Source organism: Chiroxiphia lanceolata, chromosome 11, assembly GCF_009829145.1.
Source record: "Chiroxiphia lanceolata isolate bChiLan1 chromosome 11, bChiLan1.pri, whole genome shotgun sequence".
NCBI lineage: Eukaryota > Metazoa > Chordata > Aves > Passeriformes > Pipridae > Chiroxiphia > Chiroxiphia lanceolata.
The window spans coordinates 18,951,025-19,071,982 of record NC_045647.1 but is presented as its reverse complement, the minus strand read 5'-3'; the positions used below and the strand labels follow the sequence as shown (position 1 = coordinate 19,071,982).

Sequence of the window (120,958 nt, the reverse complement as noted above, 5' to 3'; positions counted from 1 at the left end):
AAAGTCTTGATAGGATCAGTTTTGATTCAGTTATGACACAGCAGCCCAATGATGGATGGCTCGAGGAGCCGCTAGAAAAGGTTTTGTCCACTGCTGTTATTGTGAGACATTTCCTTCGTGTTCCTTCAGCCTCTGACAGAATGGGGGATTTGAAACACATCTCGGTTGGCCCTGGAGCGGTGTCCTGACTCAGTGCCTTTTTGGTACATTTCTTATTTGTGCAGCTCCTCGGCGTGCGGAGCCGCGGCTGTGCAGTCTGACAGGTTACATTAGCCTGAGCTCTGCACGCAAACGGGAGAGCAGAGCTCGTGAAGTGATGATAATAAATTGGGAAGGTACAGGACAATGATGGCTATACCACTCTAGGGAAATGTTCTGACCTGAATGTTGCAACAGATATGCTGTGCTGTGTTTCAGAAAAAAAAAAAAAAAAATAGAGAACTGATGGCTTTGGTGCTGCCTTAATTAGAAGAAGTTGTTGCAGAATTGTTGAAGTCTGGAAAAGCATCTGTAATAAAGGGTTGATTTAAAGGTCTGTACAAGGGTGTTGCAGCATTTTAACTGTGACTTAAATCAGCTTCTTGAATATAGAATAAGTGACTGTCTCAATATAGCTGCTTTGAAAACCTGCAGGAGCAAGGAGGCAAATCACCAGCACAACACTGGTCAGTCCAAAGCTTTTAAGACACAGTAAACTCCTCAGTCACTTGCTCACTCTTTCTGACTGAAAATCCTAGAGTGACAGGAATTCTCTGTTTCCCACCAAGAATCATTGAATAGGATAATCTTTCTTAAATGGCAAATTGAGAAAACCCTTGAAACAAAACCAAGGTCTCTGCTGGACAGCTACCTGAATCTGAGCACAGCAGAATCACAGTTAACAGTGACCTACCCAAGTGTTTGCCCTCTGCATGGAAGGAATCACAGAATATCTTATGTTGGGGGGAAGCCATAAGGATCATTGAGTCCAACTCTCTGGTCCTCACAGGACTACCTAAAACTAAAACATGTAACTAAGGGCACTGTCCAGACACTCCATGAATTCTGTCAGACTTGGTGTTGTGACCACTTCCCTAGGAAGTGTGTTTCAGTGACCAACTACATTCTCAGGGACAGAGCTTTCCCTAAGGTCCAAACTGAATGTTTCCCTGATGAAGCTGCAGTCCATTCTGTCTTGTCCTGTTGCTGGTCACCAGAGAAAGGGGCCCAGCACCTCCCTCTCCCCTACCCCTTTGGAGGAAGGTGCAGATAGAAATGGTGTCACCCCTCAGCCTCCAAGTGGAGCAAAGTAAATTATCTCAGCTGCCTTTCATAAGTCTTGCCCTTGATGCCTTTTACCCCTTAGTCACTCTGGAAAAGCTCCTCACAGTTTGATGTCCTCAAATTGAGGCTCCCAAAACTGCACACAGTGAACACGAGGAAAGGCCAAACCAGCACAGTGTGAGACAATCACCTCCCTCAACAGACTGATGCACCCCAGGGCACAACTGGCCATTTGGCTGCCAGGGCACAGTGTTGGCACATATTAAACTTGCCATCAAACCAAACCCCCACATCTCCTTCTGAGGGGCTGCTCTCCAGATTCTTATCCCCCAGTTTGTTTGAACCTGGTTTTCCCAACCCCAGGTAGAGAACCCATCCCTTGCTTTTTTAAACCTCGTATGGTGGGTGACTGCCCAGTTCTCTTGTCTATCCAGAACTCTCTGTAAGGCCTCTCTGCCTTCGAGGGAATCCATAGATCCTCTTACTTTGATATTGGCAAAATTACTCAGTGTACATTCAATTCCTGCTTTCAGACAATTTATAGCAACATTAAGGAGAACAGCCCTAACCCTGAGCCCTGTGGAATCCCACTGGTGACTGACCTCCAGCCTGATGTCACCTCTTTTGCTACAACCCCTTGAGGCTGACCTGCTAACCAATTCCTCATCCAGCATTTTATTCACCTTCATATCGGTGTTCTGGACAGTCTGTCCAGAAAGAAACTGTGAGAGAAATTATTGACAGCTTTGGCAAAATCTGGAAAAAACCAAATCCACTGTCTTCTCTTGGTCAACTACAGGGGGAATGTTGTCATGAAAAGAGGTTAAGCTGGCTAAGCAGGACTTTCCCCTCATGAACCCATGCTGGCTTTGACCAATTACTGCATTGTTGCTCAAGGGCTTTTCAATAACTTCCAGAAAAAATTCTCCGTAATTTTACCAGGCCTGAAATGAGACTGACAGACAGGTAGTTATCAGGGTCTTCCTTCGTACCCTTCTTGAAAACTGGGACAACATTTCCCAGCTTCCAGTCGACTGGAACCTCTCCATATGAACCATTTGAAATAGTGCTGTGTTCTCAAACCAGTTTCCTTTGTGGGACAGAGGCCAGCTCAGGGATTTTTTTTGGCCAACCTATGCATTCCACTGCATATAATTCCTTTGTTGCCAGAAAAGGCATGATTTAATTACCTTCTGACTCCTGAATAGGACAGGAGGAGCTCCCTAAGGATCTAAACATCGGCAGAAGAACTCAGTTGCAAGGAAGGAGGAAGGTGTTTTCCTTTGTATGAAGTTTCAACAATAATTTCTCTTGCACTCACCTAATAAAATGCAAGTGTGCCAGCACAGTGGCAAGAGGCACAAATGAAAGCTCAGAAAGTTCCTTTTTGTACTTGACAATACAGTGGGAAATGATCCAAAATTAAGAGCTGTGCTGTGGACAGCGAGGGGAACGAGGAGGCTTATCTGTAGCTGCTGAGAGCAGTGATAAGAGATGTTCATTTCTTCAAGCTGAATTCCTGATGAGGCTCTGGCTGCTCTTCGTCTTCAAGGGCAGGCAATTGGGGTGAGCAAGTTCTGCTCTGTATAACACACAACAGACATTCCAACATGGAAAAATATCACTGTCAGGAGTCAGCAAAGTGAGGCAGAAAACAAGACCCTCTTGCTAAAAAGAATAAAAAGCATTACCTACAGGGTGCTTTATTTGCAATATAGAACCTCCAAAGTCTTTGAAATGCATCAGATTCCACGTCTTGCATCCAAATACTTCGCTGGTATTCAAAGATTTCTGTGTGGCATTTCTGTAGTTCTGGGGGAAATGAAAAGAGCACCTTGCTGGACCTGCAGACAGGGGCTGGTTTAAGATTTTCTTTCTCTCCTAAAAAGCAATTAGAGGACAAATTTTTTTAGAAATTTTGGACCTTCTGCATAGGAGATAAGATTCTTTTCCAACAGGATGAGTGGACAGTTAGTTTAGTGTCTGAGGGACACAGGTTATGAGCTGCTATCAGTTTTATTTATGTGCATGCTTATGCTTTATTCATTGCAAGGAAGTTCCTTCTAGGTTTTGGTAATGCAGCTGTGTCTTAGGACTTAGGACAGCCACAAGAGACAGCAGCTTCTGTGTTCTGAGCCTTAGCCAAGTATTTTGGCCACTGATCATGACCCCTTTAAAGCGCTCTTTAGGCAGAACTCAACCCCCTCAAGGTATGTTCAAAGCCCAGCAATTCCCATTGCAAATCTGAACTGCTGCACCACTGCAGGAAAAAAAAAAAGGATTTAGCAGAGAACGTAAAAATCCCTCTTCCCTGCCCCCTTTCCCAAAATCTCCAAATGCTACAACAGGACAAGCCACAGGTTTTGTAGTTTTATACACCCAAAACACTGCTTTTACTGGTCCTTTAGATAAAGGAGAGATGGACTTTCTCATGTTATAAAATATCACAAGGGCTACAACAGTCTAAAAATCAGGAAATCAGACATGAAACCTGGAAATAACTAAACCCCCCAATTATTTATACTCTAAATTGAAATCAAATGGCTGCGAGCTGCAGTTGGTTATTTTTGGATTGCTTTGATGGTTTTGATGATTTAAAGCCCCATCACTGCCTCCAGTATTTATTCCAGAAACCTATTTAAATTGTACAGAGACTGTACAATCCTCCCAACGTTGTTCTTAAGTTATTTAGGAGCTGACTGGCGAGTTAAGAGGCTGCCCATGTTTCAGCCTTGCAGCAGCACTGTGTGTAATGCCAGTAGTAATTTTGGATAAAGTCCTCACTGATTCCTCACTTCTACCTGTTCCAGTATGCAGTGAGAAAACAGAAAGCCTCCCAGTGATGTGACAGTAAAAGCTGGATGGCTGCTTTGACTACATGCAGAATCTAAGGCTTGCAAGAAGAATAGGAAAAGGTAGGGAAGGAAAATCAGTCAGAGCTTGAGAGAACTGATGAGAGAACTCATAAGGTGTGCCAGACCTTCCTGGAAATATCAGACCTCCATGGCAATGAGCACAGGGTGACAGAGAAGGTAAGAGAGGTGAATAAATATGACAGAACTGCAAATACAGCACAGTAAATCAGCAATTAAGCAGGCAGCTGGGATAGGCAGTGGAGTCAGAAGAGAGGAGATATCAGTAGGCCCAAGAATTGTGCTGTCAGCAGACTTCATTTTCCTGAGATTTATGAAGAGCCAGAAATGTCAGTACGAGCCAATTGCCTGAAGGTGTATTAGTTAACCACAAAAGTATTAGGGGCTTGACAGGTGCTTTTCAGGGCACACTCAGTTTTCCTCCCTGTAATGTTTTGAGGAAGAGAGCAGTGATATATAAATCTTTATATTGAGATGAATAGTATATAAAAAAACCTGAACAGTTTCCAACTGTAAGTGTTAATAACACGACTTGAGAGTCAACCCTTAGATTATTCTTAAAATTATGATGTCATTTTACTTATTCTGGGGTTTAAGCCATAAATGTATGCTTGGATTAAGTTTTCAAGGTCTCTCCTCATCACTGGCTTGGAGATAAACTCTGTTCCAAGTTAAAGTGTTTTTATTAGAATCCCAGCTTTTGAAGCCTGAACTTTCTGAAAACCACCAGATACTCTGTTAGTCCCTGTAGAACTGTTGGTATTGGCAATATTCTTTTTGCCCCCCTTTGTGAACAGGATGAATACAGGCTGTTTCATCTCAAAACATGCTTCAGTTTCTCGGTATTACCTCAGACTTTTTTTCTGAAGGTTTCAGAATAAATTATTCAACACGTAATTTAGAATGGGTCCAAGGCAGATGTGCAAATTAGAGACATATTATGATAGTTAAATGCCTTCTGTTTGTGTGGCACTTTTCACACTAAAAGTGCTTCTATGGTCACGTGGCTAAGATGATAAGAAATTATCATGATGGCTTAAGGTGGCATAAGAAACCTGAATGAAGTGTCACTTAGACAAATGCAGCTAATGCATTGTACTTAGATAACAGCAGTCAAGAATTACATTCAGTCACATCTGACAGGAAACACAGCAATTGTGGAATATATTTTTCAGATGTGAAGACAAAAGATGGAAGAAGTACCCTTTAACTGATGTGAAGTTAAATGGAATTTGCATGAACCTTCTAATTCTTCCTGGAGATATCCTAAGGGCTCTAGTCAGAATTACTAGGTCTCTTTTTCACAGGATCTGTGTTTCTTACTTCATGCAGTATAATATGCTAAAATACTGTTGTGAATGACAAAGTTTTTGGGCTGATTTTGATCTAATAAACTTAATTTTAAAGAAGAGATGAGAAGCAAGCTACAGCGGGTTCCTGTTTGATCCTTTAAAGACTGAAGGGTCAGGGTGATGTGACTGGTGGTTCCTCTTCATGGAGAATCAGTCCACAGAACTTATTTTTTTCAAGTCAATGTTAAGTAGTTTTTCAATTAAAAATTTAAAATTCATTATTAAATTTTACTCTGCACACCTGAAAACAAACTTGACTGTAATAATTGTCCTGTTCATCAACAGGTTTTCTTCAGTTTGCTTTGTTGTTAGTTTTTTTGGTTGGTTGGTTTTTTCCAAGTCATATATTGTGTTTCTTGCTCATTATGCTGTTTGTATTTTTATTATTTCTTCCAGTATTTTATAAGGACATGGCTTCTATAAATTTTTTTTTGTTACAAATTAAATGCCTTTCTTATAAAATCAGTGAGTCTCATCATTTTTGGTGCATCAAGCATTTAGGATTCAAGAAATTAATGTTTCCCCCAGTTTCTTTTGGCAGGTTTTACCCTGGAGAGAAGGATGAAGGTTTTCCTCTCATTTCATGCGCAGAGGAAGCAAAAATCTTGACTTATTAAGAAACTTAGTTTGGATTTTACATCTCAAAAGTCTTTGAGTTTTGTTATTTAGTGAAGGAAACAGGCTGTGACATTCTCCTGAAAGGAAAGAAAAAATGTTTGGGCTCTGTAGCTTAATATATTAATAAATATAATTAAAAGATAATTGATATAATATGAGCAATAAATGTTGCATTAGAGATAAAAAAAAAAGCAGATATGATACATTAGGAGATAAACAGCTTGTTTCCTACCTTCCTTAATGTCCTCTCAATAGAGTTCTGATATCTGCTGAGCAAATCTGATTGAGTCATGGCCTGATTACTTCACTTCAGCTGCTCTTTCCTTCTGTGAGGTCAGAATTTAATAATTTAAGACTATTCCTTTAATTACCATGCACATTCTCATGTCCTATGAGGAAGCAAAGGTGCTTTTGGCCCACAGAGCATCTGCAGGGCGTGCTCAGGGCGGCATGAAATGTTTTCTTGTTCTCTGCCATGGATATGATGTGTTTGCAGGTGTCTGTGTGAACAGCGTTGGCTCTGATGCCAAGGTCATGATTTGTGTGACATCAGCCTGGTGTTGCTAAGCAATAGGTAACAACCTGCATCCCACTTTTAGCTCCTTTGATTTTGGATCCCGTGTCTATCCTGACGCATTCCTGCACCAGACCCGGGAACGCGGGTCTGTCGTTGTGTTCCTCACGTGCAGAAATAGTCCCAGTCCTTCTGTCCAACCCTTTGGAACACAGAGCAAAGTGTTCAGGCCTGGGCAAGCAGAGATACCAGCAGAGACTGTGAAGAAAAGAAAGAGAAAACAACGTGATGTGGAAACAGAAGATGGAGAAATAAACTGATGCAAAGCAAGAGAGAACTCCACTTGTATTCTGCCTTGCATAATGTGTCATCTGGTCTCAGACACATGTATTTATTTAAAACTGCATAGTATTTGTTCTCCTCTGCACAAATGGCAGGTTAAAAATGTACTTTAAATTGCACCACACAGAAGTGGAAAATGAGATTCACGACTGTACGCCCTACATTTACATCCAGCTTTGTTTTGAATTGTATATTCTCTTTGTTGTTAGTTCTTTCTCTGTTTAATTCCACATGAATATTAGACAGTAGTTCATAAATGTTAATTAAACTTTACTATTCACCAGTAGGGAATTACTCTTCTCTGATAGAGAGGAAGCTCAGAGTGGAAATGGATCAGTATAACCTCTGTAGGTGGGAGAGCAATAAACAAAATTGTCCTGATTTTTTTGTTTTTCTGTGTTCTGTTTTGAATTACCACTGGCAAGTCCAGGAGCATGTCAGGGATCTGCTTCCCATGGTTTCTGAGGTCTGTCTGAGTAGAGTCACATAAGGTCCACCTCTGCAGAACAGCCAACTCCAACTGACCCCAATAGGGCCAACCTGCAGCTGAATTCCCAAAATACAGATTAATCTGCCCTGCACTGACATGCTAATTTCAAGCACAGAGAGTCGTGGTTGTCTATCACTGGCAGACATGACAAGAAAAGGTGTCTTCTCCACAGATATCAATCTCAAAGCAGGAGTGTACCATCAGCTCTGTAGGGTGCACTGTGACTACACTCACCAGCCTTACCAGAAGTGAGCCAGGCTGGCTGTTGTGCCTCCACAATACCCCAGGACCAGTGTGAAGCCATCACTGAGCAAATTCATCTGCCTTCTCCAGCTAAGCCACCCTGCAGGAAAAACATCAGTTGAACTTTCCCTGTGTAAATACTGCAAAATGCAGTTGTTTGTGAGAAGGGTCCGTGTTGAAATGCTACTGGTTTGGATTTTTCCTTATGTTGTACATCTGCCACGCAATAGATGGTTCACCAGTGGGGCAGATTAAACTTATTTTCAAAGGGGCATTATGCATGCACTTTTGGCAGTGATACAGTACAAAACAAACATTCCTTTTAGATGTGAATTTGCTTTTTTTCCCACTTGGAGCGAAGCAACATGCATTTATGTGCAGTACTGATACACTCATTGTGATTTCCTTCTCTTTACTCAAATGTGGGCACAGAATCAGTACTACTGCATCACTCCACAGCTCCTTTTGCTGGAGGAAAATAACGCTGAGGCCTTTGGTATTTTTATTGATTTAGTCTTTTTCTCAAGGAATGTGTCCTGCAGTAACAAATCTTCCTTATCAATGCAAACTAGAGTTCACCAGTCCACTAGAACATAGTATTTCATTCTTAGGTTACAATGAATTCTTCTAAGGGCATGTAAAAACTAGCAGTGCAATATAATCCTCCTTTTTAGCCTACTGATAATCCCTCTCTCACAGAAGGTATCTCATGGTTATGTTCCATCTTTTCTTCAAGCAGATGGCTTGCTCTTTTCACATATCCTGCATTCTTAGTTAAAGTCTAATTATTGTTCTCTCCCTCCCCTAATGTCTCCATACTTTGTCTGCTGACAACCACATATTTCTTTTATCCCAGGAATGATCACTGCATGGAGTTTAGATCTGTTGCTTCTGGTCTTAAGTTCATTCAGTCTGTATAGTGGCTGATATAAAAGAAGATGTGTGTGGAGAAAAACTGCCTGGATTTCATAAAGTTACTGTATGCATTTGCACAAATACCTGAAAGATTACCCCACCTGTTTTATTGGTATTTTGACAAGAAAATAAGGATTAATTTCAAAAAATAAAAATAATAAAATATAAATCCTGTTGTTAGCTGCTAGAGTGAAGCTGATGGGTAGATTTTCAGAACATCAGTGCTCAAGTGTTCATGGCTTTTCTTAAAATTCTGGCTGCTTGCTCTATATGCTTAATTAGGAGACCGGAGGTTTTTGGAAAAATGAAGGCCACAAGGTTCAGTCTCCTCCAAAGCAGAAAGAAAGAGCTGAATTATGATGCTGAGAACAGACCTCCAGGATTCAATTAAATGCATCTGGAAATGCATTTAATGTGTCTTAAAGGGTTGTCATGAAGGGAGTAGGTTCAAGGTGGAACAACCTGAGAAAAAAGTCTACATCTCACCAAAAGGGAGATGGGACCAGTCTACAGGAAATATGCTCCAAAGAGAATTTGAAAATAATACAGTACTAAAAGGAGGTAACTAGAGAAAACGAGAGAATCTCAGAGCTTAAGAATGATTTACAGAAAGCCTAGAAGATGAACAGGCTAACCCCATGCTCTTACCCATGGTTGTTCACAATGCTGTCCTGAAAGGCAGAAAAATCATTAAAGGCCTAAAAGGAAATGCCAGTTTTCAGAGATTGGATCAAATTTCAAGTTTTCCAAAGTATTATTCCTCATCTTCCAAGAAAGAGGTGAAACAATAAGAAAAAAATTCTTTTCTTCAGGTGTTGCAGTGCTGAATGTGCAATCTTCAGTGGAACTGAGGACCAGAGGAAGGAAAAATTCGAGGAACCCAGTAGTTCTGGAAGCCTGAGGTTGTTTGTGGGGCATTATTTGCTCATGAAAAAGCATTTGGATATCAGTTTACTGGACATCTGACAGCCATTGTGACTTGCACATTGATTTCTGGGGCAAGAACATATAGAAACGGGTTTATCCAATGTTGTCAGTCATCAAGGCCTGCTGCTCCATGATAATTGATCCTCAAATCAACTTTGTGTCTTAGTGGAGGAGCTGTGTCCCCACTCCTGTGATTCCCTTGGAGTGCAAGAACCTGAAGGGTTTAAAAGCATATCCTGCTTTTAATGATTGAATATGCTTTGCAAAATTTCCTGGGATTCTCTCCTTTAGAACGTTTTGAAGATTAAGAGATTTACTCTACAACAACAAATATGTAATTAAGGAAATTGAAAAATAATAAAACTGAACATAAAGTGGACAGAATGCAAAAATCAGGAGGCAAAGTAAATTAGACAAGGGGCTATCTTGTAACTCTTACCTCAGAAAAGATCACTCCATATACCATTCCAGTCTACAAGCACTCTCAGTTTTTAACTTAAAACATCCTCCTTCTAGTCTCTAGAAACTGCCCAAGATGGTTGTTGGCCAGGCTGTAATGCAACTAAAATTCCAGTGAATATTAGCAAAATATAATTAGAAATAATAATCAGACTATTCTGCCCATTTGAAATCAAAAGTGTTTTACCCTTTGTATAACTGTGCAGACAGCAATGATGGAGCAGGGAGCTTTTAGATGGAGATCTAGTGGAGGAAGTCTGTGACAGGAGTAGGATCTATTCCAACAGTTTTCCTGCACTCTGCTTTTCTAGATTTATCAAGAAATCACATATCCTACCTACTTCTTCTTTCAAGAAATTGTTTGTCAGAAATCACGGCCATCAAACACCTGTATGATCTTTGTAGGGAAAATTTTAGTTTATTTGTTATTCCTGATTTAAGTTTATGCTGATTTGAAAACAGTAGATATGAAATGGATTTGAAGCAAGTGTAATCGTGGAAAAAGTATCCATGTAAGAACGTAAGGTGATTCATTTCTGGGTGAAGACAAATAATAAACTAATGTGATTTGGGGAGGGAGAATTTAATGCAGAGAAATATATAGTGTAAAATATTCTTTGCATGATAATCACTTGTAAGTGTGATTATCAGTAAGTACCATTTAATTCTTGGGGTGATTGAAGGTAATATAAAGAAAATCCACTGGTTTTGTGTTTATTGGGTAATTATGACTGGGTGATGTTTTGTGGCCTCTTGTCATTTTCATTTGTCAAAACCCAGGAATTTTCTGTGCCATGAAAAATGGCAAAGATTTGGCAGCTGCTCACATGGCATGGAAACCTTTGCTTGGGGGAGCAGGGGAAAGGGGGGGAAAAGAGTCAGTGAGGTGAAGCTAAGGGACCAGACAACCTGGGGGTAGGTCCAGAAGGGTTTTGGAGCAATCTTTTTCCCTTTCAAAAGCACATTCAAAACCTTTTTGTGTGGCAAAAAGAGTCTTGCCGTGAACTTCCCGGACACTAAGAAGTTTTGACAACGTCTTCCGCCAGTGATTCTGGGGCATTTTGATAAATATCAGAACGACAAAAAAGCAGCTTTCACATGTGGTGCAGACATCCAGCCCGTGTTTATGTGACCAGAGACATGGCATCAAACTCCAGGTGCAGTGCCTCACCTCTCCCCTTTTGGCACTGACCCTGAGAAGTGTAGGGATGCCAAGTCCATACTCGGCTCAGCGGAGTCCTGGCTCAGCTGAGGGCAGCCAGGACACAGATTTTTGGGACAGGATGTCAATGTCACAGCTAAAATAATACACTGTGAGCAGCACTGTCATTAGCAATTGAAACATCATTACTGTTGTGGGGGAAAAAGAAATACTGTTGTGGGGGGAAAAGAAATCAATTCAGAGCTCTAAAACTCACCGGTAGCAGTACTTTACAAAATAAAGCAACACGGGAGGAAAAATAATTAACAGAATTCTGCTTGGCAGAAGCACAAACTCAGGAATAACGTATAGAATTTGCATAACACTTCAGCAGCTAACTGTGGCTCTGGTCATTGAAAATCTGCAATGTAAGGGCAAGTTCCACTTTACTGTTCCCTGACAGGAGCTCACATGTATTTCTACCTTAATAAGGCAAGAATTCACCCAAGATACAGGCAGATATCTGAAGGCATTTGAAAGTAATTGCTTCAGGAAAAATTCCAATATTAAAGGAAATAAATGTATTATATATGCCAGGACTTGACAGAGTCCAAAGCTATCCAGAAAAAAGAGATGGCAATAGTCTGAGACGTGTTTTGAATGATGTGGAAGATGGGAGAGCATGTGAAAGCAGCTGATGGAAAGAATCCATCCATTAAATAACACTGATAGAAGGAAAACTCTTTGGATTCGTAGAGCACGGGTAGCATGAACAGATAGTGACACACTGCAGAGCCTTCAGCCTTTGAGGCTTCCTGTAGTAACCCCAAAGGAATTAACATAAATGAGATTTTTTTTTTTCTGCTTTTTCCTTATAAACATCGTAGAGGAGAAAATATCTTTGGTAGTTCCTGGGGGACCACTTGAGATTTAGCTTCTTTTCGAAGACCTAACAGAGACAAAATAATAACCCCAACCCTCACTTAGAGTCTTCATCATAAGCACTTTGCCTTCTGCCTTTTAGGGGTTTGGTTTATAAGAAGGGAGTTAACTGTTTTGGCTGTTATAAGGTTCAGCAAAGATTCTCAATTTGCATTTAATGTTAAAGACTTCTTCTATTCCAGCCTTAAAGAAGGCTTTACATGTACAAAATGAGCAAGTTTCTGTATCCAAACCTTTATTCTATTAGGCTAAAAATAAACAAAAATATGTATATATAATAAATCTCCCTACAATCCTTGCTTTCCTTAAATCCTTAATCGATTAAGCAGCTTTTTCATGTCAGCATTATGAGCTTTCTACTAAAGGATGCTTATCACATGTCAGCAGTCTGATTTTGAATAGTTCCAGTGTATAAAACAAACCAAATCATTATCTTTCTAACTACTGGTGAGCTTCTCACTTTGATTTTCCAGCATCAAGGTAAACTTAGTGGCTGAATATCATCTGAGAACAAATTTGTGTTCTTGAAGTTTTTTAACTAAACTGCCAACTCTGACATGAGCCAATGAATCAGGGCTTCTGTAAATCACTTATTTTAGATGTCATTTATTTGTACCTGTAAGAAACAAGTCCGTTACTCAACTTATTTCCCAAAGCTGTTTTCCAGGATATTTTGTGGTTTTTGCTCTTTTGTTGTCAGTTCAATCCCTTAAAACTTTGGAAGGAATGGATCTACACCTACCTGTGAGCATATCTTAGTTTTATGCACGTGCTGCGTTGTATGTAGAGAGAAAAAGGACACACTGTCTCAAATATAATTAGGGAACTTTGACCATTAACCCAGAAAAAAATGGATTGAATTTTTGTCTTGCTTTGATTCCAATTTACTAGGATTTTTGACCAATTCGTTAGAAATTCTTCTCTCAGCAGTGAACCACTCCTTCTTCTCTTCTGTGTTCACACCAAGAGGTGACAACCTGCTGACAAGAAGGAGCTGTCTATGCAATGGAAAGAAAGGTCAGTTGGGTAACTGAATTAAATGTGGTCTGCCAAAAATATAATATAGGCATTAAGGCAAGGTAAGGTTAATGAGAGCATTAGTGTCTTCATTGTTGAGAGTAAATTTAGAGGAAGAACAATTATGGTGCTGCAATTACCTTCTACACTTTGTAAATCATTCCACTGCTCCTCAGTGTAAATGAGGACTATTGTGGCTATGGGATGAAGGAGCCTGTTGTGTAAAAAGGCTGAGAAAGCTTAGAAAGCTGCAGAAATAGATGTCACTGAGTGAATGTCTGGCTGAAACGACCCCTCCATAAGTTTGAGGGGGTAATGGCATTGTGGTGGGTTGGCACTGTTTCTATACCATGGAAGCAAGGCAAATTAACCAAAGTTGCTCAGAACAACAGTCTGGACTGTCAGAGCAAAAGTCTGTGAGGCATTAGAAGAAAACTGCTGTTCTGAGGTAGGATCCTGATCAATGTGTGCATAGCACTGAGAAATCAGTGGTGCAAGTGACTAAATTGTTTTACACACACACAATGGATTTAATCATTAAAGCATCTCTTCTGAGGTCAAAGACATCCTGTCATACATTGCTGGATATAATACAGAGCTGCTTCTTGAACACAAAGATTTCCAGGTAAAACTGGGAGCAGTTGTGGTGCTGTAGGGAGACTCAAAATTCATTTCTGTTAAGTTCTACAAAGGGAATTGAGTGGAGAGTGCCCTGGAGAAATAAATTTCCCAGAAATTCCTGTTTATACAAAACCTTTTATGCTCTTTTTTTTAGCATGATTAAAATTGCTTTTTCAGGATCTGACCTGGAGGATGCTCCTGTAGAACCCTTCTGAAAGTTTGCTGAGTTGTCTGCAGGGAGTTACTGAGCATAACAGTGACATATGTGGTGTCCTCCCTCCCTCAATTAGGCGAGGTATAAAAGATGATGCCCAATTTATTTCTTCCACATCATTAGTTCTTCCTGTGTTGCTGCTTCTTCAGTGGTACTTGTGGGGCTTGCTGATGCATCAGCAGGACTTGCCCCTGCTCCCCAGAGCATTAGGATGGAATCTGGTGTGCTCTTTGGGTGCTGCCATGCAGTCCTTTCTGCAGCCTGGGCCTGCCCCGCCAGCTTTGTGAAAGAATGAAGTAACCCCTAAACCATCTACTTGCTGCTGTCTGGCACAATGCTGCTCTGATCTGATAGAAATTCATGACCAGGATAGTTCAGAAAGAAATCCACTGGTAAAATGTCTTTTTCTTTTTGAATGTTTTTTTTGGGGGGGGGGGAGGATGTGTGGAAGAAGTGCCCAGTCAGCAGCACCCAGCGGTACCCGCTGAGAAACTCTGTGGCTCGGCCACAGGCACGCAGAACACTGACATTTAGCTCCAGGTTGTTTTCTGGGGTCACAGAAGAAGGACACAGCATCTATTTGAAGAAAAGAATTTAACACTTTCACGGCTCCTCTGGAAGAATTAAACCACCCCTTAGAAGACACGGGTTGGAATTACATTTTAGGGCGTGTGAATCGTCAGTGAGTGCAGTGCTGTGGCACGTAAAGGCTGATTGAAGGTGGAGGAAATTTCAGAAAGTGAAGTGATTTATGAGGAATAACGTTTGCATTAGCAGTTTGATGTTAAAACACTAGCAATCCGTCACATTTTACTTTGGTCCATTTATTTTGTACTTGCCTTGCCCAAGGCCTTGTTTCTCATTGCAAATAAAAGGTCAACTCCCAGCACTGAGCTAAGCAAGAACAGCACAGAAGGGAGTTCAAATACAAGGTAACACAGAAACCAGAAGAAGGCAGAGAAGAGTTGATAATTAGAATATATTTATTTTAAATATAAATATAAAACAATATAAAACCAATACCTAGGAGTAAATCTGTTTGGCTTTTAAGATCATCTGATGAAACCTTGCATGTGGCATGTCATTTTGGGGATATCAGTTCCTTTGAAAGTCATGTGTAAGTATCAGCATCAGACTTTATCAGGAGTAAAAGGCTTTACTGCAACCTTTTGAAAAGCTGCAAGAATCCTTTGTGAGCCTTCACTTCAAAAATCATTTATTAAATCAGAGCTGAGGACAGTGGTGCAGCAGCCTTTCACAATGGACTGTATCCATGAGTCAGGCCAATTGGAGTCTGCAAATGTGCACTGTTTAAAATGAAACACAGTGTTTTGTGGTGGGCAGGCAGGTCATGCAGAAATTCCACATTTTGTAGTGAAGACACTGATAAAAATTATTGTTATTATCAGGGTAGACAGAGCCTGAATAGAAGAAAAATTCAAATAAATCTTAAAGGGAAACAAGTGCAGGGGTGGAGTATGTGTTTTATTTTTTCTGATGGTTCATTACAGCAGTGCATGGAAGACAAAACAGCTGTGACTGTAGTTCCTGGATGTGACCAAACACAAGGGAGAATGGTTGTGTCACATTTGCTTGATTTGCAAGTGATTTTATGCCAAATTAAATTAGAGCTTTAATGTAGCAGATAGAGCCCATTTTCACCTGTTATGCAGCTGCCATCTCACCAACCAGTGGCTTTTTAGAGCACCAGAGGCAGTTTGCTTGTGGTTTTTACCTGGGTAAGTGTCACTGGCAGAGGAGGGCAGGACAGACAGGTCAGAAGGAATGAAGCGTTGCCAAGTCTCCCTTTCCTGGAGCTGCCACTTTGCTTCTTGCCTTTTGCTGAATTCCCAGCCCTTCTCCCAAAGTCTCCCTTCAAAAGTGTCACGTGCCATTTTCTTTATGTCCAGCTGACCTGGTGTGAAGCTGCAGAGCCTTTCAGTTGCAGCCTTGGAGGGTTCAAACCAGGGCATTGTCAGACCCAAAAATGTACCTGCCTATGAATTTTAACTTCCAAGAGAATGCCTACTCTCAGCACGCTGCTTCACTTCCATAGTGCTAATGCTGTTCCAAAGGTTCTAATGCTGTGGTATCAGAAACAATCCTTTACAGAGCATTGCTTTTCCCACTCTAAATACATTAGCTATTGGAACTTGGCAATGGATGGTGTACAGTCAGCAACAGAAGTTTAGCATTTAATCTGCAATTAGTGCATATCAACATTTGAGTCCTTTATTTTGCTTTAGCAACTTCTTGGTTTTCCAGTTGCTGTCTAAATAGTACAATCCCTGCCCCCAAGGCCCTGTCCCCTCCAACTTCTTGGCTTTATTATTTAATCCACTGTGTGTACAAAATCCTCATCAAAGAGAATCAAGCGAAAATCTGAAAATAGTTAATCAATGGCTGGGGATAAGCTGAGAAAAAACACTGTGGAGGTCAAAGAAGAATATAGAAAGTGTCAAAAGAGGAATGAATGGTATTGATTGACAAATGAAATAATTAAAAATAAAAAAAATTGGGGATATTTATGTGCATGAAAGGGTTGATTTTTCCTTTTACAATTCCTTGATTTGCATATTAAGACATAATTGCTGCTCATTACCAGTTATGTTTTGTTAAATCCAATATGAATAATGGGGCTAAAAACCAATGGATTTTAGCCATTTTTGAGTACTTCAAGTTGCTGTTTGAAAAGCAACATCCCACCTGAGAAGAAGACCAGTGCAGGGGGGTTTTAATTGAACAGATGAACAACTCATACTAAACTAGACAAAAATAACACAGAGTACCTCACATCTAGGCTTGGAATTAGTTCATGTAGGCATTTTTCAGATCAATCCCCCAAAAAATCAGAAGTCATACAACAATATTTCACATAAGATATTTTGTTATTAGCATTCCTAGGGCACAATTTGCCTCACCTTGAAACACAGAGCAGCTGGACCTACTCTGGGAATAGGAGATGTACTGCAGCTGCAAATGTTTATTTGCAGAAAAAGCAATTAAAGACGGATGGAAATGCTGTTTGGGTAATCTCCTGTGGGCCTGATTAGTGGAGGCTGGGTGCTCCTGGTGCCTCCACGCTGTGGTTTCACAGCTCTGAGGTGGGAGGATCACTCTGCCCATGCCCAGGGCTCTGCAGGATGAAGCTGTGCTTGGAATAAGCTGGCTGCAAGTAGTAGAATATTAGTGCTCCTTAAGGTTTGAACCTGCCCTCATGCAAGGTGCAGGAATGGAATCTGCCCTTTTTATGACACCTGTGATAGAAAATGCCATCATATATAATAGCTGGTGTTACACAAAATACCATCAGTGAATAAAAGGACCACCCACAGTTAGTTAATACAGCACCATCACCCAGCCTCCTCTGGGCTGTCACATCTCTCACTGGGACAGTGAAAGCTCTCATTTAAAATGCTCTCCTGAGAGGAGAACACTTTAGTGCTCAGAGTTTGCCTTGATTTTTACCAGATTTTTTTTCAAGGTGTTTTCTTAATTTCATTCACTTGGTACCATCTGGCCAAGGGACACAGCATGTGCTGAAGAGCTGCTTAGCAGCCTCCCATATATTTTAATTGCCCTTATACTGGCAGTGTGATCACAGGGAAGGTAAGAGGCAAAGTGAGAACTAAAAGAATGTCTTAGAGACCACAGGCCAATATGTCAGAGACCAGTGGGTATTTTGGCTGCTAAATGTCTTGGCCAACTTTCCAAGCCTTAATTATTTTTAGAGCATTTTCACTTTCCGTGCTATTTCTGGCTATTCACTTGCAGTCATCTTTTATTATGTGATTTTTCTCTTTGTCTACGTTCATTAATTGACAGTTTGTAGATGATAAATGTGTTTTTTATGGAAAATATATGAACACACACTCTTTCTCACCTTCTCTCTATCCATGGGTAATGTATTAAACCCATTAAAGAATACTGCAGTATCATAGAATAAGAAAAGGATAAAAGGCTTGAAGAAACATAAAGAAAGACCTCCCCAAATGTAATGTAATGTCAACATGGTTTAGTAAAGTAAATGGAATAATTGCATGGGAGTACAGATTGCAGACACTGGTACATGATGTTCTTGATTCCATGAAGTAATTAAGGTTACAGATATGTATTTAAAGGGAGATAGCCTCCAGTTCCTCAGTGGTATAAAGAGAATTCAGATATATGCCTACTACAGCTGTAGTAATATTGTTTGAGAATAAAAATTCCCTTGAATCCCTGCATTTGGGGAGGGTCCTGCTGCATCCCTGGAGGTATTCTGCTGCTCTTTGCACAAGTGAAAATGCAGATATGGGGTTTGGAGGGCTTGGTTGGTAGGAGTTTCCTTCTGTTTCACTTTGATTTAGTGGCTTGTGGCCAACAGCTATAGATTTTGATTGACTTCAGATTGTCTATTGACTACAGATTGATCCCTGCTCTCAATTGAATATTGCAGATTTTGGACACAATAGATGCTTTGTTAAGCAAGTAATAGTTAAAATGGTCTGTGACATAGAATTGAATAGAGAAGGTAATTTCATATATGAGTCTAGGTGGCTTCCTCCAATTTTTTTGGTATGGAATAAAAGACAGAAGGCACTTTCTGGTTTAACTTCTTCCCCATGTAAAATGTCAGAGTTGTGGTGTAGATGATGTCAGCAGACATGCTTCTTTCCTTTTGGATAGCTTATTTCTGAGATGGTTCTTGCAGAAGATGTTCCCTTATAGAAAAGTCTCCCTTACAGAGGTCAGATGCTATAAAAATGGAATTTAGCTGAGAGCAGTTGGTTTCCCTTCTAATTTATTTTCGTCGCTGGTAAGAGGTCTGTGTGAGGAACAGATCTTTTGAGGAATGTACAGAATAGTTCAGATAGATATTAATATTTCCTTATCCTGTTGTGGGCGATAGTTTTAAAATACGATTTTACCCCCCAAAAATCTGCTGTTTTATATTTCACCATTTTCTCAACCTAAAGCCACTAATCGTCCATCTCCTTAAATTAGCTCTGAAAGTCTTGTTTCTTCATCAAGCTCTTTTGATTCTTCTAAAAAGCATTCTAAACAAGGTTGCACAGTGGAGTGCATTCCTGTTTTGAGAGACTGCCTTTGAAAACACATTTTCCCTGTAAATATCAATTTTAACCACTAGGCTCCTAAAACTGAATGCCTATTCCTGTTCTTTTTTTGTTACTCTCTCAGTGACTGAGGAGGTGAAACAGAATAGTGTTGTATTGAAGGAGTACTACACAGCTAAATGTTTCCCTGGGCTTGCAGGCTGAGACCGCTATCTACAACTGAAAACAAAATATATGACTTTGCTCACAACTGTGGGCAAAACACTGTAAACCTTTTTCCATTTGTTTCCCTCACTCTTCTTGTTGAACAGAAAATCAAGTGTCTGTCTGCTGTGATTCAGGTGCAGTTGTTGTGTGTTTTCTGCACAGCACTCTTTCCTCTTACAGAGATTTATGTTTTCAAAGTTGTGGGTCAATAAAAGGTTATATTTAGTCTGGTTGGATGTGATGATGCCACCGTGTTGACAAGATATAAACCTGTCACATCACAAAGGAACGATTATGAATAGATCAGCTGAAGTGTCCTGGTCAGTAAATCCATGGAGGATTTGTGTGGCACATCATCCATGAACAGAGTGGGATAAGATACCTGGACCTGGGAGCTTGTTTTTGAGGAATTTCAGGCTGGAAAAGGCTATGAAGCAAAGGGAAGTTGGGAGAGGTGACCTCCTTACCTCTTCAGCCCACAAGGGATGCAGAATCCTTGCTCAGCTACAGAGACTCACAGGTCCCTGCTGATGTTTTGCATTTTATAGAAGAGAAGGATGTACTGATGACCACTGGAGACATATTCTATCCCTTCATGATTTTTTGAGGGTCTTATTCAGGATTACACAAACCTTGTATGAAGAGACTGGGTGATAAAATGTGTACCAGGGTCATGGTAGTCCACAGGAAAGGGCTCAGAGTGTGGGATGTGTCTTTTGTTTTGAAATCCACATTAATAATTGTCTCTAACCATTTTAGTGTCACAGACACCCAGGTTGTGAAACCGCTGCCCTGCTGCACTCTACCTTCTCCTGCTCTTTCTCAGAAAATTCAGAGCAAAAAAAAAAAAAAAATTCATTTAACCGTGATTGCCTCAGCCTTGAATTTTCAGAAGATCTGAAAATCTTTCAGTTTAATTAGAAAATTGCAGTTTGAATCAGGTAAATTTGTATTTGAGGCCTTGTTTCAGGAGTATGCTCAGTTGGCTTCATTCTAAAATGAATTTTTGGGGTGCTTTGAATTTTTTGTGATGGGGCAGAAATACGTTACCAGGTTTGACTGTTTATGGGTAGTTTTAGGTTGCAAATATGTATTACCTGTTGGAAATGTAACTGTTGTAGTAGCAAAAGTCATTCTCTGTGCTGAACACTCATTATTTCAAGAGGTAAAGGGGGGAACTACGGGTTCTATAAAGCAAGGAAAAATGTCCTGCTGAATGAATCAGTGCTGTAAACCAAGGTATGGACATAAGCACAGAACTATATTTCATTTTATGGTACACTTAACGAAAGCTTAACACCATGGGAATTCCCGGGAAATATTGAGGGTGGGGAGTGTTCTGTGGACAAAAAAAAGGGGGGGAATTAGTACTGATAAAGGAAAGCAGAACATTGCAGTTGTTTTACTGGAGGTGGTCTACTTTCTAAACAAACATGTCTCTACTACATTGGTAGTCTGGTGATATTCCTCTGAAGTAATTGGATTGCACAGGAATAGAGTAGCATATAAAAAGATTAACTTCAAATTTGCTGAATAGCTTAAGTGAATTTTATTTTTATTATTTATTTAAGATGTTCTTAGTGTATGTGGATAACAGAAGAAAAAGAGAGTTCAGGCAGTGCTGCGACCTCGCATCAGAAATAAATTGCAGCCTGGAGGAGTTATGCTTTATGGTCAAATTTTAAAGCCTTTGATAATAAGAAAAGAAAATGGATTTTACATTGCTACAGAATACACAATGCTCTGTGTCTCTAACTTGTCCTAAATTACTGTGGCACGTGCAGGATTTAAACATTTTTAAGAGCAGCATCCTTTGGGAGCCTTGCTGTTTGTTCAGAGGGAATTTCAATACTTTCAGCAGAAAGGAGTAAGGTTTGTGAGCTGACCCCCTTTCTTCTGGTTTTTGTAAGCAAGTCCTCCTGGGAGTGTGCTCTGGTTAAACAAGGACTGTGGTGCTGCTGCACTGGAAAGCAGTGGGATGAGGTTTAATGTAGTGTGAAAGACACTGAGCACGGGAGAAAGGGAAGGGAGGAGAGGAAAAAGTTTACGCTCCGGACTTGTCAGCATAATTCTGCCCCTCCAGGATATATTTTTTCCCCTTTTTTTTTCTCCCACACTGGGATGCAGAGCATGTGAGACAGGCATGTTGCTTGGCAACTGGAGGTGAGTAACCTGTGCAGGGAAAGAGCAGTAGGGGAAGAGGTGGGAGCAGGAACAGATATGGCCCTTATTGCATTGCTCATTTTGGCACTGAGACAGAAAATCTTTTGCTGAAGCTCTTCTCTCGTGCATTTCTTTCACCAAAGAGGTGCCTTGTCTTGCCTTTCTCACCGAACAGGATTCAGCCAGCAGATGTATTATAGTGTAAAGGAGGTTGGTCATCTGGAAATCAAAAAAATCTAGGATCCCTAGAATGAAGACAATGCAAAAATGCACTGGAGGAAATTCGGGTTGCTGGAATGAAAAGGTTTAAGTTGCTTGAGCTGAACACTCTTAAGTCTGGAATGAATTGGGATAATGAGGGAAGGAGATCCCTCCCATCAAGAAGTGGGATGGTGTATGTCCTTCTTATGGCTCCAGGTATTAGAGGAGATGGATAATTGTAACCAAGTCCTGTATTAAGAGTCGGGTGTCAGGATCTGGATTTCATGAAATTATCTCCATCAACCTATTCTGGTTTGTGTTAAGAACCAAGGGGAGGGATGGTGTGCCATCCTGCCAGATTCTGTGGGCAGAGCAAAAGATTCAGTTCACACCTTAGGAACTTTAGGAGAAAAGCCAGTGAAAGGATCTGTTCCAGGCTTTTTGTTATCAGACAAGCTTAACTGTGGAATCACATCCGAAAACATCCAAACCAGACTCGAAGTAAAAAATGGCACCAACTCACAATTTTTTTCTACAGGTGTAAGCAGAAACAGCAGATTTAAATTGGTCTCTTATTTCACAGAATTGGCTGCACGAAAACCTCTGAAGAAATAGCCATAAAATGGATTCTTACCCATGGGCTCCCTGGGCAGTGCAACCTATGAAGGGCAGTGCCCACAGTGTCATTTGAATTTCATGTCCTTTTTAAATGCATGTGCTGAAATACAGGTGTTGTCCTGCAATAACAGGAATTGTAGGTGGAAGAGGAGGCTGTGCAGAATATTTGTATGCAGAACACTTGGTGTTGACAGAGCTTGTGAGGGAGCATTGAGCAGATTAACAATTAGCTCTGGCTCTGCATGTAGTGGCCATAAAGCAACATGACTTGATGATCAAAACACCTCACCAGCCCCATTTCAACCCCATTTCTTCTTTGCCTCCTAGAAAATGACAGAATAAATACTTGCCTTTTTCTACTGAGTTTGGGAAATGTAACAGTTTTGAGCAATAAGAGATGTCAGGGGTGCTCCTGAGCAGGGGTACTCCAGCCTTTATCCTAAAAAATCCTTGCTGAACTCCAGTGTTCAGGTGGGAACTGAGGAGGGGATGGTCCCTTAAAGTAGATTCTCACGGTGGCTTTGTAAATCAAATCTGAAGTGTACTGACACCAAAGCCTTACATCAATTACAGAGTAAATTTGGAACTTGCTAGTTTCAGATATTTTGTACAGGGATCACTGCCAAGCAAGAAGCCAGGTGAGCTTTTTCTCCCACTGGATTTAGATTTAAACCTACAAAAATTCTCCTTGATTCCAGTAGAGGTTGGGCATCTATGTGATTTTCGTGATCTGAGCCAAACAACCTTTTGCTGGCAGGTTTGAGTTGGAATGGACCATCTCATTCTACCCCTTGCCATGGGCAGGGACATGTTCCAGTGGACCAGGTTGCTCCAAGCCCCTCCTAATCTGGCCTTGGACACTTCCAGGGATGGGACAGCCACAGCTTCTCTGGACAACCTGTGCCAGGTCCTCACCACCCTCACAGGGAAGAATTTCTTCCTAATATTCAATTTAACCTTACTCTCTGTCAGTTTGAAATCATTCCCCCTTTTCCTGTCACTCCAACACCCATTAAATGGTCTCTCTCCCTGGTTTTTTTAGCTCCCTTCAGGCCCTGGAAGGCCAGAATTAGGTCCCCTGGAAGCATTCTCTTCTCCAGACTGAACAATCCCAACTGTCTCAGCCTTTCCTCTTAGGGAGAGGTGCTCAAACCCTCTAATAATTTTGTTTCTCTCCTCTGGAGAGGGATATCCAACAGGCTGATGTCCATCCCATGCTGAAGACCCCAGAGATGGAAGTTGTCTTCTTGTCTGGAAAGCTCCATGGTATGTTTCTTGAGAAGCTTGGAATGCTTCTCAACAGACAGACTAGAGCCTGTGTTTCGGTGGATGACATAAAAATGAGGCAAAATCCACACCAAGATATTTCAAAGGATACAAATTTTACAAAGCTCCAAGTCTCCTGGGAAGACAACTGCTGGAGCAGCTTGCATTGTACTTTTTTTGGTGGGGGAGGGAGAGAAGTGGAATTCTGACAGAGTAGATAGTTTCTAATAACTGTATGGAGTGGGAGATTAGGATGATGTTCTGCTGAACTCTAAATTTAGGTTTTATTGAGGTAGCCTGAACTCTGCTTTGGTGCTGGAAGACTGGACAGGGGAATGGTGGGAGAAAATAAACTCCTTCCACTTTGAAGCCTGGGAGAGCTGTGGCAGAGGACCAGAGCAGCACCTCAGCCAGCTGCCAACACCAGGACATTTTCCACTCTCTCTCACACACAGCTTTTCACTGCAGACTGATTTTTAAACCCAATTGGCAGCAGGGAATTCCCACTGACGGGAACCATTTGACTGGGGAATTGCCAAAGGGAGAATACAACTGGATTTTGTTCTTTTGTGGCATTTTGGTAAAATTTAAGGACTTAAAAAGAAACCACATGTTGTATGTGTCTGAGGGAATACAGAGGTGTGGGAGGGGGATAAGGCACTGCCTGGACCTTGGGAATCCACACTGGATTCACTCTCTGCCCTGGAGTTCTGAGCTCTGGAAAACTACCATTTCTAGAGTGCTTTACCTGATACTTTGCTTTTCTTTTGAGAGATTTCCATTTCAATCTTGTTATCCCAACATAAACCCAAGCAGCAGCACATTCATAATGTCACAGAGCCATTAACTCTGGGCCATCTAAACTCTGTGACATGATATCTGGTTTCATTAGCATCAGATCTCGCAAATCTTGGTTGTTACAGGGTTTTTTCCAGATTTGCATATAAACAATTTAGATTTAAATTCAACCAGTGTCTTCTCAGACACAATTTCAGTAAATCAGCTTAATCCCCATTACGTTCTGTTTAAAAATATAATTTTTATTAAAGTTGATGTTGATGTTATTAAAAGGTTTATCTGAGTAGTGTCATATGCTGCTTTATCTCAGCTGCCTTTTTAATTTTAAATAATTAAACATTGAAAATTTTTCTCAGAGGGCATGCTGCCTCTGATAATATCCAGATACGTTTTATTTTTTCTGGGTTTCAGGATTGTTTGTCTGCGCTAAAATATTTTAACAGAGCAAGTCTCACTAGTTTTTTTCAATTATTATTTTTGGAGTTTTTTTACTTTCTTTTGACCTTGGTATGTCCTTAATCTTTGCTGGCAACGTTGTTGAATTGCTTGGAGGCTCTTCTCAGCAAAGAACCATATGTATGTATGATGTCAGCTCCATGCTAGAAGGCTTGTAAGGTGAAGAACACTCACTATATTTTTCTGTGAAAGACTTTCTAAAAAATGGTCACTTGTGATAACAAAAAATTTCTGGTTTTGTTGGGGTTAGAATCTTGTTCTAGGACAAAGAAAGAAATCATTGGCGAAATGGGACCAGTGAGAAGAAAGACTGTAAGGAAGGATTTGAAATAACTCTTGAATGTGTTTATGATTTTCTTAGCAGAAGAAGTTATAAAACACAAAATGCTTTTGATTAAAAATCAAAAAAAAGGATGAAAACATTCAGTAAGAAGCTGTTAGTGCTGTTATTGAAGATTAAGTTGACTGATGGAATAAGGAGAGCTAAAAAGTGTGATGGGATCTGCTGTGTTTATAAACCTATCTTGGGTTAATTAAATCTCTCATTTATTGAAGTACATGTCATATTATCACATTAGGGTGTCTACCTAAAACAAAAGGCTTGTCGGGAAAAATAGAATAATTTGGTTTAAAATCAAAGATGGGAACATAAGCCATAAATCAGTAGCTTTTATGAAAACTACCTGTGGTCTACAATTCCTACGATGGGATCCCTGCAATCCCATCCTATCCCTCAGAGATCAGTTGTATGGGCAGCATCCATCTTCTCCTTAAGCTTTCTAGGAGCAGTTTAGGAAATTTCATTTTGATTTAGATGAAGGGTGTGCTCATTAGTGGTTGTCTCCGTGGTATCAGTTTTGCTGAGCTTCTGCTAAAGAACCAAATTACTTTCCTTTCACCATCCCGAGACAAAATCTGTGATGTGAAAACCTGACTTTGGTTTTAAATATATCACATAAATGGGTTGTGTTCTGGTGGGATGGTGCCTCAGCCTGGGTAGTTAGAACCTCCCAGTTGCTCCAAAATAGCTTCACTGAGGATTGTGTGATAAGAAATGCCAGTCTGAAGCCTGAAATTTTAAAGAAACTGATAATTTAAAGTAAAACCTGTCCTGGTAAACACCTGAGAACTCATCACCTTCAGAGTGAGAGTGGGTAACACTGGAGCACCTGCTCATCCAGTGCTTCCATCCTTGGAGGATTTCCAAACTGGATACGACCCCAGGCAACGACCTAACCTCACAGTCAGACCTGCCTTGAGAAACTTGGACAAACTGTCCCTCAGAGGTCCTGTCCAGCCTATTTTTTACTGTGATGCCGTGAGAGATTTCTGAATGTCCAGTGTTGTGCCGTTATCCACAATGGATCTGGGAAAGGACAGAGATCTCCTGTACTCTGTGTCCATTCCCTTTAGTCCTGTATTGGTGCACTAAGGAATTTCTGTGTGGGACAGCACAGTGGGTAACTATTGTGATCTTATGTCCTGAAAGTACTGAATTGATATTTTCCAAATATAGGGAAATATTGTTGAAATAAATGAACATTAACAACTATGAAGAGTCACGTAGCTACAGTGGCTTCCTTTCTGCACTATTGCATCAGGTCACTTGAAACTGAATTTTTCTGTGGAAAATTACTGCAAACTCTGGGAAGTAACATGAGTGAACCGGGGGGTCAGACTTGCTTGTTTTGTCTTTTATTTTCAGATTAATTTTTATTATTTTCAGATTTAATAGTTCATGGACTTTTCAAAGTAATCTGTGCTTTCCTATATATGAATGTTAATTTCAAACCAACTCTTATTACGGATAGAGTGAAATTAATGGAGTTTAATACATTCAACATAAAACACAATGCCAAATGGTTGTTTCTACTTTCTCATTGTCAGGTAAAAATCTCTGCAGAGAAGCAAAAAGAATTTCTGAAGAGAGGTGGCATCCCAAGTCCTTGTGACAGTCTTTAATGAGAAGAGGAACTTACTTTAGAGAATCAGTAAAGAAAATATTTATATGAGCAAAATATATTGCCACTGCTTAGCTTTAGTGATGTCCTCGTTTCATATCTGCTCTCAGAAACTCGTGCAAAACAGCCATTCCCACAGGTAGAAATCTTAAGCACCTCAGTTTTGACCTTTCTCAGAAAATTGGTTTTGTATTTCCTATTTGTGTTGCACGTTGCTGAGCTTTATAACCCTGAAGTTCAGAGCAAAGTACTTTTATCTGTCCAAACAACTGCAGCTGCTCTGGGGAAAAGGAGCACCTCTTGGAGATGAAAAATATGTGACAGCTTCCAACAGGAAGATTGAGTCAAGATAATCAAGGAGTGGCTGCTCCTTGACGTGTTAGAGCCACTACAGCACCATGTTTGAACACTGGGCAAGTTTCTGTTGTAAAATTAGCACAGCAGCTTCATTGGTGCCACCACAAAAACACTGTCGAACAGATTCGTGGAAAAAAATGTTTAGTGTTGTCTATGACAGGATTCCCACTCTGCTCCCTACCTAAATTATGACCTTACCTCGAGCATCTGAGAAAGACTGCAGCAAAATATTGTGGGAAATGCCTTCATATCTCTCACATCCCAAAGTCCAGATGTACTGGACTGGGATGTGGAAGTGGGTGTAACACCTCACCCAGCAGGTACCTTGACTCCTGCCTCTCAGCTTTGATCCAAGGCAGAGTGGGCTGTGAGGAACTGTTAGAGGGCTGTCTGGGATCCCAGAAAATATCTGATGGTCAAAGACCAGTTCTCTGTTCCCTCAAGAGCTCGGGATGAATCCACCTGCACATAGCAACCATCTGGGAGAAATTATGAGGAAATGAAAATTCTTCACCTACTGGACTTCTTTTAAACTCCAGGACAAAATTGATGGAGGCATATACTCTAAGGCAGCTTTATGGTGTTTTGTTTTCCAATCCAGCTGTTTCCCAAGACCTCAAATTCGTCCCAGCTGCTAAGCACATATGTCATGGTTATTAACTTGATTGGTAGGCAAAACAAGAAGACTCTGAGACAGAGTAAAGAACTAAATTATGTGGTTGCAGAGGCTAGTGTAGCACACTTTGTGGGAAATAGATTCACTCCTCTTATGGAGAGAGCTGTGAAAAAAATCTATACTTAAATTCCTACCCTTCAACATCACAAATCCCTTTTGAACTTTAATCCTTTTTGAACCCATAAGATATTTTGAAACAATAAAATCATTCTTCATTAGGAAGGCTGAGCATGGAAAAGCATATCTTGGTCCTCTGCTCACTACAGTTTGAGGAAAGAAATTCCCTCCTTCCCTCTTTTCCTCCTTCCTTCCCTCTCTATATTTCTCTATATTTTATCATTACATTACAGTCATTAAAAATCTCCTTCCTCGTAGAATTACTGCTTGTTACTGCTGTCTCCATAAAACTATGTTCATATCATACAAAGATAACAAAAGAAAAAGAGATTATCTCAGTTAGAGAAGTTGCTAAACCAAGTAAACCAAAGCTATGGGCAGGTCAAGAGAAGTTCAGACTGAGCAGCGTTGCCAGACAGAGCTCTGAGATCCTCCCAACCCTGCAGGAAATTGTTACTAGCACAGAAAATGCCAAAACCCCCTCAATCCTTAAGCCTGTTTTACACTGTCCAAACTTCCATTGTATTTTCACAGTTTCCTTTTAAATCAGGGGTTTTTTTTGTGAACACAGTTTGCCTGCACACGTTCCACACAAAGCCAGTGCAGGAACTTCAATGAACACCCCTGTGGGTGTGAACTGAGATGAAAGGACAATGAAACTTGTTCTTTCAAATTTAGAGTGAAGACAGAAAAAAAAATCAAGGCCTAAATAAACCCATAACAGAGTATCACTTGCGTGTGGTCTCTAGGAACAAGTTGGATGGATGACTAACATCTCCTCAGTGCTGCTGCCAGACAGGAGAATCCTTGAGCAGATTTTCCTCCTACTCTACTGCTTTCTTTTTTTTTCAAGTGGCTTTTTAAGGGATGATTCTCCCCTGTGTTTGTATTGAACTCTTGTCACCTGTCCACAAAATAGATCTTAATTTGGCAGGGAAAATAGTCCTACCTTGAATGGGGTAGTTTTTGGATGAAGGCCCTTTAGAATTGCTTCTCCCTGCTTTGCCCCCTGAGAAGGTGCAAATGTCCAGGTTTCAGCTTTTTGTCAAGAGAAATGTTGCTGAAGGCTTTAACCCCAACCCTTCCTCCTTCTCTCCACTCTGTAACTGCATTTTTGCTTTGGCCTCTTTCTTTGAACACCACAAAGATGTTTGTCTCCCAGAAGTACATCAGGCTCTATTAGATAGAGCTTGGAATTAAGAATATATACCTTTTAATTAACAATTCCATAATGCTCCTTGTTTCCAAGTAGAGAGGGAAATCATAGAATCATTAAGGTTGGAAAAGACCTCCAAGGTCATCATTTACAACATTCAACCCAACACCACCTTTTCAAATAAACGTTATTACAAAGTGCCAAAAGTTGTTTTTTGGACACTTTCAGCAATGAGGGCTCCTTATTCTAATCAATACTTTAACAGATTGATTTTATTGAAGGAAAGGTCACTTAACCTCAGCACCTTTTCTCCCGACACACATCTCTTAAAAAGGGCAGCAAACAGCAGAGCTTTTTGACAGGCCATTTCACATTAGTAAATTTAGAAATCACAGGGTTCCTTTGTACCTGAAGTAATTTTTGTCTTTGCAAAGAGCTCATGTATGTCAAGAGCGTGTTTTCCTGTGGTTCTGAAAGAGAAAAGCCAAGTTTTTTAACCATGAGTACATCTTAATAAAAATATGTCATCTGCAATATCTTACTCAAAATATTTTTGTTCTGATTAATTTCTAAAGTGTTAGGAAATATTTGCATAATAAAATCTTTTTGGTTTTAACTTCTTTAAAAATAAAATCACCCCTTCAAGACGTAATAATTAACAAGAAGCACAATGTCATCTAATACCCCTTTTTTCTGTATAAAACTGTCTTTCATTTTTAATCATAAATACTGCCATTCTTAGTTCTTGAATAATTACAATTTACATCAAGCTGCCTAGGGGGTGTACTCAGCCTTGGGAGAAAGAAAACAGGTCACTTCTTTCTTCTCTTTTCAAAATAGACCCAAAGTTTTGTACCCATCACAGGAAAGGTGATGAGGAGCTCATCAAATAAATGCAGCCACACTTCTTCCTATGTTCTCCCTGGCATTTATCCTTTGCAGCATTCTGTGGCATATGTGGCTCTTGACAGCCTCAGGAAACAGGATCTTAATGATCTGTATCATTAGCCACACAAGTAGTACATGCTTATTACTCTTAAAAGCATGTGATGTCATTACATTCCCTTAAGGTCAGCAGGTACCAAAATGTTAGAAAGCAGCACAGTTGATTAAAAATCAGCACAGCTGCTCCACAGACCTGTCCACGACAGAGACATGTCCAGCAGAATGAGCTTGTCTCCTTGTGATGTTTAGTAGCTGAATTTCTCACCAATGACACCCAAAGACATTCCACACTGTTTTGTTTGTAAGCACTGAAGGCACTGGGGAAAAAGGAAGCTGTGAAGGAAACAAGGATTTAATGTTTAGCCTAATTATTTTTAGCTCCAAATGAGAGCCAGCATGTTAGGGTTGAAGGCACTTTTTCTGGAAAGGGCAGCTGGGCTTTTACTACAGTTTTTTCTCAATTTGACTTTTATCACAGAATGGTTTGGGTTGGAAGGGACCTTAAAGCTCATCTCATCCCACCCCCTGCCATGGGCAGGGACACTTCCACTAGCCCAGGTTGCTCCAAGCCCTGTCCAACCTGGCCTTGGACACTTCCAGGGATGGGGCAGCCACAGCTTCTCTGGGCAACCTGTGCCAGGGCCTCCCTACCCTCACAGGGAAGGATTCCTTCCCAATATCCATCTAACCCTGCCCTCTGGCAGAGGGAAGCCATTCCCCCTTCTCCTGTCCCTCCAGGCCCATGTCCCAGGTCCCTCTCCAGCTCTCCTGGAGCCCCTTTAGGCCCTGGAAGGGGCTCTGAGGTTTCCCTGGAGCCTTCTCTTCTCCAGGCTGAACAATCCCTTCAACCTTTTAACATGGTGTTGACATTCTGTGAGAAGTTCTGCACATGGGAAGTATCAGAGATGCTGCTTTGGAGGATGAATTAGCCCCTGTGAGATGTTTCATGTTTTCCAGCTTTACTATTTTCACGACCAAATTATTTAGCTGAAGTGAGCTTTTGCCTCTAAGTGGCAGAAAAATGAGAAATATTTACCTCACAAATTTTAACCTTTTCAGATTCTGACGTGGACAAAGACTATGTCCATAACCACCTCCCTTCCATATCTGCTCCAAATTTTATCTGCAAGTATCTGCTCTTTAAAAATGACATCATTTTTTTCAGCATCATGCTCTATTAAAATGCTTTTGAGTACTTTGCTTCAGTGTTTGCAAGGGTTCTGTCCCCTTTGGAAATTGTCCATCAAGTTATGACCATCAAGTGGTGATATAGGGAGCTATTGACATAGAAATTGTAAGAGACAGAAGCAAAAATGAAAAATATGTATTTTATGGTAACTTAATAACTTCTCTGCTTTGAGCCATTTTCTTTTCATGTAGGCATTTTGTGTTTAAACCTTACAGCTCTCAAGAGTTTCCCAAATGTTAGGAAATATAACTGATGTTTGAGGGTATGTGATGTCTGCATTCCTTCACTGCCAGTTCTGTCAAGAATTTGTTGTACATGTGTGTTTTAGCTAATAACGAATAAACATGAAGTCCCAAGTTTCATGTTACTGTTAGTTTTGTGTGGAAATTTACACCAGCTGAATTTTGTTCTCTAGAAAAAGCAAGGCCAAGAAAATCTGGTGCTGACAGACTAAACAAAGCAATGGTGGAGCTTTAATTCCAAAACTACATATTGTGCTGCAGAAACGAAGATCATCTCTCCAGGGAAGATGTGTTATTTTCCTTTCTTTACATATAATGCTTCTTAGCAACTTTGCCTCTGAAACAAACCTAAGTTATTTTTAATGTGCTCTTTCTATTAAGCAGAGCTCTGCTCCAAACCCAAACCATCCCTAAAAGGGGAGCCTAACTTGATGTCTTTCCATGCTAGATAAACTTTCTTTAGGTGCTAAATTACTCTAATGACCACGTAATGTTTCTTTGAACATAATCTCTCACGTGTCCCAAGGCAGTTGGGCTCAATATTCTGCAGCAGAGCAGATTGAACATGTTAAAATCACATATATCTGGTGTGTGACAGATGGGAGAGAGCTGGAAACGTGCTACATGTCACAGTAATGTTTTTACCATGTGTTATTATTCGGTGATGTTAATTGCTTGTTTGCTGGGAGGACAGCACACTCCTAATTTATTTATCATAGCTTGGCTGGCAATTTCTGGTATGGATCCTTTGCCTCTGTTTCTCAGGTTCCCATAGGCAAAACCTTATCTGTCTTAAAAATTAAGACATGTTCATGTGCTACCAAATCTGTTCATGATGTATTTTTCAGGGGAGGAATGGATTGAGTGATAACACCAGGCTTTGGTTTTGAGAGAGTTATTTTAGCTGTTGTCTAATCAATAAGCCACTTATAATCCATCTATGCTGGAAGAGGCTGACATTGTTCAAAAAGACATGCTGCCCTGATATTTCCTTTAGGAGAATGCCTATTGCAGTCTCTAAAGCCATTTTATGTCGCGTGTTGTATGTAAAATAATCAGATTTTAGCGTCAGTATTAATTGCTGAATTTAGGGGCCAGGTGTTGGTGCCTTTTTGATGAAGTCTACTAGACAGCTTTAGTGAGTAAATAGCTGCTTTTGCAGAAATTCCTTTCAGAAAGATGGTAGGAAAAAGGAGCTAATTCTATTTGAGTCATCATAGCCATCAGCAATGTCTCTAGAAAAGGCATGTTACCTTGAATGTGGGAAGTGTGCAGTAATAATGAATATTTACCACGTCCAGGTGGCGTAAATTCTACGGATTTTGCAAGATTTATCGGGGGATGGTGAGTGAAGATGATGTCATGCATGTGAAATGCATGATCTAAAATTCTGGGAAAGACCCTTATCCAGAAAAGAACTGGAAGCTGGACTTGGTGGGGCCCATTTTAATAGATGCTGAGCACCTTCCAAGTTAAGGCTGTTCTTTTCCTTTCCCATTAGGATGCAGCCTTCCAGGAGGTGCACTCTCTGCATGATTCCCACCTCTGCTTTCCTTGCCGTGTCTGCAGTTCAGGGAATATTTTCCTGGAGTCAAATCTAAAAAAAGAGAGTGGGTTTAATTCCTGGCCTACAGTGAATGTTAATTTTAAGTGAGGGTGTGTTTTTAAGGTGAGTTTTCATGTGGAATTTGGTGCTTCCCTCCTGCTCAGTACCTGGCTGCATTGTCTGATGGGAGTGGAATGGAAATTAATTTGCAACAGAGGAGCTTTCAGCAAATGACTGAGCTGGAGGAAGAGCTATTGCCCAGGATCTTGTCTGCAGCTGTGTGTTGCACAACTGGAACTTTTCAGTCCTGCTGAGCTGCTCATCTGAATGCTCCATGACATGCCTCAAATCAACAAAGGACATAAAGCTTTGGAAGGTTTTCCTCAGAGGACACTGCTTGGGCAGCCCAGCAGCACATCTCAGACTAGAAAAGCACCGCTGCACCCAGTCAGAACTGGTTGTCCTGACTCTTGTGAGCAGATGCTGAATTCTCCAGGGTGCTATAAAAGAGCTGTAGGTGAAGAGGTGGATTGTCATCTGGTTTGAGATTGTAGATTTGGGCTGGGAGTTAACCAACATAACAGGGAGGTCATCCAGCTGTGAGCCTGCAGGTTAACACACCTCACAGAAACATGTGAGGAATTACTGGGAGCTTGTGAGGAACAACTTGCAGCACAGGCTCATGCAGTTAAAATATCACCTCTACAAGTCCTCACACAGCCAGGGACGTCACCGTGCCATGGGAATGGACAGGTCACTGCCATATTGTGGATTTGGACTTGTTATTCAGAGCAGAAACAAATGGATAGATAGAAATTGGTCAATGAACCTTTTGCCCTGCCTTGAAAACCAAGGTAAAACACAAACTACTGCTCGTGGCTTTGTGTTCTTGCAGTGATCAAAGGAATGGAGTCTTGGCCTAGCCGAGATCCTCAGGCTTCTCCAGTGACAGAGAGAAACAAGGATAAGCTGCACTGAGCAGATACAGACACTGTAGTAACTAAAAGTGGTTGTAGAGTTCAGATATGTAGGACTAATTGAGCTCGAATGCAGTCATACAACTCGCAATTTCTTTCTCTTTAAAATCCATGAGGATGTTGCCAGGGCCAGTGAGGGCAGCACAGAGGTCTGAACAAGGCCTGAACGAGGTCAGTTTAAAAGGGGAAGGTTGTCCACTTGGTCTGAGCTGAGACTGCTCATCTCACTGCATCAGAGGGACAAGCTTCTGCCCTGCTTGGACAGGCTGCCACTCGGCTCTCCAGCACATGCACTTGTTAGGGATTTTAAGGAAAAGGAATTATTCTCCTCTTTTGTCTCCCCTTGCATACATCAGCTCCTAAAAAAATATCCCTGGCTCGTTTGAAGACTTAGCCAGTTTTGTCATTTGTACTTGCATTGACAAAATGCTGGTCTGTGCAGAGCTTCAGAGGAACATTGTTCTGACAGCCCGTTGAGTTTTACATTTCCAAACTTTCCTGGTTAATGTACCATGCATGGGCTGCGGCCTCCTGCCTCCTCCTCTCACTCCCTGTGCTGACTCCAGGGTCCCTGGAGCTGCTGGCTGCTGACACACGTGCCCTGGGACCGCTCCCTGCAGCTGGGAGCACCCAGCACAGGAAAGGGCTCAGGTTATTTTTGACTCTGCTTCGCCAGAGGAATTCTGATTATGGCAGAACACAGGGTTAGAGAGGGAAAAGTGGCCTTTGCAGAAGTGGTGGTGCTGAAAAAGAGACAATGAAAAGGTGGCTGGGGCAGGGCATACGATGGTGAGCTCCTGGTGCAGAGCTTGTTCCAAAGGGACAATGCTTTGAGAGCAGTGTGGTGCCGTAGTGTTCTCTCATTTGCATCTTTATATAATATAAGCTGCTAATGAGGCTACTCCTATAGCAATAAATTATCTTGGAAAATTTGAAACTGTTTCTTGAAAAGCCAGCAGCAAATAAAAATAAACCCATCTACTAGTCCCAGTTTCATAATCTTTGAGGAGCTGATTTTCATAAGGCAAAGAAATTCAAACCAGAACACCGAAATACAAAATAAACATGCCAGAAACCCCCGGACAAGCCTGTGATTTGCAAAGGAGAAGGATGAGTTGAAAACACAACATATGATAAAATATTGAATGTTAAGTAATACAGAGTATGTTAAGAAGGAAGAAAAAACTTTTCTGAGCATATATGGGGGTAAGCTTTTTGTGAAAATGAGAATCTTAAATGTAACACGTGCGCAGTGTTTCATATTGACAATTTTATAACTTTGAATGGTGAAACTGAGCACAATTTCCCTTCTTCCAGAGCAAAACTCAGGACACTGGTCCCTTGATGTTCTCTAAACTTGTTTTATTATGCCATTTTCTTCTAAGTTTGCATTTTATTATTTAATTCCAGACATTCAAGTCTATTTCTTTTTTCACCTCGAAACCTCAAACAGTGGTCCCATAAAATAGTGCTTTAGGGTAATAAAGAGAGTAAGTAATGACAGTAAGTCTTGTGAGGAGCAGATGAGGGAGCTGGGGATGTTTAGTCTGGAGAAAAGGAGGCTCAGAGGGGATCTTCTCACTCTCTGCATCACCCTGACTGAAGGGTGGAGCTGGGGCAGGTGCCAGGATCTGCTCCCAAGGAACGAGTGACAGGACAAGACAACATAAGCACAGGCCATTATGCCATAAATGTTTACTGCTAAGGCCATACCCCAGGTGGTTATTCTGTACATTAATAGCAGAAGTGAAACAACACAGATAACAGAATAATTCCCTGATGAGCACAATCACAGTCCAGCTGTTTCTCTGTGCCTGCTGCTGGTCCCTCAGTTATCCCCTGCAGACCTCACCCACAAGCAAGTTATAATGGTGACAACTGAGTTGTGCAAGAACAGATCTTCCTTCTCCACCCTGTTCCCAGCTTGCACTTCCTTATTTCAGATGGGCTGTTGGACCTGATGGATCCCTGGGGGCAGCTGCTGGAAGCTCAGTGTCTTCAGTGGCAAGTGGGCTGGAATGAGGGACTCATCTCCTCTAAGTAGCACGCTTGGATTGAGGCAGAGTGGTTTTTAACCCAAATCCAAGTCTAACTTTGTAGTTTTGAAGCAGATCCTGACAGGCAAGTTCTCTCATGATACAGCAGGAGGAATCAGGCTGGGAAAGGTCACCCTCATTCCCTCAGTCTGAGGCTGGGACTGGGGAAAGAGCAGCAGTAAAGGTCGTGTGCTGCTGCTGTGTGACAGCTGGTAAAGAGCAGGTTAAAAATCACCCAACTCTGTCACTTTTAGGCAAAGTTAGTTGCCTACAGTGTGAGTTGGTGTTTCTCTCCAGTGTTTTGATAAATTATTTTGGTCATTCATTCAGTGAAGTATTTGTAATGCAGTGCAGTGAACTGAAATGACCTAGAAATAATTCCCTAACACAACCTGACGTTCTGGTTTATATTCAGGCAGAGATGTGTTCTTTTACTCATAGGATATCTCCCTCAAAACACCCCTCAGTCATTCCAGCATAGCTGGTTCCATTCCTGCAATACCAGACAGCTTTGTATCCACAAGACAATATTTAGTGACTTCCTGCTTCAGAACTTGAGCATATTGGGACAGAAATTCTGTCTGTGGGACGCTGCCCAGAGATACAGCCCTGGCAGCAGGGACTACAGCTGTTTTTCAGGAATCAGCCCTGGCACAAGGGATCCTGAGGCACAGCCAGGCTCTGCTGCACTGTGCTGATGCCCTGAGCAGGGGTAGAGGGCCTGGCTGTAGGTAATTACTGACTGTGTGTGGGGATGGCTTTCCATCCACAGGGAGCACTGGGATGCAAAGGCAGCTGTGTGTTTGCATGTGCTGTGGCCAGTAAATGATAGTGCCAGCAGGGTCTGGAAAACCTTTTTCTAGGACTAAAACTAACCTCTTAGGCTTTTTTTTTTCGTGTTAAATATTTTTAGACATTCCCAGGTTGCTTTAGAATAATTAAAATGAACAGAAATTGTATGATGTAAGGGAATAAGGTAGCAACTTGTTCCTTTCAGTTTTATTTCTTTTCTAGCACCGGTTTGGTGAAGCGTGGAGGAAACTCCAGACTCCATTTAACATGGACATTTGGTTCTATTTTCTACCCACTGTTACTTTGTTTATAATCACCTCTCAGCTACTTATAGCCAAAAGGCACGTCAGGCAGCTATTCCAATCTGACTAAAGCACCATTGCTAGCAAAATACATTAGTTTTTGTCCCTGTGACAGCGCCTGCTCCATCCTGTCCTTCTCTTAGGCACTGTTGGACACATTTAGCACCAGTATGTACTTATGACTCACAAATAACTCACAGAATTACTTCAGCCTGCTTGATATTCAAAAATAATAACTGTTTACCACTGAGTTTAACGTGAGACCATTTACAGACTTGCAGAAAAAATGATCAGCCATTATGTTGCAAAGTCTTTGAGTCACAGATTCACAGGCTGGTTTGGGTTGGAAGGGACATTAAAGCCCATTCCATTCCAATCCTGTGCCATGGGCAAGGACACCTTCCACTAGCCCAGGTTACTCCAAGCCCCATCCAACCTGGCCTTGGACACTTCCAGGGATGGGGCAGCCACAGCTTCTCTGGGCAACCTGTGCCAGGGCCTCCCACCCTCACAGGGAAGAATTTCTTCTTAACATCTAATCTAGACCTGCACCCTGCCAGTGAGAAGCCAGTCCCTGTGTCCTGTCACTCCAGGCTCTTGTAAATATTTTAAGTTTTCTCCCACCAATACACACATATTTAAAACAGGGGCGAATCCTGAATGAATGCACTGGTATAATGTGTGGTCAGAAGGATAGAATAAATCACAGTAACACAGCTCTAAAAATTAATTGGATTTCTGGGACAGCAGAGGAAAAATTGCCCATTGTCCATTCATTTTCAGCAGGAAAGAGTGGTGGAGTTATTGACTGGTCTCAATATGCAGAGGCAGGAATGAGAAGTGGCAATACTCACATCAGCTTCTTAAGAAGACCGAGCTCCGTAGAGGGGCTAATATTATCATTCATTTTATCCCCTTTAATTACCTTTTTTTCTCTGATTGATTGATTGAATCTCATAGGAAAAAGAGAGAAGGCAGATTTAGACCGGGAAAAAACCAGGAAAAATTGTATGTGGGTTAAAACCCTCCCTCCCACTCATTCTTCTCAGTTTTATTTTAAACATCCCGAGCAGTGTGAGAAGCTGAGAAAGAAGAGTGAGGGGGGGGGGTAAGAAGTCCCTTTAGAATGTAAAGCCTGGTGCCTTCCTTCCTGCTCTCATGAGCAGGAGTGAAACTGGGTAATTGCGGTGCTTTGGCAGAGTCACAAACCCTGGCTTGCAGCTGCTGCAGCTCACACTCGGCTTTGAGCTGATCCATTCAGGTTCCTGGGAAACGAGGATTTTGTGTTGCTGCTCCCTCACCATGTCTGGTGTAGGTGTTCCTATGTAGCTGTGTACCGGCTCACGGACTCCTCTTCATCGGAACGAAGTGAATTCATCCCGAGGGGGAAGGGACCGAGACGGGAATGTCCAAATTCTTTAGTGCAGCCCCTTTTTGCTGCTCCCTGCTGGGCTCAGCGGAGCTGCCAGACGAGGTTATGCCCGTGGAGGGATGCTGGCAGGCTGGAGCTGCTGCCCTGTGCTCACTGCCAGGCTGTGAGCTCGCCTGCACAACCCTGCCTTTGGGTGGCATCCCCCAAGAACCAGCCAGTAGTGGGAGCTGAGCAATTTTAATAGTTAATTGTAATGCTATTGTGGCCTGGGCAGAACAAAACAGAAATAATCAGGCTCAAAACAAACAAAAAAAAAACCCCAAAGCAACACAGTGTTATTTTAGAATAAAAGCACATGTAGCTGAACTAATACTCCTGACGAGCAAGGACATAGATTTCTCTCAGGGCATCCTGCAGTCCTGTAGGGGAGAAGTGACCTTATTTGCATTTTTCTTGTTGAGTTGCTGTTGGGATTTCTGCAGCTTGGCAAGAGAAAATTCCTCCAGGAGAACACGGAAATATCACAGCACTAACACAATACCCTTCGAGTAGGTTCCTGCTCCTCAGCCCCCCGTTGCCCCCTGCCCACCCATCACTAACCACGGCCCCCTGCTCTCGGCTGCAGCCCTCGGCTTTTCCCTTGCAGCAGGCCACGGCCACAGGGCCCAGTGCCCGGGGACTAAACCTGAAACACAGCTCACTTTTCCCCCTGTACTTCAGAAGCACGGGAGTTGCTCCTTCCCCCATTTCCAGAACAATGTCTGGTCTCCCCTCCCTGCTGCTGCCCTTCCTCCCCAGCCTGCTTTAGAGCTCTGCCCTCGCCGTGTACTCCAGCACCAAAGTGCTCCTTTCTGAGGTCAGCAGTTTGGAATTGAAGCCTGTGTGTGATTTTAGACGCCTCTATCTGGAGTGTTCTCAATTCTAATCAAGTCCTCTAAATTGCTCAGGCTCTTCCCCAGCATGTAGTCCTGCTCCAATTCTGCAGCGAGATAATTAAATTCCGAGCCCAGGAGCAGCCAATCCCTCCACAGCATCACACGGGCGCAGCTCTGCATCTTCTCACCCTGCCAGGGCAGCTGACACAGGGAGCCAGGTTTTTGTTGTTTGTTTTTTTTTTTGTAGCAGTGGATCATCTGTCTGTGGAGTATCCAGGTGCTGTTTCATCAGCCTGGGATGGCTCCGAGATCAGGGACATCAGGTGCTGCAGTTCACCCCCCAAAGTATCCGCACAAGTGCACTTGAGGAATGGTCATTTCAAAATCCAGGTTTATTGTCCCTGGTCTGCCATCTTCCCGCAGGAGAATTAAAGCAGCAGGACGCCAGGAAGGGCTATTAACTGTCACCTTTTAAGCTCCCTGCATAATGTATGCACATACTAATTACAGCATAGAAATAGCATGGATTAATTATATGCATTACAAGTGGGATACAGCATTTTGATATTTAAAGGATATTTTTATATATATATATATATGACACATTTGGAACTTGCTTCGCAGAAAATTAACATGCTTTGGGTTTGTGTAATGAAAGACTGCAAAATTCTGAGTTTAATGTATAATATAACCTTTATTCTTTTTCCTCTAAACTCTTGGAAACTTACATAACAATCGTGCTTTAATTATGACACCGTTTATAGACATTTAAAATGCATCTTAATTTATAAATATTTTACATTTGGTCCATAGAACAGGTTGCAATTTACTAAATAATACTGTACTCTTTTAAACAGGCTCTGTATATATTTTTGAATATGTATATATTACATATATATTTTTATATAGAGATAGATTTGCCTGGTGTTGGATATTTCCTTATTGCAAAAAGCATATATGATCATACAATAATCTTTCTTTTTCAGGGCAAGTACTACAAAAAAGATACAGCTATTCACAGTTTACACACAGTAGTTCTACAACACTAGTTTGTGCTATGTGATACGTTTGTACAGCTTTTTGCTAAAGAGCAGGTCTGTCAAACATCTGTCATAATTGTTTACAATCAAACATTAAATACTGCATTTTTCTTAGAACAACATGGGACTTGATTACATTAAACAATAAAGAGAAAGTTTGAATTTTTATCCTTAGTCTAATGAAATTCACAATTATGATGTGCATGTATCATGTGTAATGTTTGTGTAGAACGTACACAAACCCCGAAGACTTACAGGATGTTTGCATCTCAGCTATGGCCTTTTAGGATGTAGCTTAGATCTCGTAGTATTTTACAGTTGACCTATGAAACAGTTTAGAATCTACTGAACATACTCTGAAATTTTATGATGTAGTTTGAAATACATGTGTATTATATATATATATTATTTCTACATAATGTGCTTGACATTCTGAGAATAATACCTTATTGCAAGAACATGTTTGTCACCTTCAGACGAAAACAACAAAAAAACCCAACATTCACAGGTAACATGTTTTTTTTTTTCACGTAGTAGTTCTACATAAATTGTGCTATCTAACATTGTACGGTGCACAAAAAGTTGCTGAAAAGCATGTTTCATTGCACAGTTCTGTCACAGTCATTTACAATCAAACATCAGCTACTGCACTCTCCATAATCCTCCGTGCCTGTCATATAGCTGCCAAATGAGAGATGCCATACGGGGCCAACGCTGCATTCCCCACACAGGGAAAAATTCCAGGAGCTGGCCGGGCTTTCCTGGCTGTGTGGCAAATGCAGAGGGAGCCCAGAGCGGGATTGCATCGCATTGAAATAGCTGTGCCTTGTGCCTTCCCCACCACCAAGCCACGTGGAAATCAAAATGGAACTGCTCCCAAAGTGCTAACCCATCCAGATTCTGTATTTTGCTTATTAGGAACTGTTAAAAGTCCTTTAACAGCTTAAAAAAAGGAACATCTGAGATTTGAATCCTAAATTAGAACTTACTTCGATCTTTAAGCCATTGTTTTGGTTTCTTTTTGGTGACAATGCAATAATAGCAGGATAATAACATCATAATAATAGCTCAAGCACTCTGAGCTTCGATTGCAAATCCTTTGCATTTTACTCCCGGGAATCTTTAAGAGCTCTTGGATATTACTTTGCTAAAAAAGTTAAAATTCCTATTTATGCCTCTAACATCTGCAATTCATGTATTTATTCACAAAGATACCTTCTTTTTATAAGAAACAGTATGTGTATTTTTAAAGAAGTTTATGACCTTATTTGAAAGTCACCTGAAAGGCAGAGTACAGCCAGTGAGCAGCCTGGGCTGTACTGCCACAGACAGCTCAATTTACACTAGGAATATTTATAAAGGCTGTGGCTGCTGTTAATTGAAGGAAGTCTCTTCCCCCTCAAATGGCCTCAGCTGGAACGAATTGTAAGGGCAGATTTTTCACTGGAAATCACTTGTTTACAAAATACTTCGTTCTTTTTGTACAAAACAATCCAAACTTAATTTTACTCCTGCAAAGTCAGAAATAACAGTCTTGGGATTCAGCGGTAAGAAACAGTGATAAACTACTAAAAATCAGCAGCACAAAACTTCAAATAGTCGTGCTAAAAGGTAGATTAAAAAGGTCTTGGCACATCAATTTACAAATTCCAAGGTATGCAACTATTATTGTGAACGGATAAAAACATTAACAGTCTGTGGATTGCCGGAGAACACAAAACCACTGTCAACATCTGAGCTCGCATGATGGCTGGATCATACCCATGGCGATTCCCTTAGAGTGGAGATGACCTTGTTGCTTTTTTTCTCTTTTTTTTTAAATTTTTTTTTTAAATTTTTTTTTTTTTTGCCACTAGAGGTAGGTAATTATATTCTCAGACATAATTTTGTGGTCATATTCAACCATATTTTTTGTTTTTCTGGAGTAGGAGTGGTACTTTTACAATACAGAAGTTTAGATGTAGGCTTCTTTGTTAGCAGAGTTGCTCTGTTGTGCCTGGTCTGGCCCATTTTCAGGGTGAGTGATGTCTTCACTTGGCTGAATCATCACTTGGATGCGCTGTTTAAAGGACAACAATAAATGTGAGGCAGCCAAAAAACTGTTTCTAAGCTTGTTTGTTTTTTTTTTTAATTATTTTTAAAGACAATCCTAAACACTTTCGTCGAGGTATTAGAACTAGAATTGCAACTGCCTGTCTTGCCAGGGACCAAACCAGCACTAAGCCACACCTACTGAACAGAGGCTTAGCTCTGTTCTCAATGTGACAGTGGGAGCTGAAAGACCCCGTGCAAAATGTTAGATGCCAGCAGGCACTAACAAGGGGCTTTCCCAGGGAAAAGAAATGAGGAAAGACTGCAGGGAGAGCAGTTTAGATCCTCAGAGCCTGTCACTGGTGCAGGTCCCTCCCATTACCTGCAACCTGGTTGGTTGTCAATGCTTTCAAAAACAAGACCTTAATCCACAGCAGTACTGAGATGAGGAAATTTTACCATAGTCTTACACAACTCTGCCCAAGCAGCAGCTGTATTTTAGAGCAACAATTCTCCCTTTGCCCGTAAATGTTTCTGTAAGGCGAAAGGAGAGATGTTCAAAACGTAGGAGTTAAGAACCTAGAAATTTTTTGTAGACCTCTTTGAAGCCTGAGTCTTTTAAAATTTGCTGAAGACAAATATTTGGATGAAGGTCTGAGCATTTCATGAGGCATTACACGTCAATTCTGCTAAAGATCATCCGGCCCTTTGCGAAGATGGCTCTGCCAGCTGACTCCAGAATTTTCCAGAGACACTGACAAATTCATTGTGACACTGTTTGGCTCCCACACTCATAGAGGCAGAGATGGAAGTTTCAGCACTTGGGTTGAGGAAGGGGCTGTTAGGCACAGCACGAGCTCGAGAGGGAAAAATGAGGATGCACCCAGATTAGAAAAAATTAGCTATGGTGATCGTAGGTGGTTACTGAACAGTGTGTGGGTCAGTAACCTTATCAACATTTCCCAGTCCTTTAGCAGCACATCTCTGAGGACCTTAAAACTGACTTAAGCCTCTCTTACATGAGAAGTGTCATCTCCTTGTAAAAATTGGAATAAGGAATCAGGGAGAGGCTGAGAGCACAGTTCAACAAGAAAAGGGCTTCTAGTGTTCTTCATGAAGTAATCATTCACAGAGACTCCTTACATGAAGACTAAAGGGAAGTGCTCCCAGGATTTTTGTGTCCTTCCTGCCCACTGCAGCAGAGCAAGGTGTAACTCAAGACAGGTGCAGTGCAGAGCAGGAGCTCAAGTCTTTGATCCCATTACAGGGATATGCCAAACAGGGTCACCAAGCAGACAGTCAAAACAAGAGTTACGTGGATTAGTCCTAAGAGTTTGATTCCAGTTCCCCAGAGCATCCCCTGCCTTGATTCATGACAGTACGCCTTGCATTAATTAGGACACATTTACATATTTTGTAAACTGCTACTTTGTTTTCTAGGTGTAAGGAGCTGGAATGCAAAGTGTCTGTAACTGTCAAACCAGAGATAAAGACCACACATAACATGGGCAATTACGTTTAACAACAGATGGCAAAGACACTCTCTTGTCTTTTTTTCTGGTTGGTACTTCCTTTTATGTTTTTCAGCTTCATGCAAAATAACTGGGCTAAGCAAGGGAGAAACATGTAACAGAAAATAACTGCCCAGCAAGCTTTGATCAGCGTGCAGAGGTCTGAAGATGGTCAGGAAAAAGAGACTTACCTGTTTTAAGGAGCCTTTCAGGGTTAGAAACATATATGCCATGTAGCCTGGTATCAGCACCATAGAAGACAAAGCCATGAACCAGCCAACTCCTTGGCCCCACTTTGGGAAAACATAACTTCCCATTGTGAGGGGAGTCATTTGGACAGCACTGAAGATAAATACTCCCTGCAAAACACAGTGGAAAGGAAGACTTGAATGATATTCCCAGAGTGTTCTGGCTTCAAGAGTTTTTTCTGGAATTTCCCAAGAAAATTCTCACCAAAATGCATATTTCGCGTTAACGTTGTTTTCATACACATAACCTGCATCTAAGGTTATCCAGGTATCCTGCTGGGGGTATCCACTGGTGCTAGTAAATTCCTCTGATAGCCTGCACAGAGCCAGAGGGATGGGGGTGTGGGGAAAGTGGGCTCCTGGGAACACCTGCACACACCTGAACACTGTGCCATTGAGCAGTGGGTTGCTTTTTTGTTGTTTCCAAACGGTGGCTGGCAAACATGGTATTCCCAGGGAAGACTCCTGTCCTGGCCTGTTCCAAATGTCTAAATCAACCTGCATCAGGGAAACCTTGCTAGAGTGACCCAGGAGAGAAGGAAGCTCGTTCTGATCCTTTATGCAGAAGGTATTCCCAGAGGAGAATGCAGAGGTGCAGATTTTTCTGGCATATCATCACTCCTGAACTTGACCGGCAGCAAATTCTGCCGAGGACCTTACAGGACAGGAGAAATCTGCTCAGGTTTACATACAGTGTTGGTCACCTTCCCACTGTACCACTAAAATAAACAAAAAATGCATTTCTTATGCCTTCCTGAACACTTGTTCTTAGCAAGATGAAAGCTGCCTTCGTGTGGGTAGGGATGACTCAAGGAACCCTCAACATAAGCACATTCCTGTGTCTCTTCAGTGCTCCTCATTTGCTTTTCCATGGCTACCTGTATGGGACTATCAGAGAAATGTCAGTGAGTGGCAAGTATTGTGTCATGTGTACTAGTGGCTGCTTGATTAGTTTTTTATATTGCATTTGGGTTAACTACATTATGTGCAGTAAACTTACATTTCTTTGCCTATTATTTCACAATATACTGTATGGGATGGAATCAGGAAAAGAATATCCTCTGGTTTCCAATACACAAATTCCTTGCAAAGTTTGCCAGGGGTATAAAAGTGGTTAATATATGCCACAGAATCCCATGAAAGAAGATTTTCAGTTTATAACCCTTCTCTGTCACCAGAATAAGTGCCTGTGAAGGAGTTCAGTTTACAGAATATGGGTATCTCTGTGTGTATGGAAAATTAAGACTTTAGAGATATTGTAAAATTTTAAGAATACAAGAAATGGTCAAAGTTTGCTTTTTACAGTTTTCTATCTCTGCCATCGAAACTCTTGACTAGCTACCATTTCTAGATGTCTAATACAAGAAAATCTTGGCTTCTTTTTTTAGGGCACAAACTTCCTCTAATGACTCTGGGTTTTTTTTGCTAATTGCCTTCAAAGGAATTGTTGAAATCCTTAAAAAAGGAATGAGGTCAGAGTTAATATGAACCTGTGGGGGTGGAAATGACAATGCTGTAGTGCACAGGCCACTTCATTTAACATTTAACAAATAAAAGTTTGTTTCTTACTGCCACAATGATAGGAGTGAAAAAGGACCAGCAGAGTTTCCACCAGATGCAGGGTCTGTATCCCACCATCTCTTGGATGTTGTCATAAAATCTATTAACACCTAAATATGGAAATAAGAAACAGTATAGAAATGTATCAGGTAACTGAGTTGACTAAAAGCTCAGTGGTTCTGAGACACTGCCATAAAGATGAGATATATTTGGAAGCTCTACACAGATCCCAACCTAACTTTTCACCTATCTGAATGGGAAAAAGTATGCAAACTCAGAAGCACCAAAAATCACCTGATCTCATTCCTTCACATCCCCATTAATTAAATAGAGGCCTGCAAACTTATTCCCATGCAAAGACCAAGGAAGTTTGTACATGTGAAGGTCAGATGCAAAAACACCCACCCTTGGTTAATTTAAACTCTCTTTAGAATGAGAAATTTAGAATGTATCTTACAAGTTAGATTACGAGAAGAACCCAACCCACCCAGCACCAACCACACTCTGGTGTACCCCACATACATGCAGAAGTGGATATGAAATCAAAGAGGAGCCCTCCTGTTGCTGCTGTCCATCAGCTTCCTAAAGGTCTGTCTACCACAGTGTTTATAACTTTGATTTCTTCACTATGGAGCTGGTGTATTTTTCCATTTGCATTTCCTGGATTCATCAGCAGTTTCTCTCCCCTATAAAATGCTGTTCCATCCTCTCAATCCCATTAAAATCCAGGAGGAAGACTCCAGTTATCTGGCTTTCTATCCATTGTGTAACACAAACTGAAGTGCCTTGGTGGTTGTTGGAGCAGCTCCTTGTACGAGCTGGCACAGAACCAAGGTCACGTGGAAAAATATGACACAGATCCATTAATCTTGATGGCCAGTGCCTGCCAGTCCAGGTTCTGGATATTTTAGGGCAATTAAGCCCTAACTGACTCTCACTGCAAGATCCTGGTGTGACAGAGCCATTTCTGGAGAGGAAACATTACAAAGCTCCAAAGCCCTAAGACATTATATTGAGAACAGCAACACCAAACATCTCTGCAGATCAAGGCTTTTCAAGAAAGGGGGATGAGAAAAGAGGTGAGATGTCAGCTGCTTAATATTGCTGACACAATGACTTCCAGGCCTCTAAATGGGGTGTTTTAAGAGGCAGCAGTTCCTCCCACAAGCCAGTTTTGAGTCCCCAGTGGAATTACACGCACAGAAACCACGGCCAAGTTCAGTTCCACCCTCAAGATGTGCACACACAAACCAACAGATCAGAAGGTGAAGTATCCTTATGATGTGCAAAACTTAGGGAAAAAATAAAACCATGTTGTTTACCGTAGCACCAGGATATTGAGATGCACTCAAAGAATACAAGGAACAAGAGACTCATTCCGCTGGCAGAGTAGTAGTCAAAAAGCTTAAACACATAGATTCCACCCTGAAATATATAAGAAGGGAGTGTTAAAAATATGGTAAGGACTCCAATTTCAAGATAGATTAAAATGTAAGCTACAAAATAACGGTGGTGAACAGGTTAGGGATATATTAGTGTAAATTAATTAAAGTGAAAGGGTTAAAATTTAGAAGGCTTGAGGTCAAAGATTAAGATTGCTGCCAGAATCTAATTAACTGGTTTAATTTCACTTCAGTACTTTTTGTTTAATAATTCAATCATTCCCCTCAAATAGTTTGCAATCTAGGAGCAATGTCAACATCCCCAGTTGCCACTTTTTGGACTGTAAGGGTGCAGAGATGTGCATTTTTTTGTCACCTGAACCCTGCAGCACACGCTGCATCCACAGACCACAGGCATTTCACACTTACAAGTTCACGTCTGCTGCCTGAAATCTGCCTGCAGTGTGGAGGGAGGATCCCTGCACTTCAATGCCAGTATTCCTGGTTGGACTGGGGAAGGGAGAAGCGAGCCAGATTCTGTATGTCACACACAGATCCCAGTGTCCCCCAGCACATACCTGAGTGATATTGGACAGCCCTATCAGGTAGGAAACAATGCACACGACAGCGATGAAGATTTCTCTCCGGTTGCGCAGTAACTTGGGAAATTCATCCACCAAAGCTGTTATGAATCCTTCCACAGTGCAGAACTGCAGGGTAAGGTGGACAGAAATACAATGCAGTGCACTGCAGGATTACATTTAGGGGAGGAGTTTTCAGTTGTACCCATCACTGGCCTAAGGCTGCACCCATTCAATGATAAATGAAAATTCACTTGACTTCGGAGGAAGCTCTGCTCCCAAAAATCCTTGTTTCTGCCTAAAAATATCTGTGCCAAAAGATTTCCAGCTTGGAAAACACTCAGAATTCCAAACTATGAACTATGGCATTTGCTCTGTGAGCAGAAAGTGCTCTTTCTTCTCATCAAGATGCTACACCTACAGTTGAGGGATTTGACTCCTTGGTCCTACAAAAATCACTTCTTTGATATGTGATTTACTCACATATATGAAAGACAACAGACAGAGAAAGTCTAATCAGATTGGTGCATCATGGTGAAGGTTAGAGGCACGAGATTGATTCTCATATGTAATAAATCAAACATTATTTGTATCCCCAGAAAACATTTTTGCCAAGGATGTGCCCTCCAAACATAAAGCATGGCCACACTTCAGATAAATAAAGTGTATAAATGTATATATTCAGATATGTATATATTAAGACAAATTTATCATTATGGCTGAAATTGTGAAAACCAGAATGTATGTAAAGTTTTATTAATTTTCAGCAGTGCAATCAGAATTCCACCAGTAGTTACAGCTCCTGTAAATTACAGTGTATGAAACGTTTCACTGACAGACAGAAAATGCAGAAAGCATGACAGCCTGTAGATATATATTCTTTTTAATAATATTAGACTATCTTCCCCGGCTCTTAGTTGCCTAGAGACAAGTTCTTTCAAGAATATTTTTGACCTAATTAATTTCTCAGCAGTTTCCCCCCAGATTGAGCAATAGGTTTTAATGTCAAGCCTGAAGCTCACTGAAAGACAAAGAAACAGAAAATATAAATGTTCAACTTTCTTTCATCTCGCAGGATAAAATGCCCTCTTGGTCTTTTTGTGTTTTGGTTCACAGTCTGAAGTCAGCTTGGATTTACAGAAAATGATGGATTTTCTCTACTGAAAGACTCTGACAGTGTTAAGCCAGTAAATCCCAAACTCCTTTATGTGCTGTGGAGGCTGTGCTAAGGACTGTGAGGTGCTGCTTTGCCAACTGCAGCTGATGGCCAGAAGATTAAAACATCTGCAAGGATTGGTCACACAAAGATGACCAAACAGTTCAGAAGGCAGGAGGCACTTCCCCAAGTCCTCAAAGTGTGCTTTGCAAAATAAGGCAGGGTGCTCTCCTTGGTGCTGACAGGATGGTTGTTACCTATATTAAAATTAGTACTGATTATCAAATGCTTTTGTTGAACCTTGGTTAGTCCTTTCTAAAGGGTTTTATCTCGTGCTGTGGGGTTGTTTGTTTGTCTTTTTTTTCATGTCACAATAAACATTTTCAATGATTCCATGACTTAATGATTTAATTGTTTAATCCAGACATTCTGGAGAATATATTATTTGGATTTGCAAAACCCCCAGGCTGTGCCTTCCCACACATTTCCAGCTGTCAGATACCTTGTACAACCTTGCTAAATCCTGAACCAATAAATCCTTACCATTGGGAAGTGATTCAGAACACACCAAGATATGGAATGTCCTCAGTAACAACCCCACTGCCCAGTGAATTTGCTCCAGACATTCATATGCTTAAAATGAAATGTGTGCTGCATCTTTTTGCTCCAGTAAGTTCTTTCAGCAATATTTGTGGCATCTAAATCTTGTAAAATACGTCCCAGTGCCTCCTACACAGCTGAACATTGCAAAGGTATATTTAATATTGTGATTTAACAGTGAATATTTCAAAGAAAAGTTCCTTTTGCCTGCACAACAAATTTTCTGCCCATTTTACATATGTTTCTGACAGTTTGTAAAAACAAAAAAGTGTCTTAACATCATTTTTTTACTATCCCAGGGTGCTGGAACCTTGAGTTTTTCCTCAGTTTTTTCTTTGTATGATCATTTCAGAAACCTTTCTGCACGACTACCATCGCAGAGTGCACAGGGACAGGGCAACCTTGTACAACACAGCTGCAGAAAATGTGTCTTGTTTGTTCATTTTCACCCCAGTTTTACCTGACTGTCAATTCCGAGCATGAGCAACATGGAGAAGAACAGTATTGCCCACAAAGGAGAAATTGGTAACTGTGTCACTGCTTCTGGATAAGCCAGAAATGCCAGTCCAGGGCCTGGGAGGAGAAACAGGAGAGAAGACATCAGTGTGATGGGTTGGTGCTGGGATTCTCTGCTCCTGTGGGTGACAAGTTTAAGGTTTATTGGAATGGCCCAGCCATGGATGCAGCACCTGACAGGGATTTCAGCCCATCAGTCTTCACTGCCTGAGAGGGTGGTGCTTGTACCTTGCTTTTAAAATGAACCAACCAAAATAAACAATCAAAAAAAAAAAAAAGCATCCCCAAAACCCCCCCAAACCAACCAACCAGAATACTGGATGCAGTTCAGAAGCTGCTCCTGACTGACACCTTTGTATAGCAAAGGCAGGGAATGCTATCCTTGGCTGGGGTTACGTCTTCCAGCTCTCTCTCCCCTCAAGCAGTTATTGATAGCTGTGATCTTCTGCTTTGCACCAAGTGGTTCAGAAGAGAAGCAAAGACATCTCAGAAAATGAAGACACTTTCCAGACACTTTCCTGCTATTCCATTCCGTTATTTATCTCAAAATACACATTTTAATAAACTATATAGCTGTGAACGGGCAAATTTTTCACTTGTGTTCCTGCTAACTGCTGAGGGGGGCATAGTGTTGGAAGGAGGATATAAATTATTATTTAGAAAGGAGCTCTTTCGGTTCTCATAGCATAGCTGGAAAACAGCTGATGTCAGGTTAAGAGGGAAATCTGTAGCAAACTAAATAATCACAGAAATAAAGCTCACGTGTCTCATCTGAGGTGGGTCTCTGATTTTTCAGTTCTCATTAAAAGTCTGAATGTGGTAAGTGCTTGGAGCAAGGACTGGCATTAGCACTAGAATTGTCAAACTCAGTGCAATGAGGATTTTGAAGCAATTATTTGCTAGCAAGAGCAGATACGATTGGAAAGCCTTCCAAATGGCACTGCTAACAGCAAAATAAACTTCAAATAAATATGTTAATTTTGCTCTCTTACACTTTCCACAGAAATGCAGCCGCAGCTTTTAATAATATCATTTGTTTTAAAAAGTTGTATAAAAGATGGCAAAACAACCTGTCTTGTAGGGTCTAAAATGAAGCACCAGTTTCTGAGTTTGCCAGGAGAAATATAAGCCTTAATTAAAGAGTCAGATTTTCAAATATCCTTTGCAATTAGTGCAATTAGGAGGTCACGGGTATCTTTCAGAAGTCTGTTATCTTAAGCACCTTCAAATGCACTTAGGAGCTTAATAGGATGTAAAAATGTTGTTCTGTTTGCAGGTGTGGCCTTTCTACAGTTATATCTGTATCAAATACATAAATCCAAAAAGCTTATTTCACACACCACTGACTTTCCAGAGCATTTTTTTGATAACAGCTTACGCCATCATCATTTTGCACCTAATTTCTTTGGATGTGCAGCTTATTGAAGACTATTTTTAGGGCTTAAATTCTCTGCTTTCCTAACTAAGGGAACATTTCACCAATAGGATATATTTGCTAGGATAGTTAGACATATTTTGTCCACCAGTGACTTCCAAACAAGCTTTCAGTTATCAGATCCCTCCCTGTGGCCAGAACTGCTAAGTGGGTATCTGGTGCACCAGCTGGGTTAGGGCAACCATCTGCTCTGCTGCTTTAAGCTTTTTCATCTGGAAGACAGTCAAGAAACTGCAAAGAATAGCATAATCCTTCCATGGACATCTCACTGCCCTAAATAAAATGACTTTCAGAATAAAGGGTTCCAGAAAAAAAGCTGCAGGTCTGAACTGTAGGTGAGAACTGCATCTGCCTCAAAGGGCTCAGCCTTTGGAAAAGGAATTTAAAACCTAACTGAATCTGAAAATATTGGCTCAAAAAAACCACCCCGTAACGACCACCATTCCTCCTTTCAGTTTGCTTTTAAGAATTCCAGTAGCAGGAGGCTCATAATTTGATGTCACAGCCAAGCACTGAAGCAGCAAACTGTGCTGCCACCTCCTGTAAACACATTCCCTGTAATCCCAGTGTTCAGCAGCATTCCTTGTGTCAGCCCAGGCTCATCACTCCACTCCAGGGCCTGAGAGCACCAGGCAGCTGGACACGAAATGACCTTGCTGGTGCTGCCCAGAGAGGTTTGGAACGATGCTCTGCCTTTTGCAGTCAGACTGAAGGGACAGGGAACTTCGAGGGAGGGATTTTGAGCAGTTACAACGTGGATACAACGTGCAAACGAGAAATAACTGATGCCACTGCACCACTCAGGGGAAAATATATTGGATACCTGATGCTGCAACATCTGCAATAGGCCTCTTTGTGACATTTGCCATGAATCCAACGATGGAGAAGATGACAAAGCCAGCAAACATGCTTGTGCATGAGTTTATGCAGCACACAATGATGGAGTCCCTGAAATAAAGGTAAAGCACTTTAAACAGCGGGGAAAGAAAATTGTCTTCCCTTCTTCCTGGGAAAAGATTTCATGATTTAGGATTTCACAGTTTGGCTTCCATTTCATGCTGGGCAAATCATACGGTCTCTCCCATTAGTGTAAATGCAGTTATACATCTTATCCCTAGTCAGATATGACATTTAATATTCAAGACTAAGCTTTATTTCAATGATCTAGTACACAGAAAGACTGAATCCAGCTCCAGCTGAGACAGGCAAGTGCCACTGCAATATGTGCAGTCATCTGCTTACCTGTAAACATTATTGTGGAAAGGGTTGTAACTTCCAAGGGCAATCAGTGAACCAAGACCCAACCCGTAGGAGAAGAAAATCTGTGTGGCAGCATCCAGCCAAACCTGATTGCAGGAAATAATTTTTTTAAAAATCTGTTTCTGCACTTGAGGAGCAGGTCATATGTCTGAAAGGTGAACAGTTAGCAGTGAAACTTTTGTTCACGAGGGTTGAATATTTACCTCAGAGTCTGAAAGTTTACTGAAGTTGGGAGTTATATAGAATAAAATGCCTTCCTTTGCTCCAGGCAGTGTTACACCACGGAAGAACAAGATAAGCAGCATAACATAGGGATAAGTAGCAGAGAAATAAACAACCTGATGTGAAGAAACAAGACATGGTAAGTATGGAAGGAAGAATGATCTGTGCTTGTTAACACTTCAGAAAATACTGCTCCCTGAAAACCTGTGACAGCAACTGAGGCTGACTCTTAAAATTGAAGCATTTGTCAGTGGAAAAGCTTGATGTGGGAAGGGGAGTGTCTGCTCTAGAATTCCCTGAAGACCATGTCTAAAGGCAGGTGGCTCTTGCCTATTTTTCTGAAGGTGGAATATAGTAGATTAGGATATTTTCACATGAGGGGCTCACACTTTTTTTTTTTTGTATTTATATTTAACAAGGAGAAGTCCAAAAACAACAAAGATCATGGCATCAGCACCCTGCTCGTAAAACAACATCTGTCAGCTTATTTTTCCCACTCTCTCCTCATCTATGTTATGATACACAGCCTCCCACTCCCTTGCCTTTTCAAAAACCTAACCAAAAAAAGACACTACAAATTCAGACTCCAAAGGAACAAAATCAACCTTCTTATTTTTCATCTTTGTAAAAGAAGAAATAAAATGGCTTGGTCTGAGCTCAGCTAGGCCATGCTCAAATGCTGTTTGAAGTGGGTCACAGTTACAAACATCTTGTCAAAATTCAACAGCTCATTCTTTCAGTGTGAATAAAATCCTAGTCCTCTGCACCAGACCTGAGGTCTTCTATCCCAGCACTTCACTTGGGTTGGAATCCTCATGGCTGCAGTTTTTTATTTCCCCGAGATTTCTTCCTACCATTTTGCCCTTTCATTCCTGGAGAAAGGTCTGTCAATAATATGATTTCCTTTAATTCATTAGTAAATTCTGTTTTGCACTCAGCAACCAGCCAGACCCCCACAAGCACAGCATGAAGGCAACAACCTCCTACATCTCTCATTCAGTACCAGGAAAGGAGGGAGTAGCTCTTCCCAACACTTCCTCGTGTATCAAAGCCCAGCAGGAGCTGTGCAATAAATGCATGTTTCTTACTGAAGCCAAAATATTGAATCCTCACTCTATTGCTACACAAAGGAGCTGCAATATCCATCCCAGGAAACAGCAGTCACATTTTTTGCCAGTTTTTATACCTGGCAAAGCCAAGAAGTCTGTAAGTGAGCAGAGCATCTGACTGTGATCAACCCTAGTGCAGAGGAGCCACCTCTTTCAAAAACATGGGCTTTATCAGTTCAAGAAAATAGAAATTAAATCCTTCACAGCGAAATTGTCCCCAGCGCCTCTTACCTCAGGAATTTTAAGAATATTTGACTAAAAATGGGCATTTTTAATTGAAAGGTGTTTACATTACTTTTTAATCTTACCTTTCCAGTCCAGCCTACCCCCTTCCAGATACAAAAATACACCAGAATCCAGGCAATTGCCAGAGTAATTGCCAGTGGCCATCGGATTTGCCCTGGCTTTTCCAATCCATCAGTCATTTGGTGCATGTTGCGTCTAGAACAAGCCAAGAGAATGGTTTATTTGGCAACTGGTTCAGAAGATATTATATGGATGATAACAAGCCGATCCTTGCACATGCACAGCAATGAGACAGAGAAAAATGACCATCTTACTCCCAGAATTCCACCACGGCACTTGTCATGTTGGTGGTGTTTGCTAAGGTGTAATTGGAGAAGCAGTGGTCTGTGTTCCAGGGGTTCTCACAGTGTTTCCAAGGAAGAGTCTGTTTAAGAAGGAGAAAGAAAAACCTGAAGTCAGACACTTTTTAAGCAAAGCATTAACTCAGGTATCTCCCTCTTTACTGGAAATGACAGTTGAGTGGAGAACTGAGACCCCTCGAGCTCTGCAGAGCACTGAGCTCCCTGGGGTGCTGGGCCTGCCACAGAAGTTATTTAACTTCATATCAGTTGTGTGAATCAGACATGAAAATATTTCTTCCTTTCTTTAATGTATCAGCCCAAATGCTCTGGGGTCTGAGAACCTCTCAGCACGAGAGCATATTGAAACAGCATAAAGAACCTCCTGCAGGGTCTGTTAGCTCTTGTTGCACAAGAGGTGATAAAGGTGTGATGGTTGTTGATCAGAGATTTTTATTTTCCCCTCAGGTCAGGGGATAACCAGAAAAAGGTAAACTTTCTGTTTTCTACATGTATTTTCTATACATTTCCATTACAACTTTCAGAAGTTCTGTGGAGCAGAACCTCTTTCCACATCTTATCCATCAGAATGAACCTGTTTTGCATACAACTTAAATATTCTTCTGATGGTAGTTCTTGAAAAATCCTCCTACAGAAATGTTATATCAGGGCGTTGCATGTTTTATATACATATAAGAGGCTTTGAGGGAATCAGAAGTCAATATTCATTTAACATGGACCTGAACACCACTTCCAGACTATGACTGTCCTTTCATGTCAATAACAATTCTGAGGATAACAAAGAAGAAATGGTGCTGTCACCCCCAGACAGTAATTAATGCAAAATTTGGTCAAGGGATAATTTTTTAAGGCCAAGAACAAGCAAGCATGAACAACATTTATAGCAGAGACAATTGAACAAAGATGCATTAATTATTGAGACTTATATAAGAGTACTTCCTCAGATGGCCAAACCCCACAAATCAGACAAGACTTACTCAGCTGATGAATCACCCTTGAAGGGGGGGGGAAAAAAAGCAGCTAAAAATAAAGCAAACAGGAAAGAAAACAAAGCAAAAATAACAACAGTGAATGGGAGTTCAGAGCTAATCAAATCACAGACCTTCCATTCCATGGGGATTTCTTTAATAAACCCCTCTGTTATTAAACCACATTGCAGTGATACTATTTCCCAAAGAAATAATGTTTGTGTGGCTGCTACTGAAGGAAAAATAAAACATTAATTATACACTAGAATTTTTCGAGGGGGAATAACTGGCCTATGGGCACAAAGGGGCCTTGGGGCTCTTGGTGGCATTGCCAGGGCAAGGAGTCTGAAATCTGAGCATGGCAGGGAAGGAGAGGAGCAAGCAGGGATGTTGTGATTAAATGGCAGAGGCAGGTGAAAATAAAATTAAGGCTGTGGCTCTGAAGATTAAGATGAGGAAATTTAAACAAATTGTCAAGAAAATGCAAGAAAAGAGCTCCAAATTAACCTATTATTAATATTTCTCTGCTGACATTCTTGAAATAGAAAGTTTTCCTCACAGTTTTCTGTTCTAAATTTCTTTGTGGAGGAAAAAAATTTAAAAAGGGATATTTTTAAAACAGTTTTTCTTAGAGTAAGAAATAACTTATCCTGCAGACTTCTATGCATGTTGTGCTAACCTCACACATTTATATTGAGTCAGATTACTCAGTTATCTCTATATCACTTTGCTTTACATTCAACAAAAAATTCCAACCCCCTTCTGACACACACACTTACAGTGGTAAAGGAATTATATAGGTAGTATAGGGCCCATGAAATAATCACAATGTAGTAAATATTTAGCCAAAAGGAAAGGACTGCAGCAGCCAGGCCCACACCTGTAAAGAAAACAAAGAGAAAAAGAAAATAAGAAACTTTCAGTAATGTCTGTACAAGCATCAGCTGAAGAGCTGCAGTTCAGGACAAATACAACGTATGGGGCAGACACCATTTACCAGTTAAAATTTCACAAGTGTCATTCCAAGAAGGTCATTTCTTTGGGTGATGGTTCAGTCACCCATAAATTTCATGCCAGTGTCCAGTTCTCTGGGTGGTGCAGTCACACACCTGCTGTTGCTGAGATTTTACTGGTGATTTTTACTGCCAGGAAAAAGAGCCAAATCATCTCATTCCCTGAAACATCAGCCCCAGAGGAACTTGTGGGAGATGCACACAAATTGAGAATGTGTCACAAGACCAGCTGGCCATTCAGGACACGGGTCAAAGGACTTGATGCTGTTGTGCCATCTCAGATTTAAGAAATGGCAGAGTTCCACACTGAAGGGTGCTTTGTTTTCTGCTCCACACGGAGACTTCAGGGGGACTTTAAAATATTCAAGCTGGTGACAGTTGCCCCAGACATCAAGGAGGAGGAAGTGCTCCCAGTAATCAGTGTAATGCAAAGCAAGGTCTGTACTAACCCCCACCAACAGCAGCAACTCAAGCAAAAAACACTTCTCTGTGAGAAACAATTTAACCTCTCTGGGTTTTCCCAAGACTAAATTTCCCAGAACAAAATTCAATCTAAACAAACTTTCAGCTCACCCTGTGCTAATTGTCAGCCCTACTGTGTGAAGTAATTTATAACTCAGTGTGCAACTGGCTCCTCTGCTGGTCCAGAAATCAGCTTAGGAGTTCTGAAGTGCCAAAGGATTTGGGATCTGAAGGGTGAAAAGCACAGTTTGGGAGGTTTGTGGGTCCATGTAGAATCTACATCATAACTCTGAGGTTCTAGCAATCAAACCTGAAACCAGCTAAAAGTCCAAGTATGGAGTGAGCTTGTCTTAAGAAATTCAGCATGAAATTGCCATCTCTAAAGTGCCTGGCTTTTGAATTTCAATAAAAACCAACAGGGAATACAAAGCTGTGAGACCTCAGACAAATATACCAAAGTTTACCAAAGGAACAGTTCCACATCTGCTCAGACAATGGATTTAATACGCGGTTTTTAACACTCTTTATTATGTTCCTGTAAAAAGATCTCCAAAGTTTTTGAAGTTCCAAAGTAAGTTTTTTGAGGTTCTAATGCCTAACTCCTGCTATTTTGAATGGGGAATGAATAACACCCTGTTTCATGTTTCAAAATTGTCAGAAAATTAGTGTTTTCTGTGGAAAATTATGGTTTAATAAAAATATGGAGGCATCAAGGAACATCCTTGCCCCACCACTCTGTGCACCTTCTGCAACTTGGAAACAAATGAAAGGCAATTCAAATTCATACTTTACCTTTGAACATTGGAGCCAATTTCCACACTCCAAGGCCTCCTATAGATGTGTATTGACCCAGAGAACACTCCAAAAGAAACAGTGGCACTCCAGCAAAAATTAAAGTAAGAAAATAGGGAATCAGGAATGCACCTAAAAATAAATAAGCAGTCTGTTACTGTTGGGAAAAACACAACTGAGTTTCCACTGTTTCCATCCCTGTTACATATGAAAAGAAACCCACTTTTTTTTTCTCTTCAGTGCAGCTTTCTAAAAAAGTTAGTGGAAAGCACATGTACACTTCTAACTTTTTAACTCCAAGAGTTAAAAATAAGAGGAAAACCACATCTCTTCATCGTTTAAATGCTTTCTGTTTAAGTAAAAAGCTAAAATCCAAAAGGTTGTGTACTTTGTTTCCTTCATCTATCACAGATAACATAAAGCCTTTAACTGGCACTGGCTGCTTTCCAGCTGGAGTCAGCCTTTTATGGGGAGCTCAGAGTCATTATTACGAGCTGTATTCAAGCCTCTCAAAAACTCAGTCCAAAAGAGAGGGATCTGAAGGGTTGGTTGGAGGGTAATGTGCTTTAGTTCTGCTCTGACACTTTATGCTCTTTTAAGTGCAACTGCCAGCTAGAAGTTAGCAAAAACTTCAGGGCAGACCTCAAAGCAGAGCACCACACTCCAAAACAGCTCCAGCCCTCTTGGACAAGTGTAAAGCAAACAAAAACCCCAAATCCCAAACCAAAACCACCTATACAGATGAAAAAGCTATTCAAATCAAGCCCTGGTTTGCTGATAATTTTATGGTGAGTCCTAATGCAGAAATATCTGGAGGAGACTGAGGGGAGACCTCACTGCAGGTCCAGCTTCCTCAGGAGGGGCAGAGGAGGGGCAGGGACTGAGCTCTGCTCTGGGGGGACCAGGGACAGCAGCCAGGGAATGGCTGGAGCTGTGTCAGGGCAGGCTCAGGTTGGATCTCAGCAAAAGGTTCTTCCCCCAGAGGTTGGTTGGGCACTGCCCAGGCTCCCCAGGGCAGTGGGCACAGCCCCAAGGCTGCCAGAGCTCCAGGAGGGTTTGGCTGATCCTCTGGGGCACAGGGGGTGACTCTTGGGGAGGGTCCTGTGCAGGGCTAAGTGTTGGACTCGGTGATCCTTGTGGGTCCCTTCCAACTCAGCAGATCCTGTGATTCTGTGAAATATATCAGAGGCTGTAACAAGGAAAAAGCAAACATACCTCCACCGTTCTTGCCACAAAGGTATGGAAATCTCCACACATTCCCTAAGCCAATGGCATAACCTACACAGGACATAAGAAAGTCAAATTTTCCTTTCCAGGTGTCTCGGTCCGGAATATCCGTCTTCTTCTTCTGCACTTTTACTACCAAGGTCTTAGGCTTGTCATTGGTGATGGAAGCGTCGACTTCCGTGGAGATCTGTCCGTCCGCCACTTTGGTTCCGTTGGTGGCCATGTCTCTGGGCTTGGCGGGCGAGGCTCTGGCGGCGGCCGGGCGGGAGATTTCAGCACCAGTCCACGTGGACAGCAGCTTTGCGGCTCGTGGTGACCCACCCGGGCAGCGACGGCGTCAGCAGGAAAACCCCCACGGCCCCGACCCCTGGAGAACCGGGACAGAGTCCTCTACCGGCGTCCGGGCTGCTCTGCAAGACACGAGGTCACAGCGCTCAGCTTCGCTTCAGCGACTCCAACACACGGAGCCAAACGACAGCGCGCTCCCCCGAGAGCTTTGCAACCCCCGTGTCTCGTGGAAGGGCTTGGCTCTGCCCTTCGTGTACCGCAAAAATAAGTATTTAATTAGAAATCGTCAGCCACGGAATTTCTGTGGTTTAGACTAAGTGTTTTAAAAGGAGAGCGCTGGCCACGGGACTCTCGTATTTTAGTAAGGTTGGGAGCTCTCAAGGGAAAGTGCATAGTTTATTGTTTCTTGGGAAGGTTCTTTACAGGCAAGAATTTTGATAATAACAGAGGTGGCTGCTTGCACCTGTGAAGAGATTGATAAAAAGTGACAAAGAAGACAAAACAGAGACTGGGTTTAGGCCTCGAATCAGTTCCAGGAGGTAGGAAACTGCCCCAGAACCAAGGAGTCAAGAGAAGAACAGAGTAAGAAAGACATCGATGCCTGGCACCAGGGATCACTTTATGACCTTGAAAGCAATTTGATAGGTGCCTACAGTGGGTGGAAAATGGGCTGGAACAGGTGAGTTAATCCTTGAATCTGTAATTAGAGACTTGTATGAAGTTACAAAACCTGTGTGATTCCCTGTGCATCTTTTGGGATTTTTTCTGATGCACCCGGCGCTCAAATAAATGTGTCTTCTTTTTAGCTTTCTGTACTCAAAATGAGTCTAGAGAGTTTCTTCCCCAACTTTTTGGCATCAACTGGCATTCCAGACGGGATGAGCAGCTTCTGAACATCAAAGGATTTGCAGGGTGTGGATCTTTCCAAGCCAGCACCGAGTTAGGCAGGGTTTGTTCTTATTGTCTCCGTAGGATGCAGGGCAGAATCAACATAGTCCCCCTAAAATAATCTCCATGACCCAGTCATTACATTTTTCCCTATAGATCTCTTGTGATTCTACAGAGAAAAAAAATAGCATTTGCCTCCTATAATGGCGGCTTAATAGTGAATTTAAAAACTTCACTTGTCTAAACACTTTTCTCTAAAATGCTCCCAAAGGAATTAAACAATAAACCAGATCAAGCCACAGGACTTAATCCAGATAATGATGTCAAGTTTTATATGTGGCTATAATTAGCCCAAGTTACAGCCATAGTAAGATGACAGGCTGCAGTGATCACTCTCCAGTTTTGGTTTCTGACTGTGGTTGCCTTCTTGCAGCTTTTCAGAAAACACTGCCATGTAACTGCTATGTACATTTTCAAGATCTAAATAAAGGAAAAATCAAGGAAGTAAATATGCATTATGAAGAATGAGCTGGGATATTTCAGTCAACTCTGAAGCGTGTGTGGCTCCCACAAACCTCGGCAGCCCCGCCTTGAAAAAAACCAATGAGATAGTGCTTTTACATGTCTACTGTGAGCCCACCCACAATCAGTTTACTGTCTAGTTCCTCTCAATAACTCCTTTTTCCATAACCCAGTCCAGTCCTCAAACTACAGATGCCACACATGAAACCTTTGCCAGTGTGAAGCTGCACCTTGTGGCAATGTTGCCAATGTTGGTCATGAGGTCATGCAAAAATCAACAGTAATTTTAATTACAGATTTGTACCAAGGAAAACTGGGATTATTAGCCATTCACTTCTAATAGTAAGTTATGTTAAAAAAAAACATAAAAAAAACCATGTAAAGGCTGTGCTTTCCTTCAACTTCTCATTTCAGATCTTTGCATGATTAAAATGCTTATTATAAGGCCACATCCATCAATTAAAAAAAAAGGTTTCAGTTGAAAGCTGAAGAAGAATCAGCTGAGGGTTTGCTGGGATGAGGAGAGAACAAGGATCCTCTCTGTTCCACTTCAAGATGGGACACAAGTGGGGAAAATCCATATATTTGCTTTCACATCCTCACAAGTCCTTGTGTGTGCAGAGATCTCCCCTTCGTAAAACAGTGGGACCAGTTTTCTGTATTTTGATGCAGCCCTGTCCAAATTTGTGTACCAATAACCACCATTTCTGGCCGTGGCCAGCAACCTGAGCACTTCAGGCAGTGCAATTCCCGAGCCAGGAGGAAACATGGATCATTGTGTGGGCAAAATACAGCTCCAGTTCTTCGAGGTGTGGATTGAGAGCGCCTTGGAACTTGGACCTCCCCATCTGCATGGCCATCCTGGCTGGAGCAGCCAGCTCCAGGGGTGCACCAACAGATGTGCAGTTTGCCAGCACCATCTACTGATGAACATCCAGAACTGAAAGTGGCTCTTTTCAGCCAATGCAGCCTCCATGAAGCAAAAGACAGCCAGAGTGTCCCAGTGCTTTTACCAGCAGTCCTGTACTAGATTGGACTTGTTATTGTGATTGACATTTGGGCTGTGCTTTGTCATCAGCAGAGCTTCCAAGTACTGCAAGAGGCTGAGTCTGTTGAGGATGAGTTGAAAAAACCCACCAAAATGACATAAATTCCCCCTCAAATAAACCAACACTACATGGAGATATATATATGTATATATATATGTATATCCCTTGTTTGGCTCATAATGAGGGAGAAATTCATCCTCACAGCTGGCACTGCAGGCAAGGATCTGTGCTGGATCTGAGAGCTGAACAACCAAGCCAAGAGGAACATGGGTTGAATAATAAGGATTCAGCCCCTCATATCTACAAACAAGCCTGACCTTGCTGATCCAGCCCTCTCAGGCTCTGGAAAGTTCTGGGTGTGCACTAAAGCAGTGAGTAATTTAGTCCAGTGCAGGACTCCATGAGAAAGACAAACAAGTGGGTTAGCTAGAAAATCTTTGTGAATAGAGCAAAGAACCTGCTGGAGGGAGGAGCCCAGACCTATTTCAGGCTGAGACTTCACAAGACACCCCAGCACATCAGCGTCAAGGGTGAGGGGAGACTGGCAGGCAGCTGGGGCTTTTTATACGAAAAGACATTGAAAGCAGTAGTTCAGGCAATCTCACGTGGAGATGTGCTTAACTGTGTCACACTGCACAACCTTTGGCAAACACCCCGTTGCACACACCACAAGTATCCAAAATGTCAGCAGTGGCACGACCAGAGACTCAGCAGAAGCTCCTTTTGAGAGGATGGAGGTGGGGATTGACCAATTTTCACCTGTCCTGCCCTACCACTGCTGGTGCTGTTATTCCACCCAGAAACCACGCTGGAGGTTTTACTGGCACTGGGATCGGTGTGTGGTTGGTTGTGCATATATAGGGTAATGCAGCAAAACAGCATCAAACAATGAAAAAATACTTCAGTTCCCTAAGTCTGAAAGTAGACATTTTTCCACGTTATGAAAAATAATTTTCCCCAAGCCTAATAAATAATAATAATAAATTACAACAGTAGAAGTAGAGTCTAACCTCCAATCCACACTCTTGATACACAGCAGTACTTTAAACACTACGACTTAGGTACAACAATCCAGAAGAACTGGCAGTGCAGCAGTGAAGATACTTGGTACACGCTCTCTAATCAGATTAGGCAACATCCCACAGCACTGGGATTTAAATTTAAAATTGCTCTGACATGGAATGGGACAGAAAGACACTTACGTAAGCTCTGTGGGCAAAGCCTGGGCAAAATGAAATACAAATTGCAGTTGTCAGCCAGCAGAGCAGGTGCGACACTCGCTGAGCAGCATTGGCTTTGTGGGAAGGAGATGGAGAGATCTATTAAATAAGTCGGTCTTTGCTCCCCCAGTTCCTTCACGCCACCACTGAGAGTGTTAGGAAGGGCACAGCAGTTTCCCACCACATTCCTCAATGCACAATGGAGCTTCCTTGACTTCAGTCACTAGGGCTGCTCAGCCAAGAGCAGAAAGCCCTCTAAATCAGGGGTTTGGATACCGTGTGGTTGTCCCGCAGCACCACCACATTAGAGAAGAATGGCTGGAGAGAGCCAAGCACACATAGCAGCCAAGGTAATCAGCACTACCAGGGAGACTGGAACAAAGAGATTGCCACTTCAGAAAAGCATTTTTCTCTCTCCTGGGCTGCATAAAAGTGGATTTGAAGAGTTTAGAACTGGCTGCATGATATGAAAGTGAACGGCAACATTACTATCATCTTTCACAAATTTTCTTGCTTGTGGCAGCATGCAATAGATAAATCTCTATTTGTGCACTCCCAGCTTTACAAACACTTCTTTTCATGACCAGATCAGTAACTGGGACAGTAGAAGGAAATGCATCAGCTGAACTCTTCAGACTGGGGTGCCTGAAGTAGGATGTGGAAAGTGGTTTTTAACAGATTCATAAAAAAGTTAGTGTTCAGAAAAGTAGAACACTTCATGTGGTTAGGGAATTTGTGGATGACCAAAACTTCTGAAGAGCAGGGACCTGATACCCACTTCTGAAAATCCCAGATATTTGCTTCAAAGACACCTTTAAGACATCACCTAAAAAAATTCCTAACTGTACACATTTATGGAACAACACACACTTTGCTGGGAACTGCAGGATTAAACCTGGGAAAACGTACTCTTTTCTGGCACAGCTTTTTAATCCAGCTGTTCTGATAGGAAAGGTGTCAGAACCTAAACAACAGATCCCTGACACACCTTGGCCCCAAAGCCTGCAAAAGGGAACATAACAGGGCAGATCAGGGGTAGGCTTGAAGGAGAGTCCAATATTACAGGCAAAAATGCTGCTGATTGGTGGCCAAGCTAATATTCATCAGTAGAAGGCATGTTTTGGGCAGCAGAGAAAGCCCACATCAATTATTTCTCTACTAGCCAAAATGCAACAGTTCCAAGGCATCTTTGCCCTTCCCCACACAGGACACACTAAAAATAGGAAAAGCTCAAATTTGAGGTAGGTGTCACATGCCAGCAAGGAAGCATTGGACCAAGCTGGACAAATTTTGCCATTCCAATAAGAATTATAGCCTGTTCTACTGGATGATTATGTTTAAGATTTATTCATTGTTTCATTTAGCAACATATAGACACGCCAAATCTCTTAACCAATTTCAACACTGGATCATAGTTCAAGCAGGATGGCAGAACCAAGTTCTGCCCAGTAAACATTTTTTGAAACAAATTTTGCATTGATGTGGAGAATATGCTCCCACCTGAGTCCAGACCCTCAGTGTAAAGCGGTGATCCAAAAATAACATAAGAAGGACAGAAAGGGAGTGTCTGGCTCAGTATGAAAGCCTGGCAGAGGGGAACCCATGCTCAGATTTCACATATTGCCAGCTTTTTGGATCTTTGTAACCAACCTTTCCCATTGAGAAGGTATTACATGAGATCACATCCTTCCCAGGATTATGGGGGTACTTCCTTTCTGCCCTGGTCTCCAAACCCTCCCCAAAGCAGTTCATCCAGGCAGCTGCCAAAACCAAACCGAGTCCTGAACTCGGAGGGAGGGGTAGGTTTTAAGGTCACGATAGAAAATGAGCTGAAACAAATCCAATTGCACCTTGGCAGCAGCTGGAGCCTCAGTTCTGCCGTGGCAGGGGCTGAGACATCTGCTGAGCTGCTGGTGCTACCGAGGGCCAGGTCACTGAGGAGCCAATTCCTAATGCAATTTCCCTGGTGGGGAGCCTGAGGCCAGAGGGGTGTGTGTAGGGAAGGGGGAAAGTTGCACGTTTTGAGCATCAACTTTTCCAAGGAGAAAGCCACTGGAGTGGGGAGACAGAGCTTTGTATCAGACAAAAGCCTGAAAAGTAACAGCAAAACAGGTCAATGTTTTGGGAGAGGTCTCTCTCCTTCCCCACATGGTTCTTGGCACAATGCAGGGAGGAATGCAGAAATGTGTTGGGAGATGCCAGAACTATTGCAGAATTATTTACATTGGAAAAGCCCTCTGAGACCATCATGCTCACTCATTAACCCAGCACTGCCAAGCCCACCACTAACCCATGTCTCCAGGTGCCACATCTACAAGTATTTGAAATCCCTCGGGGGCTGGTGACTCAGCCACTGCCCTGGGCAGCCTCTTCCAATGCTCGAGAACCCTTTCAGTTAAGAAATTTTTCCTGATTTCCCATCTAAACCTCTCCTGCTGCAATCTGAGGCCATCTCCCCTTCTCCTGTCCCTTGTTTCCTGGGGGCAGAACCTGACCCCCACCTGGCTCCACCCTCCTGTCAGGGAGTTGTAGAGAGTGAGAAGGTTCCCCCTGAGCCTCCCTGGTGTGAGAGGCCCAAAACTGAACCTGTGATTGGAGATAGCTCAGCAGTGCCAGCACAGGGGACAGTCACTGCCCTGGTCCTGTGGCCACATCAATGCTGATCCAACCCAGGTGCTCTTGGCATTTTCACCCACCTGGGCACATGTTGGCTCAAGTTCAGCTGCTGTTGACCAGCACTCCAGGTCCTTTCCCGCCAGACATCTTTCCTTCAGGCTCTAAGACATGACATGAAAACTCTTCTGCTTGCTCCCAGTTCTTAGCTACCCTTAAGCAAACAAATTTTTATCTCTAGCTGTACATCAGTCTGCATGTGAAGAAAAGAAACTAAATAGTTCCCTAAAAATAGTCTGTTTTGTCTCTCCTTAAAGTGTACCAGCATTTCTATAGCACTTATCCGTCTCTCATGGGATGCATAAATTGTCACAAGAATCCAGGGAAGTTTTTAGGATGGCCACAGCTTGAAGACAGTCACACAACCACCAAGAAGGAAAACCAGCTGCTTTGTAGTTTTCCCACCTTCACGTGCAAGAATAATTCATCACTTCAAAAATAAAGAAGAAAACCACAAGCCACACAACATCACCTGAACTGTTCTTATTTCTGTGTCAAACAGAGATTCCTGATTTGATACCTGTGCAATTTCAGGGCCAAACCACAAGCATTCACTCCCCAAGTCCAGCTTCAGTTCAGTAATGAGATTTACATCCATCTTCTGTAGAGCACAGAGCTCTCCTGGTGTGAAATTCATTCTTGATATGAGAGATATGAAGGTCTAACCTGCAGAAAGAGCTTGTCTCTCATACAGTGTTGGTATCAGGGTGCATTATGGTCAGATCCTCAAATAAATATTTATCTCTCAATCTTCAAAAACAACCTCTTTCATATTTCTTTTTAAAGAATTTACTAGCAAATGTATACCTGTGTAGTTATAAGGGATTCTGTATTTATTTTGAAAAATTCATAATAAAATAAAAAAATAAAAAAAATGAAAAAAAGGGAAACAAAAAAGAAATGCAAGATGCAGAATCATGAAAAGTGCTGATCACATAGCAAGGTTATTTTTGAAAGGCAATGAATTTTGTTCTTGCTAACATCAGAATAAGGATACAGTAAAACACACTTAAACCACAAAAGCAAAATTATCCTGACAATCTTGGGAGTCTTCTTGAAGCCCATTTCAAACACTGCAATATTTTCTTATGAGTATGGAATGATTTTCCCATCTGGACCCTGTAAAATATTTGTTCAAAATAGACAATAGATGATGGAGGAGAGAAAAAAGGAGAGAGATGCTTTTTCCACTCATCATGGACTTATATCAAGACTAAGGAAGTGACAGCCAGTCTGTTACAAGGTGTTTATACTGACTAACACCACTTCCCAATCAATCTCAGCAACTCTAGCAAGGCTGTGGGTAGTCATACACTATTTGAGTATATTCTTGCTCAGCTCACATTGGCACAATCTGCCCCTCCTACTCTACATTTACACATCACAAAATTTTGGGCCAAACTTTGAACAGATTTCTAGCAATTTACAACAGAACCAAATGGCTCTTACAGTGCGGGGTACCTACTTGCTTTGGTGATTCCTACCTTATGGAATGGTGTTTTCTTTGTTGTTTCCATTGCTGTATTTCTCTGCCAATTTCTATTATTAGCTTCTAGACTGAAAACTGCAATAAAACATCGTAATTACTATTTACTGCAAGGACACATTCACTTCTAGCTTCCTCATGGTTAATAAGATGTGCTTTGGAGAAGCAAAGACAGCATTCCCATATTTAGTTGTGCTCTTGGCTACTGGTTGTACTCCCATCCATCTGAAGTTTTATAGAGCAGGGTAATAATATAAGCTACTGCTGTATAAAAATGCTTTTTTCCCATTTTCCTTTGCACTATTTGGTTATCAAGCTTTAGTCCTAGTTGGTGTTAATAAGCATTTGTGTTGTGCAAACCCAAAGGCCTTCCCTGAGAGCCCACACTGGTTTTCAGTGTAGAAAATGCAACTGCCAGGGAACGTGGAGAGGCTCAAAAAAAGGTCATGGCTGCTGACAGTCAGCATTCAGGTTAATGCTACAGCAGGTTCCAGATGCCCAGGAAATACCAGCTGCCACACCAGGCCCATCTTGGCCACAGAAACAAGCCAAATACAAGTTTACAGTGGATTTGCTGTGCTGTGCTGACCCCACAGGAATCAACCCCAGTTCTGACTTACAGGTGCTGCCACTAGTGTGATTTGCTTCCCTTACACAGCCCTTCTACCATCCTCCCCTCTCCCCTCTGCCTAGGAGGACACAAGGGTGGCAAACAGCCTGCCCCTCCACTTATCCCTGCTGGCCCCTGTTTCGAACCTTTATTTGGTATTTGTGGAACAGTTGCCCCCATAGTTTCGGCCTTGGCCAGAGCAGATCCAAGGAGCTGCTGCAGGCAGGAGTTGGGCAGTTCTGACTTCCTGCCTTGAGGGCATTGAGCTTCTGCTGGCTCGGGGAGTTGCACAAAGACCAGTCCTTGGAGACACACCAATGCAGGAAGCCAGGACAGAAAAAGGGAGCAGCAAGTACTCAGAAAGGCAAAGTAATTTGCCCAAGCACTAGGCTGGTACAGAATTTAGAGCAGAGCTCCTTTGCGTGCCAGTGCAACCCTCTAACCTTTAATAATAATATTGCTACACTTTTCTCTTTTTGTACATGCCTCTTTTTATTTCCAGCATGTACAAATGACTAACTATGAAAGACTTTTTGCCTCGTGGAAGCAAATAAAGGCACATAAAGGCTCCAGCAAAGATCACGGTCTCTCTCTACACAAGAAAAAAAAAATAAATACTGTAAGAAACTGGAAGTACTGTTTGGTACTTAATTTTTACCAGTCTGCTAAGTTGCATGTCATTTTTCTTCCTGAAGAAGGGAATGCCCTGATATGCTACAGGCAGATCTGCTGTCAGCTTTCCTCTAGGGAAAAGGGAGGGAGAAGGTGGTCCTGCTGACCCGAAACTGGTCTGCCAGACCCCTTAGCCACAGCCAGGCCTGGGCAGTCAGCACACCAGGGTTACTGGTAGCGTTAGAAACTTATGAAAACTGGCACCCTGCCTAATTTATTGGGAGCTGCTATGTCCCTGAAGTAAAACATTTCCTTTGGTGAAAACACGATGTGAAAACATGATATCAAACACTCTGCCTTCCTCCTGCACGTGCTGCTCGAGTCTCCCGGGATGTGGGTTTGTTTGAGGTCTGTAAGCATCTCCCATCTGTTACTGTGGCATTTTCTATTCTTTAAGTGTTATTGTTTTGGGCAAGAGGAGGTAGAACCGTGTTGATCCAAGTGTCAGAATACATCAGAAGGAGCATCATTCCAGCCCGAACTTCCCATATTTAAAGCAGGCACTGACTATTGATCACCAAGCTGTGAATGATTTCTGCTTTGGATCACTCCCTACATTGCACCACTACATGGAACCCACTGTTGAAGGGGCAGCAGCAGCCAAGGCAACACTACCCATTTTGATCTGTGTGTCCTCACCAAGCTTGCAAAGCCAAAATTCAAAGAACCTGAACCAAACACCCAGAATTTCACTAGATACTCAGTGTTCCTCAGCCTGTAATGTCACATGTAATTCCCAGTACTCAGTCAGGCCAAATTTAGACCAGATACTGCCTTAACATTGATCTTTAATCTGAAAAGTCTGCTGTTAACTCTCACTGGTTGAAACAGTGCATCTTCACCATTGGGGACATGGGGGTTGGACAGAGAAATAACAGTGTTTGCAGTTCTTTTTTTTAGCCTTGAAAAAATGACAAAAGTTTCAATTTCATGTGCCACTATGAAGCCAAAAGGACTAGAAAAACAATTTCTGTAAAATGATGCTGAAAAAAAATTAAACCCACAAAGTTTCAAAAAACGTAAATAAGAACAACAGTGTTTGGGCCACAAAAATACAGCATTTTTGTGGGCCATCCAAAAATACAGCTAAATGTCTCCCTGTACTCCTCCTGCCATTCCCAGTGCTTCTGATTTTGAGGGTATTTGAGTTCCTCTTAAATCTATGCCCATAAAGTGCCACGGCCAAGTTATTTTTCACGGGGTGACGTCTTGGCATATCTGAGATCAGATTTTCTCTGTGTGACTGGGCAAGTCACTTTTTATGACATCCAGAGTCACAAAAACACTGTTGAAAGCTTAGAGACCCACCCAACAGCCAGGACACCCACAAAGCTCCGTGCATCAGATTCGGGGCTAGAAATACATTTTGACAAACAGAGAGCTAAACGGTTCCCCTTTTTTTCAAGGCTGGGTCATGTCACCTGCATGCAAATCAAGCTTCCTTCAATTCCTATCACTTTATTGCAATTCATTTTTCCCCCCCACAACTCCCACAAAAGCCCTTATCCAATTTTAGCCCAACACAGGCCTGCACTTCCCCAAGCCTGGTGGAGAGCAGTCAGCTATGGCAGATGCTCTGTTTCCTAGTTTACAAACCTTTGGACTGACAACAGCAGCTGCCAACATTGCTAATTCCAAGTGATTCTAATTTTGGTGCTGCCTCTACATTTTAGCTCGTGGCTTATTTTAAATAAGCCCTATTTTCTGAATAAGAAAAGACTTTACGTTTGTGATTCCTACATGCAGTTATCATACACTGCAAACCAAACAAAAAAAGGCTGCAGGCACATGCACATGTTAATGCAGTTAAGACTCTTGGTAGAAGAAACTGGAAGAATCAGACCATTTTGGAGGGGATGTAGAAGAGAGAAGAAAAGCCCTGAATCTGAGGTTACCCTTTTCAGTTATAGCTCCAAGCTAAAGCCACTTTTTCTATCTGTTCTATTTTCTTTGATCCTCAAACTTCAATCCAAACCTTCAAGTTTAAATGGGATTTCATTCTGAACTAAAAGCAGTTTAAATGGAAACAAGAAATTCTCCCCCCATCTTCTCCTGCCAAATTATGAATTTGAAGCTGCAATATCAAGGTGCCTGGCAAATCTATAAAACTTTCTGGCTTGAAGTGATAAGGACAAACAATCAGGGGACTCACTCTGAAGGTGGGAGATAAACGGAACAATTTGCTTTCGTTTCAGTAAAAAAAAAAAAAAAAAAAAAGGAAATGTAACAAAAATAAAAAAAAAGCTCAAGATAAATTTGAGCATTTTGCAAGAGGTCACAGCAGGAAGAGCAGTCATTGCCGGTTTTAAGTGATGGCTCAATTGCATTACAATACCAGCACGGCAAGGTTTCACGCCTGTCCCGAACGATTTCCAGCCTACATTAAAAGCCTGTCTCAAGACAAGCAGCGGGGTCAGAGTGTGTTCTAAAACACTGGCATCACTCTGAAAAGAACACAAGTGCGTTTAGGGTATTTTGGAGCCGTGGATCCCAGCCCCAGTTCCCGTAACAACTCAGCAGCACCTCAGATCAGCTTCCTGCAACTAATTGTCCTTTAAGAGGTGCAAACCTTCTCTTATGTTCTCCATGCACTCATGGTAGCAAGGATTCTATTTCTACCCATATTTGGACTTGCCACTGTAGCAGACCCGAGGTTCTGGGCGCAGCCTACACACATTTCCTGTGCATCTGCCTGGTGTGGCAGGCCCTGGGTGAGGGAACTCGGGATCCCTTGCTCTAGGGAGGTCATATCTGCATGGTCAGCACTTTATTTATAAGACTAAAAGTGTAGTTGGGTGCCTTTTACCTTCTGACTACAGTGATGATTTTAAATAGCTTGCAGCATTGGTTTATTTTTAATATATTGAAGTATCGTACAAATATTTCCAGTATGAAGGACATGCACTGTAAACCAATCTCTAAAATTTTGGTTTTAGCTTTCTACCTACTCAGAAGCTTCAAAGCTTTCTGCTTTGGTCAAAATTAACAGATTGAACAACCTCCTCAGGCACCCCCTGTATACCCACTAATAACTCCCCTTGTTTGGGACCATTCCATATTGTAGCTCTCACACAAAGTCTGTAATTTCAAATATAAGAGAAAATACCCACTTTACTTTCTGCAGGATAAACACAGGCTAACAATTTGCTGCCTCATGAAGGAACTGATTTGTGTGTTTGTTTTTTTTTATTTTCAGCAAATTTACCAGAAGATATCCACGTACCAACAGTGGCACTGCTTGTAACTGGAAGCCAGTTTGGAAGGACCATGAAGCCAGATAACACCAAATGATGGTTTCTGTCATGAATCAAAGCCTGCTGCTTTTGTCAAACAGAAAAATAAGACACCATCTGGTGAACATCAAGGCTTCAAAGGAGAACTCAAGACAATCTGGAACCAAATGCTGCAACCTGAAAACCACTGTCATTCTTCCCCTCAAATTCTAGTTCTTGACAGTCCTGGAAGACCTGTCAGGGATGCTGATGTCACACTGGCCCAGTACTTAACAGGGATAATTAGCTGATCAAGAGACCTGACAAACAAGCAGGAGAAGTAGAAAAGCTGCAAGTCTGAGATAAAATATATAATTTGGGAAGTTCTTGACAAGGGCCAGACAAATGTTTCGAGAGATAGCAGAGGTGCTTGAGAAACCTTGTCAGTGATACGTCAGGTCTTGTCAAAAAGAAAGTGTAAAACTTCACTTTCAACCCATTGACCATTTCCCTGCTAAGAAGGCAGTTGTTCATTCAAAGGCAGAAATTTAATTATTTACTTTAAAGAACCATAAGACAATATTCCTTGAGCTCAAGGGGCAGTTTTTTCAATATAAAGTCCAAGCTCAAGTCTTCCTCAAGGAGGCAAAGAGAGAGTTACCTTCTCCCCACACCATTTCTTTGAATAATAACCCCCCGAGGAAAAATATAATACTTGGGACACATGTTTTTTATTCCCCTGGAGAAGATTAGGTTAAGCTTGCCCATTTTCAAAGGTACACAGATCATCAGGAAGAAGTTTAAGAAGGAAAAATGTGTTTTTGCATTAAGTAAGAGTGCACACATCTCTTGCCTTGTTCTCAAAATGGATGAGCCTGCACCAACCTGAAGGAGGGACAGGTTTATTTTCATCTGCCTGACCTGATACAGCATATCAGGTCCTGTGGTCCAGATCCACACTTGGGGATTTGCACATTCATACTGATACAACTTTAATCTCATTTAGCTGTGTAGAAAAAAAACCCCAAACAACTAAAAAACAAAAACCCATAAAAACCACCCCAGTTATTTAATTATATCAGATAAAAAACTTATTTATGCAGCAAATAATTTGGCATGGCTTTTTTTTTTTTTCTTTTGGGAAACTGCTTTTTCTCCCCCTCAGACTTTTGCAGCCTTCCAATTGCAAGGTTTTGTGGCACCTGCCAGGGGTGAAGGAATCTAATTTGCTAATTCAATCATCATTTGCAAACTTATGACTGCAAGCACGTATAAAACCAACATTAAAATATCTGAAACCCCAGCTATGTTGACGAATACATTCTCAGAGCAAATAAAAGCACCTTTCAACTGAGGCATTTAAAGCCTGTTCACATTTCTGGTTCAAGAATTAACTCTTCCTGGACAACAGCTCTATTATTAATGAAATTAGCAGTAATGAAAACACAGCTCAAACCTCTTCCCCAAGCTGGACTGCTTCAAGAACTGCAGCTTGGAGCCCAGCTTTTGGTTTAAGGCAGCAATCAGTCAAGCCCCTCCTCACAAAAGGAAGAGTAATAAGCCATCTACTTCTCACCAGTGAAGTCTACTCCACATTTGCCCAAGAAACCTCTTTTTTTTAGTGTTTCTCTTTGAAATTACTCAAGCCCCCTGAAGTCCTGACACAGACAAGTCCTTTTATGGTCATATGCAGATGAGACATGTTCATATGGGAAATAAATATAAAACAAAAAACCCCAATCAGACTCAACAACAGCAAGTCTGTAGCACTCAATTCTCTGTTTTAACATTGCTTTGGATCAGATCCATAATTGATATTTAAGCCAAAATCAGCAAAAAATCAGTTTCCTTAAGTGCATCTGGAAATGTTTGATTATTTACTTTAAAGCACCATATGACAATATTCCTTGAGCTCAAGGGGTATTTTTTTCAGTATAAAGTCCAAGCTCAAGTCTTAGAAGGCAAAAACACCTTCCTCAAGGAGGCAAAGAGAGAGTTACCTTCCCCCCACACCATTTCTTTGAATAATAACCCCCCTGAGCAAAAATATAATACTTGGGAGGTATGTTTTTCTATTCCCCTGGAGAAGATTAGGTTAAGCTTGCCCAGTTTCAAAGGTACACAGATCATCTTAACCACCTGTAAAATAGGCCTGTCACCAAACTCTGCCCTCATGCAGCAGAGAGGGTCTTCACTGGAAAAAGCCAGGTGTGCACACACTCCAGAGCACATTTCTGGCATCCAAGTATTATAAATGACCCCTAATTTCAATGTGTCCAGATTAGATTATGGTGCCAGAATTTCTCAAGTGGAGATCTGAGAAAAGTGTCCTCAGGCAATCACAGATGCAATAATACTCTTCCTTAATTTATTTGAGAAAACAGCCTGAAAATTAGGGCAATTTTTTTTTTTTTGGCCAAACATGAAAATGTGTCTTCTCAGCTCCTTGTGGATAATAGATGAGGAATGTTATTCATCTGCAGGCTTCCAGTCTCCCAGTGTTACTTAGGCTGGATTAACATGTATTCCTCTGCTGCCCTGCCACAGTACATGTCCTACTCCACACTTTTCCCTTCAAAGGTTTCATTTAATCCTACCACAGGGGCTCCTCAGAATCGATGCATTTTACTTCAATTAGTATCTCAGTACTGCCCAGACAACCCTTCAAAGCAGGAGCAGATTTCTGGGTAAATACATGGAACAGATCTTAGAAAAAACATGTATTTTCACACTGGAACAAATCAGGGAAATATTGATTTTGCATGATGCCTGTGAGTTCCCTCACCAGCAACAACTCCCTCCTGCCAGAATGTTACATGTAGCAGCTTTCAAATGTCAAAAATCAATATAGGACCATTTGTCTCCACAAATGGAGACTCAGAAAGGCGAAATGGTCACAACCATCTAAGAGGAACTGATTAACCTGGAATTGGAGCCTAGTCCTCTTCGTGAAGGCCATATCTCACTCAATAGCACAAAGATTTCCACATCACCCATTGTCTTAGGGAATTAGAGGATCAGGTGGTAAACGTCAAAGTGCAACCTCTTCCCATACAGAGGTCAGCTTGGCAGTCTGGGATGGATCACCTTCAAGCTTTCAAAGGTCACTATGAACTGATAAAGAATAGCTTACATAATGCCTGTCCTCTTCCTCTCAAAATCAGATCCTCTCTCCAATTTGCAGCATCCAAAAGATTCATCTCACCAATTCCCATATATTGAAGTGAACACTTTAGTAGTAAAGGGGGTATCCAGATCCTTGGAGAGCTTTCAGCATCTGATGTCTGACCATCTGTGCTGTAAACAACTTCCCTCTTCACCTGTGGAGTTTGATCAAAAGAGGGGCAGGACAGTAATAAGCCAAACATCAAACCAGTGTGTAGTAAAAGCTTTGCAGAGATAAACCTGGAAGAATCCTGAAGGACAAAGCCACCTAACCTGAGCTCCAGAAGAGGTTTCAAATGCAAAGCAGAAAGAGCCTCCATTTATTGTTAACCATTACAATCATCATCTCTGCTTTTCTACCACTTATTTAATTATTAGCTAATTGAAAGTACTTCAGGGCAGACTGAAGGCAGGATGGTCCCACTTCAAACCACAAGCACAGACAAAGAAGACACAGAGTGATGGTGGTAAAGGTTCCACGTCTCACACATGAAATCAGCACGAGCTACAGCAAGTGTTTTTCTCCACAAGAAAAGCAGTCCAGCACCAAGGCAGTTAAGAAGGCTCTGAAAATGCCAGCTCAGCTACTGCACACAGCCCGCTTGAATAAGCTCATCAGCTTCCCCACTGTAGCATTTCTAGTACCCAAGCTAATTTGCTGAGCTTGTTTGATTTGCTTGGCTGTGTTTGCACTGGTAATTTCGACACCATTTGCATCACCACAGTGTGTGGCTCCTGTTGCCCTCAATTAATATTTGTCAGTTTATCATCACAGGGCCACAGTTTACAGCACTTCAGTGATGCAATAGAGTGGTACCCGGCTGAAAAATGACCTTAATGCAGTGAGCCAAAGGAAAAGGAACCTTCCTGACCTGTGTTCCTGGAGCAGGCAGAGATCAACCATCTGACCTTTGCTCAGTGAGGTCTGAGGTTGGTGGTGGTGACATCACTGTGCCCATTCACAAACCTCCTCACTGTCCAAAACCTCACTTTCACATTTCCACTTTGCCCCACGCCTGCCCTACTGAGAAGTGACAGGAAGGGAAAAAGGGGGAAAGAGAATTGACTCTGCTAAAGGCAAAGTAAAACACTCCTCTAGTCTCACAAGCTGTGATTATATACCATGTTTTTTATCTCAATCTCTCAAGTCCATCTTGTGCTTTCTCCTGCTTCGAGTATCTGAAATTTCTCTGAGTACTCTTCTCCTGAGAGCAGGCTGCCCTTCCAAGCAGTATTCAGATAAAGAAAGATATATGAATATTTTTCTTCTCCTTTCTGTCCCTTACACCACGTAGAAAGAGCATATTATTGGATGACTACTGAACCAGCTCCTGCAGGACCAAAGATTACAGTGACCACCACCACAATGTATCACTGAGAGCAACTACCATGATATAATATTTGAGCAATTAAACCCCTCAAAACCTAAAAATCCCAGCCTATTCTTAATCACTAAGCAGATTGCCTACTTTCTGTTGAATATGGGTTAGTTTTGACTCTACTACATAAGCTGGATAAGTATTCCACACATTTTGTCCCACTTCTTAAATTTCTCATTTAAGACCATCATGGTGGGACCCCCTTGTTCCAAAAATATTGCTCTGACCCATAAGTAGGAATCCTTTGTTGTGACCTGATAAGACAGCAGACAGCCCCAGGTAAGACCTTGCTTTCCCATTGCATTATAAAACTAAACTGGCAATGCTAAAAAGCCAAGTAAAATTTCTCCTCAGAATGGGCTTCATATTTATCCTACAATTATATTAAGTGTGCCATAAAAGCGAATGTACTGCTGTAATTATACATACAAAAAAGGCTACTTAGAATCTGAAATAAATGTATTGTTTCATTGCCTCACTGCTTTAGAATATTTCCTTTTAAAAACAACTCCTATCTTCAGATCAAGAAAAATTTTAAAGGTGACAGGATCTCTCTATTTCCTGAATATCTCTCATAAAATCGCACTTTTGGGTCCTACAAAGACAAGAACAGCTTAATTGCCTGCAATTGCAATTCTAGCCACTGAAAATCATATACAGATCTCCCATGAAAGCATTAAAGAGCTAAGACTTAATTAGCATCCCTGATTAAATAGCAATTCATACAGCCATTATATTTTCCAGCCAGGGAGCACAGTTCTCTGGAGCAGCAGTAAGGGAAAAACACACATATGCCTCCTTCTCCCAGTCAAAAAATTCACCACCACCCACTTTCTTCAAGCTTTCTCATGGGAAATGTTCATTATTTAGGATGCAAAGGCTGCTGCCAGACACACTTTGAACACTCTCAGGCAAACTTGACCTATCTGAGAGATCACAGACCTCGGTAGAAATCATGGCAAGGGCAAAAACATAAAGCAGCTCAGAGAGAGCAAGACCAACACAGAGCATGAACAGACTCCCACAGGCAGTCACGTTTCAACAGCCTGCAGCACTGGGGGAGAGACACGGGGCTTTCTCACAACAGAGAAACCCTACACTGCTGATAAAAGTCCCAAGAACGAGCCTTTCTGAAGCTCAGCTCAGTTCTTAGTCTTCCCTGCTTCCACTTCACACTTCTGAAACACTCCACAGCAGGAGAAGATTAACTCCTTCTTGGGACAGCTGGGACTGCAATTCTTCACCCCCCTTGCTGTTTGGGCATCCTGAAGTGATGGAAAAAAGTGAGCCAGGGCAATCCTGAGGGGCAGAGCACATATCCACAGAGACATTCTCTCTGTGTTTGGACAGGACAGCCACTGGAGCTGCCAGAGGTGACTATATGCTGTACTGAGAGCTTGTGTTTTGTGCTGTAGGAAATCCCTTCATTTCCAAATTTCCAGTGCCTGCATATGGTTATTTACCTATTGGTTCTGCTCAGAAGGTGCCACCTTGTCCCTGTTTCTTGCTGGAATTGGGAAGATCTCCAGTCAAAGAGGAGCAGCATCCGAGCGTGGTAGCAGATAATTGTTGTGGTTTGAGACCCCCAAAAATCCAATTTCCAAGTCCAACCCCCCCTCCCACAGCTCACCCCAATGTGAAAGGGGTTTTCCAGACACAGCACAAGACTCAATATGGGGGGAAGGGAATTATATTACAATTATTGCACAAATAAATATTATAATACATTATATACATAATCCTAACTATCTCTCCTGTGGTAAAGCAATATTTACATTGGATCAAATCTCTTTTCCCTCCAACAAAAGTCCAGAAGGGAAGAAGGAAAGATTCTTTCCACATTCAGGGCAGCAGTGTCTCTCTTCTTCAATGCAGCAGTCGTAGCTGGAGTTGTAGCTGGATCTCTCTCTCCATTACAATAATGCAACAGAAACAACTACTTCTGTCCAGACATCTCAGCCTGGCCACGCTGTCCCAGGCTGGAAGGATCAGTCCCCTGTGAAGCCTGAGAACATGCTTGTTTTGTGAGGCCATACCAAGCAGGAAAAATTTACAAGCAGCAGTGATGAGACAACAATAACAACAAAGAATTATTGAAAGGGAACAAAAGTAAATTACGAGTTCATGTGCAATGACCATCCAAAGACAACATTTTATCAGGACTAGAGATATACAGGTGCACAATTAGCAAATACAGGCCCTCTACTATAGCACAGACTATCAGTTTTTAAATAGTAAAGACAGATGATATTTGGCTTCTAATGAGAAGGCATAGGGTCAAGAACTGATTTGTAAGTGAAGTTCAGGATGCTACCTACATTGAGATTTTGGAAGCTTATCTCTTAGATAGTAGAGAAATGTACTCCAGCAATATTCCTTCACTCATCCAAATGGGAAATCTTAGACAATTAAATAAGTCTGAAATGAGGATAAATAATCTGTCCTATGACAAGGCTCAGTAAATTAGCTAGACAGACAGAACAATGATAAATGGGATATAAGAGAAGAGGGAGTTACTGTATTTAGTGTTTGAAATGTCATTTGGATAGTGCTCACTGCTAATGTGCCTTCTGAGGTTTGCAAAGTCCTGCTCCATTGGCCTTCAGAAAGCCAGAGGTCAAATTTACGTATAAAAATCCAAATACTCCCTCATATTTGAACATTCCCTGCTTACTGGGAAAAAGAACATTATTCTAGACTAAACTTTCTGGAAAATATCTGTTCTTTGCAGCACAGTTCAGCAGCCCATCACATGCACTACACACTCCTGTGCTGCTTCCAGCATTCCTCATCTCTGCCTCTTAACCCCATTTCACACACTTTCCTTTACAGAGCAGCACCCATTCTTATAGAACTGAAGGGAACTGGTTTTTTTCATTGTTCATCTCTTACAGTTATCACCTACTAAATATCACACAGGTATCTGACACCAATATCTAAAGCATTGCTTGTTTCCTGATGCTCAACATAAGCTCATCTTTGGCTGCCATTTCTTCAGCTCAGTCAATGCTGCTGGTTCTAGGTGAGAAAGCAAACAAAAATGATTTTTGGAAGAAGGCCTTCACAGTCCCAAAGGTCTCAAGGCTATCACTGAGCATCCAAAACAACTTACAGATGAGTCTGAAGCAGTCTCAGCTATTTGCACTGTAATACATGACTGCTCAGTTGAAGAAAGGAGATTGAAAAACCATATGGCACCAATTACTTATGTCCTCCTGTAACCAACACTTTTCCTTTTCAGTTACAATTTATCTGTACTCCTTGGCAGCTCCACTGGCTCCCTCTCTTCTCCTGAGGAATACTACCACATGCAGACACTATTTACATGCCAGGCAAATTATCTCTGCAACTGTATTTTCACAATAAGCCCAGCCTTGTGTCCCATCCAAAAGGTAAGTGTCATGATTTGTGCCTGTGAAAGATGCCTTGGCACCTTCTGAAAAGTAAATCCAGAGTCTTGGCAGAATTTCAGCTTTGGTGATTGCATTCAATCTACCTATATTACCTTTTTTTCTAACAAACAGCTGATGAATTCTACCCCAGATGTGACTAGTAGCCTATCCCAGATCCCAGGAAGCTGTTAAATCAAAGAACAAACTTAATAACGAGCAAATAAGCCTTATTTCTCATGGATCTGCTCTACAGGTATTTTTATGCTCTTTTTCTCAGCTCCCAGAATCCCATCACAATAGTTGGACTCAATAGAAACCACAGGATTAATTCTCTGAGGAGATTTTCTCTTTGAAATGCTGGTCAGAAACCCAGGGAGAATACAAATGGCACTTAAACCTCATTTTCTTCAGCCTACAGCAGCAACCTGGTAGTGTTTAGTTACTTCCCATTTAAGTTTCCAATCCTTAGCTGAAAAGAGAGTCCCACAGGCACATGGGTAACAGTGCCAAATGCTGGCTTCTGACAAACAAATCTAAAGGGAGGAAAGCAAAAGTCCTATGCATCTGGAATAAGGAATTTGGACTAATTTCCCTTTCCACTGTTTTTATAAAGTGCATTTTCATATTTAGGAGCAAAAGTAAAACCAAAAAGAGCTGATTTGCAAAATCCAATTGCTAAACAGCTTCTTTTAGGAAGGAAAAAAACCCACCACACATGAAAACTTCTACAGAAAGCCCCACAAATGACCGACATCTTTTTATGCTTTGGTTATGTCGTAGGGTCAATTTACTTCAAATAATTTGCAAGTTAGCTCAACACACTGTGAGAAGAGCATTAAAAACCAAACCCAGCACCACCATGAGGTGCCATGTTTATTGCATGTTAATGGAATATCCTTGCTCAGCTTATCAGTTCCCATCAAAAAGCCCCAAACCCGTGAATTTTGCAGCCCAGCTCTGCAAGCCCCCCCAGGATGTGAAAGGGAAGAGGTGCTCTGTGTTCTGAACAGCTCATCACTTGTCACCACCCCCGGGCTGAACACTTGTCACAGTGCCACGGACTGACAGGTACTCAGCAATCTCTTGAGGAGAGTAGCTCAATAGCCCTCCTGAACTAATTTTTCTAACTTTTTGAAAACAATTTTCTAGGCCATCTAGCTGGGAATGTCACCTTCCAAATGGGAAGCAAATAACTGCTGCATTCTCAAGCTCTGTAGTCGAGCATTACTCTTATTGACTATAGACAGCAGTGATGGCACAGGCAAAGTATATTTTTTCAGAACTTAACACTTGATGAGAACTACATATTTTCCCTCTTTGAATGTAGCTCTGTGCTTTTTTTCCCACCTACAGTAAAATGCATGAGACTTACTTTAAACTGGCGAGATTTAAACACACGCTCGAAATTAAGGTGACACCCAGGAGGTTTAACAAAGCTCAATAGCAGGAGGAAAGTACTCATGAAAGCAAAGAGGTAGGGTTCCAAGAGAGACCTGCAAGGGTTAGTAAACGCTTCCATTTACTTGGGAGGGCTGAATATCCTTTTTTTCCCCCTCACTACAAATGCTACAATTAAAAAACAAAACAAAATAAAAAAAGGCTGAGATATTACCGACTGGTTCAAGGCTACACAGAAATTAAGTGAGAGAACCCAAGCAAGCACTGAACTTTTCTGTTTCCTGTAACTAAGGACATTGACAGAAATATTCAAAAGATGATCTTACCTCAATGATTTTTTAAAGTAATACAAAACAAGAGATTATATTCAGGACCAACATTTCAGGAAAAAATGCCGAGCCTAGTGCAAGACCACTGCCCAGCAGCACAGCCTCACTGCAGAGCTCCCAGAGAACAGCTACAGGACTAGGGAATACAGCAAAAAAAATCCCTTCCTCTCCCTCCTTCTTGTCCCTGCCACGTGGATGGCAGGAGAAGGGAGAGGAGAAGTAGAGCAGGCAGAATATCTCCTTACCTGCCCAGAGAGTCCAATCCCAAGGCAGCTCTTCGTTCACAAGAGGCTGTTATAAAACTTTCTGGCCAAACCACCACTCGTGAGCAGTGGGTTTGCAGGAATTCAGCATTGATGCTTTTTTAAATTACTTTTCTATTTGCCAATTAAAGGCAACTGCAAAGACCATTTTCCAGTGACTCGTTCACCTACCGAAGCAGAAACAAAGCTGTCCACATTTCCCCACGGCAGCATTTGGCTTTAGGAAGGTTCCCTAAGCCTTTTGTTTCTAGATTTCAAAATGGGAACACTGTGGTCCCAAAGAGCTGCAGTATTTTTAAAGGAGTTGCACTCCCACAAGTGTATTCATCCATCCATCCGTCCGTCTGGTGAGCCCTTCCCCTCACACCGAGAGCTCGAGTAAAATTCCAAAAGATTGGAAGCAAAATTCTGTTCCCATAACACAAGGCCTCAAAAGTCTCAACTGAAGGAAGACAGTATCAGTCCCATAAATCTTCCAGGCTCAGAAACAGGAGGCTGAAGAAACAGAAGTTCTTTTTTTTTTTGGGGGGGGGGCAATACAGAATTAGCCTTGGAAGGGAAGCATTCAAAAGACTGTCCCAAAACAAATACTGACCTGTATAATATAATAGGGTTTGTTTACTGAGGCATGAGCAGATACTACTTCACTGATTTAAGTGAATAGGCCCAGTGCCAAAGCTATCAATGGAATTATATCTGCTTATGCTGCTGGGAAGTTCTGCTCTTTGCACAGCATTCAGTGAGGTGTAAAATGAGGACTTAATGTTACTTGCTTGGGCTCATTTCAAAAGCAATTGCTGCACCTGTTCATACCAAGGCACACAGTAAGTTCTTTTATTTTTACCAGAACTCAAAAGCACAAAACCTGGATTGAAATAACAGAGCCATGTTTCGTATTACTACACATTTCTTTATTCTTTACTGATCACCTCCTTTCTAAAATGCATTCATTTTCCTAAAGGAAGAAAAATAAAAATCTGTTTCTGCCTGTAAGACAATGAGCAATTCCTCACATCTGCTCTCCACAAGAACAGAAATTCCTCTGGTTTGCACAATACTGAATATGAGCAACACATCTCAGCTCCCCTGGAACCCTATCTTCCAAGTATTAACCAGGACACAGGGACTTTTAAAGAACAATTAACAGAGTTAATTCTATATCCCTCTGAGTACAATAAAATAACCAGTGGGAAAATAAGTGAGATTTTTTTTCCACAGGAAAATATCAGTTCTTATCTGCATAGCACAGATTGAGCAAAGAGTTCTCCCCTGTGATGTAGCTCTAAGCCAATCTAAAACAGTCATAATGGACTTACTCCAAATATACTGCCAGACTGCAGGGATTGTGCAAACGGAGGCCTTGGCTCTGCTAAGCAGTAAATATCCTCATTTTCCACTGGGAGCTCATGTTACTTTGAAGGAAAAGGGTATTTGGCTAAATGGAGAGAATTTTAACAAACAAACAGCACACCACATCACAAAGTTATTGCACTAAGGAGAGAAATCTTCATCTCCCTGTAGCTGTAAAAAGTTGCATTCAACGAACAACTTGGAAGAAGCAGAGAAAGGGAGCAGCCTGATTTCTTAACATTTTCCTGTAAGTCAGTAAAATGTAGACAAATAGCAAAAAACAGCTCACACAGCGCACCTGTGTGGGCCTGGTGACCTCCAGAGCTTCTCCCCAGTCTAAATATTCCATGATTGTGCACCCTGCATTTGGATGATGTCCATCACACCCCTGAAGGTGGCACATTGCTTGGAGATGGTGGGGAAGAAGTGTCAGACCCATGGACTGCAGCCCCTCTTGCTTAATTGCTCATATGAAGGCAGCAGCTGTGGATAGAGCTTTCCATCAAGGAAGGCAGAATAAATGCTCCTGCCCTTTCCTAAATTTTTTTTGGTGTGTTTCTATTTGTTTGGTTTCGCTGTCGGTTTTTGTTTGTGCGCTTGTTTCAAATTCTTAATAGTTTCTAAATACTGTCTCCTTCTTGTGTGAATGTTCACAGAAGTGCCTCCCAGCAGCAGAGGCTACATTCAGCTGCCTCCAGTTTTAGACTTCCATCATTCCCATCTTCAAGCCCCATGACCTTTCCCATGGCTACTTGGTATTAAAGGGACACACCAGCACAGGCACCAAACTCTCACAAAAACCTTATGGGTAACTACACTCAGGGCAAGGCTGGTACACTGTCTAAGAAGGCAAAATTTTGACTTGCTTGTCACCCTTCAGAAAGGTCAATGCTGCATTGGACATTTTTGTTGACTTTTTTGGGTTTTTTTCAGGTTTGTTTAGTAAAAAAAAAAAAAAAAGCTTGTGCAGTGGTTATCAGCAAATCATCCACTCATCCTCTACCTCAGTGAACTGAGGAAAGTTGGTTTCTTTGAGGCTATGGAAGCATTTGTGGGTATCAAGTGGGAAATTAAATAGCCAGAAAAAAACAACAACTATGGTACCATTATTTTTTTAAAATTCCAATTCATTCACACTATGTGGGAATGTCAAATATTTACGTTTCATTAAGAAAATGTTGATAAAATCACCACTGGATTACATTAAATAGCATGGCTGAATTTTTCAAAGGAGACAAAAATACATATGTGTGCATTTCAGTGGCATTGAGGTGTCTGCCTTCCTTAGACTCCTAAGATAAAAGAAAAAACATGATGAATGATGAATGCCTACTTTGGTTCTGAAATATTAGATTTAATTGTGTTTTGGTCTAACGGCTGGTGCAGACTAGAAAAGGAAAGATGTAGATGGGAGCAGGAAAGGGATTAAATCTGCCAATCACATCCACAAATAGCACTACCATTTTTAAGATCCATTGGACCAAATCCTGAAGCCTTTTATTAGCAAAGAAATTCCCATTACCTTGTTCCACACAAGACAGCACTCCATACCTTGCATAATTCAACTACTGAATACAAAACCTACTCTTTCTAACTCTTGAGCTCTTCCAGAATTCGATTTTTATTACGCACAACATACTCCAGTGCACACAACAGCTCTTTTTTAGGGCTTATCACAGCCAGATGACAAGGTGTCAGCTTTGAGCTACCCCTGAAGATTCCCCCTCCCTGTAAAGATGCCAATCTGAGATTCCACAAGCGAGGGCATGTTTGTGTTCTCTCACATGTCAGCCGCTATAAACAACAGCCTGAAGGGAGCTTTTCCCCCCACTCCTGTAAACAAAGGAAGTCTTTATTCCTGTAGTAGTAGATCTCACAGGAAAACTGTGAATCTTGACTGCTCCGTGGCAGAGATAACTCCTGCTCCTGCTAAGCAGAGCTCCCTAGAAATAAACCACGAAGTTGGAGACATTTATTTACAAGACAGTTTGGACATCCTCAAACACAACTCATTCAGTGTATTCTGCATTTCAGAGTCCTCTGCCCATCCAGCCAGCAATGGAATTTCATCTCTGATTTTAAGGCATCTGTCATCATGATACAAACAAAATATAGAGCCTTGCTTTAAAGTGAATGGAGATTATTTTAGTTCTAGAACTGGAAATGTTTTGTGGAAGCAACAGTGACAATACGTAGCTGGGACCGAATTAATATTATAAGAAAAATGAGTGGATTTCATTCTTTTGCATTCTTTTGTGATACACATCCCAGAGAGAACAATAATCCATTCAGCTTTCCTGGTGAAAATAAGGACCCTCCCACACAAAAAGTCACAGCAGCCCAGCTGTCACTCAGTCAATATTTTATGCTCCCCATAAGCATTTCTAAATGCACAGAACTGCATTGTCCATCACTGTAACTGTATTAAGGCCAGTGGGGCTCTGGCTTTCTGCAAAGATCCCTGGCCTTTCTCATCTCTCTCTCTTCCAGCTCTGCATTTTCCACTATGAGAGCTTCCTGCTGGAAAAGCAACACTCTTTTCTAGTGGCTCTGTGCAAACCTTCCATCTGAAGGCAGGAACATCATGGAGAAAAGCTGCTGTACCTCAAACAGTCTAGAGAGGCATACAGAATAAATCTTGTTACAAACACAGAACTATACAATTACTTCATAAACAAACACAGCAAATGCCTTTTAAAAAAAAATAAACAAAGCAGTGTGATCTTAACTAGCCCAGCCCAGTAGAAAAGACAAGTTACAGTGGCAAACCTACAGGCAGGCTCCCAGCGTTCTTCACACAGAAACCATCTCAGCATAATCACAGATAATATAAGCACAGCAGAATGTATGCCAGCCATGGAAATCTTCTTACACCAGGCATTCTCTGTTGAAGTGCATGAATACAGTGCTGGAGAACAAAACTATCTGAAAACAGACACGTATTTTGCTTTCAGACACGAGACAGGCTGGCACACATGCCAGATGCTCAGCATAATAATCTCTTGTGACCCCATGTTGGTTCTTAAGCAACAATTCAAAGGGGTTTTGTTGTTTGCCTGGTTTTTGGTGTTTGGTTGGTTTCTTGTTTTGGTTGAGGTTTTTTTTGTGGGTTTTGTTTGTTTGTTTGTTTGTTTTGTTTTGGTTTTTTTTGGGTTTTTTTGGTTTTTTTTTTTTTTTTAATGGCTGCAGCATTCTGCAGAATTTTTGGGGTTTTTTTGCTTACTTATACCCCTAATCCAGCAGCAAGCAAACAACAGTGACCATACCGAGGTACTGCAAGCTGAGGTTGTTACCTGCTGCTATTCAAAGCTCTCCAGCTGCAAACTCTTTCTTCTCTCTGACCTAACTCCTCCAAGAGCCCCGGGGCCAAACCCTGGGGAAAGCTGGATTACTTAGAGCAGACCTACTTGTTACCACCCAGCCAAAAAGCAGCAGATCAAGTGGAATAAAATGGCACACGAAGGACAAAAAAAAAAAGCCCACCCCTATGTGTTCCTTGGCCATTCTTTAATTCCAAAGGATCCAGGCAGGCTCTGCTGCTGCAGCACCAAGCTGCAACCATTTCAGCACTGCTGCTGCCACTGTTGCCAGAAGCCCCCTGTGTGCAGCAAAAGGCAGGCAGGGAGTGTGGAGCTGATAGTTTCCATCTGCTTTCCAAGGAGGACACCAGAGGATGGTGCTAGAGTCTCTTCATTGTGCTCATTCCTTTGTAGTGTTAATTATTTCCATGTCTTTCTATCCACAAGGGAAGTACAGCTGACATATCTTTGTGCAGTTGCAGTTATTTTTCCCTCTTTCTGTGCTCCTACAACAGGAGCATTTGTTAACAGCTTCGCTGACCTCAATCTGCACATCTTTATCACTCCCTGGAAGAAAAAAAAATGCCCATAAATCTGCTCACTTTTATTTTCCTTGCTTTACTATGTGTTTGTCAGTGTTATCTGTCATTCATGTGGTTATTGGATTCGCTGCTTCTGCACTCCATGCAGACAGTCTTGACTGTAAACACATGAATGTCATTAATCCTCATATTTTGTGGCCAAAAGTGAACTGCAGTAGCTTTGGAGGGAGCCTGAATACAGTGCATTTCAAGGCAACATCTATGTCATCTTTAAAGAAGGCAGATTATTTCCCTGCCCCTCCATCTCCCCTCTAACATCAGCACACCAATAAATGAAAATAATTCATCCCTAGCCACTATGCACATGGTTTTTAACTACCAGGTACAGAGACATTCTCATGTTTACCTGCCCTACCTGAGGCACCTCTCAGCAATTCTCTTTTTAACCACTGGAAATAAATAACACGAAGTAAATTGCATTGGCCTTGCAATGCAATTCTGTTGAGATTTTCTACAACTTCAAAAATAGTGGCAAAAGGAAAATATACAGGCCTCATGAAAGGAAAACAATCTCTTACAAGGTTCACTCTGAAAGCATGTGTTCCTCAGAAATAAAACAGCTTTTGTGTTACTCAGAAGACAAGGCAGCAAGTTCTTACATGAAGAACAAAAGAAGAAACTAAATAGGATTGCCTTTCTAATAATGTCAGTGCTGGCACAGACATGATCTGCAAATAATAGTTTCTGGGTTTTTTTTTAAACTAGACTGTAAAAAATTATCTTGGATACTTGTGAACATATTTAAAGGTCCATGTAAGTATTTCCCAAATGCATATTTGTCCATCAGTAAACCACTTTGACTAAGATATACACACTCCTTTACAATAGACATTCTTTGATAATTTTCATTTAAAACTTCCTCACCTCCAAGATACTGCCTTCATAAACTAGCCATTTATTTTTAAGCAATCTGCATAAAGACAGCAGTAGGATATCATGCTGAAGCTCAATTTTCAATACAAAAAGGTATAAAGCTGTAATAAATTCCACCAGTCACAGTTCAACTCCCTTTTGTGGGAGGAATCATACTGAGACAAATCAAAATGTTCCATGGCCTCTCTAAATTGCTTTCGAACAATGTCCTTGTCCTTTATTTATATCAAACCCAATTTCCATTGAGACTATCCCAGTAGTATATCATCAGTCAGTAAACCTGTCAAGTCCCTTGGAGCCCCCTTGGCAACCGCTTTTGTCAATCCAGCACCTCCTTGGAAACTCTTGTTGTGTCAAATCAAAATCACCTTTATGCTCGGTGGTGATTGATACACTTGGAGTGGCTGAATGCCAATGTGGGAAAACAATCTTCTTCCCAGTCCTCCCAGTGCCACTGTGAAGCAAAACCATCAATCTCTTTTTCCAGACACCCATGAAGGTGAAATTCTACCTTCTGCCACGTGTGTCCCCATGCACTGTCAGGCAGAGCTGTCTCCTCTTGAAGGCAGCTTGAAAAGGGAGTTCTGACTGATAAACCACAAAGACCCCCACTTGCTTGTATTTGAAATCCAGCAAAACCCTTCCTCTGCTCCTTGAGGGACCAAGATGCCAGGGCCAAATTCCCAACGTGGAAAAACTACTGTTGATCTGTTCAAGTCACTGACCTTTCCCAGGTGCACACTTGTCTCACTTTCCTGCTGTTTTCTTCAGAAATATTTATTCTTATTCTGCTGCTTATTGGAACATTGTTGTATTCAATCCAGCAACCATCTCATACTCCAGAGTTCCTGTGGGTTTGGGGAGGGGGCAGCAGCTGCATTTCTTCTCACCCCTGCACTCCCAAAATTTAGTCAGCTGCAGGGTGTTAGTTGTTACTTTATAATCACTCCATTCCTACAGCTTTCAGTGCAGTGAGCAAGGTAGATTTACAGAATGTGGTACACTAGACCTCAGCAATCAGCAGCAGTTTTCAGGTCCAGTGGAATTCAACCAAGAGAATTCACCTCAGAGATGACATGAAAGGTGATACATTTGGTAACAGAGATGGTTTTCCATAGAATGGCAGCATCAGATTCCCTGTCTTTCACATGTCTTAGTTATCTAGCCCCTCAAACTTTACTTTTTTCAGAAAAAGATATCATACTATAAACAGAGTCCCTGCCTTTACCAAAGTTAGCACCTTTTTGATGTTGAAAATTCCCTGGTGCAATGCAATCTGCTCACAGACATCAACACCATAAAACACCACGGGCTGCTGTGTGTGGTTATAGACATCTCTATTTGTGCCCCTACTTAAAAGCTGAGTATTCTTTAAAATGGTGATATACCAGGGCAGTACCAGATAGTCCAAGGACAAACAAGTGACAGTCTGTAACTGTGCCAGTGCTAGTTCAGAAAGATGTTACCACCTTGTCAAGGTGACAAACCATTTCCAGCTGGGTGCACAGCATAGGCCAAACAAAAAAGGCTACAACTGACATTCCATTCCAGTCTGGCCTCTTTTCTCCTATCTGCAGCACTTCCTAACCCAAGCAATCATCTCAAACATTGTCAAGTGACAGCAGGAGCATAACTGACAGTAGGAAAAGATGAGAACTGTGGAGTATGGGTCTGTGTCTGTGCCTGTACAAACACAAATACCTCGTGTGATGTATGTGTGTTGATGACATACATGCACTTGCAGAGCTGACAGGCTGATCCCTGGACACCTGGAAGAAATCCTGGTCTTCCTGGGCACAGAAGCTGCACAGAAAAGGACCACAGGGCACGTGAGGCACTGCTCCAAACAGGTGCAGCCACAAGGCTTGGCCAAACTGGAGGATGATGGACACCACTAGAGTCAGGTTCCACTGAAGAAGGACTCTTCCTGACACCAAAGCAATGTCTGATGTCCAAGTTTACTAATTAGTTCACTCACTAAATTCAACATATATTTTGTTTCTAACAAGAGTAAGGATTTCACCCACGAATTGTTACGGAAACCCAGAAAACATTAAAGTGTAACCAAAAAAATGAAAAAAATAATGGCTTTAATGAAACATATCAAAGTGCAGTGCCACTAGTCCCTTACTATTTTTAAGTGCTCTAAAATGTAGCTGTCTGTACATTACAAAGCAGATGTCTTGGTTATAAACCAAGATATCTCAATACAAAAAAAACCCCAGAAGAACTCCAGAGAAGCTGATCCTATACAATCAAGTGTTTTGAATTGCCAATAAAATCAGGTACTCTGCTGGGACATGGTTGGATCTAAACCCAAAAATAGCAGTCAAGAATAAATTCAATGACTCTCTGAGCACCATATTTGAGATGACCCATACTGATGAACAAAGTCACAGAAACCTGTGAATAATGCCCAGAGGGCACAGTAGCCCAGCATTTCTAAATATGTCCTCTCAGACACATTTCTGACAAATAATACCTCAGATACATTTTGAGTTACCAATCTCTCCCTCAAGATAAGGATCTTATTAGAGCTGACACAGAAAACCTGACTAACTCAAAGTTTTGATGCTTTTAAGGCAGATTCAGAAAACAGCCAGAGATTCAAAAGGCAAGAGATAGGTGTGAAACAATATACATAATTTCCAAAAGCCTTGTAAGGTCAAGAATTACACAGTCATTCTCTAACAAGTGGCCAATTGCCAGAAATCCTGCTGAAAGCAAGTGAGAGTTTCTGGCATCACCTTTCCCAGGGGGATAACATTACAAGGACAGTTTTAATTTGCATTACCTCATCTGCACAATCATCCTGAGCAACAGTGGACCCAACTGCCTTCCACCACATGGAGCTTTTCTGGTTTATGCTGGTGAGGATCTGGGATATAGGTGCAATAACTAGAGTATCTTTGTCATTCTAAGACTCAGAAACTTAGACTGCAGAATTATAGCCAAACCATCCTGCTTCATTCATTTTTATGAAAGAATCCCAATCTCGCAAAAAAAAAAACCAAAAACCAGAAGCAAATGTGGTCGTGCTCACACAGAGTTCCTCCAAATTAAAAAGTGCATATTGTACCTTCCTCCAGCTTGGTGAAATGGCCACACTGCCCTCATCCTCCTGGCTATCAGTGAGTGTGATATTTCTTAATCACAGTATTTTGCACAGCTATGCCACTAACTAGATCCGTCCTTGACAAGCTGGAACAGGAAGGAACTTTTCAGCAGCACACCAAAAAGAGCAGTGGGGCACTGTGACACTGTGCAGGTGCCCAGGTTACAAGCCACCATAAGAAACATTATACAGGTGGAAGTTCAGCTTCCTAAGGCCTTCTATTGCCACTTGTAACTCAGGGCAGGCACCCCTCGTGCCTCGGTTCCAATACTTCATTAACTCTGATTTAACACGGCAGTGAGCACACTGTCAGCTCAACAAGGAAAGGCTCTGAACCTGACAATACTCTCAAGGAGTTCTGACCCTTCTCCCCCTCACACACAAAGGCCAACTTTTTTCAAATTGCCAAAATCTCTCTGGATTAGGTCCAGCTGATAAGCTCCTCTCACCTGCTAAGGTGGATGGAACACACAGCACAAAGCATAAGATTTCTAAGGAATTCAAGCAATCTTGCAATCAATATGCAGCACAGATCTCTGCACTACAGCAGTTACATTATCTTGTGTGGCACATGCACTGTTCCCATGGCAACCAGCATCCTTCATCCAACTCCATTATTATGGCTGTTTGAGGCTTTCAGAATCTCTGGTGTCCAAGCCATTGCTCAGAGCTACTTTGTGCTAATAAGCCTTGAGAAAAGACACAAGAAGAAAAGAAGAAAATACAGCAAACTCTGTTTTGATAATCTATAAGCAACATGGAAAGCAAGAAGTGGCAGGGGAAATACAATTCAATCAGCTGAGGGGAAGCAACTCTTATATAACCACCTTCATTAAGTGAGACAAACATAGTCTCTTAATTCCAGGAAAATTAGCAGTCTGCTTAGTAAGTTTGTTGATGAAGAACAGCCTTGCAGTAGGGATGAGGAAACCAAATCTTACCGTACATCTATTGTAATATTAATGTCTCTATAATTGATACCACAGAGATCTTTGTTTTCATAAAGGACTGAGTTTGTAAATATCAGCAGCAGAGTTCGAGAAAATAATTTCATTTTGACCCTTTTGTGAAGTCTGATATTGAAGTTTTAAGGGGCTATTATCAAAATCTATAATCTTTACAGTATAATATATGTTTGGTTTATATAAATTGTCCCTAGATACCTTAAGCAAGCTGTCTCTATCAATAACACCACTTTTTTATTTTTTCTTTTTCTCTTTTTTTTTTTCCTGGTATTTAAGCATTTCCACATCAAAGCATTATAGCAACCTCATTATGCTTTGCACAGCTTAATACAAAGTTTCTCTTAGTCACCAACGAGGGAATTTCAGGCAGAAAATAAATAACCTGATTTATTAGAGTGACCCTTGACAAATCATCCCTAAGTTGCTGGCTAGGGGTTTTATCCCTGGGAAATACATGTGGGTCAGTAGGAACAGAAATACTTTGAAGTTGGAGGGTTTGAATGCTCTTAAAAAGAAACGTCAAAATAAACAAAGAAGGCACTACACTAGAAAATGTCCTTACAATTGACAAAGGAGACTGAGAGGCTGCTGAATCCAGCTGATCTTTGTTTCAATTCTTTAATTGTGCTCAGCACCTGTTGGGAAAGAACAGGAATTCTTTAAGTGCCTTGGACCCCATCTATCAGCTGTGTTGGCCACATCCAGTGTCAGGTCAGCTGGATTCCTTGCTGTTGAAGGTCAGCAAGGTCAAAAGCAAGGCCAGTGATTAGTAGAGACCCACCAGGGAGATGAAAGGAAGCAGCTGGGCCCCTCTCACAACCCCCCAGCCATGGTCAGAGCTCCCAGGCAGCAGCCAAGCCCAGTTTCCCGTGGTTCCTACGAGCGGTGCAGTAGCAGGTCTCACAAGGCACCCTGAAGCAGGAGCCCTTCTCCCTTCCACTGCTGCCACACTCCAGCTCCAAAGCAAACCCTGCATCCCAAACTGGAGTCCAGGAGGGCTCCTGGCAGACCCTGCTCTTTTGGGCTGGAGAGCTGACATGACACTTCAAGTACGATTTTTCAAGCCTAAGGCATAAATATTATAATATTAGGCTCTGCAGAAAATCAGATTAAAAAACCAGAAACCTTCTACTGTTGGTACAGGAACGTGTTAAGCATTGAGGAAAAGCAAGTGAGACATGACTTGTTTGCAGCTGCTGTCACGTGGTGCAGTTCACAACCTGAGAGCCTCCCGACCTGCTCATGTCCTCACCCCACAGTTCCTGTGCCCAGCAGGTGTGACCCTCTGCTCCACCCACTGCAGGCCCAACATCACCCCCACCAGGCTGATCCTGCCTGTCCAAAACAGGGAAGAAAGCCACGATTACTATCCCAGAACAGAACTTCCATAACATTTCAGTGTCTTTCCATTGGAGGCTGCTATTCAGCTCTGGGACAGATTTTGAATTCTCCTCGTGTTTGACAGCCAGTGAAATCAATGGAATTAAGTTCAAGTCATTTGTACCACTTAAGCCCACAAAGAAGATTAACATATTTAATCATATAGGTTCCTGCTATTAAATAGTTTACAAGAGGAAAAGGCATGGAATTTTCCATCCGCGCCTTCCCTTTGGAACCTGCACAACAAGCACGCACAACTCTACTTTTCTTGCTCGTTGAGATGGGGAAAACTCTGTTTTCACAGAGAGGAAATGGAGAGATGACCCAGGAGTGCTTAAACTGCTCTTCCTTTTCGTGTGCTTCAACTCAGGGGTGGCTGTTTCCTTCCAGTTCAAGTGCAGCTTCTGCGTCATCCTCCTGTACGTGACCAGCAAGGGACGCTAAAATGGGACTGTGAGGTGAAGCAAAGCAGCACACACAGCTGAGGAAGATGACATTGTGTTACCCTGAAGCCCATCTGCTAAGCTAGAGAGGATCTATCACACATGAGCAGTAAGATCCTTGAGGAATGATTTTTTTTTTTTTTCAGAAATGTTAAAGCCCTGTTCAAATAATCCCAGTTAATTTTAATTTCGGAAGGTTAGATAGTCCTCAGAATTTTCTCTAATTGCACATTCCTCAGAATAGACTCCTCTGGTTGCTCTGTAATCAAATCATAATTAAAGCATCTGTGTCATTTTATCTATCTCTTCCTGCTATTTGTAGCATTTACAGAAGGCAACAAAGATGCAGCATGCAAAAATTTCAGCACCAAGGCTCATAATCAGGGCAATAATAGGGATTTGTGCTAGTGTGACTGTCTGAGTGTCTCCTTAGGCTTTCATTAGCCTTTAAAAACAACTGAGGAAGAGAAGAATACTAAACAGTGCCCCCCTTGTTATGGCCACAACTGGAGGCCATGTTTTATTCCTGTGATACTTGTTTTTAAAACAGCTGCCTCATTTTGTCTCGGCTTCTCTGAGAAAACAGTCATGTGGGGAAACACTTGAAATTAAGGGAGTTGTTAAATTGCAATATCACCTTGAGAAAGTATTTTTCTCTTTGAGCACTGTGTGGGCTGTCAGACCAAGTCCCCACGACATTTCAGCCAGGAAAAGATCCCAAAGAAAAGCAACCCCCAGTCAAACTGATTCCCTGAGCTGTGTCACAGAACCCCCAAAGGAACTAATCCCGGGGTTTGGATGGGATGGGTGATGGTTTGCTCCCTCTGCCTTCAGATGTGAATTGTAAGTCACCTTCCAGAAGAAAACTGTTTGCACCAACTCTGCAAACTTTTCCCCTCCAACACCCACCACTGTGAAGGGGTGAAAACACTGAACAAGCTTCTCTGGGGAGAGACTTTGCATCTGGAGCTCAGTTTAATCTATTTTACTTCAGAAAGAGGGGGAGGTGGGAAATCATAATTCCTTGTACAAGGGGAGTTCAACATCAGACTGGAGAATTTCCTTACAAATTTCTAGTTTGTGTTGAAAGGAATACATTGACTGGTAACTGAAAGCATCTGTTTTTCAAAAGAAAATTCTGTGATGTGTTTATTCCCCACTGACATGACTTTTTCTTCCTTTGTTCTCTATTAGATTTACTCTTGTTACACAATTTTACAACTGGTAGAAAGAGCACTGACTTTTCACTGTATGTTTTCCATTACACATTAAAATAATTGTTATTTTACACAGAAAAAGATTCAATTTTTCAATAAAGATTACTCTAAGACAGAGCTTCCGACTAAAATCATCACTAAGTTTGCTCTCAACACATCATATTTTTAAAAATATGAAGATCAAAACTGGAATAAAATCAAAGTTTTCCAGCTCAATAAATCAATGTATTCATGGTTTTAAAATAACTTCTATTCTTGAACAATGAACTCTCAGAAATTATTGTGATTTTGGAATAATCAATATATTCTGTGACTCTGTGACCACAAATATGTTTAAATAGAAGCCTTATCATATCTAATAGATAATGTTAGCTACCACATCTGGATTGACTTTATTCCTTTTAGAGGTTTTGTTGCTGGGTTTTTGGGGGTTTATTTGCAGCTTGGGTTTTTTTTTTTTCTGTGTTAGTGTTTTGGGGTTTTCCCCTAAGCAGACAACAGTGGCACATCGGAATCGCTACAGATAAGTCGAGCACAGGACTTGTGAGGCACCAAAGCGATTACTCAAAGCACCGCATCAATCACAGCTGAAGGCAGAGCATTTGTACCTGTTACACCTCGTGGGTTCCCTGCACCCACAGGGCCCTTTTGTACCAGAGCTGTCATTAACTGAACAAAGCAGAACTGCCGTTGAAACAGTGGCATTTTCTTGCACATCAGAGTAGCGACACCGAGCTATCGGAATGTTAATGACCCGGTTTGGGTCCTCATCCTTGGGGAAAAGCCAAAGCGTGACCTCCCAGGCTGATGTTGCTCCAGCTGTGCCAGCGCGACTGAGGCAGCCTTTAGTCCGGGCTTTGCAGATTACATCAGCCCTGCTGAGGACGTGGGCAGCGTCTTCTGGCCTCACAAGCTGCACGTTGGCCACGTCTTGAACAATTAAAAATATTGAGAAATGCATTTGTGCAAAAAATAATAAAAAAACCCCACAACACCAAACCAAACAATTGAACAAACCCGGAGGGTTTCTTGTAGAGGAACATTTTGCTGTTCACAGTACGCCGTGAGACTTTCCTCCTTCAAGTGCCTTCGTCAGAGACAGGAGGGCAGAATATTCATAAAAAATACACTTTTGTTATTTTCCTTCCTAGTGTATAAGGGACAAATCCTGTCTGTGTTCTGTGTTCAGGTTTTTTTCCATCAGTAAAGAAGATCCAGATGTAGATGCATTTACTTATCACACTACCTTTCAATCTCACGGAACAAAGCACATTTCCAACATCCAACTGCCAGTCTTGCCCCTATAAAAGGCTCACAAAAGTGGCCTGCAAAAGTTTCAGATTTTATAGGTATTATTTTCCCCTTAAAAAAATCTACGTTAAAAAAAATTCCAATAATCCACTTGGTAGTTCGTTCTATTCTCTCACAGAGCTTAGGACAGAAGCAGAAGCTGGGGCTGAAACGCTGGCTGTCCTCACACTGCCAGTCACAGGACATGCTTCTGGAGGCAGGGGAACAAAATGTCTCAGTTGCTGGAAGTTCTGAAGCATTTCGGTTGTGGTTTATTTAAGCCAGATACCAGATAATTCACCCGTGATCTGAGCACAGTTTAGTCTTGCGGTAGATAACAAAAATCTAACGATTGCACCTGCTATTGCTGTCCTTGCCTTGTCCATTGTTTTACTGAGCCTCTGCAACGACAGACCTTGGGTGTTAAGTGAGCTCTGTCACGACTTGGAACGTTCACCGTCTTTATTTGGCCACGTCTCCGCCGTCTTCGCCTGTTCAAAGGTCAGAACTGCAGCATCAACCTTCCTCTACAAGCATTCGGGAAGGCTCTGAGGTGCACTGCTTTCTGCACTTTATGTAACCAAATGTGTCACTGCATTTAGAGCACAACCATGCAAATGTCACAGATGACCATCTCACACGCAGTGGAAAGGCACAGATATATCCTCAAGTCCAAATTCATTTCTCATCTCCAATGTTCAAGGCAATCATGAGTTAGAAGAAATCACGGCAAGTAGAAAAATCCTAAGATAACTTGAAAAGAAATTGTCACCAAGGATTCTCTTCAGAGATAATATCTTTTTTCCAAATCACTTGTTCCGTAGTTGAGTCATCCCAGAAAGAACCTAAAGCTTGTGGAAATTTGTCACTGCATATAGGACGACGAGGGCAGAATTCTTACAGATTATCTGGAAATTTCCTTTTTGCAGCTGGAGCTTGGTTTGCACTTAAGCGGTGAATAGATTCGAATACACAAAAACATCTTCTCCCACCACCTCCCTACTTGTTCCCACTCCTCATGTTCAATTACTACTGTGTTATACTTAATAGTGCCATCAACGCTGCAGTCCTTCAGTAATAATAGAAGCACCACCTCGGCAATCAGTTTCTTCAGTAAACGCATTAACCACTCGTCCATGCTAACAAATCATTGTTTACTTGTGAAATATGTTTTAGCAACCTACAGTACTCATGAATGGAGTGAGATCGGTTTATGCAGCCTCTGAATGTTATGAGACAGACTCAGCTTTTAACTTTACCGAACAAAAGTACATGTTCAACAAAGCACACGTGAAAATTGCTTCATTTCTCCCTTCTCCACAGGCATATGGAACAGTAAGATTTACACACCTAAAATACACACAGCCCTGTCTGGAATATTTCAAACTCACCGGGTACTAAGAAATTCCCAACAGCAAAACTATTTATCAGGGAAACAGCAACCTAGAATTCAAGCAGACTCATGCTCATACGGACACACACAATAAAAGTAAACTGTAAAAACTAGCAGTCCATGCTGATCATCATCAAATGACAACACTTGTACCTTTAACCTCAGAAGAAACCAAAGCCATCAATTCTATAAACTCTAAATATTTAAAACTCTCTTACATGGACTTCCCTACGATGGCAGTGCTGCTATTAAAATACTTCAAGCTTATCAAGTGTTAAATTATGTTACCTAATTAGAGAAATAATTCTGAGCTGTCTTCAGTACCATTCAATACCTCTCTCAACATGGCATCAACGTGGCAATTTCTGACGGATTTCATCCATTTACCATTAGAGACGAAATTTATTTTGGCAACTGAAACAGCCTATGTTTTCTCTGTGCCCCCTGCCCTGCCTGAAGTAGATACACGGCACATTAAATGAGTTGATTCTCAACGGTGTTGAAGTGTCTTTGAAATTCAAGTCACTTTTGCACCTGCACAGGAATTTAATAACTCCAAGCTTTAAATCACTGCTCTCCATATCCGGAACTCCACATTTAAAACATAAACTGCCAAGTTCCTCAGGTTTTGAAAAGACCAGGAGCAGCCACTGTCCCTTTAATGTTCCACCTCGTCTCCGAAAGGAATGTCTTTTTACTAGAGCTCAGTGTGATTCACTGGAATTTGCCAGGCAGGTCAGGAAATCCCCTGAAGCAGAGAAAGAATATTAAAGAGATGGGACATGTATATCAAATCTTATTACTGTTCTCTTATGAGAATCAATCAAGTGAAAGGATGTGATGATGTCATTATGACATCATTGACTTTGGGATTAGAAATTCATAGCTACTTAGCAACCAAAGCTGTCCAATACAGAAGTAAGAGGTTCAGTGGAAGATGTTATCATCTGACCCACTTACTGCAAAATAAATATTTGTCAGTTCTCGCTCAAGACTTTATAAGAGATACAATAACTTAAGGACATCTATGTTTCAAGAGCAGAATATTAGAAATAAAACCTCTCTGAACCTTTTCTATTAATATCCATTTTTTTACCTCGTAACAGCTAATGTAGGTTTCATCACAGTCGTCTTCTTTCTCACTTTTTCACAGATCTAAGCCCTAAAAATGCATAAAGAAAAACCTTGTGCTAAACAGACTTTATTATTTCAAGAACTACAAGCTCAATCAGAAACTCAAACCTCGTACAGTCAAGGGAGACTAACATAATTGGCATAAAAATGCAAGCTTAGAAAGCATGCTTATTTCATTAAAGTAAGCTGGAAATATCCAGTTGATGAGCTCCGGTATCTGTCAGAAATTCCAGCCAAAACAAAAAAGAAAGAGCTTTGTGCATGAAAAAAGAATTGGTCACGCTACTTCTGTGGCTATTTCTGGGACCTGAAAGGGTTTGATGCCCGGAATCTATGCCTGACCTGATTTTCTTTAAAGTTCACTCGTCTCTGTTGAAAATACAGTTTAAACGAGTCCTAAAGCAACCGAGCAAAGCCCGCAGACGAACTGAAATTATAACTAAATCTTTAAATCCATTCCCAACAAGCCAGAAACAGAGCATTGGGCTGACACTTCGTGTTTCCACATCCGCGCCCCGCTAGGGACAAACCGAGAGCACGGGGACGCATTTAATATCAAACGAAAGAAAAATAAAACACTCCACCTTCTGGAAATAACTTTTATTAATAAGGTGAGGCCGTTCCAGGTTTGAACGGGGCGGGGGCCCCGCGCTCCCGGGAGCGCCCGCAGACCCCGCAGACCCCCGCCGGTCCCGCTCCACCGCCCCGACAGCGCTGGGGGAAGGCGCACACGGACGGGGGAAGGCTCCGCAGACCCCAAATAGAGCTGCCCGTGCCCGTGGCCGCCGTGTCACCACCAGCCCGGCGCTCCCGCACCGCCGCCAGCGCGGCGGCAACAGGCGGCCGCTTCCCGGGCCATTCCCGGGGGGATTCACCCCCGCCGCCCCCGGCCCCTCCGCGCTCCGCTCGGCTCCCCGCAGGGGCTCCGCCGCCCTCCCAGTGGATGCCGCCTCAGCCTCCATCCCCCGGGGCGGCTGCGGCCCCCGCCAGCATCCCGGCAGCATCTCAGCATCCCGGCAGCATCTCAGCATCCCGGCAGCATCCCGGCATCCCGGCGGGAAGGGCGCGGGGCACCGCGATGTCCCCCCGCGGGGCAGGGGAGCGCCGCCCGCCCCCCTCGGGGCCGCGGGGAAGGGCTGAAGTTGGCGTTCGAAGGCGCACACCTACCTGCCGCCGCGGCGGAGGGAAAGGAGAAGGAAGAGGAGCCGGAGGTGCCGCTGTCGCCGCCGCCCGTCCCGAGCCGCCGGTGCTGCCCTCCCCGAGCGATATTAATGTTCATTTAAAGCTCGGCGCCCGCCGCTCCGCCGCGCCCTCCCCGCACGGCAGCGCCCGAGCGGGCTGGGGGCCGGGCCCGCACCGCCCCTGCCCGCCTCCTGCCCGCCCCTCGGGAGCCGCGGGTCCCCCCGGGCACGGCTGAGCCCCCCGGGGCCGGCTGAGCCCCCTCGGGGCCGGAGCAGGCTGAGACCCCTCATCTCAGTGTGAAAGGACGCCTCCTGACCCAATTCACCCCTTTCCACCCGCGGAGACTCGAGGGTCGTGCCGGGCAGATCCCAGCCGGGGGTTGGTTCCCCTCAACTGGTTCCGCGTCAGCCCGACTGAACCAAAGTTGAACGAAGTAATGGAGAGCAGCAAGTCTGGTGAGCCAGTGGAGCCTGACAGCCCTCTGAGCGAGGCTGGGTCATGTGTGTTGCCAAGTGGAAAGTTGTTTCAAACAGGGGTGCTTAGAACTGTGTTTTGAAAGTGCCAAAGCGCAGGTGCGTTCCCAAGCTCCCCCCAAAATTTCTGAAGTGCAGGGAAAGAAGTGGTCAGAATCTCCCTGTTGCTGGGCTCCTGCTCAGTTTGGTGTCCCCTCAGTGTAAGATCTGCATCCCTGGGCACCCCTCTCCTGACAGTTTGCTCCAGGCCAGGCCAAGAGCAGGTGGGTTCACGGCGGTGGGACATGGCAGAGAAGCACTGCCATGTCCCAGGGGAGGCAGAGTAAGTGCTCTCCGGTGTCACTCCCTGCTCACCAGGACAGCCACAGTTCAGATTCCCAGTGAAAGTCAACAGCTGGAAGAAGAAACTGTGGCTCCTTTGACTTCCCAGGTGACTCCCTGAAGTGGGTGACGGTGGCCAGAGTATTGAACCCAGAGAATACCTTGTAGAGAAAGTCTCAGGGTGAGCTGGCTTCTCTTGCAGGAGGAATAAAGTGACCATCAATGCAGTTGCATCAACAATCAATCTCCTGTCCTGTCCTGTCTGGCTCACTGCATTCAAACCATTCACAATCTCTACTAAGGTCTTTGTCTCAGGACACACCAAATCAGTAACAAAACCAGCAACATGCATTGCACTCTCATCCGCTCGTTGAGTCAGGAAGACCCGGCTTCCTTCTTTTCCTTCCTGGAGGAGGTTTTTGATTATCACTTACTCCAGCAATGGATTACAAACCCACCCCAAATATTTGTCTATTTTAGTTATGTCTACATTGCTCAGTGTGAATTTAAGGATGATGTGTGAACTAATGTTTAATACTTGATAATCACACAACAATAGAAACATGAACACTTTCATTTATTACTGGGACATACGGATCTAGAGGACACATCTCCTAAAATGGGCTAATTACCATTTTGAAGCACAGCTAATTGTGTAGAGGTTGCCAGATTGCTCGAAGTCTTCCATGACTTGCTTTTAAGTTTTAACGGAGGAAATACGTTAGCAGAGTTTAGCACTGTTGCCCATTGATTACAAGGAGTATTTATGCTGAGATTGTCCTGTAATCTACCATAATAATCAGGAATTTTCTTTGCCCATGTGGCTTGAAAAGGTAATGGGTAACGATATTCTAGCTGATTTATAGATGGGCAATGAATAACTACTGCTCTGGTATCTCTATCATTGCTTCAGGGTTACAGATTTTGCTACTGATTAGCACTTGATTATCCCTTGTACTCATCACAATCCTATTGTCCTTGTGTTTTGGCTAAGTATTGGTTCTGATGGATTTGGCATTTTTAAAATATAGGATATATTCAGTTGTTTAGACCAAATAATTGATTATTTGGTTCGCTTGAGGCTGGATGTTAAATAGTAGAGTCACCTTTCTGTGGGCTTGCCATGAGCACTGGTGACAATGCAGTGGGGTTGGATGTCTTTTGCCTCAGTGATAATTTGCTGCAGAAATGTCAAAACTACCACCTGAAAAGTCACTGCATGAACTGAGCATGGACAGCCACAGGGAGAAGATTTTGTGCCACTTCTCACTTTTGACGCAGTACTTTAGCCTAGATGTGTTTCTTTATACTGGAAAGCTCTGATTTTGCAGAATAAGTTGACATTCTGTGAGGGAATTAAGGGAAATTACATAAATAGCCAGCGGTGGACAGAGTAAAATGCTAGCACAGTTATTCCCAAGTTGTTGCTCATAAGATGCTGGTCAGTGTGTGTGATCTGCATTCCAGCAGTGCCCCTGTATTAAGACAGTAGTTTTCAAAATCACCTGAATTCTGTTTGCTCTGATTATGGTCCATGAGAGATATGGAAAGTTAAAATTACCCTGCTGTTCTGATATTACAGAACAAGCTCCTATGAGAAGCAGCTGAGGGAGCTGGGGTTGTTTAGCTTGGAGAAAAGGAGGCTCAGAGGAGACTCACTCTCTACAACTACCTAAATGTAGTGAGGTGGGTATGAGTCTCTTTTCCCAAGTGACAAGAGATAGAACAAGAGGAAACAGCCTCAAGTTGTGCCAGGGGATGTTTAGAAAGGAATTATGTGTTTTGGAGGCAATGTCATAATCTCTAAATATTTAAGCTTTAACTGCTAGGAGAGCTGTGACATGGTCCAGTGGAAAGATTTGTTCAAAATTGGATGTCATGCTTCAGTTCACTGACTTGGAAAAGTTCTGCTGCTGCTCCACCAAAACTCAGAGCTTTGAGGTGCAGCAGTTATACCAGCTTAGAAGAAGGCATGGAGACATGTCCAGACTAACTTTAAACTGAAAACCATGAGATTAAAGCATAGATTTCAGCACAGGCTGCACAGGCTTGGGATGGTCTTGACACTTACCCTGCTCTTGGTACCTGCAGGTAGAGACTCCTGTCTGTCCATTGAACATCTCGAGTATCTGAGTTGTAATCAGCTCTTGTATGCTGCAGAAAAAAATCAAAAATCATCTAAGAAAAAGGAGCTCCTGCTAAAAGCAGCTCTTGTGAGGGAGGAAAACTATGGTTTCCCCTGAGTTTCCCACAGATTATTTATAAATGTGCTAGGCTTTGCCTGCTGTGCTGGCAAGCTGGTGAGTCAGAAGCACATATCTCGGGGAATCTGTTGGGTGTGTGGTGCCTGGATGCACAGACCTGGCTCCCCGGGGTGTAACCATGTGCTGACTCCCCTCGAGGACATTGTTAGGTGGGCCTGGGCTTGGCTGCATGTGCCCAGTAAGAAGGGTCTGGAGCACCCCACTGTCAAGTCAGTTCTGGGAAGAGACCTAAGATGCCATGTGGCACAAGGTTGCTAACGGGACTGAACTGTCTGCTGCAGGAATTCAGTGTAACCTGGATGACCTGAAGAGCCCGACAGGGTACACGTGGCAAGAAACATCACTGAGGCTTTGTCTTGGCAATCTAAGGGCGATATTAGGGGTTTGAGGGCTGAAACCCTACACATAATAGTCCAGTTGAGGAAACTGAAAGGTGAGTGTAAGCTGGAAGCTGTTATCTGCAGGCCTGAAGGGAGATGACAGTGGCACTGATAAATACAAAGCAACTCAGCACTTGCTTTGGCAGGTTTAAGACCTATTGCTGTCTCTGTGTTTGCATCAGTTTTAATACTGCTGAATCTTGAAGCTACAGTGCTGCATTTGTAATGTTGTTCTAGATGACATGATAAACAGACTGTTGCTCTGATCATTCTATTTGTCAACTGCTTAAACAATTCCAGAGTGCACCAGGGAAGTGGTCATGGCACCAAGCCTGTCAGAGTCCAAGGAGTGTTTGGATTATACTCCCAGGTGCATGGTGTGACTCCTGGGGATGGTCCTGAGCAGGGCTAAGAGATGATCCTTTTGGGTCCCTTCCAACTCAGCATATTCTGAGATTCTGTAATTCTGTGATTTCCAAAAGGTAGCTGGTTTTTCTGCCAAGAGGAAAACACATCCCCATGGTCACCGTTGGTTGGTTTTGGGGTTTTGCTTCTTATTTTTCAATATTGCCACTTTTGATGGTTGGATATCAGATAGGAGTTTACTCAGAGCAGATAAAAATCACATGCTCAGTAACACACCCTATTCAAGCACCGCATCCTGCAGTAGCAATTAGCCTTTGCTGCTAATAGTTAATAAGCTGTCAAGGCTCGTGGTCATTACTGGTTGTAAGACACCAGATCTCAACCTAATTTGTGCTCCTTAGGTGTGATCTTCAAGCATGAAGTGGAGAAGCTGGGAAAAGAAAAGGTCTCGTTGCCATTTTTGAGTAAGTTGCAAAAGCACTTCTGACATGCCAGGTCAGCACAGGGCAATCAAGAGTCACTGTCTTTTTGCAGGATCCTTGAGCATGAACAAGAACACTGAGCCTGATCAGCATCACCTCAGCTGTTCAGGTGACAGGAAGGGGTACAGCAAAAGGAGTTAACAAGGAAAGGACTGAACTCGTTTTTAGAACTGGTTGCCCAGAGTCCCCCAGGTCGTGCTGTGGACGTTGCTTTCCTGAAGTATCTCCACCATCAGCAACCTCTCTGTTGTGAGTGTTGGCTTTGGGAGGACCAAAGGCAGCTTCTGCAAGCTCAGGAAGTTTGGAGCCTGATCCAAAGCGCCCTGAACTCAGTGGGGAAAAAGTTTCTTGTTGACTTTGGACTTTGGAGCAGGTCCCTGATAATAATTGCATTGGAGCTCAGCCATGGTGATTGCTATAAGAGCTATGATTTGGCCTTGACAGATGAAGATAAATAATCTAATGATTATTATAGCACTTATTTTTGCATTTCTATGGCATTAAAAGGCATTCATAACACTTCATTATATTTTTACATCTCAAAGAAATAAAGTTGGCTGGAGTTGTGTTTTAAAAAATAGCTTACATCTGTCTTGGCTCTCAAGAGCGGTTGTTGGGCCTCAATAACATCTGGAAGGGAAAGAAAACTATTGCATACAAGGAGAGATGCTAAGTATAGCAGGGACAAAAGATTTGAACCTCTCATCAAAGCATTCAACAAAGGGAGAGAAGAGACTATAGAGGCCCTGTATGGCTGAGGAAGTAGCAAAAGCCAGTTTCATCAGGGACAATAGTTGTGAAGGTGGTGGCAGTGCCAATGTTTCCTGTCATCCAAAAAAGTTTTCAACATTTCCTCCTTCAACACACTCTGCTTCAAACCAGCAGGGATCCTAGCTCCTAGCATTAAGGCTGATTTTACAGTTTATTGATGTTAGCTGAAGAGATTATTTTTAAAATGCAATTAATATCCTTTTCCTACTGCAAACCATGCCAAATTAATCCAGGACAAGCCATGATTTTTTTTTCCTTCCAACCAGAAGCCTGTTGGGTGCTCTCTGGAAACAAGAGGACCTTGCTGCCTAGGAAGGCATCTTCTCACACAAAAATAGGTATTATATGGCTGGTCACAGTACCTCACAAATCCTGGGGAGAGAAGCTGCTTCCCAGACTGTATGAGTGGAGCATGGGGGGAACTCACTCCTCTAGATCACGAGAAGAAAAGAACAGTTCCACATACTTTATCTTTTTTTTTTTTTTTTTTTTTTTTTTACTTTTAAACTGCTTCTTAAGTTATCGGTGACCAGCACAAAGGAATCAGTGAGACCTTAGACCTTTCTTCTCCACACAAAACACATCTTTTTAAATATAGTTTTCTGACTGCAGGGCACTCGTGTCAGGATTTGGACCTGTGCATACCCTTCTAGTCTATAGCAAACCATTTTTATTTTTATTTTTTTTTCCGAAAGCTTTTTAAATTGACTTTTTCAGATATTGAAAACTTGAGAAATCCAAAGGCCTTTGTACTCAGGTCATTGATCGTTGCCCTCTTGAGCGTTCCTGGATCTCATCTGTGGGAAATATGCTCAGGAATGCACTAAGTCAATGGAGTGAATTCTTTTATACCACTTAATTGAGTCTCATCAGCATGTTTCTCCTGTTTGTGCAGCTGATATCATGCTGTGTTGAGGCAGTGTGGTTTGCTGAGCAGAATCATAAGCTTTGAATATATATATGTGTATATACAAATATATATATATATGTTGGTTGGTGTGAATGAAGTTTGCCTTCTTGCTCACGCAGAGGGGAAATAAAGCCCTGGAAGGATGACTGGATAAGCAAAAGGTCCGTCCTTCACATGCTCTTGAACAACTTCAAAGGATGCAAAAAGCAACATTATACTTTCCTGTCTCAAGAAGCACGTTCTTCCCCATGAGATGGAGGCAAACCTCATCCCTGTAACACTTCTATACATCAAAGCCCTCAGTTTATAGTGTACCTTGAAGATGAAGGTGATAGTTGTTCAGTGCATGATTGGCAAACCTGCCTCCAGATTTCACACCTCAAGAAGATGTCATTACAAAAAAGAGAAACCAAGTTCTTCTCTCAAAGCATCAAATGCACAACCTTTTTTTGTTATTATTCTTTTTAAGCTACAGTAAGGGAGGCGATGCAAAAGCTTATACACTTTAAGGTTAAATATAAGAATTTCTGTTTCAAATTAGTTTGCCAAAAGAAGGAGAGTATCCCTAAGTACATACCTATGCATAGGACCTGATTTTCTGAGACAAGGGAATTTTCTAGGCTCTAAATTCAAGGGACTATTTAGTGGAGCTCTGGGAATAAGAGCAGTGAGAAGGAACATTTCTGTTACCAACTCAGAGGAGATATCCTAGAAAGTGCAGGATGACTGAAAACAGAACAAGAAATGGAGTCTCAGTTGAATTCTGTGTTATTCAGCCAAACAAAACTTTGATCTTTCTCTACAAAGAAAGACTACTTTGAGGTAATATCATCCCTCACTTGCCTCCTAACAAGCAACCAACTTAACATAATCAATCATACAAAAAAACTTGTAAAAGGAACTTTGAAAAGAGAGCCCTCGAATCTGTGACAGGATAATTTCTTTTTCACCTGGAGCCGCATATACTGTGTTGTGTGAACTTGTTGAGGTGAAGAACTGAGTAACATTCAAAGCAATACTAGACATTCACGTGAATGCTAAAAACATTCACAGTTATAAAACAAATGTAGAAACAGATGTACTTTGAAAGATATCAAAAATGATCAAAGATTTAATTTGGGATTTACACTGGAATTATCAGGACAAAATCTTCCACAGTGGAAGTTCTACCATCTTCTTTTGGTAATTGGATATACTATTTCTGGAGTTGGGACACTCTCATCCGTGTGCCAGGCATTGACATTGGTTCACAAATACAAATATTAAAATCTTAACACTGATTTTGTGTGTAGAGTCATTTAATGGATTTAGTGACATCCTAGGAGCCTGCCAGCATTTTGTATTTTCTTCTGGCACTGTGACTATATTCAGTGGTGTGTTTGCAATATCTGTTTGGGATAGTTATGCAAATTAATTAGTTCTAGCTCAGTAGCACAGTATTTTCAATATTTTGATGTTTCTTTTTATTAATCTTTCTCTAGTATGCTATTTCCTCCAGTAGACTGTTCATATAACTTTTAAAGTCACCTGAAGACTCTGGATTCCCATCAGCCCCCTGTTTCAGTGGTGGAGTGGCTTTGCAGTTTATCTCTTTAAATTGGCTTGGGGATTGTCTCTGAATTGATTTGGCTCTTTCCTTCAGTCTTCAAACCCAAGGCAATAAACATCAGAAGGCAATGGGGACCAGTTCCCTGGGAGCAATACCAGCCTGTGGCTACTCCAGTGCTGGGAACAGAGCCATGGAAGGTTCAGATAAAACAAAACTGGAGCCTGGCTGTTCTGGTGGGAGTATTTTTTGTTCTTCCTCTCAGCAGAGGAAGAACATTAAGCCCCAGTGTTCTGGCTGTGTCTCACTACATTCTGCCTGCCCTGTATTTTCCTTGCAGCTGTAATTGTTCCTCGTGTCCTCCTGTAATGGTTTGGGCTGAGACAGAGTTAGTTTTCTTCACGGTACCTGGTGTGGTGCTCTTTCCTTTTGGATTTGTGACCAAAAGAGTTTTGAGAACATCAGGGTGTTTTAGCTCCTGGTGAACAGTACTTACTCCAAGGCCTTCTCTCTTTCTTACCCCCCCAGCAAGGAGACTGAGGATGCACAAGAAACTGGGAGTGTACACAGCCCGGAGAGCTGAGCCCAGCTGACCCGAGGGATATTTCATTCCATATGATCCCATGCTCAGGAATAAAAAGTGGAGAAAAGGAGGAGATGGGGTGGAGGACATTCAGAATTATGGCATTTGTCTTCCCAAGTAACAATTGCTCATCATGAAGCCCTGCTTTCCTGGATGGCTACACATCTGCCTCCCAGTGGGACATAGGGAATTAATTCCTTGTCTTGCTTTAGTTGTGCACACAGCTGTTGCTTTGCCTGTGAAACTCTGTTTATGTCAGCCCATGAATTTTCTCCCTTCAGACTGATAAGCTGCATTGATCCCAGTTTGCAGGGTAGGAATACCACAGCAAAGCCAGAGTTCTAAATAAGTGAGGACTGTTCGTATTCCACTGTCACCTATGAAGCTGTTGCTTGATTTGTAGTAAATATGAGCTACAGGGAAGTTTGTGTCGTGGCTTTTTTCCTCTCCCACCGGTGTGATCTCTGTGTAAGGAAGTCCCATCCAGCAGGACTACAGGAAGCACAACAGGCACAAGAGCAGATACTGCCACTCATGCAGCTTTTGAGAAGGGCTGTTCAGTGAATGTGACTTTAAATTTGAGGTTCCTTTTATGTGAGAAAAATCTACAAGGGAGGAAGTGAACAGTAGCAGCTGGAAATATATTTTGATTACACTCTGAATAATTTCCTGGGGAGAGGGTAAGGCACTTTCATTTTGCAAAAATGGGCTACAGTATTTCTTGTCTTCTTCTGAAGTTTTCAAAGCTGTATCCTTGCAAAGACATTGAAGTTCTCCATAATGAATCTTCTGTTTATTTTGGGACCTATCTCTAACCCTGACTGTGAGATTGGTAGCCCACCAACAAAGCATTTTACAAACAGCCTGATCATTCTGCTGATGTTCTTTTGAGGTGGCCATGGGCCCTTTGCCCTCCCTGATAAATGGGAGGCCCTTTGCAAAAGCAGCCCTAAAATCGATTTGAGCAGGTAGAATAGGAAGGAGAGGTGAAAAGCAATTAAGCAGCTAAAAGAGAATTGATTTTCACTGGGAAAATTAACAGGTATTAGTATTCCTGTGTTGATTTGGATTCTACTGATGATGGTGATTGTGTGGTTCTATTAGCACAGAGTCTCATATTTTATTAATATCTGTATGAATTTATTAAGAAATAATTTTATATGTTGAAAAAAACCCCAAAACACATCATATGTGCACACACTCAGACACATATATCCCAGCAGGAGTTAATGTTAAAAACACATTGGAAGCCAGCACTCTTTTTCTAGGTATGGTAAGAAAATCAATTTTAAAAAGTCTCTACAATTCTTACCCTATAATTTCCTGGTCACCACACACTCCAGTCCTGTAGCAGAGGCTGGAAAAACAACAGCAGCAGTTTGGAAAAGGGAATCTCTGTTCCCCATGCCATCTCATCACTCCGTCATCCTAACTCAAAAAGATAGAGGTATAAAAAGAACAAGCGAGCAAGATCTGTGAGCTGTCCTTCCAAAGTGGCACTGTTATCTTATTCTAGGGCAAGAGTACTTTTGTATTAAATCTGCAGGCAGAAATGTGTGTGTCTGTGCCTGTGCAGACTTTGTGGCACATGAGCTGTCTGTCTGTCTGACAGCTACACGACTGGCTTACACAGAATTCTGTCCAGTGCTTCTGGAAATGCCCGGTTGTTTTGCCTGGGCACACAGCAATCCTGACACACAGAGCTCGTGCCAGGAAACAGGCTGGGCCCACATGGATTTCTGGACACCCTCCAGATGTGTGAGGAGCTCAGGGGAAAAGGCAGCTCTGTCAACCTTCTCCAAGAACTCAGAGATCTCGTTCAGAAAGGGCGAGTTCTCAAATCCCAGCCAGGGCAGCTTGTTTGTGCAGAACCAACAAACACACTCGGGGGGCTGCAGGATTTGTCACTATTTGTCAGTCCATTGTGGACCTGTGCTCGTTGCTGAACTGGGTAGGCTTTGCCAGTCTAGGAGGAAAATGATGCAGTAGAGCTTAATGTGTTTCCTCCTGCCCTTCCTTCAGTGAGGGAAAGTGTCTCTTTAGTGCTCACCAGCAAGTGTTTCTTGTGAGACTGCCCAGGGCAAAGGCACAGCCTCATGATCTGGGAAGGGCCTCTATCCTGCTGCCTCACAACCAAACAGTGGCTTCTCCCAGTCCCTCCTCCAGGGAGGTAGGTGTACCAAGTCTTTAGCTTTCCTGCCCTTGCCAGTGCCACTCAGCAGCCACAGAGAAACCTCATTCTCTTAATCCAGTAGGCTTCTGGGAGGAAATAATGGTGTAAACCCCACCTTGTTTAAGCAGTCTGAACATCCTTCTAAACTCATCCATAGATAAGCTTTCTGAGTATGTCCTCTGACCTTCATTATGTGCCCACTGTGCAGATACATCAGCCTCACCCACAACAGCCAAGCCATCTGTGCTAGAGTTCAAACACTACCAATACTACAGATTTTGTGTGGGTATCACAGCAGGTGAGTGTGTGGGGAAACAATTGCCTTAAGGAATGAAAAAAGCCATGAAACACTGACAGAACTATCACCATAAACAAGTAAAAGCAGTCAGCTCTTCCCAGATCTTTTTCATCTTTCTCTCTTCACCCACATGTCAGGTAGCACTGGCACTCGTGGTGTGATTTTTCACCGAGGCAGCGCTGGGTGACATTTCCCTCTGTTGTTATTTACAGTCATTTGATAATCACCCAACCACGTTCCTGCAAAACCAAGGAAAACACCTGGACTTTTATTAATGGCCACGCTGCACATTGGCCAGCTTTTCTGGCCCTGTGGATTATCCAGCACAGGTCATACCTGGGCAGCAGCCCTGGATTACACGTGAGATCCATGTGGAAGGAGGCTCCAGGAGGTTTTTAAAGGTGAGGGGTGGCATTGCTTTCCAGCTGCCTCAGCTACCCATTGCCTCATGGCTCTGACTGAGCCTCAAGCAATCCAGTCAATACCTCGTTTGCTGACTTCAACAACAACACTGCTGCTGGTCCTTGGAGGTCCCTGTGCCATGGGACACACTGGGACTGCTCCATCTTGCTTGGCAGCTCCTCCTCTTGCCTACACTGCACTTAAATGTAGTTTCCCCTCAAAACTCTCTACTCACTCTTCTTCATAAACCACTAACCAATTTCAAACAGTGATGGGCATTTATTCTAATTCTTGCCAGAGAAGCAGTGGGGGAGCACTAGCTGCAATACAAATCTGTTTTATTAGTGAGATGGAGAACGAGCTAAGATTGTTAAGAGGGATTTGTGATTTCCAGTGTCTATCCTCAACAAATGGGAAAAGGATTGCTTTCTAGGAAATGATGAAGGCAGTGCTCTGAAAACCTATTTAGTCTCTCAAACTGAGCACCCAAAATATTATGTTCCTTTGAAGGTTTCCCATGTTGTTTTAGAAAGAGCAAAAAAAGGAATTTTTCTGTGTGACACATGGCTGCAGAGTATCCATTTATGTATTTGTTGAAGAAGGACTTCTGTTTGATGTCTTCCAAAAAGTTCAGATTCAAGCTAGTTGTTAGGAATTATTAAGGAAGTCAGAGTATACACCTTATTAAAAATTATTTATGGTAGGAAAAGAGAAATGTTTTCACCACACTAAAGAAATTACCAATGTAAAGATTATTTCTGGTTTGTTCTGATAAGAATATTTAAACCAAATGTCCTGTAATAAGAGGTAAGTTCAAACCTGAGGTGACCAATTAATTAGCTATTCATGTAAAGAAAAAGGACACGTAAATTGAAGAAAAAATATGTTTGAAATTCTGAACTGTTCTCAAGTTTTGAGGAACTGGCATAAAATTCTCAGGAGACCAGTTTGTTTGAAAACTGATAACTAAGATAAAAATGAACAATATAGTTCAGGTTTTGAAAGCCAAATAGTTGGGATTGATCCTATTCCTCAGAGAGAAAACGTGATATCTCTTGTACTATAATTGTTTGTACCCTTACTAGCAGACAGGAATACACGAAAGTCTTGTAAACCCAAATCCGTAACTTCAAAAGATCAATAATTTCCTTGGGAGGAGGAGCAAAGGGAATGGAGGCAGCACACCTGTTTCTTGCTTCGTTTGGGAGCACAGAAAAGATTCAAAGTGAACATAAATTATATGACAGTGGATAGCTTGTGCTATCCCGTGATGTTTGGAGCTCAGAATAATTTTAGCTCTTTCTAAACTTTCTTGTTTTGACGCTATCTTAATTCTCTAGTGACTTCCCTCCGTTCCTCTGCTTGTTTCTGTCTTCATCAGTCGTACAAGTACGGTTTGGCAAATGCATGTGCTTTCTGACAAGGTTAAATATTGTTAACCACCTGTTCCTCTTGGTTACTGCCTGCAGGAGTTCATTTCCACTTTCTAAAATGACTGTTCAGTGTGTTTCTGTTGGATGATATCTAATGCCAGCTGTCAAGAAGTCTTGTACCACAACATAACAATGACAAATATTATTCACCCCGCTCTAAAATTAAATAAATTAACCAGTTTCCCCTTTTCCTGAGTTCCCTAACCTGGGAACTGAACTTTACTTTGCAGAGGAAGTAGGATCAGAAAGAGACTGCTGAAGTACTTCTTTGGAAAAGGATTTTTCCCAGAGCACAAGTGCTAACTAAGTCTCCTCTTTAGTGTCTGTTGACTTCAGAGGTGGCAGCATTAGACAAAGAATGCCATTCTAGAGCATTAGTGACTGCAATAACCCTGTCCTGGGGGACTCTTGGTAAAGAATGTTCTGCTCAGAGACACAATTCCCAGTCCTGGGGTAAGTTTGCCATTCTTAGAATGGTAGCCAACAGCTTTCTTAATTTTAATTCTAGACTTAGACTCGCTAAGATGTCATTTAGGATGACACACCAACTTTCCTACTTGCCAGCATTTTGCTGTGGAAAATGTCTGTTAAGATATAGGTGATGAAAGTTTCTTGAAGTGATGTAGTAGCAGGTCTTCATCTCATTTGTAAGAGGTGTCAGTGAGGGAGCTCTTCAATTCTTAGTGTGTTTTGTTTCACTAACTGTGAGCTCTCCTGAAGGTGAGGAAGGGGAGAGATGTAGGTGGGCTGGAAACCTTTGCAAATATCAACAGTTCCTGCTAAGCAGTTAATGTTTCTGCTCGTGTTTTAGACTCTTTTTTTTGTACTAGACTATTTCAAGCATTAAACAGTTTTCATGACAGGAGAATGAAAGTACTATTTTAATTTATTTTCAAGTATAATTATTTTGTAGAAAATATCCCAAGTTCACCCCTGATTAAGGAGTCATTTGGGATGACTGAAACCTCTAAGTTTCATTAGGGAAAATATTTGATGAATGAAATCACCCACTTTTAGCTGAGGCTGTTGAATGCCCCTCCTTAGGGAAAACTGTCCTGGGGGTGGGTTCATCCAAAAGCTCTGTGAAAAGCAGGGATGGTCCCCACTGAACCAGTGGGTGAACTCACATTGTCCTGCTGCTTCCACTACCACCATGTTGATCCTCTGCTTCATCTCCCTTTATTTTGCTGACCCGTGGATTGGTTGTCTTCAGTTAAGGAATTTGGAACTGGAGATATTTGGTTGTTAAAAATATTTCTGTTTCCCTTTTCCTGACCTCAGCAGCTGCACACACAAATGCACTCATACGTGCATGTGTGATGGAAAAACAAATGTGAGAACGTGGTAGTTCAAAAATAAAAATGTTGTCAAGGTTTTTTTTTGGTTTTTTTTTTTTTACTGGATGTCAGAAGTTTGTGAACTGCTCTCCAGGTGCCCTGGGCACTTGAAGGCATGATATAAATAAGCTGGCAAGGTAAGAAATGTTTTAAACCAAATAAATGGCTTAAACGGCAGACTGCAAGTGAAAAAAACAAGTAAGAAATGCTAATCTGAGGGCTGGAAGCAAAAGCATAAGAATATTTAAATCCTTATCATCACTGTATTAAGAAAATACATGTGGAGGAGGAGACAAAAAATCACAAGGCACAATAATAAAGAGCAATTATATGGCCCTGCCAGGCACTGCCATTTGAGACAATAGCAATCACAAGCTTTACAACAGAAGATGTTCTAATAATGTAAAGTGAGTGTGCCTGAATGAACACTCCCACAACTCCTCAGATGGAATTGGTAAGGCCATGTTATTGTAGGGTTTGCCCCAGACAGGGCACAACTGAACAGGTCGGGAGGAAGAACAGAAAAGCCTCAAACACAAAATGGCTCCAGCCTCACATCCTCAAGACAGGGAAGGTGCTAGAACAAGGGGAGGAGTTAAAGCAGAGCATCCAAATGATGACCAATCCTAGGAAATAGGGGCTGAACATAACCACATACGTGATCATATAAGGAAAAAACATAAATATGCATAATACTGCAGCAAAAATTCAACCAATCAGAACACAAGAATCACTCAGGGAAAAAGGTGTAACATATAGAAAACATACAATGACAATAATCCAAATACAGAATTTATAATTTTCAATCTCTCAACAGTAAAGGTCGTGTCAGTGTTTGTCATACATTGTGTGTCATATCTGCACAGATGCCTTGGAAGCTGTTCTGGCTGTGGCACTTGGATAGTATTCCTGAAGCAAAGGAGGGGTGCCCAAGAGCCTGCAAGCACTGAGCTGTTCAGGAGGACTCTGATTCCCCTGAGTGTATCCTGATTACCCCCAGTGTTGGAATGATGTTTCTTGTTCAGATGCTTCAGCACCGTGTGGCTTCCCTGGAGAGACCATTCCCCATTTAGCACCTCCTGGGAAAATGTAGAGCAGTGTAACTTGATAACACAAACAGGACAGAGAAAGGCAAATTTTGAGGGTATCTTCTTGCAAGACTTGTTTTTAGGTTTGGGGAGATATATGAAATTATTTTATACTAAAATAAATTCAACGTGCTGAAATTAAAATTGGAATTTTTCAAAGCTATCTTAAAAGGCCAGATAGGCATCTACTATTCAAATTAATGGAATTATTTAAAGCAGATTATGTAGCTTTCTGTCTTGGAAGTTTTCACTAGAGGACATCACACAGATATGAACATTAGCAGTGCTTCCACCCATCTCTTTGAATGGGCAATCAGACACTTGATTGTCATTTCAAATTCATTACAAAATACAATTTTTAAGCTAACTAGTAAGCTACTCCTCAGTAATGTGGGTTCAATCCCACTGTAAAAGGGGAATATCTGCTTTAGTTCAAGTGAGGCAAGTTTGGGAATATTATCCCTTCAAAAGGACACATTCCCCAAGCACACTGCTTTTGACCTGTCAGTCTAAGTGACTTTGTCTCTCTGCAGTCTCAAGAAATCCATGAGAGCAAAATGGGAATTCTGTATATACAGCAAGGCCTCAAGGCTCCTCATGGGCACTGAGGGTTCTGAGGGTGAATGTGTATTGGACTTGGGCCAACTGTGAGATAGAGAATGAGGAACTGCAAGTGGTATAACAGAGAACTAGTCAAAATCCCACCGGTTCCAATGGGGTGTTCTGACATTTAAAAGAAAGAAAAGTTTAGTGAATAATTTCTCTCAATGTCGTTCTTGAGGAAACACTGCCTGGAGCCCCTTAATATTAAGACTTATGATAAGAGGATTGGTTGTCTATACATTACTGGGACTGGAAATGCAGTTCTAAGCTCTAAGAAATGAGATATTAGAAATCCTATTAGAGATCTTATGGTTAAACATTAAATAGAACCCTGGCACTGTTAAACAGACAGATGATACAAAGTCACCAGGAAAACTTCAGTGGTTGACCTGTCTCCAAGCTTGAAACAATCAAGAACAAATGTGGAGCTCAAACAACTTAACTCTGAAAGGAAAAGCAGGTGGAGTATCAGGCACAAGGTGATGGATGTTCACCAGAAGGGGGGAAAAGAATGCTACTTTAATGTTATTCTTGGGAATGACTTTTTATGGCAGCCAGGGCTGTCCCTGAGCTGCACATTCCCCATCAGCCCCTCCTTGTTGATGAGAACGAGGTCCAGCAGAGCCCCTCTCCTTGTTGGCTCCTCTATCCCTTGGATAGTTATCATCAATGCATTCCAGGAACATCTTGGATTGTTCATCCCCTGCTGTGTGTCCCTCCATGAGATCCTGGGGTGGTTGAAGCCTCCCATAAGGACCAGGGCTTGTGAAGGTGAGGCTGCTCCTATAGAGAGCCTCACTCACTCGGTCTTCCTGCTCAAATGGCCTGGAGCAGACCCCCACCATGACATCACCTTTCATCCTGGCCCATAAACTCTTGGTGGGCTCTTCAACCATCCCCAGGTGAGCTCCAGCCATTCCCTGACTTAGGGGGTGACATCCCTTCCTTATCTCCCCTGCCTGTCCTTCCTCAAAAGCCTCTATCCTTCCATTCCAACCCTCCAGTTATAGGAGTCACAGAAAACACAGTTTTACTATGAAAAGTTTTGAAACAAGACATGGTTTTAATACCTACTATCAGGTGATAAATATGTAGTCTTAATTTCCTGCTGGCCTTTTTATGACAGAAAATTCTGGTTTTAAGTGGTAGATTGGTAAAGCTTTTGAAACAAAACCAACAAGTCCAGAGCTCATTTTCTTTTCCAAATCTAGCCTCTTGCTGTCAGTATTGTCCTGTGGTTCTTCAGGAAAATGTACACCCATATTGCTGTAGGAATAAACCTAATTATCCTCAATTTCCTTAGACTGTCAGTGCTCACAGATAATGAATAACTTGCTGCCTACCTAAGGTTAATATTAAAATTATTTGATGCTGTATGGAATGAGCAGGAGGAGGTGACAGAACTAGAGTTACTGATGTGCTGATTTTGTCTCTGATGACTACTTTGGAACACCTGGGTCCATAGAGGGAACTGGACCAAAACTTCTGACCAAAAGCTTCAGTGAGAGCACAGGCTTGGCTGGGAGGTCCCTTCCTTCTGCAGTCAAGGCTGCTTTGCATTTACAATTTTCACACAATCTCTGGCTGTCTGTTTGGGTGAGTTACAGGGCTGTTATCACCTCTGGCTCTCCTTCCACTTCAGGTTCTTACAGGGTAAGTGAGGTAATAATAAGAAGGCATTTGATTATAGCTCTGCCTGCTCCTCCAGACCACTTAGTTTGGAGAGAAGAGGATAATATAGGGAGGAATATGATGATTTATTCTGTGCTACAGGTATCTGCTCTTAGCTGGGGGTCTCTTTGGCTGTTTCAGGGCAGCTCTACCCCTCAGAGCAGGTTCCATCTACCTGCAGCTTCTTGGAATTTGGTTATGGGCAGTGTTAAAATTGAACAGAACACTTCCCTTTCATCCAGTCCTGCAACGTTTCCATGTAGGAAACCTCTGGTTCCCCAGAGGCTTGTCTCTGGTACAGGTGGAGAGCAGCAGAGTGGAAGGGTTTGATGTCTGGGTATGAGCAAAAACAGTCAGGAAGAACAAACAGATCTTGACAGAGATCCCCTGCTGTGTCTGTGTAGAAGTCCAGGAAAAATAAATGTGTGTTTTTTTGAAGTATGGAGAGCCCCAACAGAAACTGGGGAGGGTCTGTGTTTGGGGTTTTTTTACTGTTTAGTCACAAATTTTCTGATCACAGCTGGAGGCTCAATTGTGCTCAAAGTCATGTGACTCCAAATTTAGGTACAGATGGTTCTACTCTTGGCAAAAATTGCCAAAAATTGACTTTTATAATATCATTTGTCTCAGCCCTGTCCTGTGTCTGAGGCTGCCATAGGATCTTGGGCTCTATGCAATGCCTCTGCTGTATCTGGGTTTTTTTTTTTAATTATTTTCTAATCCTTTACCAGCCTGTTTTTTTTCCCAAATGAAAATTATCAGTACATTTTTCCAATGTCTGTGTATTATTTTCAAACATTGGTAATTTTTGCTAAATTCAATTGTTATTCAGAACCTAAAGGTCTGTGCCTACTGAAAAAGTTTGACAAAACCAGCACTCTTCTGGAGTATGTTTAAATGAAAGAAGTACTAACACTGTTGAAATGTCATTTTCTTACAGAAATATTCTATTCTTACAATTTATTGTAGCAGAAGAGGCCTAAACATATGAATAAGGCAAGGATGAGAGACTTAATATCTTTTGTTAGGTCAGATGGAAAGAGGTCTGTTTTTGTTTCAGACCTGAAACAGGAATACTCATGCCCCAAAACCTGACTTATTTACCAGCTGGTGTAATAAAATTTGTTGCCATTTCCTCCTTTCTTACCTGTCTTGATTTTTATTTCATGGTTTGCAACTGGCTGCTTTGAATTTTTACTGATTTTAAGTTGAATTAGAAGACAACGGGCATTTTAAAAAAGGCAAATTCAGAATATGATTTTCAAAACCTGAGGATTTTTTTTTTTCCCATCTAGAAACATAGCTGAAGCTTTGAAATCTCATTATCCTTCTGAGCTAGAATGCAAGTCCTACCCCTTTTACCTCATTACCTGATTTCTCTAAGACTGTCTTTGATGTATCCTTAGTGGGAATTAGGGCCACATTAATGGTCCAGGCTATTCTTCTGGAAGGAATGTTCTTCCTCAGGGGGATCAGAGCAGCCCCAGATGAGCAGTAGGAGAATAGAGTGGGCAGCTGGGCCACGCAGGGTGTTTTTCTCCCAGGGCTTCAGTCAGACCTTTGTACAAACTGATGCAAGTTCATCCGTAGCGTTGTTCCCCAGAAAAAGTGAGTCTGGCCCACTGATAGACAACAGGAACATGGAAGAAAGTTGGAGAAGCTTTGAAAAAACAGCAGAGCCATGGGGCCTGTTTGTTTAGTTCTGTAACGCTTTCTTAAACTTTCCACTTAATGAGAGAGAGTGTGCTGTGTTGTGTAATGGAGCTGTAACCCGGGAGTGGGGTGCTGTGCTGCAAATGGAGAGCTGCTGCACAGCAGTGAAAGGATGCTTTTGCCATGGTAGGGGACTGTTTATGTGGTGGTGGGATGAGAGAGACCCTATTTGCTTAATAGTAGGGTGCTGCTTGTGTAGTGACACAACTGCCTCGGCGATGGGGGAGCTCACAGAGAGCCAGCAAGATTGAGAAGGCCCAGCTGCCAAGTTTTTGTTGTTCTTCCCATTCTCCTCACTGAGGCATGGAGAGAGATAGCCTAACCTTTTGTTCCAGTTGCATTTTTTACATTTTATGTTGTTTCGTGTTATGTTTAACAAACTCCTGACATCTGGAGTCACAGCAGTCCTTGGCCCTGAAGCACAGTTTCCATTACAACCTAGACTCCCCTCTTTGCCTTTTTATTTGCACAATAATACAACACCCTAGTTCTGCATCCCTCTGTGCAATAGCTTAGTCTCATGAAGCCACATCACTTTATGTTCTACTTGCTTCTCTGATCCTTTCATTTATTCTGCCATTTGCAGAATGGGTTGACAATGCCTTAATGTCATCAACTAGTTTCTGACTTTTCAAGAACCTAGAAATTACTTTAATGTATATGACTGGACAGAAAGCCTTAATTTCTATTTTACCTCCTTTGATATGACTGCATCCCACTCCTTAGGCTTGACCCAGCTAAATTTTGTAACCCTGTGTTGCACAGATTGGGAAACTGAGGCACAGGCAAGGCAAAGTCTACATCAGAGTCCCTGTCTCTTAGTTCTTTTTGACATTCCTGCAGCCATTTCTCCTTTCCTAGGGACATCAGGTCACATTAGGGTTCTGCTTTGACAGGAATGGCAGAATCAGCAAATTCCTTAAAAGAGTTCTACAGCAAGAGTAATATCAGCTGTTTCTTAAGTTTTTCATTATCTTTGAATAATATAAAATGTAAAGAACCTTTACTACTCTTTTAAAATAGCCTCTTCATTTTAGATATATGTCTTAGGATTTTTAAGCACAGAAAATTAGGCTTAAGGAGTCAGCAACCTGTGCATTTGCACAGGCTAAACTAATTAAGTCATTGCAAGCCTAAAGAGCAGGATCCTGGGAAGAGATTTGCTGAGGAGGATTCAGACTTGTAGAAGTTCAAGCGCTTTCAGGGGGGGAAAAGTTCTGGGCCCAGCTGGGAAGGCAGGAAAAGAAACTGTCACCAAGCATAAGGCCGTGCTGTAGCATATTCTGTACAGGGTCAGCTCTACATTAACCTGCTCCAGCTGCCAAAACATGAAGGGAATGACAGTACCCAGGGGCTGCCAGGCTATCAGTGCAGTGCAGGGATTTCTGTGTGTGTACACCAGGGAATTCCTTATCCAGAAAGGCCGGATCCCCTGGATGTACATGTAGCTCGAGATCCAAAGTTCCAGGGAAAGTCTGCTTTTCATGCTTGAAACAGAAGTCCTCCTTCCTTTCCTTTTGAACCCTGTTCAAATAGATTATTCTATATAGGTGTTCTATATTCTATATAGGGTGTTAAAATAGATTATTCAAAGACAAGGGAAGTGAGTAAAGCAGTTTTGTTAAATGAGAAGATGTGAATTTCTGGTTCTTGGGATTATGTTGAAATGGTGTATTACAGAGAAAGTTTTGGCCATTAGTATGAAGGGAATTAATTACTTCTACCTATTAATACCTCTGGAAGCAGTAAGCCTCTGTTCCCTTGACACTGGCATAGACTCATGCACAACATCACTTGCAGATCATGTTAGAGTCAGATTTTAATGATAAATCCAGCATTTTGACTGCCCTGAATTTCAACAGCAGGAACTGTTGACTTCGGGACTGAGGAATACACACAGGCTTTACAACCCAAGGTAAATGATATCTATTTTAACTATCCTAACCTCTAAATTCAGAGGTTAGTTAATATAGTTCTTCCAGATGGAGATAGAGTCAGCCAGAGTAAGGTAGAGCAGATGAGAGAAAAGAGCAAATATCACTTAGCAGGTAGCTCCTGTGTTCAGCTAGTAGCACTGAAGATATAGATCTCTTCAAAGGATAAACCACTACTTATGAGCCCCCACAAACACCACTGATGAAATGTGGCTCCTTCTTCCTTTTTCTCCTCCTTCTTTTTTTCTCTCTACAGCTGCATCTTGTGACTAGTTCTGAATTCATTTTTGTCGCTTGCACGGTGTTCTCTCAATTAGAATCATAGAATCACTTAGGTTGGAAAAGACTTATGATCATCGAGTCCAGCTGTTAACCCTGCATTGCCAAGTCCACTAAGCCAGGTCTCCAAGTGCCACATCTACACATCTTTTAAATACCTCCAGGGGTGTTGACTCAACCACTG

At 41.9% G+C, this 120,958-nt stretch overlaps 1 protein-coding gene across 3 annotated transcripts; it reads right to left on the bottom strand.

Moving 5' to 3' along the window:
• Positions 1-39,910: 39,910 nt before the first annotated feature.
• Positions 39,911-99,905, bottom strand: SLC6A1 (solute carrier family 6 member 1). Of its 3 annotated transcripts, XM_032698959.1 has the most exons (16): positions 99,733-99,860; positions 92,271-92,343; positions 58,947-59,368; positions 57,732-57,863; positions 56,244-56,344; positions 54,452-54,561; positions 54,200-54,332; positions 52,764-52,898; positions 52,543-52,646; positions 52,124-52,248; positions 49,810-49,922; positions 47,591-47,722; positions 46,953-47,055; positions 45,640-45,740; positions 44,014-44,181; positions 39,911-42,339 (listed from the first exon to the last, which is right to left on the bottom strand). In XM_032698959.1, exons 3-16 carry the CDS (start codon positions 59,179-59,181, stop codon positions 42,235-42,237), a joined length of 1,797 nt encoding a protein of 598 aa, XP_032554850.1. In that variant the 5' UTR covers positions 59,182-59,368; positions 92,271-92,343; positions 99,733-99,860; the 3' UTR covers positions 39,911-42,234. The 3 variants fall into 3 exon arrangements, with proteins under 3 accessions (XP_032554850.1, XP_032554849.1, XP_032554851.1); XM_032698958.1 differs by lacking the exon at positions 92,271-92,343 and having other exon boundaries at positions 99,733-99,905; XM_032698960.1 differs by lacking the exons at positions 92,271-92,343; positions 99,733-99,860 and adding an exon at positions 81,487-81,704.
• Between the last annotated feature and the right edge of the window lie 21,053 nt (positions 99,906-120,958).

Coding starts and splice junctions, on each gene's coding strand:
- SLC6A1 (XM_032698958.1), bottom strand. CDS start 59,181: ATGGCCACCAACGGAACCAAAGTGGCGGACGGACAGATCTCCACGGAA. Junction 47,723..49,809: donor TGCTCGGAATTGACAGTCAG/GTAAAACTGGGG, acceptor CTTACCCTGCAG/TTCTGCACTGTGGAAGGATT. Junction 47,056..47,590: donor GGCTGTCCAATATCACTCAG/GTATGTGCTGGG, acceptor TATATATTTCAG/GGTGGAATCTATGTGTTTAA.